The sequence below is a fragment of the Hyla sarda genome, chromosome 2 (assembly GCF_029499605.1).
Source record: "Hyla sarda isolate aHylSar1 chromosome 2, aHylSar1.hap1, whole genome shotgun sequence".
NCBI classification, from domain to species: Eukaryota; Metazoa; Chordata; class Amphibia; order Anura; family Hylidae; genus Hyla; species Hyla sarda.
Window position 1 is genome coordinate 302,820,358 of NC_079190.1, and position 144,179 is coordinate 302,964,536.

Below are 144,179 nucleotides of genomic sequence, written 5' to 3' on the forward strand. Positions count from 1 at the left end.
ATTGGAGAGTGCCGTATTCTTTCCATTTTTTTCCCATTATATCTATTGTCAAATCAGTTATTAATGCTCCACTCCTGACATGTTTACAACCTACTTCTTGTTTCACAACCCTAGTGGTAAAAGCAGTACCATTATCTTTAGTGGGTATGTAAATGTAGTTATTATTGATCCAGTACCTGTACTAAGCATTCTATAGATTTGTAAGGGATTCTTCTGAATTACAAATTCTTGACCAGGGTATAATATAAACATTACCATATTATTAAATACTACACATTGTACATTTTGATTAAAATATGGTAGTACAATCTTAATTGTAATAGGTCTATTATCTAAACTACGCAACATTTATGGTCTAATATCTCCTTTTACCCATGCTGTAGCATTATGAGATACAGTTATCAAATAGTAATTAGTAGCATTCTTTTTACAAAAATGTTCAATCATAGCTTTCTTGATCTTGTTCATATCAGACGTACTTCAATCTAAGAAAGCGTCAAATATATCTTGTCTTCCCAGATGTGTAGAGCACCATTTATGTATAGTCTGGGAAAGAAGTGCAGTCCAGATTTACTCTAATCTTTCGATCCGTGTATTTCTGCATCCATAAGGCACCCACACTGCAGACCCAAACTGTTACAATTAGGAAGTACTAGAAGACAACCTATGGGATGGAACATAAATTGGAGTATCAATTCCTTAGATTAAAATCAAGTTCGTATCGCCTGGCCCTGCAGCTATAGTTTCTCCTGGCCGAGGTTCCATTGAAACAAAAATACTAACAAAAACTACTAACGTTATAGGGGGTCAGAATATGGCAATTTATAACATACTTTTTTTTTAAAAAAGGTTCTGACTGTCTTACAGTCAAGACAATAATAAACATGGGTGTTTGAATTGAAAAAAAATGAAACTCCCACAAAAGTAGCAAACTCATGTTTTTTTTTTTTTTTCAGTTCCTCTGAAAAAAAAAAGAAAAATATTGTTTTTACTGTGCCGTACATTTTATGGTAGAAGGAAAGTAGTAATTGTGAAGTACCATTGGTGATGCAAAACAAGCACTCATATGGCTTTGTGGATGGAAAAATGAGTTATGGCTCTTAGGGTAGGGTCATACACCACAGTGCATCCGCAGCATTATTTGATGTGATATGCTGCCGGTAGTCGCAGAGCGAGCTCCCTGCTGCAGCCAGGTAGCTTTGTGTGTCAGCTTATGACTGTCAGCAGGAAATCCCTACGCTACGCGCAGCCATACAGAGCTACAGGGAGCTCGTTCTGCAGTTGCTCTTTGACTGCTGCCCGTGTATCCGCAGTATCAAATATGCTGCGGATGAGCTTTGTATGTGACCCTACCTTTAACCTCTTGGGGTGTTAAATAAAAAGTGAATAAAAGTGAATTAACTCCTTCCTAATAAAAGTTTGAATCCCCTCTTTCCCATTTTTTAAATAAAAGAATAAAATTTAAATAATCATGTGGTTCCGCCGTGTGCGTAAATATCCTAACTATTAAAATATAAGGATAGTTAACCTCACGGTCGATGGCGTACGAGTAAAAAAAAAATACGGTGCATTTTTGGTCACATCATATACCATAAAAATATTAAGCATAAAGTCCCATCAAAACAAAAATGGTACCGATGAAAACTACAGACCACAGCGCAAAAAATGAGCCCTCATATAGCCACGTATGTGGTGAAATAAAAAAGTTATTGGGGTCATAAGATGACAATTTTAAACATACTCATTTTGGTGCATTTAGTAAAAAAAATTTTTTTTTTTTTTTTTAGTAGTAAAATAAAATAAAACCTACATAAATTGGGTATCCTTGTAACCATATGGACCTACAGAATAAAGATTAGGTGTAATTTTTACCCAAAAGTGCACTGCATAGAAACGGGAGCCACCTAAAATTACAAAATGGCGTTTTTTTTATTTCACCTCACAAATTATTATTTTTTTTTTGCCGCAGATTGTTATAAAAGTGATTTCATTACAAAGTACAATTAGTGATGCAAAAAACAAGCCCTTATGTGTCTAGGTGCAAAAGTGTTATGATTTTTAGAAGGGGAGGAGGAAAAACAATATGATGCAAATATGAAAATTGGCCTGGTCCTTAAAGGGGTACTCCGCTGTAAACATCTTATCCCCTAATCAAAGGATAGGGGATAAGATGTTAGATTGCAGCATTTTCGACGCTGGGAACTCTTGCAATCTTTGGGCTAGCAGAGGCGGCGGCCGAGACACGGAAGCTTGCAGATTTTTTTGCATTTGTGACGTCACGCCACGCCCCCTCCATTCATGTCTATGGGAGGGGGCTTGACGGCTAGTACATAGCGGAGTACCCCTTTAAGGCCAACATGGGCTTGCTCCTTAACCCCTTAAGGACCCAGCCCATTTTCACCTTAAGGACCCGGGCATTTTTTTTGCACATCTGACCACTGTCACTTTAACCCCTCAAGGATGCAGCCCATTTGGGCCTTAAGGATTTTATTTTTGCGTTTTTCGTTTTTTCCTCCTCGCCCTCAAAAAAATCTTAATTTTTATATTTTCATCCACAGACTAGTATGAGGGCTTGTTTTTTGCGCAACCAGTTGTCCGTTTACCATGAAATGTATGGTGCAACCAAAAAAAATACTATTTTTGTGGGGAAATTAAAAAGAAAACCGCAATTTTGCTAATTTTGGAAAGTTTCCTATTCACGCCGTACAATTTACGGTAAAAATTACGTGTTCTTTATTCTTTGGGTCAATACGATTTAAAATGATACCCATGATAAAATGCTTTTCTATTACTGTTGCACCTATAAAAAAAAAAAAAAATCACAAACTTTTTAACCAAATAGTACGTTTAAGATCCCCCTATTTTGAAGACCTATAACTTTTAAATTTTTCTGTATAAGCGGCGGTATGAGGGCTCATTTTTTGCGCTGTGATCTGTACTTTTTATTGATACCATATTTGCTTATATAAATCTTAATACATTTTATTTTTATTTATTTTTTTATAAAATGTTTAAAAAAAAACTGCTATTTTGGATTTTTTTTTACGTTCACGCCGTTCATCATACGGTATAATTAACATTTTATTATAATAGCTCAGATATTTACGCACGCAGCGATACCAAATATGTATATAAAATATTTTTTAAACACTTTTTGGGGGTGAAATAGGGAAAATGGGACAATTACGTTTTTATTGGGGGACGGGGTTTTTCAAATTTTTTTTTACTTTACTTTTACACTTTAACCCCTTAACGACGCAGGACGTATATTTACGTCCTGCGCCAGCTCCCGCGATATGAAGCGGGATCGCGCCGCGATCCCGCATCATATCGCGTGGGTCCCGGTGCTAATCAACGGCCGGGACCCGCGGCTAATACCACACATCGCCGTTCGCGGCGATGTGCGGTATTAACCCTTTAGAAGCGGCGGTCAAAGCTGACCGCCGCTTCTAAAGTGAAACTGAAAGCATCCTGGCTGCTCAGTCGGGCTGTTCGGTACCGCCGCGGTGAAATCGCGGCGTCCCGAACAGCTGATCGGACACCGGGAGGGCTCTTACCTGCCTCCTCGGTGTCCGATCGACGAATGACTGCTCCGTGCCTGAGATCCAGGCAGGAGCAGTCAAGCGCCGATAATGCTGATCACAGGCGTGTTAATACACGCCTGTGATCAGGATGAGAGATCAGTGTGTGCAGTGTTATAGGTCCCTATGGGACCTATAACACTGCAAAAAAAAAGTAAAAAAAAAGTGTTAATAAAGGTCATTTAACCCCTTCCCTAATAAAAGTTTGAATCACCCCCCTTTTCCCATAAAAAAAAATAAAACAGTGTAAAAAAAAAATAAAAATAAACATATGTGGTATCGCCGCGTGCGTAAATGTCCAAACTATAAAAATATATCATTAATTAAGCCGTACGGTCAATGGCGTACGCGCAAAAAAATTCCAAAGTCCAAAAAAGCGTATTTTGGTAACTTTTTATAACATTAAAAAATGAATAAAAAGTGATCAAAAAGTCAGATCAAAACAAAAATCATACTAATAAAAACTTTAGATCACGGCGCAAAAAATTAGTCCTCATACCGCCCCGTACGTGGAAAAATAAAAAAGTTATAGGGGTCAGAAGATGACATTTTTAAACGTATAAATTTTCCTGCATGTAGTTATGATTTTTTCCAGAAGTGCGACAAAATCAAACCTATATAAGTAGGGTATCATTTTAACCGTATGGACCTACAGAACAATAAGGTGTAATTTTTACCGAAATATGCACTGCGTAGAAACGGAAGCCCACAAAAGTTACAAAATGGCCTTTTTGTTTTCGATTTTGACGCACAATGGTTTTTTTTTTTCCGTTTCGCCGTGCATTTTTGGGTAAAATGACTAATGTCACTGCAAAGTAGAATTGGCGACGCAAAAAATAAGCCATAATATGGATTTTTAGGTGGAAAATTGAAAGGGTTATGATTTTTAAAAGGTAAGGAGGAAAAAACGAAAGTGCAAAAACAGAAAAATCCTTAAGGGGTTAATAATCCCCACAGGGGGACTATTTAAAGCAATCATTAGATTGCTAATGCTGTTCAGTGCTATCAGTCATCTTCTGCTCTGGTCTGCGGGAAGGCAGATCAGAGCAGAAGACGCCCGGAAGACAGCGGAAGCAGGTGAGGGGGACCTCCGTCTGCTGTGCTGGATGATCGGATCGCCACGGCAGCGCTGCGGGGGGCGATCCGATCATCCATTTAAGTGACCGCGATGCTGCAGATGCCGTGATCTGTATTGATCAAGGCATCTGAGGGGTTAATGGCGGACATCTGTGGGAATGCGGATATCCGCCATTACCGGCGGGTCTCTGGCTACGATACACAGCCGGGACCTGCCGTGCATGATCCGGGCATCTGTACGATGCCCGCGGTTATGCTTAGGACATAAGTGTACGTCCTGGTGCGGTAAGTACCACCTCACCAGGACGTAAATTTATGTCCTTCGTTGTTAAGGGGTTAAGCATTAATAACTCTGGGATGCTTTTACTTTTTATTCTGATTCAGAGAGTGTTTGTTCATGACATATTGTACTTTGTTAGTGGTAAGTTTTTGTTGATACTTTTGCATTTTTTTTACTTTGAAGCTCTCTGCTTATAAGGAAAATGGACATCCCAAATAAATTATATATTGATTCATACAGACAATGGCCCTCATTTACTATTCTAAACCCGACCTCTTTTGTCTGTTTTTTTTTTTGTCGCATCTTTGTCTGCGCCATGTCGCAGACATCGTGCTCCAGTCTGCGACACGATGCAACATTTTTTCCCGACGGACCCGATGTGGATTCTGCCAAACCCGAAAAAGGGGCGTAACCCGACATTTCTGAGCTTTCCCACGTATTTATAAAGGTTTCCAACCCGAATATGTTGTATTGTTGTGGATTTTTTCCCGACAGCTCAGAGGAGTTGGAAACCAAAACCAACAAAACCCACGTGCGACAAACAGGATGCGGCATAATAATAAATACCAGGGGAAAAAAGCAGTCGGGTAAGAAAGCAAGATAGACTTACAACCCGATTTTCTAAGTAAATGAGGGCCAATATGTCTACTTTATGTTTGCATCATAAAGTTGACATGTTTTTACTTTTGTAAGATATCAGAGGGCTTCAAAGTTCAGCAGCAATTTTCCAGTTTTTCACAAAATTTTCAAAGTGGAATTTTTCAGGGACCAGTTCAGGTTTGAAGTGGATTTGAAGGGCCTTAATATTATAAATACCCCACAAATGACCCATTATAAAAACTGCACCTCTCAGTGTTCAAAACGACATTCTGTAAGTGTGTTAACCCTTTAGGTGTTTCACAGTAATAGCAGCAAAGTGAAGGAGAAAATTCACAATCTTCATTTTTTACACTCTCCTGTTCTTGTAGACCCAGTTTTTGAATTTTTGCAAGGGGTAAAAGGAGAGAAATTTTCCTAAAATTTGTAAACCAATTTTTCTTGAGTAAGGAAATATCTCATATGTGTATGTAAAGTGCTCTGTGGGTGCACTACAAGGCTCAGAAGGAAAGGAGCGACAATGGGATTTTGGAGAGTGAGTTTTTCTGAAATGGTTTTTGGGGGGCATGTCACATTTAGGAAGCCTCTATGGTGCCAGAGCAGGAAAAAACCCACATGGCATACTACTTTGGAAACTACACCCCTCAAGGAATGTAACAAGGGGTCCAGTGAGCCTTAACATCCCACAAGTGTTTGATGACTTTTTGTTAAAATTGGATATGTCAGTTAAAGTCCTGGTTTCCCCCCAAATTTTACATTTTTACAAGGGGTGATTGGAGAAAATTCCCCTCTAAAATTTGTAACCCCATCTCTTCCGAGTATGGAAATACCCCATGTGTGGACGTTAAGTGCACTGCTAGTGCACTACTATGCTCAGAAGAGAAGGAGTCACATTTGGCTTTTGGAAAGCAAATTTTGCTGAAATGTTTTTGGGGGGCATGTCCCATTTAGGAAGCCCCTATGGTGCCAGAACAGAAAAAAAAACACCACATAGCATACTATTTTGGAAACTACATCCCTCAAGGAATGTAACGAGGGGTACAGTGAGCCTTAACACCCCACAGGTGTTTGACGACTTTTCGTTAAAGTTGTTTGTGTAAATTTCATTTTTTTTTTTTTCACTAAAATGCTGGTTTTCTCCCGAATGTTACATTTTTACAAGGAGTAATAGGAGAAAATGCTCCCCATAATTGGTAACCCCATCTCTTGAGTATGGAAACACCACGTGTGGACATCAAGTGCACTGCGGGCGCACTACAATGCTCAGAAAAGGAGTCATATTTGCAAATTTTTATGAAATGGGGGGGGGGGGGGGGGCATGTCGCATTTAAGAAGCCCATATGGTGCCAGAAAAGCAAAAAAAAAACACATGGCACACTATTTTGGAAACTACACCCCACAGTGAGCCTTAACACCCCACAGGTGTTTGATAAATGTTCATTAAAGTGGGATGTAAAAAGGAAAAATTGTTATTTTACACTAAAATGCTGGGATTACCCCAAATTTTTCATTTTCACAAGTGGTAAAAGGAGAAAATGAGAGAACGTTACATGGGGTAAATTACTAAAATGGGGTACAGTAGAACGTAAAATAAAACAGGTTATGTTCCCAGAATAATGACCCAGAACATAGCCCAAACTAAAAAAATATGCCTATCCCAAACCCTATGCTCTGAATCATCATCATTCTGGGAATGTGATGTGTGTGGCCGTCCCCAACCTGTTGCCTCAAATGCGCACCCCGCTCAGGTGGGGAGAGAGCACTGCACGTTTGAGGCAACATAAAAAAAGTCCCCGATGATAGTAACTCTGTGACCCATTTATACCAAAATACCGACAGAGGTGTTATCAGGTTTTTTTTAAAATAAGTTTTTGGGCAATTTAGTGGTTTCATGGGGTTAAATTTTGGAACTTACTCTGGACTTGGTACATTGAGATCAAATTATGGGAAATTAAAATGAATAGGGAAAATGTAGTACTTCATTGAAGTGTGATACTCCCTGAAGCAGTTTTTAATGCAGAGGCCCCCCATAATAATAATAAACCTGGACCCAAAGTGTCCTGATCGGTAGCCACAAATGCGGGGGTGGGGGGTGGGGGGTGGCGGAGAAGTATGTAGTGTGTGTTTGGTGCGAACTTTATATATAACTGTGTGTGATTACCGTATTTTTCGCCGTATAAGACGCACTTTTTCTTCCCCAAAACGTGGGGGGAAAAGTTGGTGCGTCTTATACGGCGAATATACGCCCGAGGCTGCTGCGGGCGAGAGCGGGGAGTCAGTGGTAAGTACAGAGGCTGCGGCGGTGCGGTACTGGTGCTGACTACCCGCTCCCCACCCGCAGCAGCCTCATGACCGCCGGTGAATTTTTCACCTCACACCGGTTATGTTTATTGCCCTACGCCTGGAACATACAGTTCCGGGTGCCGGGCAAGTGAATTACTAATAACTGTATACTAAAAACCAGGGGGCCTCCAGCTGTTCTGAAACTACAACTACCAGCATGCCCGGACCGGCAAAGGCTGTCTGAACATGCTGGTAGTTGTAGTTTCACAACAGCTGGAGGCCCCCTGGTTTTTAATATACAGTATTAGTTTTTACCTGCTCTGGCCGGCCCCCGCCTGCAGCCGCACACAGGAGCTGGCCCGGGCACATAAAATCATAGGTTTTCCTATGTCGGTCATCCCTGTGTCCCGAAAAATCTTTTCGGGACATAAGGATGTCCGCGGGTCACTCACCATTTCCCGGCCGATGAGCGTCCTCCTCCGGTCCTCCTGCGATCCTCTGCCTCTCTATGGTTGTACGCACGGGACCTCAGTGACGTCCCGTGCGTACAACCATAGAGACGCCGGAGGACCGGAGGAAGACGCACGCCGACCGGGGCCTGGTGAGTGACCGGCGGTGTGTAATCTTCAGCGTTCCGGTCACCGCTCCTCCGGTCCCGGCACCTACTGCTATGGTCCATAGGCCATAGCAGTAGATTGTGACACCGGGGCCAGAGGAGCAGTGACCGGATCACTGTGGGGGCAGCACACAGAGATACAGCCTCCAGCCATACACTGTATATGGCTGGAAGCTGTATGTCTGTGGGGGGGAGCTGCCTACTATTGCGGGGGAACTATACTGCCAGCCATTGTGGGGGAACTATACTGCCAACCATTGTGGAGGAACTATACTGCCAACCATTATGGGGGAACTATACTGCCAACCATTGTGGGGGAACTATACTGCCAACCATTGTGGGGGAACTATACTGCCAACCATTGTGGGGGAACTATACTGCCAACCATTGTGGGGGAACTATACTGCCAACCATTGTGGGGGAACTATACTGCCAACCATTGTGGGGGAACTATACTGCCAACCATTTTGGAGGGGGGGGGAGCTGCCTACCATTTTGGAGGGGGGGGGGGAGCTGCCTACCATTTTGGAGGGGGGGGGGAGCTGCCTACCATTTTGGAGGGGGGGGGAGCTGCCTACCATTGTGAGGGAACTATACTGCCAACTATTGTGGGGGGGGAGCTGCCAGTGCCTACCATTGTGGGGGAACTATACTGCCAACTATTGTGGGGGGGAGGGGGGAGGAGCTGCCTACCATCGTGGGGGAACTATACTGCCAACTATTGTGGGGGAACTATACTGCCAACTATTGTGGGGGAACTATACTGATATAAAATATTTTACTACAGTATTTGGTTCAGAATCTTTTTTTTTCTAGATTTTCCTCCTTTAAAATTGGGTGCGTCTTATATGGCGAAAAATACGGTATAAATCACACCGTTATATGGAGGGAAAAAAATGCTGTGGCCCCCAAAAAATAGGGGGGGGGGGGGTGCAAATGCAGCACCGCCCTGAACCCCTAATAGGGCCCGGGTAACACTCAAAAATCTGTGGCGGACCCTTGAGGAACTATTAGGGGGGGATGGGACAGAAATTCCCACGGGCGTACAGGTCCCTATGATCTCTAAGTGGTTAAAGAGTACCTGTCATCATCTAAACTTTCCCTGATCCCCCTTCCCATCTGTCCCTTTCTCTAACTATGCCTATCCCTGTGTTTATTGAGGTTTAAAACGCTGTGGAAATACCTTTTTTTTTATCCCTCTTCATTAGCTCAGGAGCACTGTCTTTCTGAGGAGTGGAAGGAGGCGGGTCCCGGCAGCTGGGGCTCTGCTTCTGCCAGTCTTCCTGTATGCTGCTCTCCCTCTGCAGCAGTGTTTCCCAACCAGGGCACCTCCAGCTGTTGCAAAACTACAACTCCCAGCATGCCCAGACAGCCAACAGCTGTCCAGACATGCTGGGAGTTGTAGTTTTGCAACAGCTGGAGGCACCCTGGTTGGGAAACACTGCTCTGCATACAGTGCATACAGGCTAAGTACAGGGAAGGGACAGCAGCCTGTCTCTCTCTCTCTCCTGTGTCTCTCTGCACTAAAAAGTCAATGCTGAGAACCAGGGACTGAGGGAGCAATTATAGAGGCAATGATTAAGATGAATGTCAGCGGGGGCACAGAGCAGGGAGTGCAGTGAGATAATACAATGTATAAGATAATGTGTGGTGAGGGGCAGGGAGAACACTGAGCAGGGGGGAGGGGGAGGTGACTGGCTGTTATATGAGAGGCATGTGCAGGCTTGTAGCTCACAGGCTGGGAGCGAGTCCTGAGCTGAGAGTACTGAACTTCCGGTGGAAGGACCAGAGCCCTTCAGCATTAGTCCTAAAAGCTGTACATTTACTATGAAAAGCATAGGATGCTGCTTGCAGACCAGGCATAGAAGAGTGACCCCTAGTGGCCAAAAGTATAAAATGAAAAAACTGGTATAAATATTAATATTTTTGAATGAAGATATATTACAATATCTCTTCATTAATGATTATGAACAACATATTAAAAGTTTTTGTTGATGACAGGTACTCTTTAAGAAAAGCGGCCGCTGCTTTAACCCGATAACGACCATGGACGAGTATAGACGTCCAGGTTGGCGGGCGTTCCCGCACCTGGACGTCTATACTCGTCCATTCTTCTCGTGGGTGCTGCTCAGTGCACCCACGAGATCGCGGCCGGGACTCTGCTGTAACACACAGCCGGGACCCTGCTGCACTGCCAGGACCGAAGTAAACTTTGGTCCCGGCAGTTTTAACCCTTACAGCCGCGGTCGGAAGTGACCGCGGGCTGTAAGTGTTATGACAGAGGGAGGGAGCTCCCTCTGTCTCCTCTGCAGCACCCCGCATCGCGATCGCGGGGTGCTGCGTGTAATACGCGGCTGGCCGGGGCCTGCCGCACTGCCGGGAGTGAAGTTCATTTCACTCCTGGTAGTTTAACCCTTACAGCCGCGGTCAGAAGTGACCGCGCGCTGTAAGGAGTTCTGACAGAGGGAGGGGGCTCCCTCTGTCTCCTCTGCAGCACACCGCATCGCGATCGCGGGGTGCTGTGTGTGGCCGCACTGCCGGGAGTGAAGTTCACTTCACTCCCGACAGTTTAACCCCTACAGCCGCGGTCAGAAGTGACCACGTGCTGTAAGGAGTTCTGACAGAGGGAGGGGGCTCCCTCTGTCTCTCCTGCAGCACCCCGGAGCATCGCGGGGTGCTGCTGCATACCTGGGCTGCCGGGGGTCCTACAAAGACCCCCAGGTCTGCCCTGGGTATTGCCTGCTAGTGAAATATGCTGCCTGCTAGTGAAAACTGGCAGGCAGCATATAACTGCAATGCTTTGGAATAATAAGTATTCCAAAGCATTAAAAAGTGTAAAAATAAATAAATAAAATAAAAGTGTAAAAATAAATAAAAATGTAATAAGTGTAAAAAAAAATATATATTAAAAATACATTTATTAAATGAATCTAATAAAAAAAAAAAAAAAAAGCATAATGTGTAGGATCGCATTGGCGGACATCCGCAGCATGTAATATGCTGCGGATGTCCGCCACGTGATCCTACACATTATGCAGCAGTCACGGTAATGAGCTCGCTGCTGCGGCTGGGTAGCTTTGTGCGTCCACTCATAGCGGCGGATTTTCCGCCAGCAGTCATGAGCGGACACACTGAGCTACCCAGCCACAGCAGTAATGGATATATTCGCCATGAGCGGGTGCTTATTCCCACAACATGGCGGATATATCCATCAGGAGCCTTAACTGTCAGACAGACTCGTTATACTGCCAGCCGACCATCCAATAACTTGTAGGGGTGCGGTATATAAATGGGGTCACTTGTGGGGGTGGGGGTGGGGGTACTGTTCTGCCCTGAAAGCCAAATGGCGCTCCTCTCCTTCTGAGTCCTAGGAACCATATATGGTCAAAGCGGGGGTATTTCCGAACATGGGACAAGCAGCTAAATAAAATATTGGGTGCATTTCTTTCTATATCAGAAGTGATGTACAAAAAATATGCCCCCCAAATGATGCATTTGTGAAAAATTGCAAATTTCGAATTTTTAACACTGACTTTGTAATAATTCCTGCCATGGTGTTAAAATACTCACTGTACCCCCTAGCGAATACCTTGAGGGGTCTAGTTTTTAAAATGGGGTCATTTGGGGGGGGTGTTCCTATGTTCTACTACCTTTTAATTTCTGCAAACCTTGCATAGCACATAAAAAAAGATGTACTTTTCAAATTTTCAAAATTTCAAGTTAAATTGTTAGGGTTCTAACTAATTTAAAATGTTAATTAAAAACTAAAAAATGACGTTAAAATAAAGTAGACATCTGAAAGTATAAGTTTCATAAATTTGGTCAGTAAGTATAAATATATGCAACCAATTAGTGTTAAAATAGCAAAAAATCGTAATTTTTTGTAAAAATTTCATGATTTTTTGCATTGTAAAAAAAAAAACTACAAATGATATCGGCTTACTTTTACTATGTACATGAAGGACAACTTGTGACAAAAAAACAATGTCAGAATTATCGTGATTGGCAAAACGTTACCAGAGTTATTCTCTAATAAAGACAGGCATCCCCGATTTGAAAAAACAGGCCTGCTCTTTCAGGGGCGTACAGGTTTATTTGCATTGGTCCTTAAGGGGTTAAAGCCGCAGCCAGCGGTCGCAGCTTTAAGAGCTCTTTAAGAGCCGCGGCTGCCTGTCAGCGCTTAGAGAGCCACAGCCACCTGTTGCCACTTAAAGAGCCGTGGCTTAAAGGGTACCTCTCATCAAATAAACTTTTGATATATTTTAGATTAATGAATGTTGAATAACTTTCCAATAGCATGTTAATGAAAAATATGCTTCTTTCTATTGTATTTTTCCCGATCAGTCCTGTCATGCTGGAGTCCTAAACACTCAGAGCTGCCAGCCTGCTTTGTTCACAGCCAAACAGGCTGTGAACAAAGCAGGCTGGCAGCTCTGAGTGTTCTCCTTTGTGAACAAAGCAGACTGGCAGCTCGTAGTGTTTAGGACTCCAGCATGAGTCTGAAATGCTTGCTGCCAGGACTGGTAGGGAGACCCCTAGTGGTAATTTCTTCAAAGTGGAAAATTAAATAGAAAAAGGCATATTTTTTAATAACATGCAATTGTAAAGTTATTCTGCATACATTAATCTAGAATAAAGAGCTGTGCAGGCACGTCTCCATACGCCCTCGTCGGCCATTGAGAAGTAAAGCAGACGCCACTTCCACCGCTGGTCATTTAGGGGAATGAGAGAGAGGGCATATGGCTCTGGAGATCCAGAGGGATCTAAGGGTGCGATGGGGATCCCGAGCTGAGGGGTCTTGAATGGCATAGAGGTCTGGGGGGATAGGAATTCTGAGGGGTCTGAAGGAGGGTGGCAGATGGGTTTGGTGGGGGGGGGGATCCTGAGGGGGTCTAAAAGGGGTCACAGAGGGGTCTAAGGTGATAGGGATCCTGAGCTAAGGGGTCTGGAGTAGAATGACAAATGGGTCTGGGGGGGGGGATGTCAGAGGAGTCTGGGGGGAATAGGGATCCTAAAGGGTCTGGAGGATGGCGGGGGGGGGGGGGGGGGATCCTGTGGAGGATGGCAGAGGAGTCTGGGGAAATAAGGATCCTGAGGGATCTGGAGGAGGATGGCAGACGGGTCTCGGGGGGAGGGATCCTGAGGGGTTTGGAAAAGGATGACAAAGGGGTCTGGGGGGGAGGGATCCTGATGGGTCTGGAAGAGGATGAAAGAAGGATCTTGGGGGGAGGAGGACAGAGGGTTCTGTGGGAAGAGGACAGAGGGATCTGGAAGAGGACAGAGGGGTCTGGTGGGCATAGGGGTCTGGAGAAGGAGGACAGAGGGGTCTGGAGAGTTACACAGGGGTCTGGGGAATGTAGAGGAGTCTGAGGGACCATAGGGTTCTGGAGGAGGATATAGTTATCTGGTAGGGAAAGAGGGGATGACGACAAGGGGGTCTGGAAGAGGAGAGTACAGGGGTGGCAGTGTTATTTTCAGGGCATAGTGTGTGGCAGGGTCATATTCAGGGGGCATAGTGTGTGCCAGGATTATGGTCTTCGTATAGAGCCAATGATGTCCAGGCATCAATCTCTGCAGAAGATGTAGTTCTGAAAGAAGCCTAGTGCCTGGACAAGATAAAGACTACAGAGAAAAGCGAGAGAAGTCACTCATGTCACTATATACCATTGTCTAGTCTCCTGATTGTCCCGTCAGAGCTGTAGTCACTTGAAAGTTCTGCAAGAATTATGGGTGAAACTGTTCCAGGCATGATGGAAGTTGTAGCTTTGCAGCAGCTGAAGAGCCACTTGAACCAAGGTGATGGGTGAAGGTCAGACGCCCGCATAAAAAAAATAGGCTGCTTAGACTAAAATGCCCGGGCTTATTTTTGGTCCCAGTCCGGCCCTGTTAGACAGCCTATTAAAAAACAAATGTAACAATTTTATTGTGCACTCTATGGCACATACAAAGACTTTATGAATCAGTTAATCATACCCAAGATTGCAGACAATATTCAATTATGTTGTGGTGCTTTACAGTATATTGCATGTGGGTAAAGCTTTTTTTTAATTTTTTGGGAATTGAAATTGGCCTGCAGATTTTAACCCCTTGAGGACAGAGCCATTTGTAATTTTTGCCCTTAAATTTTTTTTTTCCTTCTCTAATTCTAAAAATCATAACTCTTTCAATTTTCCACCTACAGACCCATATGAGGGCTTGTTTTATGTGCCACGAATTTTAATACGAATTGTAATACTGTCAATCATTTCACCACCAAATCTATAACAAAACCAGAAAAAAATTTGTGACGCAAAATTGGAAAAAAAAGCCATTTTGTAAATTTTGGGGGTTTCAGATTCTACGCAGTGCACTTTTTCTGTAAAAATGACACCTTATATTTATTCTGTAGGTCGTTACAATTAAAATGATACCCAACTTATATAGGTTTGACCACTATAACTAACTTTTATTTTTCCATATAAGGGGCTTTGAGACATTTTATGTGCCGTGGTCTGACGTTTTTAATGGTACCCTTTTTTTTATGGGACTTTTTGATCGCTTTTTATACATTTTTGCAAAGTGACCAAAGATAAACAATTTTGGACTTAAGAATTTTTTTTACGTATACACCATAGACTGTGCGTTTTAACCTTTTTCAGGACGTAGGGCGTATGCATCCACCCTGCATCCAGAGTCCTTAAGGACATAGGGCGTGGGAATTCCGGGCCCCGCCGCTGGCCGGTTGGGGACCGGACTGGGCTGCCTGCTGCATGCCCCCATGTCGGCGATCACAGAAAATCGCATGTCAATTCAGACATGCGACTTTCTGCTATTCCGGGCTGATCGGGTCTCTGGTGACCCGATCGCCCGGAAAATAGGGATGATCGGAGCTGTCAGTGACAGCCCCGATCATCCTGAGGGGTAGGCGCGAGATTGCAGTGCTGCGATCTCCTCCTATCCCCTGCCATTAGTCAATAATGAATTCTGACCAATTGCAGCGCACGACAGGGGGTTGCCATGGAAAACCCCCGCTCTGCCCACCCCTGGATGTCGATCAGAGCGGGGGGAGAAGACGGTGGCGGGTACCTGAACAGAAGATGCCGTGGGGACTGCCGATCATCGGTGGAGATCAGCGGCGCAGGTAGGGAGGCGATGGGGGGGGGGGGGAGTAAAGGGGCAGTCAAGCGATCTTTACTGCTGCCCTTCTAATGGTTGCCCAACTGCAACTCCCACCATGCCCAGACAGCCAAAGGCTGTCTGGGCATGCTGGGAGTTTAGTTTTGCAACATCTGGAGGTCACAGTTGCCAAACTACAACTCTCAGCATGCCTAGACTGCCCAGGCATGCTGGGAGTTGTAGTTCTTTAACAGCTGTCCCTTCAGATTTTGCAATTTTCATGACAAATTTGAAAATTGCTGCTATGATTTGAAACCCTCAAATTTTTTCAAAAAGTTAAAATATGTCCATTTTATGATGCCAACATAAAGTAGACATATTGTATTTTGGAATCAATATAAAATTTATTTTGAATATCCATTTTCCTTACAAGCAGAGAGCTTCAAAGTTAGAAAAATGCTACATTTTCATGAAATTTTGGAATTTTTCACCAAGAAATTACCACCAAAATAAAGTAGAATATGTCACGAAAAAACTATCTCAGAATCAGAATAATCGGTAAAAGCATCTGAGTTATTAATGCTTAAAGTGACGGTAGTCAGAATTACAAAAAAAGGGCTGCGTCCTTAAGGTGAAAATGAGCTGTGTCCTTAAGGGCTTAATTAACATTATGTTTTTATAATTGGGACATTTACGTACGCGGCGATACCACATGTTTTTTTTTTTTTTTCCATATTTGAAAAGAGGGGTGATTTAATCTTTTATTAGGGAAGGGGTTAAATCACTTTTTTTTTTCTACTTTTTGTACACCATTTTTTAGTCCCCATATAATAGGGGACTTTTACATGCACTCATTAGATTGCATACACTGTTCAATGCTATGCCATAGCATAGCATTGATCAGTGTTATCGGCACTCTGCTGCTCTATCCTCTGAGCTGTTCAGGACACGATTTCATCTCGGCAGTCCCGAACAGTCCAACTGAGCTGCCGGGATACTTTCACTTTAGACACGGCAATCAACTTTGATCGCCGCGTCTAAGGGGTTAATAATGGCCATCACCACGATTGGTGATGTGTGGGAGTAGACACAGGTCCCGGCAGCAGATAGCAGCCAGGACCGACCCGCTAAGGCCCGCCCTCAGCTCCTGAGCGCACGTCATAGAAGGGGACCAGGGCAAGGGCGTACAGGTATGCCCTCCGTCCCAAACGGAAAAGTTGCCCATAGCAACCAATCAGATTGCTTCTTTCATTTTGCAGAGGTCTTGTTAAAAATGAAAGAAGCAAGCTGGTTGCTATGGGCAACTTTTCCTCTGGACAGATTTTGACAAATCTCCCCCTATATTTTCATCATACTATTTTTATTCCTGATGGCCCACTCTCCTCTATCACAGGTAATAGGCCTTTTTTTTAACCTGGTTTGTCTTCTCAGCTTTTTCTATCTAGACACTGCTCTATTTAATTTACTGTACATGTGCCCCTTGATGGCACATCTCTGCTACCCTTACAGGATATACTTTCCCAAACACCTTATACCTCCCTCCATATGCTTGAATATTCTTGGTTAAAAAACTATTTATATACACAAAAAGAGTCTTCGACGAACTAGAGAACTGACACCATTTGAATTACTATGTTCTGCCTCTGACCTGCCTATAAAAACAGTATCTCAGATATAGAATATTCGATCAACAGGGCAGTCTTCTACTCCTCCCACTTTTATAGCAAAATGGGAAAAGGAATTGAATCTCAGCTTGGCTCCTGAAGAAGGGAATAAATCCATAACCCTTTGTCATAAATTCTCACTCTCCGATGATATCGGGTCCCAATGGTATTACACAAAATTTATCCTGCAGTCCGATTCCTGCTGGAGTTGTTTGGAGGACCTGGATCTTTGTCTCATATTTGGTGGAGCTGCCCTTCACCTTTCTGGTCTAAAGTAATAGAAATTATTTATATGGTTACACTCCTCTGATTCCCTAATTCCCCTGCCTCTCTGGTGCTATTCATTTTACCGGGCTCAATACGCTCTATCACTATTTTACTGGTAGCGGCAAGACAGGTGATACCATGGCTTCAGAAAAAACACTAACCCTCCTTACATTACAGTTTGGTTTTCTGAAATTATCTTTATTTATCTAATAGAAGATCTCCTTGCTTATTATCATAAATGTTTAGTTGAACACAAACTTTTGTGGTGCCCATGGACGGAGTTTTCCCTCACTGATGAATATAGGAACCTGTATCCATCTTAGGCTGTGGCTTTTTAATTTTTCCCTTTTTTTTCTTTTTCTCTGCTCTTCTTCCTCTCACTCTGATTTTATGTTTTTGCTTTTCCCTTTTAATGTATTTTCTCATACGCACCATGGTATGATCTCACTAGTGTACTGTTGATAATGGTCAATGTACATCTCTCTGTAGGAGCTTTGTTTTTGTTATATCTATAGTTTTATTACCGAGAACTTTGCTTATGTATCTTCTTATGTTGGAACCATTGGTTTTGTGGTTGTTTTTCCCCTCCCCCTTCTTTTTGGTTTATGTACCCTGTTTCCCATATATTGTTTTTGAAAACTTGAATAAAACTTTGAATAAAATTTTTTTTTTATTAAGTTTAGGGGGCTTTTGTTTCACGATGTCACCACTTTAAGAAAATTATAACTAAATGCACCAAAATTAGTATGCTTAACCCCTTAACGACCACGGACCTAAATGTACATCCTGGTGCGGAGATACTTTGCACACCAGGACGTACATTTACGTCCTGTTCAAGACCGCGAGCATCAGACCGGTTAATTTTAGGAACTGTCCAGAGAATGAGCAAATCCCCATAGCAAACCTATCCTGCTCTGGACAGTTTCTGGAGGTGTCAACAGAGAGCACTGTGGTCAGACAGAAAGGAAATTCAAAAAGAAAAGAATTTCCTGTGCAATATATAGAAGCTGATAAGTACTGGAAGGATTAAGATTTTTAAATAGAAGTAATTTACAAATCTGTTTAACTATCTGGCACCAGTTGATTTAAAAAAAATGTTTTCCAGAGGAGTACCCCTTTAAAGAATGGAATTTCTTGTGGTTTTCAACTTCACAGATTGCTTCTTTATGAATGTGATGGAAAGTTTTTGCAGGTTCCACTCAGTTCACTGTGCAGTAATGAACTCTCCAACTTCTTCCAAGAAGACGCAAATGTCAAATAGTGATTTCTCTGTGTGAATGGGGTGCAAGTGTACTGTTCATGAATGTCATATCATAACCAAACGCATTTTAGGGTATATAAAAGAATATTAGCCATTCAATACCCCTTCTTCAGTGGTATCTCTCTTATGGCTAATATTTTATATTCCCCTGAAACGCGTTTGGTTATGATATTATGACATTCATGAACAGTACACTTGGACATGATGGTTCTCCTTTCAGTTCCAGCCTGGAGAGATGTGGTCCATGCTGGGAGGTACTTTTCTACTTAATAGCACATGCTCACAGGAGTAGGTGTTTGGAACTCGCTTGCCTCAGCTACTGTACCTCCTAGTATGGACTAAGTCTCCCTGCGCTGGAGTTGAAGATGGTGCGGGCCTAAACCTTTGGAGGTACAATTTAAGTAAGCAAAAACTTTGGGGAAATGTATTCTACTGGTAACATATTAATGTGGAAATGGCTTTCTAAAAGTTAAAACTAAAACTATTTCCCAATGGACTAAACAATGTGTTTTAAATTAGTTCTGGTAATAAAAAAAAAAACTGGTTCGTAAAATCACCTTGTGGAAGATTATATTATATTTGCATATGCCAAACTACAATAAAATGCCCACAATTATGACCTTCATAGAAGAAGTTAACTTCCCTCTTGATTTGAAGCTGACCTTTAACCTCCTGAGCGGTATTCCCGAGCGTGACTCGGGGTTAATTTTCCCTGCTAGGATCGGTAACCCCGAGTCACGCTCGGGGTAGAATTGCAGAGTTCCCGGCCGGGCTGCACGATATATCGCAAAAGCAATGCGATATAGCGATGCGGCCCCCCGGGAAAACATGTGATTATCTGCTCTGGTCGGCTCCCGTTGCGGGGGCCGGCCAGAGCAGGTAAAGAAAAATACTAAAAGTCAGTGTTTCCCTACCAGGGTGCCTCCAGCTGTTGCAAAACTACAACTCTCAGCATGCCCGAACAGCCAAAGGCTGTCCGGGCATGCTGGGAGTAGTAGTTTCACAACAGCTGGAGGCCCCCTGGTAGAAAAACACTGAGCTAAGTGTAAAAGGAAGAAGTAGTAAAATAAAAAAACCTTTTGCTCACCTAATCCCGGTCCCTGCAGATGTCGTTCCCCTCCGTGCGGTCCGGGGTGTCCTCTCTTCACTATTCATCTTCTAGGACCTTTCACTTTTCAGCCAATCACAGGCCGCAGTGGTGTAAAGCCTGTGATTGGCTGAAGGGGAAAGGGCTTGTTCTGCAGCAAATACACTAGGTTTGAAATCTGCCGGCAAACCCAGTGTATGCTGCTGCAGGACAAGGTGACAAGGGGGGGGTGGGAGAATGTGACAGGGGGGGGGGGGGAATGTGACAGGGGGGGAGGGGAATGTGACTGGGGGGGAATGTGACAGGGGGGGAGGGGAATGTGACATGGGGGGGAATGTGACGGGGGGAGGGGAATGTGACATGGGGGGGAATGTGACGGGGGGAGGGGAATGTGACATGAAGGGGGGATGTGACGGGGGGAGGGGAATGTGACATGAAGGGGGGATGTGACGGGGGGAGGGGAATGTGACAAGGGGGAGGGGAATGTAACATGAAGGGGGAGAATGTGACAAGGGGGGGATGTGACAAGGGGGAGGGGAATGTAACATGAAGGGGGAGAATGTGACAAGGGGGGAAGAATGTGACAAGGAGGGGGGAGAATGTGACAAGGAGGGGGGAGAATGTGACGGGGGATGTGACAAGGGAGAGGGGAATGTGACGGGGGAGATGTGAAATGGGCGGAGGGAGATGTGAAATTCAGTTAAAAAAAAATTGTACCGCTTTTGGTACACATTTCCAGACAGAATCATACCGTCAGGGAGGTTAAAAAGTATTTGGAAAGAATTTGGGAGCTAATTTGGTAGATAGTTTCAGATAAAACAGGAGTATATTATGGAAAGATAACATTATTATTATGGCTTGCATCCTGAAATATAGAAGATTTATGAATACTGAACACTGTCATAATTAGAGGTTATAACATTTAAGTGCAAATTGGAAAGTGCTAAGAAGAAATGTATTTATGCTTTGTTGATAGGATACAAGTTCAGATATAAATAAGGAATCAATATATGCAGGTTAGTATTACAAATATGTTAGTCAGTACATGTCTCTGTAGATCTCCTGTAGCAGAGGATGCAGTGATGCACTGGATTCAGTACGTTTTATACTTTGAACAAGCTCTGCATGTTCAGTCACCAATTGGCGCAGATCAGCCATCTTGTGTAACAGTTTTGGAAATAGGAAAGGTGCATCTGGGTGAGATGTCTGCAGATGACGCCCGAGAGCACTTAGGATTCCCTCTTGGATGTCCTCTACCTGGGAGGGGCTCATGAGGCCGGGGCGGTCTAGATGTAAATTACAAAAACAAAATAGCTTAGACTTTTAACAGTAATGAAACAGAACATTATATTGTCAGCAATAAGAAAAGAGCCTAAAAGGGGCAAATATAGAAGTAAGGCTACTTTTACTCTGCCGCTGAGCTCCGCTAAAGGGAGTTCTGTTACAAAATGACAGGAGTTGAGCAGAAAAAAAAATTACTGCATGTCCTGTATTTTTCTCCGCTTAACTCCTCTAAAATAACGGACACCTGACGGACTCCATGCCTGTTGTGCGCAGTAAAGTCTACACAAATGAGTACCATATGGCAGCTTACTGTTGTCAGCCACCCAAATAGTTTTAAAGGGACTTTCACTCCTGCGCACTGCTGAGGCGGATCCCAGCATTGAGCTTAGGCAATCCTCTGTATCTACCTATATTTTCATATAAAAATGGTATATAAAACTTAACAAGCATGTGATTCCCAATATAAACCAACTAGTTAAAACATTTAAAATGATAGATTTTGTGTAATTTATGCTTAAAGGCAATCTGACAGATAGCTCACCTGCACAAAACTCAATACAACGCGTTATAGTGTGGGTAAACCTGTTTTAAACAAGGTATTAGTTAGATTGGTGGTGCCGTTGCAGAGTTATAGACACCCTTTCTTCACTCTTACATCTGAATACCCATGTGAGAAGACTTCTCTTCTAGCAGAGTACAGGCGCCACTCACTCGCTACACCCGGAAATCTCTCGCGCCATGCAGACATGAGAGTTAAAAGTTTGTGTATATATGAGGTGTGAGGGCATATTGGGGCAGGGGTGCTCAGAATGCCAGCTCCCTTTACCATTGCGCACAGGGAAAATTTGCATATTGGCATTGAGCACTTTAACTCTGCAATGGCAGTACTAATCTACGTAAGCAATACATTGTTTTAATAAAGTTCATCCACACCATTACCCTGTGTATTGGGGTTAGTACAGGTAAACCACCTGTCAGGTTCCCTTTAAGCGCTCTATAATGAAAATATGATACTTATATTAAAATACTTTATATTAGAATACTTTTTAAATTTCATAATTTCACCATTTTCAAGATCTCTCCTTGCAGTCAGTGAATAGAAACATTCAAGTTTACATCCAAAAGGTAACTAATATATCCTGTACATGGCTCTTTTAGTTGCTGTACATAAAGTGGCTGCAGGAATATGCTGCGTGGCAGAGAAACATGCCAATGGGTATTAGTTCCATGAATTGCACCTGTTTTTGGAGGCCCAAATGTTTATGGTGTATCAAATTAAAAAGCAAACTTTACTGCCGAAAAACAGTGCTAAAACCACAGCAATTTGCAGTAAAACCATGCGCTGTTTTGCAGCTTTTGCCAACACTGCAATCTACTTTCCTGGTTATGTACATTTGCTATAGGCATTTGGAAATCTCTCACACATGGCAAACATATTCATAGACCCCCATCACCCAACAAGAGGCCAAAAGAGTGTTATAATAGCCACCATAGGATTTTAGTCAATTTGGTTGATGGAATAGTGCAGACCCTGTTCTCTATATACTGCCATGCTTTATGGTATTTCAAGGGGTTGTGCGCTGCCCTGCAGTTCGGAGCTCCGCTCACAGCGTCCGGAAGTTCATTACTCGAATGTTGTGTTCGCAGCCGCCGGACCCCTTCGTGACGTCTCACCCGCCCCCTCATGACGTCATGCCCCCGCCCCTCCCCACTACCAAAGTCTATGGGAAGGGGGTGTGACAGCGGTCGCGCCCCCTTCCCATAGACTTTCGTTGAGGGGGCGGACGTCACGCCCGGCGGCTGCGAACACGGAAGCCAGCACACAGCGTTCGGAGTAATGAACTTCCGGACGCTGTGAGCGGAGCTCCGAACTGCAGGGCAGCGCACAACCCCTTTCATACAGCAGTATCCAGTAAAAAAAAAAAAAAAATCTGTGCAGAATTTTTTTTTTTAATATAGGAATCAGTGTATGATGGATAGCACTGTGTGAAACAATGGATGAATATGTTGGAAGAGTCCTTCAATGTGTATACCCCCTCTTGATAATGCATAAACATAGTGTGAAAGAGCCCTAGTACTGGGTGGACCATTTATATGGATACACCTTAATAAAATGGGAATGGTTGGTGATATTAACTTCCTGTTTGTGGCACATTAGTATATGTGAGGGGGGAAACTTTTCAAGATGGGTGGTGACCATGGCGGACATTTTGAATCCAACTTTTGTTTTTTCAATAGGAAGAGGGTCATGTGACACATCAAACTTATTGGGAATTTCAACAGAAAAACAATGATGTGCTTGGTTTTAACTTAACTTTATTCTTTCATGAGTTATTTAAAAGTTTCTGACCAAATGTGCTGCCCATTGTGTTTGATTGTCAATGCAACCCTCTTCTCCCACTCTTCACACACTGATGGCAACACCGCAGGGGAAATGCTAGCACAGGCTTCCAGTATCCGTAGTTTCAGGTGCTGCAGAATGGGCAAAACAAAAATTGGAAAAGGACCCTCAGTTTACACAGAAGATTTTGTTCAGTGATGAGGCAAACTTTTATGTGAATGGTGAAGTTAACAAACAAAACCACCACTATTGGTCTGACACTAACCAACATTGGATAGATCCCTCCAAGACTGTTAAAACACAAAAATTGATGGTATGGTGTGGTATATGGGGTACAAAGACAGTGGGGACATTCTTCATCAATGGAAACCTCAAGGCCACTGGATATGGGAAATTGTTACATGATGATGTGTTTCCCTCTTATGCACTGAAGCTGGCACGTTCCCTGAGTTTTTCCAGCTAGATGGTGCACCACCACATTATGGGTGTCAGGTCCGAGCATTCCTAGATGAACAGTTTCCTGGAAAGTGGATTGGTCGTCATGGGCCAGTTGAATGGCCCCCAAGGTCTCCCCATCTGACCCCCTTAGACTTTTATCTTTGGGGTCATCTGAAGGCAATTGTCTATGTTGTGAAGATAAGAGATGTGCAGCACCTGAAACTACGGATACTGAAAGCCTGTGCTAGCATTTCTCCTGCGGTGTTGCTATCAGTGTGTGAAGAGTGAGAGAAGAGGGTTGCATTGACAAACCAACACAATGGGCAGCACATTGAACACATTTTATAAGTGGTCAGAAACTTATAAAGAACTCATGAAAGAATAAAGTTACATTAAAACCAAGCACATCATTGTTTTTCTTGTGAAATTCCCAATAAGTTTGATGTGTCACATGACCTTCTTCCTATTGAAAAAACAAAAGTTGTATTCAAAGTGGCCGACGTCAAAATGGCCGCCATGGTCACCACCCATCTTGAAAAGTTCCCCCCCCTCACATGTACTAATGTGCCACAAACAGGAAGTTAATATCCCAAACCATTCCCATTTTATTAAAGTGTATCCATATAAATGGCCCACTCTGTATATTATCAGTAACCTCTGGATATAAAAATGCACATTTCAACTTCAGAAAACAGAATCAGAAACTGAAAACACAGTTATAAAATGAATAAACTGCAGGGGCCAGAGGATCATGACGTTACGGTCCTGCCCCCCTCATTGTCATGCCACGCCCCTTAATGCAAGTCTATGGAGGGGGCGTGCACCAGATGACAGGGGGTGCTGCAGGAGAGATTGCGGGGGTTCCCAGCGGCGGGACCCCTGCGATCAGTCATCTTATCCCCTATCCTTTGGATAGGGGATAAGATGTCTAGGGGTGGAGTACCCCTTTAACTTCACTATATATTTAATACACTGCTCACAAAAGCCCCATGGCACTACCATCAATTACTGACCCAAGACCTAGTTGGTTGGATTATTGCACGCTATTTTGATACTTCTTATATTACATATGTAGTACTATATATAGTATATATTCGGTTACCAGTCTCAAATAAAAGTTGATTTTCAGTTGTATTCATATGGTTATAATTTTAAGCCTTCATATAAAAACCTAGAAGGAAATTTAGTTTCTGACGAACCTGTCTCATTGAGAATGCAGTCCAATCTATGCACAGAATTTTATTGAAGATGCCAGGCAAACAGATGTATATTAAGCCCCATTCATACTGCATTTTTGCAGTGTGGTACAGGTACCTGTCAGCATCTGTTTTAAAAAGACATGCCAATGTATCCTGTCGCATACTGTAATGGGCTTATTTATCAAAATCGCTGGGGAAAACCTTCTGCAAAATATGCATGTGTATATGTACTATTAAGATCACTTATGACCAAATCAAAGGTCAACTTTAATATGATCATAAATTGGCTTACAAACTCATTCCAGAGGGGAAAGAGAGGCTGATACAAAACTGCTCTAGGAATTGATTCTCTGGCTGACCTTACTGAAAACAGAAGCCAAAGAACAAAAATGTTTTTTAAATAAAGACCTGTAGAGAAAATGTGTTTGTACTATAGGAACTATTAAGCAAGAATAAAAAAAAAATTGTGCCTTTTTAAAATTTGTAATCCAGGCACATGAATTTAAATTTTTTTACATTTTGCTGGAGACGTACTCTCCTACCTCAGTTCTCCACTAGTCCCAGTATGACATCATGTAGTCTCCCCACTTCACCTTCTTCTTCCTACTGCCAGAGACAGAAGTAGGCGAGTAGGACTTGTTTAACCCCTTAAGGACCAGGGTTTTTCTGTTTTTGCACTTTCATATTTTCCTCCTTACCTTTAAAAAATCATAACCCTTTCAATTTTGCACCTAAAAATCCATATGATGGCTTATTTTTTGTGCCACCAATTCTACTTTGCAATGGTATCGGTTATTTTAACCTAAAATCTACGGTGAAACAGAAAAAAAATCATTGTGAGACAAAATTGACGAAAAACCCGCCATTTTGTAAATTTTGGGGCTTCTGTTTCTACGCCGTACATTTTTCGGTACAAATGTCATATTCTCTTTATTTTGTAGGTCCATACGATTAAAATGATACCCTACTTATATAGGTTTGATTTTGTCGTACTTCTCAAAAAAAAATCATAACTACATGCAGGAAAATTAATTCACTTAAAATTGTCCTCTTCTGACCCCTATAACTTTTTTTTATTTTTCAGCATATGGGGCCGTATGAGGGCTCATTTTTTGCACCATGATCTGAAGTTTTTAGCGGTACCATTTTTGCATTAATAGGACTTATTGATCACTTTTTATTCATTTTTTCATGATATAAAAAGTGACCAAAAATACACTATTTTGGACTTTGGAATTTTTTTGCGCGTACACCATTGACCGTGCGGTTTAATTAATGATATATTTTTATAATTTGGACATTTCTGCATGCGGCGATACCATATATGTTTATTTTTATTTACAGTTTTTTTGTTTTTTTTTTTAATGGGAAAAGGGGGGTGATTCAATTTATTTGGGGAGGGGTGAAATGATCTTCAATTTTTTTTTTCACTTTTTTTTTTTTTTGCAATGTTATAGCTCCCATAGCGGGCTATAACACTGCACACACTGATCTTTTACATTGATCATTGTTTTCTCATAGGAAACCAGTGATCGATGATTCTGCCGCTTGACTGCTCATGCCTGGATCTCAGGCACTGAGCAGTCATTCGGCGATCGGACAGCATGGAGGCAGGTAGGGACCCTCCAGCTGTCTTTTAAGCTGTTTGTGATGCCGCGATTTCGCCGTGGTAATCCCGAACAGCTCCCTGAGCTAACCGGCAACATTTTAGTTTCATTTTAGACGGGGCGATCAACTTTGAACACCGGGTCTAAAAGGTTTGTAGCGCTCGGCACCGCGATCAGTGCTGCACACTATTAGCCACAGGTCCTGGCCGTTGTTAGAGGCCAGGCCCGACCCGCTATGATGCGGGGCCACGGCGTGGCCCCGCATTATAGAAAGGGAAAGGACTCTTGTCCTTAACAGGTTAAATGCTATTTTCAAATTATCTATCCTTGTAGGCATCCTCATAACACATTCACTTGTTAAAAGAAGCCCACCTGGATGGGTGATTTTAAATAAAGGTTATTTTAACAGGTAAGTAATCACAAGCCTTCAAGTTTTGTGATTTCTTTAAGTATTTGTTAACCTTGTGACTGGTCAGATCTGACAGGTATATACAGTAGGCCATGTGTATTATCTAATTCTAAGACCTCCTGCTTTATAACATGATGTGCACAGGTTGGACTACATTTATATGATGACTGGTTTCCTTTAAGGGAGGAGAAAACTGCTGTTAGTAGAAGGTGAGTGAGATATGCAAAATAAGTGATTACTGACTTTGCAACTTATGTAATGTTATTTTGTACAGAAGTCTAAGTATGCATTGTAATTACAAAGGGTGACTTTTATCAATGTTTACTTATGTATTTCTTTTTTTTTTTTTCTTACATGCCACTTATTTATCAACTGGTTTCAGCCTGTTGATAAATTTCTTTCATGTAAGCAATTTTTTTTTTTTTGCTTTGATAGTGGCTTTTTCTGCTCCATGTCTGAGCTGGAGTAAATTTAGTAGGTTTTTTTCATGCAATGCGACTTTTTTGCGACTTTCGCACTTGATAAATCTCTGACCACTGCAAGTCAAGAATCACTTTTTGCTTTTGTAAGCAAGGTTTTTTTTTTGCTTTGGCCACTGCACACTCAAAAAGCCGCCCAAAAAATAAGTAGTCGCACATGCAACTTTTTTGCGATAATTTTAAGCAAAAAACCTACTAAATGCTTTGATAAATGTCCCCCAAAGAGATTAGGAAAGAAGAAATTGAATAGCTTTAAAAGTCAAACAAAAGGACATAAATAAAAAAAATATTGATACGTCTCTAACCACCACATAGGATGATCGCAGCCACGAAGAGTGCCAGGTCACTGTCGTTTAGTTCCAGTGCATTGAACTTAGAGGCAAAGTTGAATTTGGGTTCCATGATGTGACAAAAAGGGAGTCGAAGGCTGCGTAAGAATTCTCGAGTTACAAAGCCACGGCCGCCTGCTACAAGTAGTCCATCCTTGTTCATTAGTGAGGCCAACATACAAAATATTGCTTCATGAACTCCATATTTAAGTAGTGTGACCTGATCATTGAGGTAGAGTGTGCTGAAACCTGGAATACTCTTGGCAAAGTCAGTAAGTGCCCGAACAGTCTCCACAGAAGTGCATTGACAACGGTAAAATACATGAACTCCAATCTCTGTTCCAGGAGGGTCCTGTGTTGGTAGTTGGTCCCAAACAGTTCCTTTTTCCGCTTGCCATAGGGTTTCCATGTCGTGTATCACAAAAGGCTAAAGAAAAAGGAGGATGCAGTGGATAATGTATTAAGGCATGGATTTCAAAATGTATCATAGTATGTGTTCTGTTTTTATTGCATGTCCACAAGATAATTCACCTAATTGATACTTTGCAGTTAGAAAGTTTGATAAATGGATGTTTAGTTTATTAGTGTATATTAAATTATTTCACTTTTTACTTAATATGAATATCTTAACATTGGTTAGATGTTTACTTTATTCTTTTTGGTTCTGACATTAGTTACATTTCATCGCTTTCCTCACCGAAATGCTACTCCTGCCAGTCAGAATATCCCGGGCTCTTTTCTTTGTCATAGTGAATGTACTCATATAAGAAGAGTGGATTCTTTGGGAAAGAGCCACCAGATCAGACACTGGAGAGTGTGAGTCCTTGGTTGTAGCCTGTACAAGACGTCTTCTCTCTGTTTCCGGCATTCGACCAAACCTAATTGCTGGAATGAAAAACATAAACTGGGTAACCAATAGGTGAAGGCTGGTAAGCAAAAACTTTATTAGACTGGTTCATATTCTGTTTTCATGGCATTTTCTGTTTGTATCCTTTTTTGGCCCATAAATACTGTAGCCAAGTGTTAAATTAAAATGGAATAAAAAAAAAAAGCACTACATGCATAGTGTTTTACCTGAAGGCCTTTTGGCTGCATTTTTGGGTTATTTTAACTAAATTAATGAATAAAATTAATTAAAAAAAACCAGCATGTTCAGGGTATGGCTTTTTTTCTGGCATATTTCTTACTTACCCCTTTTAAAGGACAATTTTTATTGTAGCAAATAAATAGCCGATAACTTATACCGATATTCCGGTATAAGTTATCGGCTATCGGCCCTAACCTCCACCGATTATCGGTATCGGCCCTAAAAAAAACTATATCGGTCGATCCCTAGTTTTTATGGTAAAAATTATCTTTATTCTGTAATTCGATTAAAACTATACCTAATTTATGTAGTTTTTCTATTATATTTTTTTTTTTTAAAAATGCTAACTTTTCTTTTACAAAATTGGTATACATAAAATTGTCCTTTTATGGCTTCTATATATCTCTTATTTTTGCGTATACAAGGATGTGCCATGATTTGTTTTGTTTACACTTTACCGTGCGGGATCATAACATAAGCATCATATTGTAATGTAATTACAATATCAGCATATTACATATAACAGCAATATCAAATATGTTTTATTTTTTTTTTGTAAAATGGGTAAATGAGTGATTTTTTTTATTACGGGAGGGGTTTTATATAATTTTAGAGACATTTTTTGATTTTACACATTTTAAGGAACTTATACCGTATTTATCGTGGTATACCACGCACCGGCCTATAACACGCACCCTCATTTTACCAAGGATATTTGGGTAAAAACATTTTTTTACCCAAATATCCATGGTAAAATGAGGGTGCGTGTGTGTGCGTGTATACCCCGATATACCCCCAGGAAAGGCAGGGGGAGAGAGGCCGTCGCCTCCCCCCCCATCCCCGGTGGCATAATTACCTGAGTCGGGTCCGCGCTGCTGCAGGCCTCCGGCATGCGTCCCTGGCGTCGTTGCTATGCGCTGAACGGCGCGGCGCATGATGTCAGTGCGCCGTGCATAGCAACGACGCCGGGGACGCACGCCGGAGGACTGCAGCAGCGCGGACCCGACTCAGGTAATTATGCCACCGGGGATGGGGGGAGGCAACGGGGCAGCGGCGACGGCAATGGGTGCCGCTGCCCCTTCTCTTCCCCCTGGCTGTCGGCGCCGCTTCTCTCCCCCTGGCTATCGGCGCCGGCACCGATAGTCAGGGGGACAGAACGGGCAGCGGCGCCGACAGCCAGGGGGAGAGAAGGGCCGACAGCAGCGCTCTAGACCCCAGGAAAGGCAGGGGGAGAGAAGCGGGCAGCGACGGCCTCTCTCCCCCTGCCTTTCCTGGGGGTGTATCGGCGTATAACACGCACACAGACTTTAGGCTAAAAATTTTAGCCTAAAAAATGCGTGTTATACGCCGATAAATACGGTATTTGCAATCATTTTTGCTGATGTGGTATGTATGGCCTGGGATCCATTTTGGTTTACCGATGCACAATGATTTGGTTCCTGTAATGCAGCCTACATTTCTTATGAATCCTCTGGTTAAAGTTTAGGTGGTTAATCACCTAATTAAGTTGCAGCATCCCCAGCACAGAAGCAGAAGACTGCTGTTTAAACAGTGGTCTCTTGCTTCTGTACATCCACCGGCCTCATCATTCACCCCCCCCCCCCCCTGCCACTTCATTCCCCCTGTGCAAAATCACCCCCCCCACCCTCCTCACCCCTTGTGCCATATCACTTTTCAGCAGGTTTGACATATTCCTGACATCCTCTTCACTGCACTCACTGAGAGGCGGCGGCTGCGGGCACTGCCGAGTGAAGCTCCTGACGTCACTCAGTAAGTGCAGCGCAGAGGACCTTAGAAGAACGTCAAACCCGCTAAGAGCACCTGCTGGTCAGGTAAGAAAAACAGGGGGAGGAGGGAAGGGTAAAAGTGATGGGGCACAAGTTGTAATGTGGAGGAGGGGGGGGGGGGTTTGAAACGGCACAGGAGTTGGTAAAGAGGAGGGTGATGAATTTGCACAGAGAGTAATAAAGGGTGAATGAAATGGTCCAGGGGGGTGTCAAGGGGAAATGATGTGGCCCAGGGGGTTAGGGGGATTAGGCAAGGTTATAATGGGGGATTAAATAGTACAGGGGGTTGATAAGGGGTGATTAACTGCACTGGGATATTCTACTGTGATATTGCCTTTTATCATGTTTTATAAGTAAATTCTGGTGTGAGTACAGTACTGTATTTGATCATTTAAAAATATTTTTGAGCCTTTTTTCCCCAATAGGGCACATCTCTTTATAGCGGACACTTTTTTATTTCCCGTGAGTGTCCGCTATTGGGAGATTCTACTGTATTTTATGAAAAAAAATTAAAGGTGTCATTACAAAGTAAAATTGGTCCTGCAAAAAACAATGATATGTAGATAAAAAAAAAAGACGCTAACGCTATTAAAAAGGTGAGAAGGAAAAAAAATGAAAATTGGCCCAGTCCTTAAAAGGTTAATCTAGAAAGTGAGCTCTTAGTTTAAAAGCTTCTACTAACAGAAAACTTACTTTGTAAGCTTCAGAAACTTCAGTAGATATGAGTAGGTAGAGAAAGTAAGGATTGTGAAGACTTAAAGGGGTACTCCTCCCCTGGCATCTTATCCCCAATCCAAATGATAGGGGATAAGATGTCTGAGCGCTGGACCGCGGCACTCCGGCGTTCTGAACATCATGTCCAGGTGGCCATGCTAGTGACAGCTGTGGTCGCTCATCATGCCCCCTCCCATAGACATAAATGGAGGGGGAATGGCATGATGTCACGACCACAGCCTCCCGAACCTGGTGTTCTAAACTTATAAATGAGGATAAGGTTGTCAGGAGATTATACTCCCAGGATTTTTCTTTTTTCCCAGCAATCAATCTGTTATGTAATTTTAATTTTTCAGGACAATACACAGTGCACTTTTTGGTAAAAATGACACTTTACTCTGTAAATGACACTTTACTCTGATAAAGTTTTACTTTATTTTACTTTCAAAAAAAATTATAACTTTTTGTACAAAAACTAGTAGGCTTAAAATTGTCCTCTTCTGACCCTTATCTATTATTTTTTTGTATAAGCAGGGCTGTATAAGGGCTCATTTTTGTTTGATGTGATTTTTTTTTATAGCTTATTAATTAATTTTATGGTATATGAAATGATCAAAAATATACATTTCTGGATTTTATTTTGTTTTAAGCTTTCACCTTTGACGTTCGGTTTAATTAACTTTGTTTTAATAGTTCCGACATTTACGCACGTGGCAATACCACATATGATTATTTTATTACACCCCTTCTTGCTCCATGATATACATGCCTTGGGTCAGGTGAGGGGAATATGGTGTGGGCCTGCACCTATCGGCAGCTGTCATCTGCCGGTAATACATCGAAGACTGCTCTGATGTCTGTCATTTTAATGGTTAAATGCTGTGATCAATAGTGATCACGGCATTCTAATATTTTATGCCGGTCATCCCTGGTGGATAGACAATTGTTGAAGGCTGCCTTAGGCAGTCCTTAACAATCAAGCACCAATTACATGGATCAATTTAATGCAATAGCATTACATTGATCTATGTATGCCATCTACTGATGGCTTGTGATAGGCCTTAAAGGGGTATTCCAGGCCAAAACTTTTTTATATATATCAACTGGCTCCGGAAAGTTAAACGGATATGTGAATTTCTTCTATTAAAAAATCTTAATCCTTCCAATAGTTTTTAGCTTCTGAAGTTGAGTTGCTGTTTTCTAACTGCTTTCTGATGACTCACGTCCCAGTAGCTGTGCAGCTCCTATGGGGATATTTTCCCATCATGCACAGCTCCCGAGACGTGACATCATCATTGAGCAGTTAGACAGAAAACTTCAGAAGCTAATAACTATTGGAAGGATTAAGATTTTTTAATAGAAGTAGTTTACAAATCTGTTTAACTTTCCGGAGCCAGTTGATATGTATACAAAAAAGTTTTTGCCTGGATTACCCCTTTAAGGAAGACCAAAAAATGTGTGTAAAAATAAAAAGTAAAAAAAGTTTCTAAAAAATTTTTCTTTTTCAATAAAAAATTTAACAAAAAATATCCACGTTTGGTATTATAGGAATTGTTTTGACCCATAGAATAAAGGTTGCATGTCACTTTTGCCGTATTGTGAACTCTGAAAAATTATAGCCGCACATAACGGCGTAATTCCATATTTTTTTCCATGAAATTTTTTTGGGGCTCTGTAATACATTATGATAGGATAAAGTGCGCCAATGAAAAGTACAACTTCCCCACATAAAATAAGCCATAATACAACTTTGTAAGTGGAAAAAATTAAAATTAAAAGGGAAAGGGCATATTCACATATATAAACTTTTTTCACTATTTTAAAGCGGTGGAAAACTATTTTTTTTCTAATTAACTGGTGTCTGAAAGTAATAGATACAAATCTTAATCCTTCCAGTACTTTTCAGCTGCTGTATGCTGCAAAGGAATTGAAATAGTTATTTTCTGTCTGACCACGGTGCTATCTGCTGACACCTCTGTACATTTCAGGAACTGTCCAGAGCAGGAAAGGTTTGCTATGGGGAATTGTTCCTGCTCTGGACAGTCCCTGACATCAACAGAGGTGTCAGCAGAGAGCACTGTAGTCAGACAGAAAAGAACTAAACCTCTTCTGTAGCATATAGCAGCTAATAAATACTGGCAGAATTAAGATTTTTAAATAGAAGTAATTTACAAATCTGTTTTTTTTTTATTTTTTATTTTTTTAAATCAATTTCAAAAAGTACCAAAGTTCCCCTTAAACCCCTTGGGGACGAAGCCCATTATGACCTTAAGGACCAAAGCATTTTTTGCTAGTCTTACCTCTGTCACATTCAGCATTAATAACTCTGGGATTCTATTACTTAGGAATTTGATTCAGGGACAGTTTTTTCGTCACATGTTGTACTTTATGTTAGTGGTAAATTTTCGTCAATACTTGCATCAATTCTTGGTGAAAAATTCCCAAATTTCATGAAAATTTTTAAACATTTTCATTTTTCTAACTTTGAAGCTCTCTGCTTGTAAGGAAAGTGGACATACCAAATAAATGATATATTGATTCACACATACAATATGTCTACTTTATGTTGGCATGTTTTTACTTTGAAGACATTAGAGGGCTTCAAAGTATAGCAGCAATTTTCCAATTTTTCCCATTAATTTCAAAATCTGAATTTTTCAGGGACCAGTTCAGTTTTGAAGTGAAGGCAGGGCCGGATTAAGAGGGCCTGGTGCTGAGATTTTTTCTGGGCCTTTTTATGAAATGTGTCACTCCTATCCTTATATAGTAGCTCCCCACATTAGGTGCAGTATAGTTCCCCCACATTAGGTGTAGTATAGTTCCCCCCACAGCTGTATGCCTGTGTACTGCCCCACTTCAGTGTTATGACCACCACTCCTCCGTTCTGGGGTCACAATCTACTGCTATGGCCTACAGGACATAGCAGTAGGTCCTGGGATTGGAGTAGTAGTGGTTGGAACACTGAAGATGACTTATAACATACAGGTAACTTACCATGTGCGCGCCTCCTCCTCCACGCTGCTCTGCTGTTGCCAAAGGCGCACGCACGGGACGTCAATGACGTCCATGCGTACACTACCGTACACTACCTCTTTTGGGACACAGGGATGTCCATAATGTGACGGGGGCCCCCCTGCGGTGGTCAGAGCCAGAGCGAGGCCCCAACCAGACTGCCAGCTGCCGAGGCCCGCGAGAGTAGAGAGGATTTAAACTCTGTTCTCTCGCGGTCTTTCAGCACGGGCGGCTCTGCTCCTCGGTGGCCTTTTTGGCACCCGGCTGGGACTATTTTACTGTAGGGGCCTAGAGCTGCAGCTCCATCAGCCCCTATGTTAATCCGGCACTGATTGGAGGGTCTTTATATTAGAAATACCCCATAATGAACCCCATTATGAAAACTGCACCCCTTAACGTATTCAAAATGACATTCAGAAAGTTTGTTAACCCTTTAGGTGTTTCACAGGAATAGCAGCAAAGTGGAGGCAAAAAATCTAAATCTTCATTTTTGACACTAACATGTTCCTGTAGACTTAAAAGGAGAAAAAGCCCCCCAAAATTTGTAACCCAATTTCTCTCGAGTAAGGAAATACCTCATATGTGGATGTAAAGTGCTTTGTGCGTGTACTAGAGGGCTCAGAAGGGAAGGAGCGATAATGGGATTTTGGAGAGCGAATTTTGCTGGAATGGTTTTTAAGGGGCATGTCTCATTTAGGAAGCCCCCATGGTACCAGAACAGTGAAAAACACTCCACATGGCACACTATTTGGGAAACTACACCCCTCAAGGAACGTAACATGGGGTACTGTGAGCCTTAACACCCCACAGGTGTTTGACGGATTTTCAATAAAGTTGGACATGAAAATGAAAAATTAGATATTTTTTTTCACAAAAATGCAAGGGGTAATAGGTGAAAATGTCCCCCAAAATTTGTAACCCCATTTCTCTCGAGTAAGGAAATATCTCATATGTGGATGTTAAGTGCTCTGTGGGTACACTAGAGGGCTCAGAAGGGAAGGAGCGACAATGGGATTTTGGAGAGAGTATTTGGTTGGAATAGAAGTGTGGGGCCATGTGCATTTACAAAGCCCCCTTGGTGCCAGAACAGTGGACCCCCCACATGTGACCCCATTTTGGGAACTACACCCCTCACTATATATAACAATAACTGGCGTTTGACAGATCTTTGGAACAGTGGGCTGTGCAAATGAAAAAAATTACATTTTTCATTTTCACAGACCACTATTCCAAAAATCTGTCAGACATCTTTGGGGTGTAAATGCTCACTATACCCCTTGTTAAAATCCTTGAGGGGTGTAGTTTCCGAAATGTGGGTGTTTTTTCCCGTTTATGTCAGAACCGCTGTAAACAGCAGCCACTCCTGTGCAAATCACCAGTTTAGGCCTCAAATGTACATGGTGCGCTCTCACTCCTGAGCCCTGTAGTTCACCTACAGAGCATTTTAAGTCCACATATGGGGTATTTCCGTACTTGAGAGAAATTGCGTTACAAATTTTGGGGGCCTTTTTTTCCTTTTACCTCTTATGAAAATGAAAAGTATGGGGCAACACCGGCAAGTTAGTGTAAAAAATAAAAAAAATTTACACTAACATGCTGGTTTAGACCCCAACTTTACCTTTTCATAAGGGGTAAAAGGAGAAAAAGCCCCCAAAAATGTTAGGCAATTTCTCCAGAGTACGGAAATACCCCATATGTGGCCCTAAACTGTTGCATTGACATACAACAGGGCTCAGGCATGAGAGAGCAGTATGCGCATTTGAGGCCTAAATTAAAGATTTGCATAGGGACCTCCGCCACCAATAAATACCCTACGGCAGTGTTTCCCAAACAGGGTGCCTCCAGCTGTTGCAGAACTCTCAGCATGCCTGGACAGTCAATTGCTGTCTGGCAATGCTGGGAGTTGTTGTTTTTCAACAGCTGGAGGCTCCATTTAGGAAACAGTGCTGTTTGAGACTCTTTTGAACTTTATAGTGGAGGTGGTGGGGGGTGTAACTGTGTAAGGGTGTAGTGTATATGTTGTGTTTAACTCTTCATTTTGTGTAGGTGCAGTTATTTTTAGAGTACATTCACACAGGCGGGGGTTTACAGCGAGTTTCCCGCAGGGAGTTTGAGCTGCAGTGGAAAATTTGCCGTATCTCAAACTTGCAGCAGGAAACTCACTGTAAACTCCTGCCCCTGTGAATGTACCCTGTACATTCACATTGGAAGGAAGGGGGAGGGGGTGTGGGGGTAAAAGAGCGCTGGGCGGTATGACCAAAAATGCATATCACGGTATTTTCGTAAGTTATGGTGGTTCCACATTATTTAACAGTACTCCCACCCCCCAACTAATCATATGTGACCCGCAGGGTCCCTGTTTTTCCAATATTAAAGTTTACCTAGGACATGCCAAAAGTTTTGAGTGGTCAGACCTTGATTGATCAATAGAACAAGTGGAGAAAGAGCGCGACTGAGCGCCTCTCTCCCAGCTGTGCGCAAGATGGCCCCCTAGGTCTACATGCTGAGGCCATAGGAATAAAACAATAAGAATTGTGTAGCTCACTCAGCCTAACTGTCTCGAGGTTAACTGGGTAGGTCTATATCCCACAGACCTAAAAATATGTAGAGGGTTATATATATAATCGTATACAAGAACCAGTCCTCTAGAGACAGTGGAAGGAAAAAAAATGAAAGAAAGAAATAGAAGAAAGCAAAATTATTAATAATAATGTTTGTGAATTATTACTGGAGTGTATATTTCATGGTGAACCCAATTGAGGTTGGAAACATATATAGTATAAATCACATTTATTAGATTATAATGCAATATCAGCGCAGGGCCCTTGCACAAGATGTATTTAATATAATATAAACTGTTAAAAATATTCAGATAAACATGCTGAAGCCGTCTTGCTTAAATACACTGCTCAAAAAAAAATAAAGGGAACATAGACAACACAATGTAACTCCAAGTCAATCACACTTCTGTGAAATCACAATGTCCACTCAGGAAGCAACACTGATTGACAATCAATTTCACATGCTGTTGTGCAAATGGAACAGACAACAGGTGGAAATTATAGGCAATTAGCAAGACTCCCCCAATAAAGGGGTGGTTCTGCAGGTGGTGACCACAAACCACTTCTCAGTTCCTAAGCTTCCTGGCTGATGTTTTGGTCACTTTTGAATGCTAGCAGTGCTTTCACTCTAATGGTAGCATGAGACTGAGTCTACAACCCACACAAATGGCTCAGGTAGTGCAGCTTCTCCAGGATGGCACATCAATGTGAGCTGTGGCAAGAAGATTTGCTGTATCTGTCAGCGTAGTGGCCAGAGCATGGAGGCGCTACCAGGAGACAAGTCAGTACATTAGGAGATGTGGAGGAGGCCGTAGGAGGTCAACAACCCAGCAGCAGGACCCCTACATCTGCCTTTGTGCAAGGAGGAGCACTGCCAGAGCCCTGCAAAATGACTTCCAGCAGGCCACAAATGTGCATGTGTCCACTCAAACTGTCAGAAACAGACTCCATGAGGGTGGTATGAATGTCCACAGGTGGGGCTTGTGCTTACAGCCCAACACCGGATATTTGGCATTTGCTAGAGAACACCAAGATTGACAAATTCACCACTGGTGCCCTGTGCTCTTCACAGATGAAAGAAGGTTCACACTAAGCACATGTGACAGAGTCTGGAGATGCCATGGAGAACGTTCTGCTGCCTGCAATATCCTCCAGCATGACCAGTTTGGCGGTGGGTCAGTAATTGTGTCGGGTAGCATTTCTTTGGGAGCCGCACAGCCCTCTGTGCTTGCCAGAGGTAGCCTGACTGCCATTAGGTACCGAGAGGAGATCCTCAGACCCCTTGTGAGACCATATGCTGGTGCGGTTGGCCCTGGGTTCCTCCTAATGCAAGACAATGCTAGACCTCATGTGGCTGGAGTGTGTCAGCAGTTCTTGCAAGAGGAAGGCATTGATGCTATGGACTGGCCCGCCCGTTCCCCAGACCTGAATCCGATTAAGCACATCTGGGACATCATGTCTCGATCCATCCACCAACGTTGCACCACAGACTGTCCATGAGTTGGCGGATGCTTTAGTCCAGGTCTGGGAGGACATCCCTCAGGAGACCGCCAACTAATCAGGAGCATGCCAAGGTGTTGTAGGTAGGTCATACGGGCATGTGGAGGCCACACACACTACTGAGCCTCATTTTAACTTGTTTTAAGGACATTACATCAAAGTTGGATCAGCCTGTAATGTGGTTTTCCACTTTGATTTTGAGTGTGATTCCATATCCAGACCTCCATCGGTTTATAAATTTGATTTCCATTGATAATTTTTGCATGATTTTGTTGTCAGAACATTCAACTATGTAAAAACAGTGTAGTTGAGAGGCATAATAACACAGGGGGAAATTTAGTAAAGACCTGTGTAGAGGAAGAGTGGTGCAGTTGCCCATAGCAACCATTTTTTTTCTTTTATCTTTAAAAAGGCCTTTAAAAAATGAAAGAAGCATTCTGATTTGTTGATATGGAAAACTGCGCCACTAATCCACTATAGCTCATAAAGATGAAAAAAGACAAAAGACCAAGTTTAACCTCTTAAGGACCCATGACGTATGCATACGTCATGGGTCCCGGTCCTGCGATATAACGCGGGGTCACAGGGTGACCCCGCATCATATCGCGGCGGGCCCGGCGTCATAGTGAAGCCGGGACCCGCCTCTAATAGCGCGCGGCACTGATCGCTGTGCCGCGCGCTATTAACCCTTTAGCCGCGCGCTCAAAGCTGAGCCGCGCGGCTAAAAACGAAAGTAAAAGTGCCCGGCTAGCTCAGGGAGCTGTTCGGGATCGCCGCGGTATAATCGCGGCATCCCGAACAGCTGTAGCACAGGAGGAGGTCTTCTTACCTTCTCCTGTGCTGTCCGATCGCCGAATGAATGCTTCAAGCCTGAGATCCAGGCTGGAGCATTCAATCGCCGAAAACACTGATTGATCCATTCCTATGGAGATGGATCAATCAGTGTAAAAGATCAGTAAATGCAATGTTATAGCCCCCTATAGGAGCTATAATATTGCATAAGAAAAGTGTAAAAAAAATCATTAACCCTTTCAATTATCCCTTCCCCTAATAAAAGTTTAAATCACCCGGCATTTCCAAAAATAAAAAAAACATTATGTAAATAATAATAAAAATAAACATATGTGGTATCGCCGCGTGCGTAAATGTCCGATTTATAAAAATATACTGCTTTTTAAACCGCTCGTTCAATGGCGTACGCGCAAAAAAATTCCAAAGTCCAAAATAGCGCATTTTTGATAACTTTTTATACCACAAAAAAGTGAATAAAAAGTGATCAAAAAGTCTGATCAGAACAAAAATGGTACCGCTACAAACTTCAGATGACGGCGCAAAAAATGAGTCCTCAAAGCGCCCTGAACACAGAAAAATAAAAAAGTTATAGGGGTCAAAAGATGACCATTTTAAACGTATAAATTTTCCTGCATGTATTCATGATTTTTTTCGGAAGTGATACAAATTCAAACCTATATAAGTAGGGTATCATTTTAACCGTATGGACCTACAGAATAAAGATAAGGTATCATTTTTGACAAAAAATGTACTGCGTAAAAATAGAAGCCCCCAAAACTTACAAAATAGTGTTTTTTCATCAATTTTGTCGCACATTGATTTTTTTTTCCCGTTTCACCGTAGATTTTTGGGTAAAATGACTAATGTCATTACAAAGTAGAATTAGTGACGCAAAAATTAAGCCATTATATATAATTTTAGGTGAAAATTTGAGTTATGATTTTTTAAAGTTAAGGAGGAAAAATTGAAAATGAAAAAACGGAAAAAGCCCGGGTCCTTAAGGGGTTAAAGGGTTAAAGATATACAGATTTGTAAATTACTTCTATTTAAAAATGATAATCCTTCTAGTACTTATCAGCTGTTGTATGCTCCACAGGAAGTTCTTTTCTTTTCAGTCTGACCACAGTGCTCTCTGTTGACATCTCTGCCCATGTCAGGAACTGTCCAGAGCAGCAAAGGTTTGCTATGGGGATTTATTCCAGTTCCTGACATGGACAGAGGTGTCAGCAGAGAGCACTGTCGTCAGACAGAAAACAAATTCAAAAAGAAAAGAACTTCCTGTGTATCATACAGCAGCTAAGTGCTGGAAGGATTAAAGGGGTTATCCGGGAATAGAAAAACAGAGCTACTTTTAAGAAAACGCTCCTCATCTGTCTCCAAGTTGGGTGTTGTTCTGCAGCTCAGTTCCATTGAAGTGAATGTAGCCAAATTGTAAAACCCACACACAAACTGGGGACAGACGTAGAGCTGTTTTTGAAAGAAAATTGCTGTGTTTTTCCATTCCTGAATAACCCCTCTAAGATTTTTAAATAGAAGTATTTTACGAAGCTGTTTAACTTTCTGGCACCAGTGGATTTAAAAAAAATAATAATAATAATCCACCAGAGTACCCCTTTAATAACAAACCAAGCAAGTATTTTGAGAGTTGCAAAGAGAAGCATATCATTACAATATCTGAGATGCAACCCAGGCAAATAGAGAAATATAAACCATACAAAAAAAGGAAAACAAAACATGCCCAAAAAGAAAATATCCTGTAGAAAATATACCTCCCCACAGAAGATACATTAATATAGTGACATGGTGTACCTAAAAGCGGGACAATAAGATGAGGACAACCAGAGCTCCCACACATATTGAAATCTCTCCACCCCATCCTCCCTAATAGCCAAGAGCTTCTCAAAAAGAACAATAACATTAATGTGTGCAATAAAAACATCCTAAGATACAGTAAATCAGGCTGTTTCCATTGGGAAGCAATATGGATCCTCGCAGCAAAATTAGACAAAACGATAAAGATGGATCCACCACCCTCCAGAGCAGGCCCGGCTCTATAACTAGGCGGACCAAGGGCCCGCTTAGGGGCGGGGAGGGGGGGGGTGGCAGTCGGAAAATTTGCTGCCGCTGTGGTCTGTGTCCGCCTGCTATGTCTGCCACCCATCCCCCCCCGGCGACGCGCATGGCAGCTGAGAGAAGGGCCGTGGCGTACCTTGGTGGTTGCATCTGGTCAGGTGGCAGCGGGATTGGCCGCAGCAGCACAGCAATCATCTGCATTGCTGCCTGCGGCTGTACTGCTTCTCCGTAGCCCTGGGAGCGCAGGGGAGTCACGTGCAACATCACGTGCGGTGTCATCCCCCCTGTGTCTTCACACCGTAAAGCTGGGAGCCCGGCACTGTTGCTGAGCGCGGGACGGATCCGCGTGTGATTAATGTAAACAAGGACTGCGGAGGGTAGGCTGAGGAGAACAAAAGAATAAAGTTGGTGTGCAGGGGGGTTAGGAGACTGAGGAGAGGGGGGGTGTTGTATATGTACTATTGATGGGGGGGAGGATGGGGTGACGAACAAGGAGGAAGGGGTGTATAATTATGATTGATGGGGGGAGGCTGGGGGTTAAGGACCAAGGATGGGGGGGGGTGTATATTTATGATTGATGGGGGGGGGGGGCTGAGGGGTTAGGACCAAGGATGAGGGGGGTGTATATTTATGATTGATGGGGAAGGGAGGCTGGGGGGTTAGGACCAAGGATGAGGGGGGTGTATATTTATGATTGATGGGGGCAGGCTGGGGGCTTAGGACCAAGGATGTGGGGGGTGTGTATTTATGATTGATGGGGGGGGGGGGAGGCTGGGGGGTTAGGACCAAGGATGAAGAGGGGTGTATATTTATGATGATGGGGGGGGGGCTGGGGGGTTAGGACCAAGGATGAGGGGGGGTGTATATTTATGATTGCTGGGGGGGTTAGGACCAAGGACGAGGGGGGGGGGGGTGGCTGGGGGGTTAGGACCAAGGATGAGGGGGGGGGGTGTATATTTATGATTGATGGGGGGAGGCTGGGGGGCTAGGACCAAGGATGAGGGGGGGTGTATATTTATGATTGATGGAGGGAGGCTGGGGGGTTAGGACCAAGGATGAGGGGGGTGTATATTTATGATTGATGGGGGGGAGGCTGGGGGGTTAGGACCAAGGATGAGGGGGGTGTATATTTATGATTGATGGGGGGCGGCTGAAGGGTTAGGACCAAGGATGAGGGGGGTGTATATTTATGATTCATGGGGGAGGCTGGGGGGTTAGGACCAAGGATGAGGGAGGGTGTATATTTATAATTGATGGGAGGGGAGGCTGGGGGTTAGGACCAAGGATGAGGGGGGGGGGGTGTATATTTATGATTGATGGGGGGGGGGGGAGGCTGGGGGTTAGGACCAAGGATGAGGGGGGGGTGTATATTAATGATTGATGGGGGGGGAGGCTGGGGGTTAGGACCAAGGATGAGGGGGGGGTGTATATTTGATTGAATGGGGGGGGAGGCTGGGGGTTAGGACCAAGGATGAGGGGGGGTGTATATTTATGATTGATTGGGGGGGAGGCTGGGGGTTAGGACCAAGGATGAGGGGGGGTGTATATTTATGATTGATGGGGGAGGCTGGGGGGTTAGGACCAAGGATGAGGGGGGTGTATATTTATGATTGGGGGAGGCTGGGGGGTTAGGACCAAGGATGAGGGGGGGTGTATATTTATGATTGATGGTGGGGAGGCTGGGGGGTTAGGACCAAGGATGAGGGGAGGGGTATATATTTATGATTGAAGGTGGGAGGCTGGGGGATGTTGGTGAGGATAACAAGGATGGGGGGGTTTGGGGAGGTGTGAGGCTGAGGAAACCAAGGATAAGGGGGGAGATGTATATGCATGATTGATAGATGCGGGGCCCAAAGAATATGGGATAAGTTATAGATTGTGGGGGGTCCGAGCGCTGGGACCCCCACGATCTCCAGTACGGGCCTTGGCAGTCAGCTGGAAAAGAGGTATGCCGACCCCGCACGAAGTGCCGGCCGACACACCCCTCCGTATACTCCATAGAGATACATGGAGGGAGTGTTCCGACCATGGCTTCCTGTGGGGTCAGACGTTGGCTTCTGGCATACTGACTGGGCCCCCCTGCAGGAGATCATGGGGGTCTCAATGCTTGGACCCTGCACAATCTATAACTTATCCCCTATCCAAAGGCTAATCCAAAGACTAATGGCATTATTATGTTTAGGGCACAGTGCATGGCAGTATTATATTCAGGGCACAGTGTATGTATGGCATTATTATATTCAGGGCGCAGTGTATGGCAGTATTATATTCAGGGTGCAGTGTATGGCAGTATTATATTAAGGGCGCAGCGTATGGTATTATTATATTCAGGGCGCAGTGTATGGCAGTATTCTAGTCAGGGCGCAGTGCATGCCAGTATTCGGGGCACAGTGTATGCCAGTATTATATTCGGGGCTCAGTGTATGACAGTATTATATTCGGGGCTCAGTGTATGGCTGTATTATATTCAGTGGGTACAGTGTGTGGCAGTATTACATTCAGTGGATGCAGTGTGTGGCAGTATTTTATTCAGGGCACAGTATCTGGCAGTATTATAATGATTATTGTCGTCATACAGAGGATGAGGATCTGCTGACATAGTGAGGAGACAATGAAGTTTGGGCCTCAGACTCTGCAGAGAAGGAGGAGCTGGAAGAAGACCTGGCATCTCGACCAGAGGAAAAGGAACGACAACAGAGAAGACGTCACTCAGGTAAGTGATATTGTATATTCTCCTGACTGTCCCATCACTGCTGTAATGTGTAAGTTCTGCAGTGATGATGGGGAGACTGTACTCCAATCTGTGGCCTTCAGCTGTTAGAAAACTGCATACCATAATGCCTGAGGCTCCAGACACGATGGGAGTTGTACCTTTACAACAGCTGGAGAGCAACTTGAAGCAAGGTGATTGGTGGAGGTCCCAGCATTCAGACCCCACCAAAAAAAAAATTGACTGCTTATTCTTAAATGTCAGGGTGTATTTTTGGTCCCAGTCCGATCCCTCTTAAAAAAAGTCGCAAATTTAAAAACGTGCTGTAGCAAACTGCTACTTTTTGTACAACTTTTTGTGAAGCTCCGCTCCCCGGCCATCTGCCCGCATCTACCTCCCACTGGCTAGCTGGTAGAACTACAACTCCTAGCATGTCCTCACTGTAAGAGCATGCTGGGAGTTTAGTCTATCAACATCTAGCTGGCAGGTGGGAGATGTGGGCGGGGGGTGTGGCTTTTATTTTCTAATTGAGGATTGGGGGGGGGGGGGGCAAAATGGAGCTTCGCGGCTCCGACTCTCTGAATGATACAGCCTGGCAGGACCAGGCTTTATCATTCGAGCGCAGAGCACACTGATCACTATGGTTCTATACAACCATAGTTATCTGTATGAGGAATCTAATGATTCCTCCTAAAAGTCCCCTAAGGGGACTAAAAGTGTAAAAAATAAAAGTTACACACACACACACACTAACCCCTTCCTTATTAAAAGTTTAAATCACCCCCCTTTTCCCAAATTCCATATAAATAATATATAAACACAATAAAAATAAACATATGTAGTATCGCCGCGTGCGTAAATGTCCGAACTATAAAAATGTCATTAATTAAACCGCACGGTCAATGGCGTACACACAAAAAAATTCAAAAGTCCAAAATAGTGTATTTTTGCTCACTTTTTATATCATGAAAAAATGAATAAAAAGCTATCAAAAAGTCTAATCAATACAAAAATGGTACCAATACAAACTTCAGATCACGTCGCAAAAGATTAGCCCTCGTACTGCCCCATACGCAGAAAAATAAAAAAGTTTTATAGGGGTCAGATGCAAAGACAAAAGGAAAAAAAGAGGGAACACGCGCCCCTAGTGTGATATGTTTATAGACAGTGAATAAGTGCAATAAAGGTCACACTTACCACAATGTGTTGCGCTAAGGGCACAACACCATAAAGCGTATTAATCAGGTTAGGTTGTCAGCAGCCACAATCCTCCGGTCTATCCTGGTTCACCGGTCCAAATAGCATCAATGAAAAATAGCAAACATGGATCTTTGCAGGCGCATGGACAGCAGTGGATAAAAGTTCATGGAGTCTTCAATACATATAGATGTTTATTTTAAGCACATAAAAGCAACGCGTTTCCTGCCCGTAGCGGGCACTTCATCAGGCAAGTGTGCATGTCTCTGATACATGCACACTTGCCTGATGAAGTGCCCGCTACGGGCAGGAAACGCGTTGCTTTTATGTGCTTAAAATAAACATCTATATGTATTGAAGGCTCCATGAACTTTTATCCACTGCTGTCCATACGCCTGCAAAGATCCATGTTTGCTATTTTTCATTGATGTTATAGGGGTCAGAAGATGACAATTTTAAACGTATACATTTTCCTGCATGTAGTTATGATTTTTTCCAGAAGTACGACAAAATCAAACCTATATAAGTAGGGTATCATTTTAACCGTATGGACCTACAGAATAAAGAGAAGGTGTCATTTTTACCAAAAAATGTACTGCGTAGAAACTGAAGCCCCCAAAAGTTACAAAATTGAATTTTTTCTTCAATTTCGTTGCACAATGATTTTTTTTCCCGTTTTGCTGTAGATTTTTGGGTAAAATGACTGATGTCCCTGCAAAGTAGAATTGGTGGCGCAAAAAATAAGCCATCATATGGATTTTTAGGTGCAAAATTGAAAGGGTTATGATTTTTAAAAGGTGAGGTGCAAAAACGGAAAAACCCGTGGTCCTTAAGGGGTTAAAGGAAAACTGCCAGTCTATTCACCCAACTAAACTCAATACACTGGGTCCAACGAGGGGTCACTTACTTAAATATGTCCAGTAGGTCCTGAGACATGCCCCCCAGAAGATCCTCTGCTGAATTCCGTAAATCTTGGACAGGGGCGGGGCTGCGCCCAATCAATTAACATGTTCATTGTCTGTGACTCCACATACTTGTGAAGTGTAGTCACAGACAATGAATATGTAAATTGAGTAGACAGTGTACCTCCCCCCTATATCCTAGTGAAGTGGAGTCACAGACTATGAATATGTAAATTGCAATAGAAGAAGGAAAAAGTGTGTGCTGCACTCACACGTATGTCAAGCGGAGGACCTCTACATTATTTCGTGGAGTATTAATCAATGGAGATGGAAGTGATCCATGGAGCGGGGAGGGGAGAGACGCTGCTCTCCTCAGCTGGAGGAATACCACTGAGACTAGTTTTGCGTCAGATGATGCTTCTTCCGGTCAGGTGTACGTCACTCTGTGATAGGCAAGTTACTTATATAAAGCAGTATAGCAAAGCAGCCTGTGAAAAGAAGGGAAAAACCTCCCAAAAACCCCACATGTATAGTGAATGGTTAAAAACAAATATATACACTGCTCAAAAAAATAAAGGGAAAACTAAGATAACACATCCTAGATCTGAATCAATGACCTAATCGTATGAAATACTTGTGTCTTTACATAGTTGAATGTGCTGACAACAAAATCACACAAAAATTAGCAATGGAAATCAAATTTATGAACCCATAGAGGTCTGGATATGGAGTCAAAATCAAAGTGGAAAACCACACTACAGGCTGATCCAACTTTGATGTAATGTCCTTAGAACAAGTCAAAATGAGGCTCAGTAGTGTGTGTGGCCTCCACGTGCCCGTATGAGCTCCCTACAACACCTGGGCATGCTCCTGTTGAGGTGGCAGAAGGTCCCCTGAGAGATATCCTCCCAGACCTGGACTAAAGCATCCGCCAACTCCTGGACAGTCTGTGGTCTGTGTTGGTGGATGGAGCGAGACATAATGTCCCAGATGTGCTCAATCGGATTCAGGTCCGGGGAACAGGCAGGCCAGTCCATAGCATCAATGCCTTCCTCTTGCAGGAACTGCTGACATACTCCAGCCACATGAGGTCTAGCATTGTCTTGAATTAGGAGAAACCCAGGGCCAACTGCACCAGCATATGGTCTCACAAGGGGTCTGAGAATCTCATCTCGGTACCTAATGGCAGTCAGGCTACCTCTGGCAAGCACATGGAGGGCTGTGCGGCTCCCCAAAGAAATGCCACCGCACACTGACCCACTGCCAAACCAGTCATGCTGGAGGATTTTGCAGGCAGCAGAACGTTCTCCATGGCATCTCCAGACTCTCACATCGATCACGTGCTCAGTGTGAACCTGCTTTCATCAGTAAAGATCACAGGGCACCAGTGGCGAATTTGCAAATCTTGGTGTTCTCTGGAAAATGCCTAACGTCCTGCACAGTGTTGGGCTGTAAGCAAAACCCCCACCTGTGGATGTCGGGCCCTCATACCATGCTCATGGAGTCTGTTCCTGACCGTTTGAGTGGACCAGGCACTTTTTGGGCAGGTGCAGCATGCAGAAACACCTAGAGTACCTTTTAAATGCTTTTTCCCATTGCCCGCAATGAAAATAGAACATGCAGACTTTTTTTTTTTTTTTTTGCTTTTAAACTAAATAACCCATACAATATTGGACCACACAGAGAACTTAGAATAAAAGGGGTTATCCAGTATTAAAGAAATGCTGCTCCTTTTATTGCAAATACAGCACCACTCCTATCCACAGGTTGTGTGTAGTACTGCAGTTAAGTCCCATTAACTTTAATGGAGCTGAGTTGCAATATCACACACAACCTGCGGACAGGAGTGGTGCTGTTTTTTGCAAAAAAAGAAGCAGCCTTTTTGTAATACTGGGCAACCCCTTTAAGATCTCTCCACAAATATGACTACCTCAGCTTGAACTTGAACCTAGAGTGGGGCAAAAAAGTATTTAGTCAGCCACCAATCGTGCAGGTTCTCCAACTAAAAACATGAGAGGTCTGTAATTTTCATCATAGGTATACCTCAGCTATGAGAGACACAATGAGAAAAAAAAAATCCATAAAATCAGTCTGATTTTTTTTTTTTTTTTTTTTTTTAGGAATTTATTACCAAATTATGGTGGAAAATAAGTATTTGGTCACTAACAAAAGTTCATCTCAATACTTTGTTATATACCCTTTGTTGGCAATGAGGTAAAACATTTCTGTTAGTCTTCAAAGGATTTCACACACTGTTGCTGGTATTTTGGCTCATTCCTCCATGCAGATCTCCTCTAGAGCACTGACGTTTTGGGGCTGTCGCTGGGCAACACAGACTTTAAACTCCCTCCAAAGTTTTTCTATAGGGTTGAAATCTGGAGACTGGCTAGGCCACTCCAGGACATTGAAATGCTTCTTATGAAGCCACTCCGTTGCCTGGGTGGTGTGTTTGGGATCATTGTCATGCTAAAAGACCCAACCACGTTTCATCTTCAATGCCCTTGCTGATGGAAGGAAGTTTTCACTCAAAATCTCACGATACATGGCCCCATTCATTCTTTCCTTTACACAGATCAGTCGTCCTGGTCCCTTGGCAGAAAAACAGCCCCAAAGCATGATGTTTCCACCCCCATGCTTCACAGTAGGTATGGTGTTCTTTGGATGCAACTCAGCGTTCTTTCTCCTCCAAACATGACGTGTTGAGTTTTCACCAAAAAGTTCTACTTTTGTTTCATCTGATATTCTCCCAATCCTCTTCTGGATCATCCAAATGTTCTCTAGCAAACTTCAGATGGGCCCAGACATGTACTGGCTTAAGCAGGGGGACACGTCTGGCACTGCATGATTTCACTCCCTGGCAGCATAGTGTGTTACTGATGGTAGCCTTTGTTACTTTGGTCCCAGCTCTCTGCAGGCCATTCACTAGGTCCCCCCATGTGGTTCTGGGATTTTAGCTCACCATGTGATCATTTTGACACCACGGGGTGTGGAGCCCTAGATCGAGGAAGAATATCAGAGGTCTTGTATGTCTTCCATTTTCTAAAGTTGCTCCCACAGTTGATTTCTTCACACCAAGCTGCTTGAATATTGGAGATTCAGTCTTCCCAGCCTGGTGCAGGTCTACAATTTTGTTTCTGGTGTCCTTCGAAAGCTCTTTGGTCTTGGCCATAGTGGAGTTTGGAGTGTGACTGTTTGAGGTTGTGGACAGGTGTCTTTTATACTGATAACAGTGGCGTAGCTATAGAGGTAGCAACGGTCTCCATGGCGACCGGGCCCCTAAGCCAGGGGGCCCACAGGGCCCCCGTTGCCATATTTACAAAAAAAATAAACTTCCCTGGCAGTTCTGCTTTCCGGGAGACCTCCTTCTCTGGTGGCGCTGAAGGGGAGCCTCATTTAGTCCGGCCCCAAGTAACGTCGGCTGGGGGAAGGGACAATGCCCCTTTAAGAGCAACAGACGTCGGAAGCACGTACCTGACGTCACGGTCCCTTCCCCAGCTGTGCAGGGGGACGAGGACATCCCGCCGCCACCTAGAGATGGTGCATCCTTCCCGCAAGGTGAGGAGGTGGACGAGGCTGGTAAAGAATGACGGAGGGTCAGAGGTGAGAGTGGCGGGGAAGGGTTTGCTGGCTAGAAGAGCATGGAGCAGTGTTTACCAAACATGGTGCCTCCAGCTTTGGCCAAACTACAACTCCCAGCGTGCCTGGACAGCCAAAGGCTGTCTGGGCATGCTGGGAGTTGTAGTTTGGCCACAGCTTGAGAAACCCTGTTTGGGAAACACTGGCATGGAGTATGACAGAGGGGGGGGGGGGGGGGGGAAGGAACATGGAGGACAGATGGGGGGAGGTTGGAAAAGGAACAAGGAGCAGGACAGGGGGGGGGGGGAAGGGGCATGAATAAGCTCCCCTCTGACCTCCTTTTCCAATACCCCCATGAAAAAGGAGCATGGAGAAGGGGAGGGTGTTGGAAAAGGAGCATGGAGGAGGACAGGGGGGGGGGTTGGAAAAGGAGCATGGAGGAGGACAGGGGGGGTTGGAAAATGGAGCAGGAAGGAGGACAGGGGGGTGGAAAAAAGGAGCATGGAGGAGGACAGGGGGGTGGAAAAAAGGAGCATGGAGGAGGACGAGGAGTTACAAAAGGGGCATGAAGTGCCGTACATTTACAGCATGGTTATGAAGTTAGCGCAGGAACTCCTGCGCTCACTTCATAGTAGTTGCGCATAGTGACATCCTCTGACCTCAGAAGCCAGTGTTTTCCAACCATGGTGCCTCCAGCTGTTGTAAGGCTGTCTGGGCATGCTGGGAGTTGTAGTTTTGCAACAGCTGGAGGTTCCATGGTTAGAAAAACTCTGGCTTACAGTAAATATCTTAAAGGAGTACTCCAGGATGCAAAAATTTTCATTCAGACTGCCGGCAGTAAAATAATAAATATACATACCTGAGGTCACTCCCCTGGTGCCTCCAGGGGAGCGGCCTCCGCAGCGATAGTTTTCCTGGTTGCCGGTGGTTGGTGAGGCATACTGACAATCACTGGCCGCAGCAAAGTCCTGTCTTGGCCGGCGATTGCCGTTGAGTCACACTGCTGCTCAGCCTATCGCCGGCCAAGACAGGACTTTGCTGCGGCCAGTGATTGTCAGTATGCCTCACCAACCACCGGCAACCAGGAAAAGGATTGCGGCGGAGGCCGCTCCCCTGGTGCGTACATATATTTATAATTTTACTGCCGGCTGTCTGAATGAAAATGTTTGCATCCTGGAGTGCTCCTTTAAGTTAGAGAAAAAAAATTATATATTGTGGAAACATCTCTTATCATAAATCATCCTGTACAGATTAACATTAGAGTAGGGTTACATGTCTGCGGATCCGCCGATGACTTGACTCTAGAGTGCCTCCTGCTGTTTCCCCCCGTGTGCTGCTCACAACAGCAATCTGCCACTAACAAGCAGCCACACAGGGACCTGCGAATCACCGTGGGCACATGCAGTGTACTCTGAGACATCGTGTAGCGCCAGATTGCTGCTGCAAGCAGGACATGGGGGAAAAACAGCTGGAGGCACACTATAGGGTCAGGTCATTGATGGATCAGCAGAGTAACATACACCATTGATCTGTTACATGTCACCCTACCCTAAGGGTGCGTTCACGTGTGCATATTTTTGCTGCATATTTGCTTCAGCAGATTTTGCTGATGTGTGTGCATGTATGATGTGTGTATGTACTGTATGTATGAATGATGTGTGTGCATGTACTGTATGTATGATGTATGAATGATAGATGTGTGTAAACAAGATGTATGTATGATGTGTGGAGATGTATTCTGTGGGGGGGATCTGGAGGCGGCGGGTGTATGTATGATGTGTATGTATGATGTGTGTGTATGTATTGTGTGTGTGTATGTACAATATGAATGAATGAATGATGTGTGTACTGTATGTGGCAGTATTCAGGAGATACAGTGTGTGGAAGTATTATATTCAGGGGTACAGTAGGAGGCAGTATTATATTTAGGGGGTACAGTATGAGGCAGTATTATATTCAGGGGTTACAGTGTGGAAGTATTATATTCAGGGGGTACAGTACATGGCAGTATTATATTTAGGGGTACAGTCGGTGGCAGTATTATATTCAGGGGGTAGAGTAGGTGGCAGTATTATATTCAGGGGTACAGTAGGTGGCAGTATTATATTCAGGGTACAGTAGGTGGCAGTATTATATGCAGGAGGTACAGCGGATTATAGTTTTATATTCAGGGGATACAGTATTTGGCAGTATTATATTCAAGGGATACAGTGTGTGTGGCAGTATTATATTCAGGGGGTACAATGTGTGGCAGTATTATATTCAGGGGGTACAGTAGGTGGCAGTATTATAATCAGGGGGCACAGTGTGTGGCAGTATTATATTCAAGGGTACGGTGTGTGGCAGTATTATATTCACGGGGTACTTTAGATGACAGTATTATATTCAGGGGATACAGTGTGTGGCAATATTATATTCAGGGGTACAGTGTGTGGCAGTATTATATTCAGGGGAACAGTAGATGGCAGTATTATATGCAGGAGGTACAGTGGATGGTAGTTTTATATTCAGGGGATACAGTGGGTGGCAGTATTATATTCAGGGGGTACAGTATTTAGCAGAATTATAATGATTGTCTTCATACAGATCTATTGACAAAGTGAGGAGCCAATGGTGTCCGGGCGTGAAACTCTGCAGAGAAGATGGAACTGGAAGAAGTCCTGATGTCTGGACCAGATGAGGAAGAAAATAAAAGACAACAGAGAAGACGTCACTCAGGTCAGTGATATCATTGTGTATTCTCCTGACTGTCCCATCAGCTGGAGTCACTTGTAACTTCCTCAGTAATGACGGGTGATGCTGTACCCTAATCTGTGGCTCTCCATCTGTTGCAAAATACAACTCCTATAATGCCTGAGGTTCTCCAGACATGATGGGAGTTATAGCTTTACAACAACTGGTGCAACATGAACCAAGGTGATTGGTGGGGGTCCCAGCAGTTGGACCCCCTCCAGACAAATGGGCTGCTTATTCTTAAATGTCTGTTTTGTCTGTCCGGCCCTGCCTGTTAGTCACTTATATCGTTGTGTATTCTGACTGTGTCCCATCAGTGCTGTAGTCACTGATATCTTTGTGCGGCTGAGTAAGGTGTCGTCCAGGATTGGGGAAGCGGGTAGTCAGGCGGTAGGAGGGGCCCAGGGCAATTTTTCGCACCGGGGCCCTGGGGTTTCTAGCTACGCCCCTGACTGATAGCAAGTTCAAACAGGTGCCATTAATACAGGTAACGAGTGGAGGACAGAGGAGACTAAAGAAGAAGTTACAGGTCTGTGAGAGCCAGAAATCTTGCTTGCTTGTTTGTAGGTGACCAAATACTTATTTTCCACCATAATTTGCAAATAAATTCTTTAAAAATCAGACAATGTGATTTTATTAATTTCTTTTCTCATTAGGTCTCTCATAGTTGAGTTATACCTATGATGAAAATTACAGGCCTCTCTCATCTTTTTAAGTGGGAAAGCTTGCACAATTGGTGGCTGACTAAATACTTTTTTGCCCAACTGTAGTACTAAATAAGCTGGAAAAAGAAAGTTACAGTCTGGCTCACGCTCCCATTATCAATGACTGACTGACTGATTTTATAGCTTTGAAGATGATTGTTCTACCCTAGATCCTTTGTTATCAATATGTCTCTTATATTTATCAAAGAAATTTGATTTAGGAAAATTGATAAAATTATAAATTAATTCATATGAGGGAGGAACAGAGTTTGAATGAAACTTCAATATTTGATGCTACCAAAGAGAAAGGGAGGGTTTTCTATCCCAAACTTTAGAATATATTTTTTAGCTACCCAATTACACTTTATCACGGGTGATTTAGTTCAGAGATGGTTTCCGTTTTTATCAAGGAATTTAGATTGGGGATTTATAAATATTTTGGATAGGGTCATGGATTACAATACTTTCAGATAAAACATGCAAATATGGGTACTGGAGATATTGTAAGATTTGAAGTTTTCTCACATTTTATTTTCAAAGCACTATTAACCCCTAAAGGACATGCGCCGTAAATGAAGTACTTAGCGCACAGCGCTATTTACGACGCAGCTTTATTGGATCACCGCGTCTGCGGACCCGGTGATCGAAATGGAATGACTGCTGTTATCTATCAGCAGCCATCCCGGCATATTGCCCATGGGGGTCCTGAGACCGGCGATTTGCAGCTATTCCGGGTCAATCGGGTCTCTGGTGTCCGAGACAGCCCCATTCACCTTTAGCCAGCAGGAGTGAGGTGGCACGGGTGCCGCTTCACGATCACGTGATTGATCGGTGGGAATGACCGATCAATCACGACCCTGCTGGGCTGTGATCGGGACGGCGATCATAGCAGCGATCAGGGTCGGTGGTGGTCTCTTACCTGTCCCTGGTCCGGCGGGGGTCCCTCTGGTGCGGTGGCAGTGACAGGAGCAGCAGGATCGGTGGCAGCAGTGGCGGCTGTCCTGTCGGCAGGATACAGCAGGAGGTGAGGTTTGTTCACCTGCTGTTGCTTAGCAACAACTCTCAGCATGCAAAGCCAAAGGGCATGCTGGGAGTTGTAGTTTTGCAACAGCTGGCGTTCCAAGTACAACTCCCAGCATGCCCTTTGGTAGTCTGTGCATGCTGGGGGTTGTAGTTATGTAACAGCTGGAGGCACATTTTTTCTATGAAAGAGTGTGAATCCAGCTGTTGCATAACTACAACTCCCAACATGCACAGACTACCAAAGGGCATGCTGGGAGTTGTATCAGTGTGCCTCCAACTGTTGCAAAGCTACAACTCTCAGCATGCCTTTCGACTGTCAATGCATGCTGATTGTTGCAGTTTTGCAACAGCTGGAGACACATTGGTAGTGAGTTAGGATACAAACTCTGTTTCACAGTTTCACAACCAGTGTGCCTCCAGCTGTGGCAAAAATACAACTCCCAGCATGCACTGAGAGACTGTACATGCTGGGAGTTCTAGTTTTGCAACAGCTACAGGCACACTGGTAGCAAAACACTGAGTTAAGTAAACTGTGTTTCGCAACCAATGTGCCTCCAGCTGTTGCATAACTACAACTCCCAGCATGTATGGTCTGTCAGTGCATGCTGGGAGTTGTAGTTTTACAACAGCTGGAGGTTTGCGCCCCCCCCCCCCCCCATGTGAATGTACAGGGTCCATTCACACGGGCAGGTTTAGAGCAAGTTTTCTGCTGCAAGTTTGAGATGCAGCAAATTTTCCGCCGCAGCTCAAACTCCCAGCTCAAACTCACTGTAAACCTCCGCCCGTGTGAATGTACCCTAAAAACACTACACCTACACAAAATAAAAAGTAAAACACTACATATACCCCTACACAGTCCCCCCCCCCCCCCCACCCCCAATAAAAAAATTAAAAAAAAACATCTTGTACGGCACTGTTTCCAAAACAGAGCCTCCAGCTGTTGAAAAACAGCAACTCCCAGTATTGCCATACAGTCACTGACCATCCAGGCAGGCTGGAAGTTTTGCAACAGCTGGAGACACCCTGTTTGGGAAACACTGCCGTAGGGTATTTTATTGGCGGATTCAAATCCCCAATTTAGGCCTCAAATGCGCATGGCGCTCTCTTGCTTTGGAGCCCTGTCGTATTTCAAGGAAACAGTTTAGGGCAACATGGGGGTCTACACCAGCATATAAGTGTAAAAAAAAAATTTATTTTTACACTAGCATGCTGGTGTTGCCCCATACTTTTTTAATTTTCAAAAGTGGTAAAAGGAAAAAAAAAAGACCCCCAAAATTTGTAACGCAATTTCTCCTGAATACGGAGATACCCCATATGTGGGCGTAAATGCTCTGCGGACGCACAACAAGGCTCAGGAGTGAGAGCGCACTATGTACATTTGAGGTCTAAATTGGTGATTTCCACAGGGATGGCTGATTTTATAGCGGTTCTGACAAACGCAAAACAATAAATACCCACATGTGGCCACATTTTGGAAACTACACCCCTCACCGAATGTAACAAGGGGTATAGTGAGCCTTAACACCCCAAATTTGTCAGGTGTCTGACAGATTTTTGGAACAGGGGTCCGTGAAAATGAAAAATTTTCTTTTTCATTTGCACAGCCCACTGTTCCAAAGATCTGTCAAACGCCAGTGGGGTGTAAATGCTCACTGTACCCCTTATTACATTACGTGAGGGGTGTAGTTTCCAAAATGGGGTCACATGTGGGGGGTCCATTGTTCTGGCACTATGGGGGCTTTGTAAACACACATGGCCTTCAATTTCGGACACATTCTCTCTCCAAAAGCCCAATGGCTCTCCTTCTCTTCTGAGCATTGTAGTTTGCCCTCAGAGCACTTAACATCCACATATGGAGTATTTCCATACTCAGAAGAGATGGGGTTACAAACTTTGGGGGGCATTTTCTCCTATAACCCCTTGTAAAATTGTAAAATTTGGGGTAAAACCAGCATTTTAGTGAAAAATTCATTTACACATCCAAATTTAACGAAAAGTCGTCAAACACCTGTGGGGTGTTAAGGCTCACTGGACCCCTTGTTACATTCCTTGAGGGGTGTAGTTTCCAAAATAGTATGCCATTTTTTTTTGTTTTTTTTGCTGTTCTGGTACCATAGGGGCTTCCTAAATGAGACATGCCCCCCAAAAACCATTTCAGAAAAGAACTTACTCTCCAAAATCCCATTGCCACTCCTTCCCTTCTGAGCCTTGTAGTGCTCCCAGAGCAGACATCCACATATGAGGTATTTCCTTACTCGAGAGAAATTGGGTTACAAATTTTGGGGGGCTTTTTCTCCTTTAATCCCTTGTAAAATTAAAAAAAAATGGGTCTACAAGAACATTAGATTGTAAAAAAATGAAGATTTTGAATTTTCTCCTTCACCTTGCTGCTAATCCTATGAAACACTTAAAGGGATTAAAAACACTTTCTGAATGTCATTTTGAATACTTTGAGGGGTGCAGTTTTTATAATGGGGTCATTTATGGGGTATTTCTAATATGAAGGCCCCTCAAATCCACTTTCAAAACTGAACTGGTCCCTGCAAAATTCAGATTTTGAAAATTTTGTGAAAAATTGGAAAATTTCTGCTGAACTTTGAAGCCCTCTGATGTCTTCCAAAAGTAAAAACATGTAAACTTTATGATGCAAATATAAAGTAGACATATTGTATATGTGAATCAATATATAATTTCTTTGGAATATCCATTTTCCTTACAAGCAGAGAGTTTCAAAGTAAGAAAAATGCAAAATTTTCATGAAATTTGGGGATTTTTCACCAAGAAAGTGTGCAATTATTGACAAAAATTTGCCACTGTGTTAGAATGTCACGAAAAAAACTATCTCTGAATCAGAATAATCGATAAAAGCATCCCAGATTTATTAATGCATAAAGTGACAGTGGTCAAAATTGTAAAAAAGGGGGTTAAGAGAAGGGAGGAAAAGCCTCTTATTTTATTTTGTATAAATTAAATTAACCGCATAATAGCACACAAGTAGGGAAAAAGAATTAGGTAAATTGCAGGAAGGAAGAGTCTTGAACAGTCTATCTTGAACAGTCCACTTAGTACATCGGTCAATGAGAATCACAGACTAATTAAAGATAGTCCAGAGATATACTCCCAGCAATATTAGGAAATATAGGTTAAGAACTTCCTCCTCCTGGCTGAGATGTGGTCATATAGGAGCAGTGATCATTTATATGATATAGAATGGCCCAAGTGTTAAACCTTTGTGGATTGAAATAATACACTCCACATTAATCTAGATCTTGACTTTTTGATAGTGGAGCTAGAGGATGTTAGAACAATTAAGTAGAAAATAAGTTACTTCCACCGTGTGCATGTTAAAGCAGAATTCCATTAAAAGCAATAGGATTCTGATGCAACAGAATTTGTGCTCAAAAATTTTTTTTGCCGGATTTCACTCTAAAATTCCATTGTGTGAAAATGTACTTAGTGGCAATGCTATGCCTCCCTTTAGCAGCAACAACAGATTGATTTGGGATTTGGTCACGGACTTTTACTATAGCCTTTTTTGTTTTTTATATTGACCATAAGGCAAATTACTAAGAAAGTTATTGCTGCTTACCATTGTGGGACATTCCCAGGCTCAGACACTTATTAAAGCGACAATATTGACATTTATTCCTGTTTTTCTTCTGTATCTTGCAGTTGCGATCACAGTGTTCATATTGAAGCCTCATTCGCAAGGTCCGCCGAAAGAAACCCTGTGACAAATTAAAAGATTATTCGCCAGATCCACAAAAGAGTTATGGATGAATTGAGTAAACATTTTTCAGAAGCCAATAAATCTTGTCTAAGAAACACAGATACTATACATTTATACTATACTTTATTTCCAGATGGGGGAAGGGGGATGGAGGGGTAGTCTAATGAATACTGTTTACCGCTTCCCACCTGCTACTGTTATGTGAGATTCAGAATTTCTAAAAAGCTGAATTAAAGGGGTACTCCGCCCTTATACATCTTATTCCGTGACATCACGGCCACGCCTCTTGTGACATCATGACCACGCCCCCTAAAGTCTATGGGAGGGGCGTGGCGGCCACCACACCCCCTCCCATATACTTGAATTGAGTGGGCGTGACCATGACATCACAAGGGGCATGGCTGTTACGTCACGAGCCTCCAGTGCCACAGCCAGCGTTCTGTGCTGCAGGGAGATAGCAGGCGGGACCCCTGTGATCAGACATCGTATCCCATATTCTTTGGAAAGGAGAAAAGATGTCTAGGGGAGTACCCCTTTAAGTGTGTGGCAGTGGTGAATTGGCAAACACAGGAAGGACTGTCAAACACAATTTAGACATTTATCGTATATACTATGGCATATCACTGCTAATTATAACTGGGGAAGACTTGCTATTTTTTTCCAATACACTGGCTTACATAACTTGCACCACATTTATTATGAGTTTTAGACACTTTTGTGCCTCCTTTTACAAGGTAAGTATGGCAACTAATAGTTGGTTGAAACTTTCTACTAAAAAAAACTATGAAAAAGCTTAGTCAACTGATGCATTTATGTATCAGTTTTGGTCCGTTTTTGCCCCAAATAACACCATCCTGATGGAACTGATATAAGTTAAAGGGGTACTACCGTGCTGACAACTTATCCCCCGCTCTCATCAGGCCCCGGAGCGAACATCGCTCTGGGTCTGATGACTGACGATCACGGGGCCGGAGTATCGTGATGTCACGGTTCCGCCCCCATGTGATGTCACGCTCCGCCCCTCAATGTAAGTCTATGGCAGGGGGCGAGATAGCAGTCTCGCCCCCTGCCATAGGCTTGCATTGAGGGGTCGGAGCTGTGACGTCATCAGACCCGGAGCGGATGTTCGCTCCAGGGCCTGATGAGAGCGGGGTGCTGGGTGCGAGATCGCGGGGGTCCCCAGCGACGGGACCCCTCACGATCAGGCAACTTATCCCCTATCTTTTAGATGGGGGATAAGTTGTCAGCACGGTAGTACCCCTTTAAGCCGTAGACTATACAAATTTAAATATGCTCCATATTTATCAGACAGACTCAACCACAGTCATGAATCTGGTATGTTTTAGTTTTCACTAAAATTAAAATTAGACAATATTTGCTAAGAATTTAGATAGTACAGTAAAATCTCCCAATAATGGAGGACTCACGGGGAAAAAATGTGTCTGCTATAGAGAAATGTGCCCTATTGGGAAAAAAGGCCCAAATTTTTTTCTAAATGATCGAATACTGTACTGTACTTACTCCGGAGTGTGATTACTTATAAAACATGATAAAAATATATTACAGTAGAATCTAGCAGTTCCGTTTAATCACTCTCTGTACCATTTCATCCCCCCTATTGATCACTCCAATGCCACTTTATTCCTCCCCCCCTTGAACCCCCTGTGCCATTTCATTCTCCCTTTATACACTGTGCCACTTTATTCCCCCTGTGCCAAATCACCCCCCCATCCTTTATTAACCCCTGTGCCAATTCATTCCAGCTTTAACCCTTGTGCAAATTCATCAACCCCTCTGTACCACCCCCTGTGCCAGTTCATTCCACCTTTATCCCACTGTGCCACTTTATTACCCCTGTGCCAAATCATCCCCCAACCCCTTCTGCCACATCACTCTTCCCTTTCCCTCCTCCCCCTATTCTTCTTAGGAGGCCAAAACAAGATAGAAGAGCGCTCCATAGCGTGAAATAGTCTCTGTAAGATTCAAACTGATGTGAAAACTATTTCCAGAGGCGGTTGTGTAAACTCACACACACAACAATGGTCAGCATGGGTGAGTAAATGGACCTGGTCTGCAGCCTCCCAGACCTTGTGAGATAAAGTAGGTGCTGACTTCCACAGAGCAGTGGGTGAATTGTGGCGCTGACCAGGAAAGGACACATCCAGTGAGTAGAAAGGATTTATTCAAATGCAACGCGTGTCACAGCACTTGCGCAGCTTCCTCATGCCTGAGGAAGTTGTGCAAGCTCGGTGAAACGTGTTGCACTTGAATAAATCCTTTCTACACACTGGACGTGTCCTTTCCTGGTCAGCGCCACAATTCACCCACCACTCTGTGGAAGTCAGCACCTACTTCTTCTTAGGAGGCCAGCAGGCTCAGGTAAAGGGGCTCTTTGATGTTCTCCTGATATCCTGTGCGCTGCACTTACTGAGAACAGTAGTGGCGGCTGCAGGCACTGATGAGTGAAGTCAGGAGTGTCACTCATCAGTGCCCGCAGCCGATGCTACTCAGCCTCTACGTGCGTGCAGAACAAAGAGCATCAGAAGAACCTCAAACCGCTGAGAGCCCTTGCACCTGAGCCAGCTGGCCAGGTAAGAACAACAACTGGGAAGAGGATAAATTGGTACAGGGGAAATAAAGTGGCACTCTGGGATGAAATTGCACAGGTGTGTTAAAGGGGGAAAGAAATGGCACAAGGGGTGGTAAAAAGGGGGTGATGAATTTACACAGTGTAATAAAGGGGGAATGAAATAGCACAGGGAGGAATCAAGGGGAAAGGATGTGGCACAGGGAGTAATAAAGGGGGGGGGGGATGATTTGGCACAGTGGGATCGGAAGGTTGCGAATGATGTGGCCGGCGGACGTACAGAAGCAGGAGAGCACTGTTTAAACAGCGGTCTTCTTCTGTGCTGGGGCTGCTGCAGGGGGTATTGGCTGTACCCCCTGATGGCGGTCCTGTGTACAAAGTAGGCACATAAGCCTGGTTGTCCACCATTAAGAGTGTTTTGTCCCCTATTGGGTGTGTTCCCGTCCGCTATTGGGAGTGTCTCCTATTCAGAGGGTGCAAATACATTGTCTTATGAGACTGTAAAATATTATGAGATTTTTTTTAACAATATCATTGTAACCTGTGGATCAAGGTAATTGTACAAGGGTATACAAAATGGCTGAAATGACCTTTGGAACAAGCTAAATTGAGCTAGCTGAATCTTATATAGATAGAATTGCTAAGCCAAGAAGTATTTCATGACACACTATTTCAGTATATTTGTAGCAGGGGAATAGTCACGTTGAAGTACCATATATGTAATGTAAGTAGTATCCAATCAGATAACAAGGTAACCATGACATAATGTATACACCCATGAGATATCTATACATTCAGCCAACCCACTAGGAGGAGATATATACTATATAGGTATATTTATGGATAGTAGACACAGGATTACTTAGGAGAAACACACCCACATATATATAAAAGGACACACTTCAATCATAGTTAACACACCCATAGTTATGGTATATATGGTTGGGGGCTTCAAAGCTAATGAAGGAAGCTAAGCCAATGAAGGAAGAAGCTAAGCCAAGCTAACCAAGGAGGAAGGAAGGAGGGGCCAAGCCAGACCAGACCAAGCCAGCCTGATGAAAGATGACAGCTAAGAGGATGATAACAGAGGAAGCCATCTTAGGACATCCCAAGAAGGATCCAACACAGAAACCCCAGCAGGTGAGACAAGTCTAAGGGCATGCCTACATAAACTTCCTACTGTATCTACTGTATGCTAAGAACTATCATTACATGAAAAGGTCTTGTTTTATGTCTGCCACAATGTCAAGAGTACAATGAATGTATGTTTTTTATACAAGCAAGAACTCACTTATTCTCTATGGTTTTACAGTGTCATAAATGACCGGTATATTTAAGAGACTCTGCCGAGGAATAAAAAAACATTCGCTACTACTGTATTAGTAAATTGGGGCATATGTATTTAAAATCTCTAACTGCAGATTCTAAAGCATAACCAAATTGTTATGGCAAAAAAAACAAAAAAAAAAAACTATTTTAAAGCTTGACTAGTTATTCCCAACTGTGGTGCAATGAGAAACCACCAAGAGTGCTGTAGCATTCCTTACACTACATGCTAGGATGCCTGTGGCAGTGCTATCAAGTCCTAGGCTTTGATGTCTGCTAGGCTTCATTATGCCTACAGACACAAGAGGCCAGAAACGCTTCCTCAGTGACGCACAGAATGAGCATTATAATGTATGTAAGAGATGCTACAGACCTTCAGCGACAGAAGGACAGAGTTGGCTGCATCTTAGAATTGGTAGCAGTGCTGCAGGGGAACTGAGAGAAGGTACTTTTTTTGTTTGTATATTGGCAGTGGGGTCCTACTTTAAAGGGGACAAACTACCTTTATGGAGGTCCTACCTTTTGGGGGCAAACTACATTTAGGGGGTCCTGCTTTTTAGGGGGCAAATTACCTTCAGGGGGTGTTATGCACAGGGGCAAACTACTTACAGGGGGTCCTAGCTACCTTCTAGGTTAGGGAGTGCTCCTAATCTAAGTTTATTACCTGTATAAAAGACACCTGAAAGCCATCAATCTTGCTGAACGAGTAAATTACAAATCAATTCATAAATTATTTGAAATGCGTTTACTGGATGTTTTGTCTCCCTGTTCAAATAAACCTAAGATTAAAATTATAAAGTGATAATTTCTTAGTCAGTGGGCAAACGTACAAAATCAGTAGGGGATAAAATTATTTTCTTCACTGCATCTGTCACTGCGATGTGCAATGCCAGAGGCATTTGGGACATTTAGACTGCATTAGATAACCATTGGGCAAATATAAATCAAGATGGCAGACAACCAATGCATTCCACATCAACTAAAATACAAGCTGGGCCATTTATATGGATACACCTTAACCCCTTAAGGACCCAGCCATTTTACACCTTAGGACCCGGCCATTTTTTGAACATCTGACCACTGTCACTTTAAACATTAATAACTCTGGAATGCTTTTAGTTATCATTCTGATTCCGAGAGTTTTTTCGTGACATATTCTACTTTAACATAGTGGTAACATTTTGTGGTAACTTGTATTCTTTCTTGGTGAAAAATCCCCAAATTTGATGAAAAATTTGAAAATTTAGCATTTTTCTAACTTTGAAGCTCTCTGCTTGTAAGGAAAATGGATAATCCAAATATTTTTTTTATTTTATTCACATATACAATATGTCTACTTTTATGTTTGCATAAATAAAATTGACGTATTGACGTGTTTTTACTTTTGGAAGACACCAGAGGGCTTCAAAGTTCAGCAGCAATTTTTCAATTTTTCACGAAATTTTCAAACTCACTATTTTTAAGGGACCAGTTCAGGTTTGAAGTGGATTTGAAGGGTCTTAATATTAGAAATACCCCACAAAAGACCCCATTATGAAACTGCACCCCCCAAAGTATTCATAATGACATTCAGTCAGCATTTTAACCCTTTAGGTGTTTCACAGGAATAGCAAAGTGAAGGAGAAAATTCAAAATCTTAATTTTTTACACTCGCATTTTCTTGTAGACCCAATTTTTGAATTTTTACAAGGGGTAAAAGGAGAAAATGTATACTTGTATTTGTAGCCCAATTTCTCTCGAGTAAGCACATACCTCATATGTCTATGTAAAGTGTTCGGCGGGCGCAGTAGAGGGCTCAGAAGCGAAGGAGCAACAAGGGGATTTTGGAGAGTACGTTTTTTAGAAATGGTTTTTGGGGGGCATGTTGCATTTAGGAAGCCCCTATGGTGCCAGAACAGCAAAAAAATAACACATGGCATACCATTTTGAAAACTAGACGCCTTGAGGAACGTAACAAGGAATTAAGTGAGCCTTAATACCCCACAGGTGTTTCACTACTTTTGCATATGTAAAAAAAATAAAAAACAATTCACTAAAATGTGTTTTCCCCAAATTTCACATTTTTGCAACGGTTAATAGCAGAAAATACCCCCCAAAATTTGTAACCCCATCTCTTCTGAGTATGGAGGTACCCCATAAGTTGACCTGAAGTGCACTACGGGCGAACTACAATACTCAGAGAAGGAGTCATATTTGGCTTTTTGAGAGCAAATTTTGCTCGGGGCATGTCTCATTTAGGAAGCCCCTATGGTGCCAGGACAGCAAAAAAAAAAAAAAACACATGGCATACCATTTTGGAAACTAGACCCCTTGAGGAACGTAACAAGGAATTAAGTGAGCCTTAATACCCCACAGGTGTTTCACGACTTTTGCATACGTAAAAAAAAAAATCACTAAAATGTTTCCCCCCCAAATTTCACATTTATGCAAGGGTTAATAGCAGAAAATACCCCCAAAATTTGTAACCCCATCTCTTCTGAGTATGGAGGTACCCCATAAGTTGACCTGAAGTGCACTACGGGCAAACTACAATGCTCAGAAGAGAAGGAGTCATATTTCGCTTTTTGAGAGCAAATTTTGCTCGGGGGGCATGTCGCATTTAGGAAGCCCCTATGGTGCCAGGACAGCAAAATAACCTCCACATGGCATACCATTTTGGAAACTAGACCCCTTGAGGAACGTAACAAGGGGTACAGTGAGCATTTACCCCCACTGGTGTCTGTCAGATCTTTGGAACAGTGGGCTGTACAAAATTTTTTATTTGCACAGCCCACTGTTCCAAAGATCTGTCAGACACCAGTGGGGTGTAAATTCTCACTGCACCCCTCATTACATTCCGTGAGGGGTGTAGTTTCCAAAATGGGGTCACATGTGGGGTTTCCTTTTTTTTTTGCAAATCACCTCAAATGTACATGGTGCACTCTCCCTTCTGGGCCTTGTTGTGCGCCCCCAGAGCACTTTGCGCCTACATATGGGGTATCTCCGTAGTCGGGAGAAACTGCAATACAAATTTTGGGGGCTTTTCCCTTTTACCTCTTGTCAAAATGAAAAGTATAGGGCAACACCAGCATGTTAGTGTAAAAAAATTTTTTTTTTTACAATAACATGCTGGTGTAGACCCCAACTTCCCCTTTTCATAAGGGGTTAAAGGAGAAAAAGCCCCCCAATATTTGTTAGGCAATTTCTCCCGAGTACGGCGATACCCCATATGTGGCCCTAAACTGTTGCCTTGAAATACGACAGGGCTCCGAAGTGAGAGCGCCATGTGCATTTGAGGCCTGAATTAGGGATTTGCATAGGGGTGGACATAGGGGTATTCTACGCCAGCGATTCCCAAACAGGGTGCCTCCAGCTGTTGCAAAACTCCCAGCATGCTTGGACAGTCAATAGTATTATAAGTGATAGCCAACATTGGTTTACTAAGGATAGAAGTTGTCAAACCAATCTAATTTGCTTTTATGAAGAGGTGAGTAGAAGCCTTGACAGAGGAATGGCTGTGGATATAGTGTTTCTGGATTTTGCTAAAGCGTTTGATACTGTCCCTCATAGACGTCTGACAGGTAAGTTAAGGTCTTTGGGTTTGGAAATTTTAGTTTGTAACTGGATTGAACACTGGCTCATGGATCGTACCCAGAGAGTGTTGGTCAATGATTCGTACTCTGATTGGTCCCCGGTTATTAGTGGTGTACCCCAAGGTTCAGTACTGGGCCCGCTGTTGTTTAATTTATCTATCAATGATATAGAGGATGGTATTAACAGCTCTGTTTCTATCTTTGCAGATGACACCAAGCTTTGTAGCACGGTACAGTCTATAGAGGATGTGCATAAGTTACAGGATGACTTGGATAGACTAAGTGTCTGGGCATCCACTTGGCAAATGAGGTTCAATGTGGATAAATGTAAAGTTATGCATCTGGGTACTAATAACCTGCATGCGTCGTATGTCTTAGGGGGGATTAAACTGGCAGAGTCACTGGTAGAGAAGGATCTGGGTGTACTTGTAGATCACAGACTACAGAATAGCATGCAATGTCAGGCTGCCGATTCCAAGGCCGGCAGGATATTGTCATGTATCAAAAGAGGCATGGACTCAAGGGACAGGGACATAATAATACTCCCCCTTTATAAAGCATTGGTACGGCCTCACCTGGAATATGCTGTTCAGTTTTGGGCACCTGTACATAAAAGGGACACTGTGGAGCTGGAAAGGGTGCAGAGACACGCGACTAAACTAATATGAGGCATGGAACATCTTAGCTATGAGGAGCGATTAAAGGAGTTACAATTGTTTAGTCTTGAGAAGAGACGTTTAAGGGGGGATATGATAAAAGTATATAAGTATATTAATGGCCCATACAAAAAATATGGAGAAAAACTGTTCCAAGTTAAACCCCCCCAAAGGACGAGGGGGCACTCCCTCCCTCTGGAGAAGTAAAAGTTTAGTCTCAAGGGGCGACACGCCTTCTTTACCGTGAGGACTATGAATTTATGGAACGGTCTACCTCAGGAACTGGTCACAGCAGGAACAATTAACAGCTTTAAAACAGGATTAGATACATTCATGGAACAAAATAACATTAATGCTTATGAAGAAATATAAAATCCCATCCCTTCCCCAATATCGCGCCACACCCCTACCCCTTAATTCCCTGGTTGAACTTGATGGACATATGTCTTTTTTCGACCGTACTAACTATGTAACTATGTAATACTGGGAGTTGTTGTTTTGCAACAGCTGGAGGCTCCATTTTGGAAACAGTGGCGTACCAGATGTGTTTCATTTTTATTGGGGAGGGGGGCTGTGTAGGGGTATGTGTATATGTAGTGTTTTTTACTTATTTTATTTTGTGTTAGTGTAGTGTTTTTAGGGTACAGTCACACGGGCGGGGGATTACAGCGAGTTTCCCGCTGCGAGTTTGAGCTGCGGCGCAAAATTTGCTGCATCGCAAACTTGCAGACTGATACTCACTGTAAGCCCCCTGCCCATGTGAATGTACCCTGTACATTCACAGGGGGGGAACCTCCAGCTGTTGCAAAACTAGAACTCCCAGCATGCACGGTCTATCAGTGCATGCTGGTAGTTAGTTTTGCAACAGCTGGAGGCACACGGGTTGGGGAACACTGAGTTAGGAAACAGACAATGTTTCCCAACCAGTGTGCCTCCAGTTGTTGCAAAACCACAACTCCCAACATGCCCAGGCAGCCGAAGGGCATATTGATAGTAGTGGCTAAGCAACAGCTGGAGGAGAACAGTTTGGGGACCACTGTGTAGTGGTGTCCAAGCTGTAGCCCTCCAGATGTTGCAAAACTACAACTCCCAGTATGCCAAAACTGTCCAGGCATGCTGGGAGTTGTAGTTCTGCAACATTTGAAGGGCCAGATGTTACAGAACTACAACTCCCAGCATGCCTGGACAGTAAGGGCATGCTGAGGATGTGTAGTTTTGCAACATCTGGAAGGGCACAGTGGTCTCCAAACTGTGGACCTTCAGATGTTGAAAAATTGCAACTCCCAGCATGCCCAGACACCAAGGGCTGTCTGGGCATGCTGGGAGTTGTAGTTTACAGGGTCCCATTACAGAAATGCATGCCTCTTTACGGCGATGTGCATTGCTGTAAAGGGCCCGACCGCGGCTGAAGATCCACTCACCTGTCGCCGCCGCCGCCATCTTCATTGCCGGAATCCGGGTCTTTAGGGACGAGGTAAGTACTGGGGCCGGTCCCAAGCACTCCCCCGTCCCCCGCCGCGTCCTCTGGTCCCATCCTCTCCGGACATCCAGGGGCCGGGCAGGGCTGGAGGAAGTAACCCCCCCCGCGCGATTGGTCGGTTAACTAATCGACGGATCGCAGGGTATAGGAGTGGTGCCACCTCGCTCCTATACTTTAGCATGGTCCTGGCTGTCTGACAGCCGGGATTATGCAAAATTACCAGGCGGTCGGGTCCCAGAGACCCGATCAGCCCGGTATCGCCACAGATCGCAGGGGCGATTTCCTTACATGACCCCCCTCGGCGTTTGCCCTGGATGCCTGTTGAAGCATTTCAGCAGGCATCTGCTTCCGATCTCTGCCCGAGTCGCGGCAGAGACCGGAGAAACACCAGGACCTACTAGTACGTCCTGGGTCCTTAAGAGGTTAATAAAATGGGAATGGTTGGTGATATTAACTTCCTGTTTGTGGCACATTAATATATGTGAGGTGGGGGGGGGGGGAACTTTTCAAGATGGGTGGTGACCATGGCGGCCATTTTGAATCCAACTTTTGTTTCCTCAATAGGAAGAGGGTCATGTGACATCAAACTTATTGGGAATTTCTCAAGAAAAACAATGATGTGCTTGGTTTTAACGTAATTTATGACATGTCGTCGAGGAGCGGATAAAAATTTTGTTGATGTCTGGTGAACGTAGTAACTGGGTCATTGCAGCAGATTTCAATGCAAGACACCCTACGAGACCACCCATCTCCCATGCTACAGTTAGCAAACTGCTTGCTAAGTTTTGTGAAACTGGTTCAGTGTTGGATTTGCCAAAATGTGGACACATGAAATCTGACAATAATGAAGAAACATCAGTGGCTGTCCTAGCTTCATTCAGCAAGTGCCCACAGCGTAGCACTCGTCGCATGTCACTGGAGAGTGACATTAGTTGAACATCCCTTCGGCGGATTTTAGCTACTCACAAATGGCACGCTTACAAACTCCAGCATCTCAACGAGGATGACCCAGATTGGCGCACTGAATTTGCAGAATGGGCAAAACAAAAATTGCAACAGGACCCTCAGTTTACCAAGAAGATTTTGTTCAGTGATGAGGCAAACTTTTATGTGAATGGTGAAGTTAACAAACAAAACCACCACTATTGGTCTGACACTAACCCACATTGGATAGATCCTTCCAACACTGTTGGAACACAAAAATTGATGGTATGTTGTGGTATATGGGGTACAAAGATAGTGGTGCTATTCTTCATCAATGGAAACCTCAAGGCCACTGGATATGGGAAATTGCTACATGATGATGTGTTTCCCTCTTTATGCACTGAAGCTGGCACGTTCCCTGAGTTTTTCCAGCAAGATGGTGCACCACCACATTATGGGTGTCAGGTCCGAGCATTCCTAGATGAACAGTTTCCTGGAAAGTGGATTGGTCGTCGTGAGCCAGTTGAATGGCCCCCAAGGTCCCCCGATCTGACTCCCTTAGACTTTTATCTTTGGGGTCGTCTGAAGGCAATTGTCTATGCTGTGAAGATACGTGATGTGCAGCACCTGAAACTACGGATACTGGAAGCCTGTGCTAGCATTTCTCCTGCAGTGTTGCTATCAGTGTGTGAAGAGTGGGAGAAGAGAGTTGCATTGACAATCCAACACAATGGGCAGCACATTGAACACATTTTATAAGTGGTCAGAAACTTGTAAATAACTCACGAAAGAATAAAGTTAAGTTAAAACCATTGTTTTATCTCGTGAATCATTGTTTTTCTTGTGAAATTTCCAATAAGTTTGTGTCACATGACCCTCTTCCTTATTGAAAAAACAAAAAAGTTGGATTCAAAATGGCCGCCATGCTCACCACCCATCTTGAAAAGTTCCCCCCCCCTCACATATACTAATATGCCACAAACAGGAAGTTAATATCACCAACCATTCCCATTTTATTAACGTGTATCCATTTAAATGGCCCACCATATAGTTATACAAAAGTCCTACAAAAGAGCCTTTTATTCAATAATAGCACTGTTCTACAAATTTAAATTCGTTTTTTAGTTTTAGAAATGAAATGTGCCATTTCTTAATGAATTTAACATGCTGAATTCAAATATAATAATGAGATTTGTTAGTTGGCTCTAGTTTTCATGCAACGGACATTTTACAACTACAGATAATAGGCAAATAATCACTATTCTGCAGGTAAAAAGTTGCGAGCATGAAAACAGCTGTTTTTACATAATTTTGGGGTGATAAAAATGAAAAGAACATAAAAATAATGTATATTGGCTCTAGTTTCCATGATATAAGCAGCCAACTAATGAAGTAAGGTTTATAAAATGCATGATGTAACTTACACCATAGAGTACACAGTCAGTATTGGTGACCAATCGAAAATCGCCAAGTGTACCAAGATGATGCAATATTAGCTTATATTACGTCACCAAATTCTATAAAAGTCACAGTATCTGTCGTTTAGAGTAAGTTCACCCTACGTTTACTAACTAGAGGACCAGGCCCCCTTCTAATCCATTTGAATGTGCCGACTGGAGTCATAGTGACTCCGGTCGGCTCATTTTTGCCCTGTATCCGGTTTTCTGACCAGACTGACCGTATGCTGCGGTTTTTAGTCTGGTACGAAAACCTGATACGGGGCAAAAATGAGCTGACCGGAGTCACACATTCAAATGAATGAGATACGGGCTGGGTCCAGTTCCCGTAGTTAGTAAACGCAGTGTGAACTTACCCTAAACTCTCCAAGTAACAGATACTGTGACTTTTATAGCATTTGGTAACATAATATTAGCTAATATTGCATCATCTAGGTATGCTTGGCGGTTTTCTATTGGTCACCAATACTGACTATGTTAGCTATGGTGTAAGTTGCATCATGCATTTTATAAACCTTACTTCATTAGTTGGCTGCTTATATCATGGAAACTAGAGCCAATATACATTTTTTTTTTATTTTCATTTTTAGCATCCCACAATTATGTAAGAACAACTGTTTTCATGCTCGCAGCTTTTTACCTGTAAAACAGTGTAGTCTATGCTGCAGTTAAAAAAAAGATGCCCAGCAGTAATAAACATCCTCTAACCGCAGCATAGGGAATAAGTGTCTGATCGCTGGGGGTCTGACCACAAGGATCCCAGCGATCTCCAGTACAGGGCCCCAGCCCCCTCCATTCATCTCTATGGGAGAGGCAGAAACACACAATTGCTGTAGAGATAAATGGAGGAGATCCAGGTTTTTTTTTTTAAACAAATAGAGTGATGGTTGGTGTAGGTGCCTTCTGTCATCCTATTACAGCTTCTCAAAGCAATCATGCTGCATACCTTACCTTGCAGCCTTCACATGCATGTACCCCATAATGGAAGCCAGAAGCTTTGTCACCACAGATCTTGCAATCCACATTATGCACAGTTTGTTGATGTCCCAGAGAACTTGAGTGTTGTTCATCGGAGGATGGAGATCTAGGTTTAATGTCTGCAATAAAGATGCAATTGTATTCACGACTGTTCAAGCTTCACAATTTACACACTTTAAAGCATAATTCTGCCTTGAATTCTTGTGGAATCAAAGCCTCGTTGATGTTAATGGAAGGTCCTTACTAGGATTATTTTCTGCTTCAAGGATGGACTTGTCAATTCTTATAGCAGAAAATAATCAATGTCAGAACCTTTCATTAACATCAATGGGGCTTTGATTCCACAAGGATTCCCATCACAATCCACATGGAAATTCAGTTTGGAATCTTCCTCAAATTACTTGAGGCCCATGCATACTACAGTATTTCCATACTGTAAGGGCTCATACACATTAAGGCAGAGATTATGTGTGCTTGGGGAGAAGATGGCTAGAAGGGCGGAGGAGTGTTTAAACTAGGGACTGGGGGTGGAGGGAACCTACAACATAGAAGGGGAAGATAGTGTAGATAGAGAGGGGGGACTTATTAATGTACCTGGGGGTGGGGCAGAGGGAGGGGTTAGAATAGTTAATACGGATAGGCTTCATAGGAAAAATACACCATTGAATTGCATGATGACTAATGCCAGAAGTCTGTCCAATAAAACTGATGAACTGGAGTGGTTGATGTCTGAGGAAAATTATGACAAAGAGGGTATAACAGAGACTTGGTTGGATGATACGTGTGACTGGGCGGTCAACATACAGGGTTATAGTCTATTCAGGAAGGATCGGACAAAACGGAAAGGGGGAGGAGTTTGTCTTTATGTAAAATCCAGTCTGAAGGCCGTACTGCGGGAGGTTATATGGGGGGGGGGACGATAATGTGGAAGCATTGTGTAGAAATATATGGAGATAAAAATTTAAAAAAATTCTGGTAGGGGTTTTCTATAAGCCACCAAACATAATGGCAGAGGCAGAATATCAATTACTGAGGCAAATAAACAAAGCAAATCAAAATGATGTGATAATAATGGGGGACTTTAACTATCCTGATATAAACTGGGAGACTGAGACCTGTCAATCTCATAAAGGAAACAGATTTCTGACTAACTAAAGACAATTATCTGTCCCAAATGGTGCAGAGCCCGACCAGAGGGGGCGCACTGCTAGACTTAATATTAACCAACAGACCTGACAGAATAACTAATGTGCAGGTAAAAGGACACCTGGGAAATAGTGATCATAATATAATACATTATAACTTGTTCTTCAATAAGGGAATCTCTTGAGGGGCCACAAAAACAATGAGCTTTAGGAAGGCAAAGTTTGATCAGCTCAGAGAAGTCCTTAACAATATAAAATGGGATATTTTCCTCATAAACAGGAATACTGACACTAAATGGGAGACTTTTAAAGATATCTTAAATGATCACTGTAATAAATATATACCTTATGGGAATAAAAGAAAACCGATATGGATGAATAAAAACATTAAAGGGGCAATAAATGACAAAAATAAAGCATTTAAAATACTAAAACAGGATAGCAATGAAGGATTAAAAAGCTAGAGAAAAATGTAGAATATGTAAAAAACAAATAAAAGCCGCAAAAATTTATACAGAAAGACAAAGAGCGTAAAACTAACCCCAAAATGTTCTTTAACTATATTAATAGCAAAAATGTCAAAAATGAAAGTGTGGGTCCCTTAAAAAATGATGAGGAAGAAATTATAAACGGGGATCAGGAAAAAAGCAAATATATTAAACAAATTCCTTTCCACTGTATTCACCGAGGAAAATGAAATGCCAGGTGAAATACAGTGTGATAAGGTAAAATCCCCAGTACAGGTCACCTGTCTAACCCAGGAAGAAGTACAGTACCGCCTACAAAAAATCAAAACAGACAAATCACCAGGTCCGGATGGCATTCACCCCCGAGTCTAAACGAATTAAGTAATGTTATAGACAGACCCTATTTTTAATATTCCGGGACTCTATAGCAACAGGGACTGTTCCCCTGGACTGGCGCATAGCAAATATTGTACCAATATTTAAAAAGGGAACAAAAGGTGGCCCCGGGAATTATAGACCTGTTAGTTTAACCTCTGTTGTATGTAAATTGTTTGAGGGTTTTCTAAGAGTTTTCTAATATTTTGGAATATCTTGATAAAAATAAATGTATAACTCCATATCAGGGATCGGTCCTGTCAAACTAACCTGATCAGCTTCTATGAGGAGGCGAGCTCCAGACTGGACCAGGGGGAATCTCTGGATGTCGTATATCTATCTGGATTTTTCCAAAGCATTTGATACAGTGCCACATAAAAGGTTGGTGCATAAAATGAGAAGGACCAGGATGGGGGACAATGTGTGTAAGTGGGTAAGTAACTGGCTCAGTGATAGGAAACAGAGGGTGGTTATTAATGGTACTTATTCTGATTGGGTGACTGTTACTACTGGGGTACCACAGGTGTCCGTCTTGGGTCCTGTTCTGTTTAATATATTTATTAATGACCTTGTAGAGGGGTTGAATAGTAAAGTAACAATCTTTGCACATGATGCTAAACTCTGTAAAGATATAGTGGAGCTGGAGAGGGTTCAAAGACGGGCAACCAGGGTAATACAGGGAATGGGAGGACTAAAGTACCCAGAAAGATTATCAGAATTAGGGTTATTTAGTTTAGAAAAAAGAAGGCTTATGGGCGACCTAATAACTATGTATAAATATATATCAGGGGGCCATACAGAGATCTCTCCCATGATCTATTTATACCCAGGACTGTACCTATAACAAGGGGGCATCCTCTACGCTAAGAGGAAAGAAGGTTTCTACAACAGCACAGACGGGGGTTCTTTACTGTAAGAGCAGTGAGACTGTGGAATTCTCTCCTGGAGGAGGTGGTCATGGTGAACTCTGTAATAAAGTTCAAAACGGGTCTGGTTGCATTCTTGGAGAGTAATAACATCGCTGGTTATGTATACTAGATTTATAGGGACAGAACGTTGATCCAGGGATTTATTCTGACTGCCATATTTGGAGTCGGGAAGGAATTTTTACCTCTAGTATGAGGTTTTTTGCCTTCCTCTGGATCAACTCAGTAGGGATATAGGTTGAACTTGATGGACTCTGGTCTTTTTTCAACCTCATGAACTATGTTACTATGTAATGCCTCCGACCCCGGAGACTGAGTATAGTGTCGTCACGACTCAGTCATTCGCCCCATGTGATGTCACGCCCCACCCCATAGACTTGCATTGAGGAAGCGGGGCGTGATGTCACACGGGGGCGGGTTCGTGACGTCATGATAATCCGTCCCTGTGGTCGGGAGGCAAAAGACTGAGAACCTCCAGCGCTTCCGGCAGTATTTACAGGTGGGTGCTGCATGCTAGATTGCAGGGGTCCCCTTTAAACAAATTCTTCTGCACTGTATTCTCCAAGGAAATTGAAATGCCAGGTGAAATACAGCGAGATAAGGTAAATGCCCCTGTACAGGTCACCTGTCTAACCCAGGAAGAATTACAGTGCCGCCTACAAAAAAATCTAAATAGACAAATCACCAGGTCCAGATGGCATTCACCCCCGTGTTCTAAAGGAATTAAGTAATGTAATAGACAGACCCCTATTTTTAATATTGAGGGACTCTATAGTGACAGGGTCTGTTCCCCAGGACTGGCGCATGGCAAATGTAGTACCAATATTTAAAAAGGGATCAAAAGGTGACCCTGGGAATTATAGGCCTGTTAGAAAACCCTCAAACAATTTACATACAACAGAGGTTAAACTAAGAGATGCTATTTTGGAATAACTTGATAAAAATAAATGTGACTCCATATCAGCATGGCTTTATGAGGGATCTTTCCTGTCAAAACTAACCTGATCAGCTTCTATGAGGAGGTGAGCTCCAGACTGGACCAGGGGCAATCGCTGGATGTTGTATATCTGGATTTATTTTAAAGAATTTGATATGATGCCACATAAAAGATTGGTGCATAAAATGAGAAGGATGGGGCTGGGGGAGAATGTGTGTAAGTGGGTAAGTAACTGTGTGTCATGTAAGGAGCTCTGGCCGGCTTATTACATGACAGTGCTCTCAGCCAATCACCGGTCGGGCGGGACATCGCTGCGGCCGGTGATACTCAGACGGCTCTGTGATGTCTCCTTCCCCAGGAAGTTGAATGAGGTTTGCACCGCTGGACCGTGAGCACGGTACCGGACCGATGGGGGAACGTGGGTAGGTATGTTAAAGTTTATTTTGTTTATTTTTGCAGCCCGGGCACAGCAATATTTAAAAGTCTTGCACTACAGTTGTCCTTTAATAGTAAATGTAGCTGTAGTGACCAGTGTTGGGCAGCTGCTGCCAAGGCAAATAAAATCATGGGGTGCATCAGTAGGGGCATAGATGCCTACGACAAGGAAATAATCCTACCGCTGTACAAATCACTAGTCAGACCACACATAGAATACTGTGTACAGTACTGGGCACCAATGTACAAGAAAGATATAGTGGAGGTGGAGAGGGTTCAAAGACTGGCAACCACGGTAATACAGGAAATGGGATGAATACAGTAGTCAGAAAGATGATCAGCCAAAAGAGGGATTATTCTTGTTACTCATCAATGCATGATTCATTCTCTAGAATTTTTTTTTTTTTTTTATAAAGCAGAGAAATGTGGAATTGTTACAGGCGGCATCAATTGACCAAAAAAAATTTTCAGACCACGCAATGGTAAAATTATCAATCAGATTGCCCCAATTGTCCGCTAGACAGTGGAATTGGAAATTAAATCCCCTATTATTACAAGACGCAGTAACGGTAGCCGAGTTAAAATCCCAGGTAAAAGAATATTTTGAAATCAATGATCTAGCTAAGCCCCAGCTTGATATGGGAAGCGCATAAATGTGTGGCTAGGGGTATATTAGTTAAACATTGAACCAGACTAAAAAAGGAAAAAAATGCAAAAACTGAATAGGTTAATGGAAAAACTAAGAGTTGGAGACGGCATATAAAGGAAGGATGGAGGACACATTGGGGGATATTTATCAAAGTTGTCTATGTCCCGCATCAATATAGACCAACCTACAGAGGGTTAGTTTGGTCTATTGTGCGCCTAATTTATCAAATGGCGCACAGCTCTCGATAAATTCTGTGCACAGACTGCATGATCTATGCTTTAGTCTATATTTAAACCTGCTCCAACATGGTCTGACATTTCGGCGTACTTTCAGCCTATGCGACTTGTCGCTGAAAAGTCGCTTTTGATAAATTCAGCACCAATGCATTTTCCAATGCATTTCCGTCTAAAATAGACTTGCATGCATCATGTTCTAAAAATCCTCTACAGCAAAAGTCGCAGAAAAGTCGCACATATTTAGACTGTGACTTTCTGTGCGACAAATTTAGACAAGAAAAACCATTCTAAATCCTTTGAAAAATCTCCCCCATTGAGAACTAAAGTAGAGGGAAAAAGAGAAGAGATTAGGCACGATCTATTAGATGAAGCTAAAAAGAACTTGATAACTTGTAAGAGCCGCGTTTATGAGCACAGCAATAAAATAGGTAAGGCATTAGCAGTGGCAGCATAGGCGCAAAGGGCTAGGTCATTTATTGAAAAAATACAAACGGGTCTCCTAACATCTCATATAACACACGAGAGATAGCTGAAACCTTTAGGAGTTTTTATGAGGAGTTATATAATATTGATGCACATAACCCCATGATTAGAGGGGGGGGGGGGCGGCTTTCGAGCTAAGGTGAGAGAATACATAGCTAGCTCAGGTCTACCGAAGCTAGAGAGATCAGAACTGGAGGAGTTATAAAAGCCCATTTCAGAGGAAGAGTTAAATCAGGCCATAAGCTCATTACAGGAGGGGAAGTCGCCTGGCCCTGATGGATTCTCTTTGGGTTATTATAAAGGTTTAAAGGAAATTTTAACCCCATTTTTTTCTTAAGGGATATAATTCAGTAGCCCAAGGGCGTGGGTTCCCGAAAGATACAACTAGGGCCCACATAACACTGATCTTAAAGGAAGGCAAAGACTCTTCACAATGCACGAGTTACAGGCCCATTTCGTTGTTAAATGTTGATCATTATGCCCCTTTGTTAAATGTTGATAATTATGCCCCTTTAATAAACAAAAGTCAGTCAGTTTGAAAAATGGTCTTCAGGTTATTCTCGTGCTTTGGCAGGTGTGCATTGCTTAAAATGATTACCCTACCCCAGATTCTGTATATTTTTCAATGTGTCCCGCTGAAAGTACCACAATCCTTCTTTAAAACATTAGCAACCATACAGCAGAAATTTATATGGGGCTGACAGAAACCAAGATTAAAGAGAGACATTGTGCCGCCCGAAAGAGAGAGGGGGGGTTGGACTACCAGAGCTAAAGGGATATTACATAGCAGCGCATCTGACTAGGGTAGTAGACTGGTGTAATAACCAGAGGATAAAACCATGGGTGGCAATAGAACAAGCGGTAACACCAATACCATTGCAATGTCTACCTTGGTGCCGAAGGGCAGTGGTGAAAGAGGTAAATGAACACCCCTTGATAGGGGCTACACTCGCTATATGCAACGACGTCAAGGTAAGGAGGGAAATGTTGCCGCATAACTCTGTAATGACCCCAATCATTGGAAACCCGAATTTTCCCTCAAGCATAGGAGATACCGTATTCAGACAGTGGATCGAGGGGGGTAAGTTTAGAGTGGGTCATCTGAGATGAACTAATACACAAAAGGAATGGATAGGGTAGAACCGGTAGCACTGGGTTACTGGAGAAGTATACAGTTGAAACATTACCTAAGCAAGTTATCTAGTCCCAATTATTATTTGGTAAAGACAACGCAGTTTGAGGCACTCTGTGACTCAGTAGAACCAGTGTTCCACGCTGTGTCTAAAATTTATAAAATGTGGCTTTCCTATTATGGGGATTAGCAGCCATATTTTGTCGAAGTGGGAACGGGATTTACGAATGCAGTTAGAAGAGGGACAATGGTGTAAGATCTTCACCCTGACACATTCAGCAGCAGTAAGTCCACGACACAAAGAGGCAAATTATAAGATGGTGTCAATGTGATACAAAGTTCAGGGAATAATGCGAGCAAGGGAAAATTCAGAAGCGGAAGGTAATTGTTGGAGATGTGGGGAAGGCAGGGGAGATCTTATGCATATCTTTTGGTCATGTCCGAAATTGAACATTTGGGAGAGGGTACATGAGTTAATAATGAAAATAACTGAAGAGGAGGTCTCTTTTACCACCGCCGTTTTTCTATTACAACACACTGACCTCCCTCTAAAACAACATAAAAATTCTTTATTAGGGCATTTAATAATGACAGCTAGGAATTGTATTCTGATACTGTGGAGGCAGGAGAGGGCACACACAGTAGCACTATGGCTTAATAAAGTCAAGGAGGTGTTTTTGATGGAAAATCTACGGTCAGGACGACAAAATACCGACACAGAATTTTTTGGTACCTGGAGGAAATGGGTTATTTTTCGAGAGTCAGAAGGCTATGATGATGCAATTAGAGCAGTGGTGGAGCATTAGAGGAGGGGACAGGAGGAGTGAAAGGAAGAAATTGGAGGAGGGATAGGGGGGGGGCTAAGAAGTAGGGAGATTGAAAAGGGTGAGTAAGTAGCTTTATCCCGCTGAGTAATTATGGGGTTTGTTTGTTTTTGATTAAATGAAGGTGTAAAAAGCTTAAGGGAAGTAAATAAAAATAAGGGCGATCTCCTTTATCTTATTTAATTTTTTTTTGTGGGGGGGAACTGCATCAGAGAAGAGGTCTAGTTGAGGGGTTTTCTTTTCTTTCTTTTTTTTTTCTCTCTTATGATGTTGATAATATGTTGATGATACATTGAATGCCTTAATTCTTCTGTATACTAATGCAAACAAAATAAAGAATTTAGAAAAAAAAAATGATCAGAATTGGGGTTATTTAGTTTAGAAAAAAGAAGGCTTAGGGGAGACCTAATAACTATGTATAAATATATCATTGGACCATACAGAGATCTCTCTTATGATTTATTCATACCCAGGATTGTATCTATAACAAGGGGGGCATCCTCTACGTCTTGAGGAAAGAGGGTTTCTACACCAGCGCAGACGGGGGTTCTTTACTGTAAGAGCAGTGAGACTATGGAACTCTCTGCCAGAGGAGGTGGTCATGGGGAACTCTGAAAAGAATTCAAAAGGGGTCTGGATGCATTTTTGGAGAATAACAACATTATTGGTTATGTATACTAGATTTATAGGGACAGAACCTATATTGATCCAGAGATTTATACTGATGCCATATTTGGAGTCGGGAAGGAATTTTTACTTCTAGTATGAGTATTTTTTGCCTTCCTCTGGATCAACTCAGTAGGGACTCTTTAGGGATATGGGTTGAACTTGATGGACTCTTTTTTTTTTTTCAACCTTTTTAACTATGTTACTATGTTATATATGTAGCAGGTGCCAGCAGGTTAATCCTCGAAGTGATCTTGGTTTTTTTTTCCCACTCACTCCCAGTATTCCTGCTGAATAATTTAGTGTATTAGGTTTATCTCCTTTATTTTTTGTTAACTTTGTTTATTGGATTTTTACAGAACAGCAAAAAAAAATGTACAGTAAAACAATAATACGGCATAAAATCTGAAGTGAGTAGAGCAGTACCCACACATAAAGAATACTATACATAAAGAGAAGCCAACATACAAGGACTACAGCATGGCTTGGGTAACCCCTTCCCCATAAGTGCAAAAAACCGGACACAAAGTATAGGCACTACAATCAACAACAGAGTCACACACAAAACAACAAAAAGAGAAAAAAAAATTAAGGGGAGGGTTTAAAGAAAAGAGAGAAGGCCTGGGCTCCATCACGCCACATTGACTTGGAGACGTTCAGTGTGGCAGAAAGGCAACACTATGGCATCAATTTGGGGCTTAGTAAAGTGAGCAGACAGAAAAGTACACCACTTCGCAAATAATTTCTTCACGGTCCGCTCCCTGTGCCTCTCTCTGTCCAGTCTGTCCACCTCCAGAAAAGTTTTAAGCTCGTCCACAATGTCAGCTACGGCCAGCATTGTAGGAAGTAAGTCTGTTTGGGAAATTAGAAGTGTGCCGCGATATTAAAACCTAAGTAACCAAAATGCCTCATCTTAAAGTATGTTTCATGCCAGTGTTCATTAATGACGATAGTCTGCACTTCCGTCCATCCCTCCAATATCTGGTCATGTATATCAGAGTCATGAAGGACAGACCCATGTTCATGTTTGGAAACTTTCAGAAGACGGTCATTAAAACATCTATAGAGATCAGAGAGAGACATATTTCTAGGCTGCGGTTCCACCGTGTTCTCAAAAGGGGAAAAAGTCATCTCTGGGGTTGGGTCTCGGAGCCGAGAAGTACAGAAAGAGAGAAGTTGGGACACCTGAAGAAGGTGGGAGGGTGCTATAGACAACTTAGATAAGGTTTCCTGTGGGATAAGACACCTCTTGGCTTCAACATACATTAACTGCTTTGCCACACTGATCCCCTTGCAGCACCAAGCCTCAAACATGCTGTTCTCCCTACCCTGTTGAAATTCTGGATGATCCCAGAGGTTGAGATGCCCAGATAGCAGAAAAGGTAGACCATAGACCTTGCAAATGGCTTTCCAAGTCAAGATGGTATCCCTAATCACTAAAGAGCACTTTACATGGGTGGGAAGGCACGGAATGCGGGTATGAAGGCAGGACACCAATTTCCAAGGGATTTTGGGAAGTTAAACTGGCCCCCAGAGAATAATTAGAATGGTAACTGGACTCATTAAGCCAATCCATTACATGGTGAAATAAACAAGAAAGATTATATCCACGGAGGTCGGGAAAACCCACCCCTCCAACAGCTCTACATAATATTAATTGTCTGTAAATGGAATAAAAGTCATGGGAAACTGATCATCTTAATAAGATGACATTTACCCAGGAAGGAGATTGGTAGATGAAACCAGTGGCACAGTTCCTCCTAGATTTACTTAAATAAAGGTGGGTAGTTCAGAGCGTACAGGGAGGAAGGTACCTTTCCTATTTTAATCCCTTCGTAGGTAATGAACGGTTTAACGAGACCCCCAGGTATGCCCAGGGGGGTCCAGTAATAAGCGGCTTTGGGGGGCCCTAGCAGAAGGATTTCACTTTTTAGCTGATTCACTTTATACCTCGAGAAGGTACCAAAGTGGTCCAGAGCCGACATCAGCAGAGCATAAAGGGCACTCAGATTAGCCAAGAAGATCAGAACATCATCTTCGAATAGGGGCAATTTGACCGTTTTATGCTGGACCACAATGCTCGAATACAAACCTGAGTCTTCCAAAGGGCTAGCCAATGGTTCCAAGCAAAAATTTAAATGGGAGAGGAGACACCCCTGTTTCATCCCCTTGAAGAGAGGAAAGGGAGGGGATAAGGAGATTTTTTTTGTACTCATCGTAAAATCTCTCTCTCGTAGCCTTCATTGGGGGACACCGAACTGATGGGTATATGCGCTTGCCACTAGGAGGCGCTGACACTAGGAAAAAGAAAAGCCGGCTCCTCCCTGGCAGGATATACCCGCTCACCTGCATTGAGGTAACCAGTTGCGTCACAAAGCAGGAGAAGCCAAAACGAGGAAATACATCCAAAGGACCCTAGAGAGATTTTACGGTGAGTACAAAAAAAAAATTATCTCCTTTTCTCGGTCGCTCTTCATTGGGGGACACCGAACTGATGGGACGTACCAAAGCAGTCCCCTAGGGTGGGAAAAAACAACCACCAGAAAAAAGACAGTCCCAAGACTGATCTCACATGCCCGCAAGGCCTGCGGACAAGCCCCCAGGCCGGAGACCCTCCAGTCCCAGAAAAAGAGCTCCCGGAAGATCTGCCATCCAAACAATGGACCAGGACCAAAAGGGAAAGGCCATCCACTGTAGAGACCCAAGGCACCCGGGTCATATAGAGAGACAAGAAACCACTGGACACAGGGGAAACAGATGTCCGCGAACAACTCTCCTCGCGAAAGGACTGCCATAAAGAAGAGGAGTGCAGAACAGAAATACCACCCCGACGAACGGAGTCGCGGAGGAGTTGGGCTGGCCGCAACAATGTACAATAATGAGCCATCACTAAGGCCCAAGAATCGGAAAGCCGCCTGAAAGAAGGCACACCACAGCATCGAAGGACAGAGTCCCAACAAGGGAACTAGCATCCTGAGGAACATCCCGTCAGAAACGGGAATGGAGAGAACCTATGGAATGGAACCTATGAGAACCCAGTTTGGACTCCCAGTGTCTGGGCATAGGAAGGATTACTCCAGAAGACTGTGGTGTCAATGTAGTACAACTGAGCAAGACAACAGGGGAAGAAGGAACAAGTCTTCCAGGGAGAGTACTAGGCTGATATGGTGGACGGAAAACACTCAAGCCTAGGCAATAAAATCACTGGAGAAAGTACTTCAGCAAAAAGCAAAATAGTACCCTGATCCCGCAGCCCTGACAAAAGGGGGGGCTGGCAAGTGCGCAAGGCGCAGAAGGAGTAGAAAAAGGCAATGACTGAGTGGACGAAACCCCCAGGCTCCAGCGGCAACCCTCGCTGTCTGGAGGAGCCGCCTTGTGCCCCAAGAGGGACCGGAGTCCCGTACCCTGAGGCTGGGCAACAAATACAAGACTTGATGAGAGCCATGTCAGAGAGTGACCAGTAGGCCCTGAATCACCCTGGACAGGGACCCCGGAAGGAACACCCGGAGGGACAGGGAGAGGCTGAACCGACCGGTGCCCCAGCAGGCCCCACGTCAGAACAGAGGTGATCAACCGCCTCGGAACCGGGAAAGGATTGCCGAGAACCCTGGATGCATCTCACCTAGCCAAAGGAAGTTGGCTCTCCTCCCACAAAGCGGACCTAGCATATGTAGGAACACAGACATGGGGATCCCACAACAACAGTGGCGTAACCAAGACTGCAGACACTAAAGAAACTGCAGACATCCAAGGAACCAGCAGGAAGGCAGGTATGCCCCCAACAGCCAACAGTGCAACCCGAGAAGGAGAACGGAGCAACGCTGCTGTTGCTACAAAGGTCCCTGGGACCTACAGACAGAAAGGAACTAAGAACCCACAAGCACGCACTCTACGGGACCGCACCTGGAAGAGAGACACCGGACTACAGCTGCAGCAGTAGTCGAGAGGGGAAGGTGACTAGGGGGACCAGAGCACTGAGCAGACAGTCTGGCCATGTCGGGTCCCAGTGGAGAGATAACCCAGCCTGCAGACAGAGTAGCAGGCATGCAGAGGGGGACCTAGCTAAGCAGGTTACCCTGTAAACATGTATGTGGTGCATTGTATTAGGCACATGGGGCAGCTCGGAGAAACCCGCCTGACAACTACCATGCAGAGGTGAACTACCCGTCCACGGGGTGACAACGCATGGTAGATTACCCGAAGGTGGAAAGGCAGGGAGGCCAAGAAAACCCTGCCCCCTGGAGAGAAAGAAAGGAAAACTGAGGGACTGCAGAATGTATCCCTGACATCCCGTATAGAGTCCTGTGGGACACGCAGGATCAGTCCCAACTGCCGGGTGACCGTCGGCAGAAGAAATATGCAGACAACTGTCTAGCTTGCTGGAATGGGTCCCTAGGGGACAGTGAGTGATCCCATCGGAAACCTCGTACAGTAGCGAGGAAACGGAAGACTAGTCGCAGATACACCAGCCATGGGATGTGTAACAGGTGGGGCAGGAAACCCTGCAACCGCTACCTGGCTGACAGGTACAGGTCCATGGAAGATAAAATACTGCAGTGGCACCTTGCTAAGTAGTAAGGTACCGGAACTCAATCTGCCGGGACATCAGTCAGATGTATGACAGGCGGTGTAGGTAACCATACAGACCCCTAATTTGCTTACTGGTATGGGTCCATAGAAGACGAGCGCCTCACTCAATAGTGAGGAACCGAGTGATACACCAGCCATTTGATGGAGGTCAGGCAGTGTAGGCAACCATGCAGACCACTGCCTGGCTCACTGGCATGGATCCACGGAAAAACAACTATGCACACCATCCGTACTGCACTCAGTAGAGAGGAACCGAAACCCCAGGCGCAGACACATCAGCCTTGAGAAGTATAACTGGCGGTGTAAGCAACAATACAGACCACTGTCTGACCCTTCGGCATGGATCCACCGAAGACAACTATTCAGGACATCGGCACCTCGCTCAGTAGTGAGGAGCCGGAACTCCAGTCGCAGACATCTCGGCTGTGAAGTGTGTGACAGGCGATGCAGGAGACCATGCAGATCACTGTCTGGCTCACTGGTATGTGTCCGTAGGAGATAAAGAGCATTAGGGTCCTTAAGGCACAGCAGGTCAGTTCTCCACATACTGCACCCAGCAGTGGGGTATCGGAAATGCAGCCACAGATACATCAGCCGTGAAACGTGTGATAAACGGCAGAGGAAACCATGCAGACCACTGTCTGGCTTACTGGTATGGGTCCTGAAGACACATGGGGTCAGTCCTCCATATACCGCACCCATCAGTGGGGTATCGGAACTGCATCCACAGACACAACAGCCGTGAGTAGTTTGATGAAAGGCAGAGGAAACCATGCAGACCGCTGTCTGGCTTACTGGTATAGGTCCAGAGCGTAGCGAGACATGACATCGGACGCCTTGCATAGCAGTGAGGTACCGACAAGTGGATGACAGGTGGCAGAGGAAACCATGCAAACATTGTCTGACTGACTGGTATGGAACTCTAGTAGAGAAGGGTTCTGCCTTCGGGATCTCGCACCAGCAGAGGTACCGGAGCGCCAGCCGCTAAGGTGGCAGCTGTGAGATGAAAGACAGGCGAAGCCATCGTCAAGGTATGGCACCCAGCGGTAGGGGAAAACAATGTATGAAGATATCCCCTATAGACACCAAAGGATCATACGTTCCAGACAAAAAGCTGCCACGGCAACTTGCTGGATAGCCGATATGGCTGACAGGCTAAGGCTGCAATAACTTAGAGTGCAAATACCAGATATGAGCTGCTCCCTTACCATAATTGCCACCGTGAGACTGCTGGGGACCTGAACTCCACAGAGTTCCCCCAAGCCTCACCGACACAGTGGCAGACTCAGGAGCGGCGGTGGCCACACAGAGCAGCATGCTTAGAAGCGCCTGCCAACCGCCGCCTAGCTCCGAGGCTAGGGAAAAAAAAGACAGCCTGGAGAAGAGTAGCTCCCCCCCAGGCCGCAGTTCAGGGAGCCGACGGCGTCGCTCAGAAAAACGAGCGGTGTCGCTGCCAGTGAGAGGGGCGGAGCTAAGCTCCGCCAGAAGCTGACATGGCAGCCCGGAGAGGAGAAACTCCCTCCGGCCGCAGATTAGGGAGCAGACTGCGCAGCTCGGAGAACGAGCGGCACCGCTCCAGAATGTGAGGGGCGGAGCTAAGTTCCGCCAAAAAAACTAACCTAGTGGCCTGGAGAGGAGAAGCTCCCTCCGGGCTGCAGAACAGGGAGCGACGGCACCGCTCGGAGAACAAGCGGTGCCGCTCCCATATGTGAGGGGGCGGAGCTAAACTCCGCTGAAGCTGACATGGCAGGCCGGAGAGGGAAAGCTCCCTCCGGGCTGCCGAACAGGGAGCCAACGGTGCCGCTCGGATAATGAGCGGCGCAGCTCCCATGTGTGAGGGGCGAAGCTAGGCTCCGCTGAAATCTGACAGGCAGCCCGGAGAGGAAAGCTCTCTCCCGGCTGCAGAACAGGGAGCCGACGGCGCTGCTTGGAGAAACGAGCGGCGCCACTCCCAATGTGCGAGGGGCGGAGCTAAGCTCAGCTGAATCAGATATGGCAGCCCGGAGAGGAGAAGCTTCCTCCGGGTTGCAGAACAGGGAGCCAACGGCGCTGCTCGGAGGACAAGCGGCACCGCTCCCAATGTGCGAGGGGCGGAGCCGCTGAATATGATATGGCAGCCCGGAGAGGAGAAGCTCACTCCGGGCTGCAAAACAGGGGGCCAATGACGCCGCTAAGGGAACGAGCGGCGCCGCTCCCGAAAAAAGTAAGAGGCGGCTGGAGGAAAGATAAAGGCCACGGTAAGCGTGCTGCCTGACCTCCCGCGCCATTTTAACCCCCAGTACGTGCGCTGGTACAGGGGAAGGAAGACGGAGCCATGCGTACAATGAGCCCCTCATTCGGCCAGCAGTGCAGGTGCAGTGTCCCAGCTAACACAGCCCCCACACATAAAAGACCCCAATAAAGGACAGAGTCCCTTTAGATGGAAGTCCGTCACCCTGAGGGGGGGGGGGGAAGGGGGGTGTAAAATACTCACCTGCCTTCTTTTACTCACCCTCAGACGTCTTCAACCAGCTTATGGCCACGCTACATCATACAAGGCAACAGATAGCGGTGCGAGCAAGGGCAGTGGGGGACCCAGGCCCAGGGTGCAACCTACAGGCACTGGCCGTTGACGGGAAGGGGTTGACGGTGCATCCATCGATGTCCCGTGCCCCTTAGCCGCATATGGGGGAAACGGGCAGCGTCATGCTCCTGGCGCCCCACCTGAAAAGTGACACTAGAAAGAACTGGTTACCTCAATGCAGGTGGGCGGGTATATCCTGCCAGGGAGGAGCTAACTTTTCTTTTTCCGAGTGTCAGCGCCTCCTAGTTGCAAGAGCAGTATCCCCCAATGAAGAGCGACCGAGAAAGAATGGCCGAGATGTGGATTTGCACTGGGAGGGGGGGGGGGGGGGTTGGGTTTGGAGAGCTGAGGGGGGAGAAGGCACGTCTGCACGGGGAGATGCATGCGGCGCTCTGCAGTCTGTATGGAGCGGGATCCCGATTCCTGCCCGCTCCATACTCTGCAGCCCCCGGCTGTTCTCAGTAGCCGGGGGCCGCCGCTAATAGCCAGCATCCAGCGATCGCCGCGGCTGGCTATTAACCCTTTAGATCTTTGACAACGGCGTCTTAAGGGACATGTGAATGCTCCCTGGTGGGCTAGTGGGGTGGATCGCCCCCCTGCAGCGCGATCGCAGGGGGGCGATCCACTATGGAGGTAGCCGGAGGGGTTACCTCTGCTTCCTCCTGTCCCGGCTCTGTCATTGATAGATCCTGGCTGGACCAGGCTCTATCAATGGATCACAGAGCACACAGATTAATAGAGTTCAATAGAACTCTATTCATCTGTCTGAGGAATCTAATGATTCCTCATAAGTCTAATAAAGTGTAAAAAAATAAAAAAGTTTTAATAAAAGTTTGAAAGACACACATTAACCTAGTGGTCTTCAAACTGTGCCCCTCCAGATGTTACAAAACTACAATTCCCAGCATGCCAGGACAGCCGTTGGCTGTCCGGGCATGCTGGGAGTTGTAGTTTTGCAACATCTGGAGGGCCACAGTTTGAAGACCGCTGCATTAACCCCTTCCATCTTAAAAGTTCAAATCACCCCCTTTTCCTATATAAAAACATGCAAACATAATAAAAATAAACATATTTGGTATCGCTTCGTGCGTAATTGTACAACCTATGAAAATATAACATTATGTATCCCGTACGGTAAATGTAAAAAAATACCAAACCACAGATTTGCAATTTTTATAATATCCCAGAAATTTTTTTTAAAAAGCTATTAAAAAGTCAGATCAATACCAAGATGGTACCGATACAAAAAACAGATTATGGCGCAAAAAATGAGCCCTCATACAGCCTGGTATGCGGAAAAAAAATAAAGCTACAGGGGTTAAAAATGGCAAATAAAAAAATTTGAAAAAGTCCAGAATTAGTAAAACATGACGTAAACGATACAAATCTGGTATTACTGTAACCAGGCGCCTAATGTATAAAACTAACATGTTACCTCAACCACAAGGTAAATGGCGCAGAAAAGAAAAACCACCAAATCTGCTAAATTATCTTTTACTATTTCAATTTCACTTCACCGATTATTATATTTATATATATATATATTTTTGGTTCGGAGAATGTTATTGAAAAATTAAAAGGTATCCTTATAGTAGGTAGTTATGGCTATTATAGGGTGAGGAGGAAAAAACGAGAGCGTAAAAGCGAAAATTGGCCCGGACAAGTGGATCATCATAAGGGACAAGTAGATTTTGCTCCATTTTAGTCCTGTGGACAAGTAGTTTTTTTTTATAAAATTTCCACACCCCTGAGTAATTTACAAATCTGTTTAACTTTCTGGCACCAGTTGATTTAAAAAAAAAAAAAAAAAAGTTTTTCACCGGAGTACCCCTTTAACCCCTTAAGGACCCTTGACGTGCGCGTACGTCATGACACCCTGGTACTTAAGGACCCATGACGTACGCGTACGTCATGGAGAATTCCGGCCCCCGCCGCGCCCCGTGTGGGGATCGGACCAGGATGCCTGCTGAAATCATTCAGCAGGCATCCCGTGCAAAGGCCCAGGGGGGTCATCAAAGGCCCCATGTCTGCGATCGCGGCAAATCGCAAGTGAATTCACACTTGCAATTTGCATGATTCCGGGTCATTACGGGTCTATGGTGACCAGGAATAGAAGGGGGATCGCGGGTGTCCATGACACCCACAATCCCCCTGAAGGGATAGGAGTGAGGTGGCAGGGGTGCCACCCCTCCTATCCCTGCTATTGGTGGTCTAAACGCGACCACCAATAGCAGATTGGGAGCGGGGGGGGGGGTTTACTTTTGTTTTCCCCATCCTGCCCACCCACAATAGGCGGGGCAGGAAGGGTGAAACCCGACAAGGACCGGCGCCGAAGATCCACTTACCGATCCGGAGGCTGCGGGCGACAGAGATCGGCAGGCGGCGACGTCGTGCGGCTGGATCCTACGGAAGCCGGTGAGTTGCCTAGAGACATCTGGAGGGTACAGTCTGAGACCACTAGATAGTGGTCTCTAACTGTAGCCCTCCAGAGGTTGTAAAACTACAACTCCCAGCATGCCCAGACAGCTGTTTGGGCATGCTGGAATATGTAGTTTTGCAACAGCTGGGGGGCTACAGTTTGAGACCACTATCTAGTGGTCTCTAAACTGTATCCCTCCAGATCTTGCAAAACTACAACTCCTAGCATGCCCAAACAGCTGGTTGCTGTCCGGGCATGCTGGGATTTGTAGTTTTGCAACATCTGGAGGGTCACAGTTTGGAGATCACTTTGCAGTGTTCTCTAAAACTGTAGCCCTCCAGATGTTGCAAAACTGCATCTCCCAGCATGCCCTTTGGTGATCAGTACATGCTGGGAGTTGTAGTTTTGCAACAGCTGGAGGCACACTGGTTAGAAAATACTGAGTTAGATAACAGAACCTAACTGAAGGTTTTCCAACCAGTGTGCCTCCAGCTGTTGCAAAACTACAACTCCCAGCATGCACGGTCTGTCAGTACATGCTGGGAGTTGTAGTTATGAAACAGCTGGAGGTCCCCCCCCCCCCCATGTGAACGTACAGGGCACATTCACACGGGCAGGTTTACAGTAAGTTTCTTGCTTCAAGTTTGGGCTGCGGCAAATTTTTCGTTGCAGCGCAAACTCCTAGCGGGAAACTCGCCGTAACACATCAGTGCGAACGTACCCTAAAAACACTACACTAACACAAAATAAAGGGTAAAACACTACATATACACCCCCTTACACTGCCCCCCCCAATAAAAACTGTCTGTCCAGGCATGCTGGGAGTTTAGCAACAGCTGGAGGCACCCTGTTTGGGAATCACTGGCGCAGAATACCCCTATGCAATCCCTAATTTAGTCCTCAAATGCACATGGCGCTCTCTCAATTCGGAGCCCTGTCGTATTTCAAGGAAACAGTTTAGGGCCACATATGGGGTATCTCTGTATTCGGGAGAAATTGCACTCCAAATTTTGGGGGGCTTTCTCCTTTTTCTCCTTATGAAAAGGAAAAGTTGGGGACTACACCAGCTTGTTAGTGTAAAAAAATAAAACATTTTACACTAACATGCTGGTGTTGCCCCATACTTTTTATTTTCACAAGCGTTAAAAGGAAAAAAAAGACCCCCATAATTTGTAACGCAATTTCTCCTGAGTACAGAAATACCCCATATGTGGGCGTAACATGCTCTGCGGGCGCACCATGTACATTTGAGGCCTAAATTGGTGATTTGCACAGGGGTGGCAGATTTTACAGCGGTTCTGACAAATGCAAAAAAAATGAAACAGTAGAACAATAGAACAGTGGACCCCCCACATGTGACCCCATTTTGGAAACTACACCCCTCACGTAATGTAATAAGGTGTACAGTGAGCATTTACGCCCCACAGGTGTCTGACAGATTTTCGGAACAGTGGTCCGTGAAAATGAAAAATTTTATTTTTCATTTGCACAGCCCACTGTTCCAAAGACCTGTCAAACGCCAGTGGGGTGTAAATACTCACTGCACCCCTTATTAAATTCTGTGAGGGGTGTAGTTTCCAAAATAGGGTCAAATGTGGGGGTCCACTGTTCTGGCACCACGGGGGGGGGCTTTGTAAACATGGCACATGGCCCCTGACTTCCATTCCAAAATTTTTTTTTCCCAAAAGCTCAATGGCACTCCTTCTCTTCTGAGCATTGTAATGCGCCAGCAGAGCACTTGACGTCCACACATGGGGTATTTCCATACTCAGAAGAGATGGGGTTTCAAATTTTGGGGGGCATTTTGTCCTATTACCCCTTGCAAAAAAAATGTATTTGAGGGAAAAAAAAATAATAATTTACACATCCAACTTTCACGAAAAGTCGTCAAACACCTGTGGGGTGTTAAGGCTCACTGGACTCCTTGTTACGTGCCTTGAGTGGTGTAGTTTCCAAAATAGTATGCCATGTGTTTTTTTTTTTGTTTTGTTTTTTTTGCTGTCCTGGAACCATAGGGGCTTCCTAAATGGGATATGCCCCCCAAAAACCATTTCAGCCAATTTTGCTTTTCAAACGCTAAATGTGACTCCTCTTCTGAGCATTCTAGTTTGCCCGCAAAGCATTTTACGTCTTAACATGGGGTGTTTCCATACTCAGAAGAGATGGGGTTACAAATTTTGGGGGTAATTTTGTCCTATTATAACTTGTAAAAATGTTAAATTTGAGGGAAAACTAGCATTTTAGTGGAAAAAAAAATCATTTTCACATCCAACTTTAACGAAAAGTCGTCAAACACCTGTGGGGTGTTAAGACTCACTGCACCCCTGGAGGGGTGTAGTTTCCAAAATAGTATGTCATGTGTTTTTTTTTTTTTTTTTGCTGTTCTGGCACCATAGGGGCTTCCTAAATGTCACATGCCCCCCAAAAACCATTTCAGAAAAACTCACTCTCCAAAATCCCAGTGTCGCTCCTTCCCTTTTGAGCCCTCTACTGCGCCCGCCTTACACATACACATATGAGGTATTTTCTTACTCGAGAGAAATTGAGTTACACATTTTAGGAAGATTTCTCTCCTTTTACCCCTTGTAAAAATTCAATAACTGGGTCTACAAGAACATGCCAGTGTAAAAAAAGTTCAATTTGCTGCTATTCCTGTGAAACACCTAAAGTGTTAAACCTTTTGAATGTCATTTTGAATACTTTGAGGGGTGCAGTTTTTTATAATGGGGTCATTTGTGGGGTATTTGTAATATGAAGGCCCTTCAAATCCACTTAAACTGAACTGGTCTCTGAAATATTTTGATTTTGAAAATTTCGTGGAAAATTGCTGCTGAACTTTGAATCCCTCTGATGTCTTCCAAAAGTAAAAACATGTCAACTTTATGATGCAAACATAATGTAGACATATTGTATATGTGAATCAATACATAATTTATTTGGAATATTCATTTTCCTTATAAGCAGAGAGCTTCAAAGTAAAAAAAAAAAATGCAAAATTTTCAATTATTTCATCAAATTTGGGAATTTTTCACCAAGAAATGATGAAGTATCGACACATATTTTACCACTAACATATAGTAGAATATGTCACGAAAAAACAATCTCTGAATCAGAATGAAAGGTAAAAGCATCCCAGCGTTATTAATGTTTAAAGTGACAGTGGTCAGATGTGCAAAAAATGTCCTACAGTGAAAATTGGCTTGGTCCTTAAGGGGTTAATAACAGCACTGTTAGAGTGTAAGGGCATGGAACCTTACTGCAGGAGATGGTTGAAGAAAGACATTAATGGAGGCATTTGATAGACCAACACCTTATAAAATACACCATCAGGGGCCCAGTGCTCCATCCTCAGTAAAGTCCACATTTAGAACAGCCCGTTGATCAGAGGACAATATAGACAACTGGACCGACTCCAGAGACGCCTTACCCGATGCCATGTGCGCAGAGGAAGAGGAGTACAAGGACATGTAGTAAGCACGAAATAAAGAGTTGATTATTCTAGGGTCAGTGTGAACCGTCCCCAAGTCATTGCGCAGTGCAGGGAAGTGTTGGGGAAGTTTCCGGCCCTTGGCGAGTCATGCAAGGAGGTGACCAGGCTTATTGCCAAATTTTGCTCGGAATCTAGAATAGGAAGTTAGACATTTATGTTCTGACCAGAGATCAAAATTAGTTTTCGCCGCCTTCCACACTTGGCAAGCTGCCGCTGAAGGTTGTGATACAAAAGAGGTCTAGGCAAATTGTAAAGCCTTACTAGCCTCTTGAAAGTCATGGAGGGATTTCTTTTTCTTCGTGGACATGTACACAATCAGACAACCATGGAGCACAGATTTTGCCGATTGCCAGTATAAAGGAGCATTGTAAATATGAGCACTATTATGCCGAGAACTCCGTCCACCAACACAACTCAACAAATATATCATCCTTTGCCATGTAAGCACGAAAGCACCATTGAAAATCAGCACCTTTTGGGAAGGAGTCAGTCAGGGGGAATGATCAGAGATCACCATAGTATTAATTTCAGAGTCGGCCACACAGCCCAGTAGGTCCGGGGAAGTGAACAGATAGCCACTCCTCCTAGTCCTGCATAGACTATGTGAATAGTGAGTACAATCTTCGCTATCTGAGTATCAACCACCAAGGGTCCCGGAGACCAGAGGACTCCAGAAATGCAGAAAATATTTTTGTCGCTTGGCCGGGTAAACGACCGGTCCACAGACCCTCCCTTCCTGTCTTCCACAGTGACAACTGCAACATTCATGTCTCCTCCCACCACCTTGCAGATAGGGTCCCCCAGAATCATTGTCTCTAAAGACTGAAAATACTGTTTGTTATCCCCATTAGGGGCGTAGTAGCTGTAAAGGCTATAATCATGTCCCTCAAAACGCAGGAGCACCCTCACCATCAATCACTTAAGCAACAACTGTACCCCCAAATTTTTGTGGATATGGATTAAGGTGCTCATTTTACCCCCCACCGCTGGGGCCCCAATAACTTCATCTACCCAAAGTTTAGATCTGTGGGCAAGGTCCTCTGAGGCCAGGTGAGTTTCCTGAAGCATAACAACATTGGGATGAAGCCTTTTTAAGTGACGGAAAATTTGGATTTGCTTATTAGGTGAAAGGAAGCCCTTGACATTCCAGGAGATCAAGTGCATGGCTACGGAGAAGGGAAAGAAGAAAGGGGGGGACTTCACACACACCCACAGACGACACTTATACTACTCTGTCCAGGAAAGAACTAAGGCACTAGGCAAAGCCATCAAAACCTGTACACTATACAAAGGTCACGAGGGCAGAAAACATAGAAAGAACAAAACAATAATGCAATACAAGAACTCTTCACAATGCGGTTCCCACTTAGTCCCACCCTCCTGTTAACCTTTCCCTGATCCCCTAATCCTGTTTTGGGTATTTATCTGATTAATGGATTTATCGTACCAATAATTGGCTAACTAATCGATTTTAGAAACAATCGTTAACTGCAGCCCTAATTGCAGTCTTGTTCGAAAATAAAAAGAAAAATGTTCCCATCATTCTGCAATCACATGATGAGAATGTGACAATTTTAGAAATGTTGCTAATTTATTAACAAGATAAAAACTAAAATATATCAGACTTATTATTCAGACCCTTGAAATTTAGCTCTCCCATTTCTCTTTATCATCTTTGACATGTTTCTACACCTGGATCTGAGGCCACCAGGGGAAAAAAACCATGAGAGAGAAAGAACTACCCGTAGAGCTCAGAGGCACAGATCTGGAAAGAGTATGGCCAATCCGGCTAAGCTCCAAAGATCCTGTTTCCTGATGGGAGAGATTTTCCAAAAATCAACCATCACTGAAACATTCCACAATCTGAGATTTATGGCAGAGCGACCAGAAAGAAGCCTAAACCAGGCACTGCTCATTACCTGCCCAATACTATCTGTACAGTGAAGCATGGTGTGGCAATATAATGCTGTCTGCTTTCTTTATAGTTTTTCAGGGGCTGGGTTAGGGATGGGATCGTCAGAGTTGAGTGACAACAAGTTGCAGAGACATTCTTAATAAAAACGTGATTCCGTGGTCTCTGGACTTCAAACTGTGCCAAAGATTTGCCTTACAACAAGGCAACACAGTACAGTAGTGGCTTAGAGACAACTATGTAAATATTCCAGAGCGCTGACTTGCTTGAGAGGATTAGAGCACTCCTAAGACTACTGTAAATCGCTGCCAAAGGTGATTGAACTACTGTAATACTGCATACAGGGTTTAAATACTTTCTAACATTCTGTTTTCCCTTATGGAGTTTTGAATATAGAATGATGTGTGTGGGGGGGTTAAAGAAGCTTAAAACTTTCCATATGCATTGTATTTCACCCCAGCTCAGCTGCATCCATACATTTCATTAGTGCAGCTAGGTCATGTGACCACCAGTAATGACATGGTTTATTTGTCACAGAAAGTTGGTTGTCCTGGGTCACCATGTTTTCTGTGAACTACATGATTAAATAATCACCTATAACAGTAGTTTTCAACCTGTGGACCTCCAGATGTTGCAAAACTACAACTCCCAGCATGCCCGGACAGCCGTTGGCTGTCTGGGCATGCTAGGAGTTGTAGTCCTGCAACATCTGGAGGTCCACAGGTTGGAGACCACTGACCTATAAGATCCCTCCTGGCCGCTCTAAGACTCCTTAATGTCCTTCCATTTAAATATAAAATGCTGATGCTATCTCAATAAGACCAGAAAAGCAGTGATGTAATAGGTAAGTTCAGTAAAAAGCTCTTTTTGGAAAAAGCAGAGGATAAGAAATGTTCTGAATCTTTATCTGTGAAAAATTCTCAGAAAGAGACTAAAGACATCTGGAAACCTATTTGCTGAAAGTCCCAGGTACGTTCACACGGGCGGATTACCTGCAGAATTTCTGCAACATATTTGCTGTGGAAAATCTGCAGCAGATTTTTCTACCATTGCAATGGAGACAGATTTTCCTTCGGACCCATTGAAGTCAATGGTAGCAAAATATGCTGCGGAAATTCTGCAGGTAATTCGCCTGTCTTAGGGTAAGTCTCGGGTTCCGAAGTTGACAGGAATTCTATACAAATATCGGAGGTACACTTCATCTGTACTTAATTTTCCTGTCATAGCTTGATTCTAAAGACAAGCAATAGGTAAGTACATGCAATGATTAGCATTGCTGTCTCAGAAAATAGAATGGCAAGACTCCAGTGGGCAAAAGAGTGTAAAAGTGTAATCACTTGTGGGGATCACTTCAGATGAATAGAAGATTTGATGCAAGCAGAAAGAATAAATAAACCCGTAATGTGCCACTGTTTTCACTATTGCAGAAGCACACTTTCAGCGGAACAACGCACCATGCCACAAGAGTCATACAGTCATGGATTGGTTCCAGGAATATGATTCATTTTTCCTTACTTCCTTGCCCTTTTAAATCCCCAGATCTTAAAGGAGTACTGCAGTCTTAGACACTTATCCCCTATCTGCAGGAAAGAGGATAAGTGTCTGATCGTGAGGGGTCCAACAGGCGGGACCACCCGCGATCTCCCGTACAGGGACTTTGCATTGCCGCGGCACAGTATGGTAGACGACACGGCCCCTCCATACAGCTCTATGGGAGAGACAGGGATTGCGCGAACGCTGCATCGCCGCCTCTCCCATAGAGATACATAGAGGGGGCATGTCGACTGCGCCATCATGCTACGGCCAACATGCCTCCTGCATGGGAGAGCCATGTACAGGAGATCAGTGTATTTAAAGGGGTTATCCAGGAAAAAACTTTTTTTTTATATATCAACTAGCACCAGAAAGTTAAACAGATTTGTAAATTACTTTATTAAAAAATCTTAATCTTTCCAGTACTTCTGAAGTTAAGGTTGTTCTTTTCTGTCTAAGAGTTCTCTGATGACACGTGCCTCGGGAAACGCCCAGTTTAGAAGCAAATTCCCATAGCAAACCTCTTCTAAATTGGGCGTTTCCCGAGACATGTGTCATCAGAGAACTCTTAGATAGAAAAGAACAACCTTAACTTCAGAAGCTCATAAGTACTGGAAGGATTAAGATTTTTTAATAGAAGTAATTTACAAATCTGTTTAACTTTCTGGAGCCAGTTGATATATAAAAAAAAGTTTTTTCCTGGAATACCCCTTTAACTTACCCCCACAGTCAGACACTTATCCCCTACCCTGCAGATATGGGATAAGTGTCAAGGGCAGCAGATCTCCTTTAACCTGTTGGGAACCACGGACAAATGGATACGCCCTTGCACCCTGGTACTTAAGGACCAAGGGTGTAGGCATTTCGATCCCCGCCGCTAGCCGACATCAACAGGCATCTGTGCAAATGCCGGGGGGGTCCTCAATTTAGATCGGCGATTTGCGGCGATTCCGGGCTGATAGCCCATAAAATAGGGATGATCATCCTGAAGAATAGGAACGAGGTGGCAGGGGGGCCAACTCCTCCAATCCCCTGCGATTGGCCATCAGGACTGACTGGCAAATCGCAGGGCAGGGGCGGGGGTGAAAGTAAATTTCCCTGGCTCTGCCCGCCCCTAGATGTCGAGGCAGAAGGGGTGAAAGATGGTGGCGATGGTGCGGCGGGGACCGGCGGCAGTTACCTCCGATCTCGGCACGGGGACTAGGGACCAAGATCGGCGGCTGACGGGAGGCGGCAGGCAAGTTGCGGCGGCGGTGTCAGATAAAGATGTGAAGGTCGCTGTAAAGTGATCTTCACTGCTGTATCTAGGAGTTTCAAAACTACAACTCCCAGCATGCCCAGACAGCCTTTAGCTCTCTGGGCATGCTGGGAGTTGTAGTTTTGCAGCATCTGGGAGGACCACAGTTTGGAGATCACTGTCCTTCCAGATGTTGCAAAACTACAACTCTCAACATGCCCAGACAGTCCAGGCATGCTGAGAGTTGCAGAACTACAACTCCCAGCATGTCTGGACAGTCTCAGCATGCTGGGAGTTGTAGTATTGCAACATCTGGAAGGGCACAGTTTGGAGACCACTATACAGTGGTGTCCGAACTGTAGTGCTCCAGATGTCAATTCAAAGAATGACGAGACTGTCCAGGCATGCTGGGAGTTGTAGTTTGGCAACATATGGCCATTCATATGTTGCCAAACTACAACTCCCAGCATGTCTGGACAGTCTGGGCATGATTGGAGTTGAAGTCAACATCTGGAGGGCTACAGTTTGGAGACAACTACACAATGGTCTCCAACATGTTCTCCCCCAGTTGTTGCATGACTACAACTCCCAACATGCCCTTCAGCTGTCTGGGAATTGTAGTATTGCAACAACTGGAGGCACACTGGTTGGGAAACATTGTCCGTTTCCTAACCTGTGTGCCTCCAGCTGTTGCAAAACTATAACTTTCAGCATGCACTGACAGACCATGCATTCTCGGAGTTGTAGTTATAACAGCTGGAGGCACATGGGTTGGGAAACACCGAGTTAGGAAACAGACAGTGGAGCGGAAACACTGCGGTAGTCTGTTACCTAACTCAGTGTTTCCCAATCCCAACAAGTGTGCCTCTAGCTGTTGCACAACTACAACTCCCAGCATCCCAGAGTTAATAATGCTTAAAATCACAGTGGTCAGATGTGCAAAAAAATGCTCTGGTCCTTAGGGTCAAAATGGGCTCGGTCCCCTAGGTATTAAAAGGGTTCTTCCCCCATAAGGTGATTTTAGTACGTACCTGGCAGGCAGTAATGAACATGCTTAGGAAGGATCTGTGCTTGTCATGGGGCCAAATGGTTGTGAGATTACCATAATGTGGCTATCTTTTTGTGAAATGGGTATTTCCTGTTGGAGTTCGTTCTTTCAAACTACACATTCCTTCATTCCTAGTTTGTAAGTGTGAGGTCACTTTCTTTCCTCCCACACATCAGCCACCCCACCCATTGAAACACAAATGAGCTGCATTCCATTCAGAAGACCAGTGTTTTCCAACCAGGGTGCAAAAATACACTTAGTTGCAGAATGATCTCCCTCCCACCCAGCGGTTGCTTCACCCATTAAAGCAGGACAGGCTTCCTTTGCACACCTGACTAGTGATGTCATGTATGAGCTGCACTGCAACCTCAGAAATCCCGAGACCTGAGTAATTTTGTATGCTGTTAAATATAAATATTGGGGTGAAAATTACAGAAGAATTGCGAGTCCACCATCACACACTATATTATGAACTACACTAACTTTACAGCCCCTGTAGCATAGTCAAATAAAAAAAAAAATTATGGAATACCCCTTTAATCCTGCAAAACATCTCAGAATCAGTACCTGTTTATAATTTGAGATAACTGCGAAAATCTATTCTTTGCATCTAGATGCCAAGGGAGGTGCAACACACTACTAAAAGGGTATCTGTAATAATCGTCAGCCGTACCTCCGTCAGGCAAAACAGCGTCCCGCCTCCTCCCTCGGACCAATCTCCGTCAGGCGTCAGCCGCAACTCCATCCTCCCTCCTTTGTCATCCTAAAGTCTCTAATCCAAAACTCTGTCATCTCTCAGACGAAAAACATTCCTGCCATGTAGCAGAGCAGAGTCAGCGTCGGCTCTCTGCTATACGGGTTCTGCTGTACGTGCTACTCAATGTCGGCTCTGCTATACAGTGCTGTGCAGCATCGGCTCTGCTATGGGGCAGGAAGTTGCGTCTGAGGGAGAATCGACTGAGGCATGACGGCGTTTTGGATAAGGGACTTTCGGATGAGGGGGTTGTTGCTGAAGGATGACAGCGATTGGTGTGAGGGAGGAAGCGGGACGCCATTTCGCCTGGCGGAGGAAGGAGTTGAGGCTGACGACGATTGGTCCAAAGGAAGAGGCGGGATGCTGTTTTGCCTGACAGAGGATGGAGGTACGACTGATGATGTCCTAAAATGGACACCGTACCCATACACTGGGGCAATGAATAAAGTAAACCAGAAGGCCCATGAAGCAAAATGAAATAAACTGCCAGAAATCGCTCATAGCAACCAATCACAGCACTGCTTTTATTTCTCAAATTAGAACATCAGCTCTGAAATGTTGCAAATTAAACAGTTTAAACAGAAATGCGCCTTCTCATAGACGGCAGTGCATTTCTGAGCAGAATCTGCAGAAAGATTAGACATGTCGAATTCTTCTGCGGATGCTGGAATTGCTGCCATGGAAATTCTGTCCAATTGAAAACAAAAAGGAATATTCCATGTGAACATAGTGGGAGATTTTTAAAGCTATTTAGAAGGTTTTTTTGGCTTACATTTGGTGCATAAAATGTTGCATGTACACCTAAGTACTTTACTGTTTACCCCCTTAAGGACGAGCACCGTAAATGTACGGCTCTGCTAAGAAGTTCTTAACGCACAGTCCGTACATTTGCAGCGCAGCTTTCCTTGATCACCGCGTCTCAGGAGCAGCAGGATCGCTCTCGGCGGCAGGATACAGCAGGAGGTGAGGTCTGTTCACCTCCTACTGTTGCTTAGCAACAACTTGCAGCATGCACAGCCAAAGGGCATGCTGGGAGTTGTTTTTCAACAACTGGAGTTCCAAATACAACTCCCAGCATGCCCTTTGGTAGTCTGTGCATGCTGGGGGTTGTAGTTATGCAACAGTTGGAGGCACATTTTTGCTATGAAAAAGTGTGCATTCACCTGTTGCATAATTACAACTCCCAGCATGCACAGACTACCAAAGGGCATGCTGGGAGTTGTAGCAGTGTGCCTCCAGCTGTTGCAAAACTACAACTCTCAGCATGCCCTTCGACTGTCAATGCATGCTGATTGTTGCAGTTTTGCAACAGCTGGAGACACATTGGTGGTGAAACAGAGTTTGTTACCTAACTCAATGTTTCGCAACCAGTGTGCCTCCAGCTGTTGCATAACTACAACTCCCAACATGTATGATCTGTCATGCTGGGAGTTGTAGTTTTGCAACAGCTGGAGGTTTGCCCCCTCCTCCCATGTGAATGTACAGGGTAGGCACGGGTGGGTTTACAGCAAGTTTTCTGCTGCAAGTTTGAGATGCTGCAAATTTTCAGTTGCAGCTGAAACTCCCAGCTCAAACTGACTGTAAACCCCCACCCATGTGAATGTACCCTAAAAACACTACACTACACCACACCTACACCAAATAAAAAGTAAAACACTACATATACACATACCCCTACAGAGTCCTCCCCCCCCCCCAATAAAAAAAAAATGCCTTGTACGGAACAGTTTCCAAAACAGAGCCTCCAGCTGTTGAAAAACAACAACTCCCAGTATTGCCGGACAGCCTCTGACTGTCCAGGCATGCTATGAGTTTGGCAACAGCTGGAGACACCCTGTTTGGGAAAGACTGCCGTGGGGTATTTTTATGGCGGATTCAAATACCCAATTTAGGCCTTAAACTCGCATGGAGCTCTCTCGCTTTGGAGCCCTGTCGTATTTCAAGGCAACAGTTTAGGGCTACATATGGGGTATCTCCGTACTCGGGAGAAATTTTGGGGGCTTTTTCTTCTTTTACCCCTTATGAAAAGGTAAAGTTGGGGGCTACACCAGCCTGTTAGTGTTAAAAAAAATAATAATAATAATAATTTTACACTAACATGCTGGTGTTGCCCCATACTTTTAATTTTCACAAGCGGTAAAAGGAAAAAAAAGACCCCCAAGAATTGTAACTCAATTTCTCCTGATTACGGAAAAACCCCATATGTGGGCATAAAATGTTCTGCGGACGCACAACAAGGCTCCGGAGTGAGAGTGCACTATGTACATTTGAGGTCTAAATTGGTGATTTGCACAGGGGTGGCTGATTTTACAGCGGTTCTGACATAAACACAAAAAAATAAATACCCACATGTGACCAAATTTTGGAAACTACACCCCTCACGGAACGTAACAAGGGGTATAGTGAGCCTTAACACCCCACAGGTGTTTGACAAATTTTTGTTAAAGGTGGATGTGAAAATGAAAAAAAAAATTTTTCATTTTCACAAGGGAGAATAGGAAAAAAGCCTCCCAAAATTTGTAACCCCATTTTTTCTGAGTGAGAACATACCTCATATGTGGATGTAAAGTGCTCTGTGGGCAAACTACAATGCTCAGAAGAGAAGGAGCGCCATTGGGATTTTGGAGAGAGAATGTGTCCGAAATTGAAGACCATGTGTGTTTACAAAGCCCCTATAGTGCCAGAACAGTGGACTCCCCCACATGTGACCCCATTTTGGAAACTACATCCCTCACGTAATGTAATTAGGGGTACAGTGAGCATTTGCGCCCCACAGGTGTCTGACAGATTTTTGGAACAGTGGTCCGTGAAAATGAAAAATTTTAATTTTCATTTGCACAGCCCACTGTTCCAAAGATCTGTCAAACGCCAGTGGGGTGTAAATGTTCACTGCACCCCTTATTAAATTCTGTGAGGGGTGTAGTTTCCAAAATGGGGACACGTGGGGGGGGGGGTCCACTGTTCTGGCATCACGGGGGGCTTTGTAAACGCACATGGCCCCCGACTTCTATTCCAACCAAATTCTCTCACCAAACGCTCAATGGCGCTCCTTCTCTTCTGAGCATTATAGTTCACCCGCAGAGCAATTTACATCCAAATATGGGGTATCTCCATACTCAGAAGAAATGGGGTTACACATTTTGGGAGGCTTTTTCTCCAATTACCCCTTGTGAAAATGAAAAATTTGGGGTAACATCAGCATTTTAGTGAAAAAAAATCAAATTTTTCATTTTCATTTTAGTTTCCAAAATAGAGTGCCATGTGTTTTTTTTTTTTTCTGTTCTAGCACCACAGGGGCTTCCTAAATGCGACATGCCCCCCAAAAACCATTTCAGCAAAATTTGCTTTCCAAAAGCCAAATGTGACTTCTTCTCTTCTGAGCATTATAGTGCGCCAGCAGTGCACTTGATGTCCACATATGGGGTATTTCCATACTCAGAAGAGATGGGGTTACAAATTTTGGGTGGCATTTTCTCCTATAACCCCTTGCAAAAATGTACAATTTGGGGGAAAACCAGCATTTTAGTGAAAAAAAAAATTTTCATTTACACATCCGACTCTTAACAAAAAGTCGTCAAACATCTGTGGAGTGTTAAAGCTCACTGGACCCCTTGTTACGTTCCTTGCGGGATGTAGTTTCCAAAATAGTATGCCATGTTGTTTTTTTTTGCTATTCTGGCAACATAGGGGCTTCCTAAATGTGACATGCCCCCCAAAAACCATTTCAGAAAAACAAACTCTCCAAAATCCCATTGTCGCTCCTTCCCTTCTGAGCCTTGTAGTTCACCCACACAGCACTTGACATCCACCTATGAGGTATTTCCTTACTCGAGAGAAATTGGGTTACAAATTTTGGGGGGCTTTTACCCCTAGTACATTTTCAAAAACTCAGTCTACAAGAACAAAATGAAGATTTTGAATTTTCTCCTTCATTTTGCTGCTATTCATATGAAACACCTAAAGGGTTAACACACTTTCTGAATGTCATTTTGAATACTTTGGGGGGAGGTGCAATTTTTATAATGGGGTCATTTATGGGGTATTTACCCCTGAAATCCACTTCTAAACTGAACTGGTCCCTGAAAAATTCAGATTTTGAAAATTGCTGCTGAACTTTGAAGCCCTCTGATGTCTTTCAAAAGCAAAAACATGTCAACTTTATGATGCAAACATAAAGTAGACATATTATATTTGTGAATCAATATAAAATGTATTTGAAATATCCATTTTCCTTACAAGCAGAGAGTTTCAAAGTTAGAAAAATGCTAAATTTTCATGAAATTTGGGGATTTTTCACCAAGAAAGGATGCACGTAACAACGAAAATTTACCACTGTGTTAAAGTAGAATATGTCACGAAAAAACAATCTCGGAATCAGAATAATCGGTAAAAGCATCTCAGAGTTATTAATGCTTGAAGTGATAGTGGTCAGAATTGCAAAAAAGGGCTTAGTCTTTAAGGTGAAAAAGGGCTCAGTCCTTAAAGGGGTACTCCCGTGGAAAACTTTTTTTTTTTTTTTTTTTTTTAAATCAACTGGTGCCAGAAAGTTAAACCGATTTGTAAGTCACTTCTATTAAAAAAATCTTAATCCTTCCAGTACCTTTTAGGGGCTGTATACTAAAGAGAAATCCAAAAAGAAATGCATTTCCTGTGATGTCCTGACCACAGTGCTCTCTGCTGACCTCTGCTGTCCATTTTAGGAACTGGAGAAAATCCCTATAGCAAACATTTGCTTCTCTGGACAGTTCCTAAAATGGACAGCAGAGAGCACTGTGGTCAGGACATCACAGGAAATGCATTTCTTTTTGGATTTCTCTTTAGTATACAGCCCCTAAAAAGTACTGGAAGGATTAAGATTTTTTAAAAGAAGCGATTTACAAATCTGTTTAACTTTCTGGCACCAGTTGATTTAAAAAAAAAAATAATTTCCACGGGAGTACCCCTTTAAGGGGTTACAAGTGTAAGGCAAATAGTGCAAACTCTCTTTTCCCAGACCTGACTTACAAAACTGCCTTTGGAAAGCACTTTTTGTGTAGAAAATTCGCAGCAGAGAAGAGGACGAATAATACAAAATGGCATTCTGAACTGATTTATTGTTTGTTTGTTGTGCGTAAAATTTATAAAAGATGTGCAACTTTTTTTTTTTTTTATATAAAATTTTGTGCACATAAGGAAAAAAATAAAATAAAATGACTAAAAAAAATTACCGTATTTATCGGGGTATACCACGCACCGGCCTATAACACGCACCCTCATTTTACCAAGGATATTTGGGTAAAAAAAAGTTTTTTACCCAAATATCCATGGTAAAATGAGGGTGCGTGTGTGCGCGTGTATACCCCGATACACCCCCAGGAAAGGCAGGGGGAGAGAGGCCGTCGCTTCCCGCTTCTCTCCCCTGCCTTTCCTGGGGTCTAGAGCCCTGCTGCCGGCCCTTCTCTCCCCCTGGCTATCGGCGCCGCTGCCAGTTCCGTCCCCCTGACTATCGGTGCCAGCACCCCATTGTCGGCGCCGATAGCCAGGGGGAGAGAAGGGGCAGTGGCACCGATTGCCGGCGCCACTGCCCCGTTGCCTCCCCCCCATCCCCGGTGCCATAATTACCTGTTGCCGGGGTCGGGTCCGCGCTGCTGGAGGCCTCCGGCGTGCGTCCCCTGCGTCGTTGCTATGCACGGCGCGGCGCACTGACGTCATGCGCCGCGCCGTGCAGCGCATAGCAACGACGCAGGGGACACACGCCGGAGGCCTGCAGCAGCGCGGACCCGACCCCGGCAACCGGTAATTATGCCACCGGGGATGGGGGGAGGCAACGGGGCAGCGGCGCCGGCAATGGGTGCCGCTGCCCCTTCTCTCCCCCTGGCTGTCGGCACCGCTTCTCTCCCCCTGGCTATCGGCGCCGGCACCGATAGTCAGGGGGACAGAACGTGCAGCGGCGCCGATAGCCAGGGGGAGAGAAGGGCCGGCAGAAGGGCTCTAGACCCCAGGAAAGGCAGGGGGAGAGAAGCGGGCAGCGACGGCCTCTCTCCCCCTGCCTTTCCTGGGGGTGTATTGGCGTATAACACGCACATAGACTTTAGGCTAAAAAATTTTGCCTAAAAAGTGCGTGTTATACGCCGATAAATACAGTACTTACCAGAGACATAATGAATCTCCCCCATAACCTTTCGGTATAAAGCGAGTAGGCAGAGATCTATCTATCAGAGATTAAGGGGGGACATTTATCAAAGCATTTAGTAGTTTGTTTGTTTTTTTTGCTTAAAATTGTCGCAAAAAAGTCGTATGTGTCACTACTCTATTATTTGTGTGACTTTTTGATTGTGCAGTGCCCTAAGCAAAAAAAAAAAAAAAGAAAGAAAATTGCTTACCAAATCAAAAAGTGATTTTTAACTTGCAACCGTCAGAGAGTAGAAAAAACTACTAAATTTACTCCAGCTCAGACATAGAACAGAAAAAGCCACTACCAAAAGCAGAAAAAAAAAATATATATATATATTATATATAAAAAATATATATATATATATATATATATATATATATATATATATATATATATATATATATATACACACACACACACACACACAGTGGTCCCTCAACATACGATGGTAATCCGTTCCAAATGAACCATCGTTTGTTGAAACCATCGTATGTTGAGGGATCTGTGCAATGTAAAGTATAGGACAGTGGTCTACAACCTGCGGGAGTTGTAGTTTTGCAACATCTGGAGGTCTGCAGGTTGAAGACCACTGGTATTGGAGGTTATACTCACGTGTCCCCGACGCTCCGGACCGTCACCGCTGCCCTGGATGTCGCCCTCCATCGCTGTTGCCGCGTCCCCGATGTTCCGGGAAGGTCTCTGCTTCCCCGGGATCCTCACTCTCCGTCACCGCCATCACGTCTCTACACACGCCACTCCTATTGGATGACGGGACGGCGTGCGCGACAACATGATGACGAAGGAGAGCGCCGGCAATGCAGCGGATCCCGAAGAGGACCTTTCCGGAACCCCGAGGACAGGTAAGTGATCGTCAGCAGACCACACGGGGCACCGTAAACGGCTATCCGGTGGCAGCTGAAGCAGTCTGCGCTGGCCGATAGCCGTTTATGCGATGGCCCCGACATACCAAAGCTTCGTATGTTGATGCTGCCTCTGAGAGGCCATCGTATGTTGAAATTATCGTATGTTGGGGCCATCGTAGGTCGGGGGGGGTTCACTGTATATGCTTACGTGAAAGAAATTTTGAAAGAAACAGGCTGAAACCAGTTGATAAATAAGTCGCACATAAGCAAAAAAAATTATAAGAAAAAGAATAACTAAAAAAAAAGGAATACACAAGCAAACATTGATAAACATCCCCCAAGGTCGGCAGGGCAGACAGAAGCAACTGGGAGCCACTGGGATCCCTGGTGGTTCAGGAGGCATGACAGTGATGACAGGATGATGTTTAATCATCATCATCCACAATACTGTAGTTGCACAGGAAACTAACAAATTTAACCCAATACTGTTAAAGATAACTTGAATTTCAGTTTAGCTGTGGCACAATGCTGTCATCAGAAACTATTATGACTAAATACAAGTATCAGATGTACTGTATAACACGTGTACTGACAAGGAATATTCATTATGTTGCTAGCCTGTCTATATAAAAAGAAAAAAAAAAACACTACACATTTCACTTCAATAACAAACTGGTCGAAAACTAAATGTGACTGATTTATACAATGGTTATATACATTATCATCTACTACCAGCATTATCTGATGCATATAAACAGATGCAGTACCGTACTCTGCTGTCATTCTTGACTGCTGTACACAAACCAGGCATACACACTCACTAGCTTTAGCTGTGACATGCATACAGATACAAATCACTAAAAGCTGTCTCAGATATAGAGTTAAATATACTATCATTTACCGTCTTTCATCTGTCCGCACTGTGACAGGATTTTTTTATTCGTGATTTAAAGCTCCACACCATCCCCCTTCCTGTTATCCTACTTCCTGTGACTCAGATGACGTCACAGCAGGCTGCTGGAATGTGAGTGATGGCGGGAGGAGAGTGTTCAGTGCATTCCTTGCAAACTCTGTGACCCTTCCCCTCACCCAGGCTTCTACATCCTTTTTGCACACCATTTCCTACTGACTTAGTACACAACAGTCCTTTCAGCATATGGTGATCTGTACTGCTAAACATAGTAGACCATGTCAAAATATGGTTTTGATGTTATATGATCATACAATGCACAGTATATTATAATATGCAAGATATAACAAAGTTTTATTCTGAACATGTGCAGTGAAAAATATCTATAATGTATTAGTTAAGCACTCAAAATGATTTTAGCCTTTCTACCAACAGCCTATTTATTATAAGAAATGAGCACAGACTGACATCCATGGCAAACGGATGAGCCTTTATGTCATCTGTTTGCACCTGGTTTATAATATCCCTTATTACTTCTGAGCATGCTCAGAAGAGAGGACATCAGCAGACTCCTGCAGTGCTGAGGGACTACTACTACTCCCATCATGGAACAGACTTGTTTCCATGATGGAAGTAGTAATTCCCCGGCTGTGGGACTCTGCCGGTGGCTGGAGAGGCTACATTAGTATTTGTACTACAACCCCCATCATGGTCCACTCCCCTGCGATATACGATGTATTTTACTTTCATTTTCAAAATTCCCAGTGGGGTTTTCAAATAGAAGCATTGCGGTGGGGAAAGATATATAGGATATCTTGCCCCCCCTGCTGTGCTATAAGTCTTGCCCCCCGCAGCGCATTTATATAGGTATTGTCCCCCGCAGCGCAATCATATGCCCCCGCAGCGCATTTATATAGGTATTGTCCACTGCAGTGCATGTGTATATATAGTATTCCCCGCAGTGTTATGAATAAAAAGTATTTTCTTAGCAGTGCTTTGGGCCGGGAAGCCGTCCGGCCCGATGCCCTGCTGAAAGAATACTTGTCATTCATAGCGCTGCGGCGGCAATTGTACATAGAAGCACTGTGGGGGCCAGATAACGCTATATGTCTGGCCCCCACAGCGCTTCTATAATCATATGCCTCCGCAGTGCTATAAATGAAAGGTATTCTAACAGCAGCGGAATTGTCCAGGTCCGGAATTGTCCAGCCCTTTTGCGCTGCTGATAGAATACTTTTCATTCATAGCGCTGCGAAAACATAAGATTATAGAAGCGCTGTGGGGGCCAGGCATATGGATATATGTCTGACCCCTGCAGTGCATCTATATACAACTGTGAAAGCGCTAGAAGATGAGAAGATGCCTGGGCAGCAGGCAAGGGGGGGGGGAATCAGTGGCGTAGCTATAGAGGTCGCAACTGCGACCGGGCCCCATAGCACTACACTATATGCACTACTGCAGGCCAGCCGACAGGATGGCCCTCGGGCATCATCCAAGGACCCGGACCTGAGCGGGAGGCCCATCGCTGCCTGCCCTTTTCTGTAAATAGTTTTCATGCTGGCTTGTCCCCTTTTAGTCAGCACCAGACCGGAAAGATTAGGGGCTGCTGGGAGCAGACTGTGCCCTGCGCAGGCACGCATGTCTGCTCCAAGCACCTGACGCATCCTCGCCTCCGACCCCGCTAGCTTCTTTCATTCCTGTCATAGCTCACAAGCAGTGGCCTCATACACCTAATGTCTGCAGCAGCCTCCGACTGTGAGGGGGGAGGGGGGTGTCGGGGACGATGTCTGTATGCATGCATGTATGATGCATGTATGATGATGTGTGTATTCATGTATGATGTTGTGTGTGTGTATATGCATGTATGATGTGTGTGTGTGTGTATGCATGTATGAATGATGTGTATGTATGCATGCATGGAGTATGATGTGTGTGCATGTATGATGTGTGTATGCATGTATGTATGATGTGTGTGTATGTATGTATGATGTGTGTATGCATGCATGGAGTATGATGTGTGTGTGTGTGTATGTATGTATGTATGTATGATGTGTGCATGCATGCTATATGATGTGTGCATGCATGGTGTATGTATGCATGTATGACCGTGTGTGTATGTGTATGTATGTGTATGCATGTATTATGAGTGTGTGTGTGTGTATGACAGACAGGACCAGTCCACATTAGGCGCAGTATAGTTCTCCACATTAGGTGCAGTATAGTTCCCCACATTAGGTGCAGTATAGTTCCCCCACATTAGGTGCAGTATAGTTCCCCCACATTAGGTGCAGTATAGTTTCCCCCACATTAGGTGCAGTATAGTCCCCCCACATTTCCCCCACATTAGGTACAGTACAGTTCCCCCTCATTAGGTGCAGTATAGTTCCCCACATTAGGTGCAGTATAGTTCCCCCCACATTAGGTGGAGTACAGTTCCCCCACAGACATAGAGCCTTCAGCTTCAGTGTTCCGACCACCGCTCCACCGGTCCAGGGACTGGGGTCACTATCTACTGCTATGGCCTATGGGCCATAGCAGTAGGTCCCGGGACCGTAGGAGCAGAGGTCGGAACACTGAAGATGACGTGCCGCTGGGGACTTACCATGCGTGCGTCCTCCTCGATGATCCACTCCGCTCCGCTTTTCTCCTATGAACAACAAAAACCCCAGGATGGGTTAGGGTAATAACAACAAAAATATCCTTTGACCCTGGGAAGCCCAGGGTCACTGATACCCTTATTAAAGTCCCACCCCTAAAACTTAACTTTTATTTGTATTGTGGTAAAGGTTATGATGAGTATATTTCACTTAAAATGGATGCCCATTTTCCCTCCTGAGGACGTTGCGGTTGCAACGAAACATGTAGAGGGGGCATTGTCAGCGTTTTAATAGCGGCAGTTTGTGTGTGTTAATTATGGTGGAACTGCAGTCCACCTGTGACAGAATCTATATAACAGTGGTCAACTGGATGGAATACATATATTATTGTTAAGCACACACAAGCCCATGATTTTAAGTGAAATATACTCATCATAACTTTTACCACAATAAAAATAAAAGTTTATGTATGTAAGTTTTAGGGGTGGGACTTTAATAAGGGTATCAGTGACCCTGGGCTTCCCAGGGTCAAAGGTTGCTTTTCTCCTATGGGCGCATGCGTGACGTCCCTGCGTGCGCTACCTCCCGGCGGCCCCTGCGTTTTTAAAGTTAACGCGGAGGCCGCCGCAAAAAGGTAACCGCCGGGACATCCTTGTGTCCTGAAAAGATTTTTCGGGACACAGGGATGCCCCGAATGTGATGGGGGGCCCCCTGTGGGCACGGGGCCCGGAGTAGTCGCTCCATGAGCGCCAATGATGATCCGGCCCTGGCCAGTGGTTCAGTGTGGTGGTAGTATTATATTCAGGGGTACAGTGTGTGGAAGTATTATATTCAGGGGTACAGTGTGTGGCAGTATTATTTTCAGAGGGTACAGTGTGTGGCAGTATTATTTTCAGGGGGTACAGTGGGTGGCAGTATTATATTCAGAGGATTTAGTGTGGTAGTATTATATTCAGGGGTACAGTGTGTGGTAGTATTATATTCAGAGGGCACAATGTGTGGCAGTATTATATTCAGGGGTACAGTGTGTGCCAGCATTATAATCAGAGGGAACAGTGTGTGACAGTATTATATTCAGGGGTACAGTGTGTGGCAGTATTATATTCAGCGGGTGCAATGTGTGACTATTATATTCAGGGGCACAGTGGTTGGCAGTGTTATATTCAGGTGGCACAGTATTTGGCAGGGTTAAAATGATTATTGTGTTCATACAGAGGATGAGGATCTGCTTACAAAATGAGGAGCCTATGATGTCCGTGCGTCAGACACTGATGAGAGAAGATGTAGCTGGTAGAAGTCACTGCGGTCTCAACCAGATGAAGAAAAAAAGATAAGGAAAGACAACAAAGAAGATGTCACTCAGGTCACTGATATAATTGTGTATTATGTCTGACTGTCCCATCAGCTGTAGTCATGATGGGTGAAACAGTACCTCAATCTGTGGTTCTCAAGCTGTTACAAAACTACAACTCCCTGAGGCTCTCAAGAAATGATGGGAGTTGTGGCTTTGCAACAGCTGGAGAGCCACGTTAACCTAGGCGATCAGTGGGGGTCCCAGCATTCGGGCCCCTGGGGTTTCCTCTGGCTGACTGATTATTGACATCACTGAGGTCCTCCTGTGCGGGTCTGTGGAGGGACCTCACTTGCGCGACATCGTCCCTTGTCAAACCCGGGCCAGCTGGCTGCAGGCTCACTGTTCAAAGCGGCAGTGCATCAGCAGGGCCGGCCTAACCATGGACCCAGGTAGCACAAAGAAAAAAAAAAGGGGGGCAGCAAAATGCTGCCCCCGAAAAAGTGCCGCCTGGGACCATGGTCCCAGCGGGTCCCATGGAAGGGTCGGCCCTGCCTATGGGATTGACTTTGTTGAGCTTTACTGTGTTCCAGGCAGTCTCACGTCCTGTGTACCTGGCCAGTTGACTATTGGAAGCCATCGTGGAGGGATTACATTTTCTTTCCTCGTTCAACAATATGACAGTCACTAGCATTCCAATCTTTCCAGTTCCTCTGGCCTGCTCCTGGGGGGAATGTTTTACTTTATTCTCACATTCAAATCTAAATTCTTCACACTGTAATTATAATATTGTTTATAGGAGTCCTACATATTCACACTTTACAATTCTGATGGTACCTATACAGACAAAAATCAGATATGACAAGACCTGTATGTACCATGCGTTTCTCTCCAAATGTCCCTCTTTTCACTGGACAGTTCCTACTTTTGTCCGGTCCATTTGTCCCTTTTTGCTCCTTAAAGGGGTACTCCGGCGCTAAGACATCTTATCCCCTATCCAAAGGATAGGGGATGAGATGCCTGACCGCGGGGGTCCCGCCGATGGGGACCCCCGTGATCTTCCACGCAGCACCCCATTAGCATCAGCCCCCGGAGCGTGCTCGCTCCGGGTCTGATTACTAGCGATCACAGGGACGGAGCATAGTGATGTCACGGCTCCACCCCGTGTGACGTCACGGCTCCGTCCCCTCAATGCAAGAATATGGAGGGGGCGTGACGCCATCCCCGGTTTTCTAATTACCGGGGCCCGGGGTCCACCCTTCTTCTGGCTCCTGCGGCGTCCTCCTGAGCTGTCACTGTGCGCACTGACGGTGAAGTCGCGTTGAGGACGTTACTCGTTATTGCGCTGCGCAGCGCACAGCGTAACACAGGACGCGCAGGAGCCAGAAATAGCACAGACCCCGGGAATAGGTAATTATAAAACCGGGAATGGGGGAGACAATGGGGCAGTGGAGGCGGTCTCTGGCCGGGGTGGTGCAGTGGGGGGTGTGGCACGGTGCGGGCAATGCGGGGGGCGGGGCATTATCAGATTATCGGCAGGGTAAGTGCCGATACTGATAACGTCCAAAATCGTGAATATCGGCTGATAATATCGGCCAAACCGATAATCGGTCGATCCCTATCATGGAGTAAGGTGGGGCTGAGCTGTGATGAAGAGATTGTTGCTCAAGAACCTGTCATTTGGGTGTATCGGGCCAAAAAAAGGTGTTTTCAGCCTTGACCCAAAACAAAAAAGGGCCAAAATAGATGGGCGTGGCTTGAGGAGGGAGCTTGACTTGCAAGCTGGACCGACACACTTACCAGGAGATGAGAAACTTGTGGAGTAAGGTACTATAGACTTTCATGTGACTTTAGACAAAAAACCCTGGCCCTGAAAAATGGGGATGGGTTAGGGCTAATTTAAAGGGATTATCCAGGAAAAAACTATTTTTTATATATCAACTGCCTCCAGAAAGTTAAACAGATTTGTAAATTACTTCTATTAAAAAATCTTAATCCTTTCAGTACTTATGAGCTTCTGAAGTTAAAGTTGTTCTTTTCTGTCTTAGTGCTCTCTGATGACAGGTGTCTCGGGAACCGCCCAGTTTAGAAGCAAATCCCCATAGCAAACCTCTTCTAGACACGTGTTATCAGAGAGCACTTAGACAGAAAAGAACAACCTTAACTTCAGAAGCTCATAAGTACTGAAAGGATTACGATTTTTTAGAAGTAATTTTCAAATCTGTTTAACTTTTTGGAGCCAGTTGATATATATAAAAAAGTTTTTTTTCTGGAATACCCCTTTAACCTATATTTTTACTTGTAGTTGACATATAAGTAACATGTGTACCAAGTTTTATCGAAATATCTTCAGATGTTAGTAAGTGATGCTGGAACATACCAGGGGCGGACTGACAACACTCAGGGCCCCGGACCAAAAAAAGTAAGGGCCCCCTGCAATGCCCCTATTCTAGCCAATTCCCTCCACCAGTCCTACACACAAAATAAACTAAATTTTATGTATAAGAAACACTTTGAGGTAGGTAAAATAATTTTACATGACCAATAATACCAGTATATAATGAGTAAATATATACCACCACACAATAGCTGGATAATAACGTCATACTATACTGAATAAAACCACTATACACAGACCAGTATACTATACAGGATCTGTATACAATATAAGTGATTGTATACAGGACCATATGGTGGTAGATACCAGCTGTACAGAGATCTGTATACAATATGTAATTATATACAGGACCATATGGCGGTAGATATAAGCTGTACACAGGATCTATACACCATAGAAGTGATTACAGTTACAGCAGGGGGCTCACAATTACTTCTTTTCTGATCGGCGGCATCCTCTATCCTTTTCTTCTCCACCAGGTCGATCTCTTACCATCTGCAGGACAAACATGTTAGACATTTTTCCAGTGCTGTCCCCTCCTCTACACAATCTTTCCATCTATAAGCCCAAAAACTGTAATAATGCCCCCCTTGGTGTCCTGCACTGTAAAAGGGCAGGTAGGTAGGTAGCCAGGTAAATAGTTAACTAGGTAGGTAGATCATGAAGGCAGATATGTAGGTAGGTGACTAGCCAGGTAGGTTGCTAGCTAGGTAGTTAAGCAGCCACGTATGAAGGCCAGGTATGTAGGTAGGAAGCAAGATATGTAGGTAGGTAGTTAGGTAGCCAGGTATGTAGGTAAACAGTTTGACATTCAGATACAAAGTTAGGTAGCCAGGGAGTTAGTCAAGTAGGTAGCCTGCACCCCCTCCACCTAGTGGCGGATCCAGAGTCTAGTCTTGGGAGGGGCACTATGAAAACCTACTATGTAGGTAGTCCCCATATTAGCTAGGCAGGAACATATTAGGTAGTCCTTCACATTAGGTGTAGGCAGCAGATTTGCCTCACATTAAGTGTAGGCAGCAGCGGTCCCCCATAGTAGATGTAGGCAGCAGAGTTCCCCCATAGTGGGTGTAGGCAGCAGAGTTCCCCCACAGTGGTTGTAGGCAGCAGAGTTCCCCCACAGTGGGTGTAGGCAGCAGAGCCCCCCCCCCCCCCCACAGTAGGTGTAGGCAGCAGGGTCCCCCCACAGTAAGTGTAGGCAGCAGGGTCCCCCACAGTAGGTGCAGGCAGCAGGATCCCCCTACAGTAGGTGTAGGCCTCAGGATTCCCCCCACAGTAGGTGTAGGCATCAGGATTCCCCCCAGTAGGTGTAGGCAGCATAGTTCCCCCCCAGTAGATGTAGGCAGTAGGCGTGGACAGACGAGTTAGAGTCCCCTCCACCCCAGTAGGTGTAGACAGCAGAGTTAGAGTTCTTCCCCAGTAGGTGTAGGCAGCAGTGTCAGAGACCCCCCCCCAGTAGGTGTAGGCAGCAGAGTTAGAGTCCCCCCCAGTAGGTGTAGGCAGCAGAATTAGATTCCCCCCAGTAGGTGTAGGCAGCAGAGTCAGAGCCCCCCCCAGTAGGTGTAGGCAGCAGAGTTAGAGTCCCCCCCAGTAGGTGTAGGCAGCAGAATTAGATTCCCCCCAGTAGGTGTAGGCAGCAGAGTCAGAGCCCCCCCCCAGTAGGTGTAGGCAGCAGAGTTAGAGTCCCCCCAGTAGGTGTAGACAGCAGAGTTAGAGTCCCCCCAGTAGGTGCAGGCAGCAGGGTTAGAGTCCCCCCCCCCAGGAAGGTGTAGGCAGCAGAGTCCCCCCCCATAGGTGTAGGCATCAGAGTTAGAGTTCCCCCCAGTAGGTTTAGACAGCAGAGCTAGAGTTCCCCCCAGTAGGTGTAGGCAGTAGAGTTAGAGTCCCCCCCCCCCAGTAGGAGTAGGCAGCAGAGTTAGAGTCCCCCTCCCCAGTAGGTGAAGGCAGCAGAGATAGAGTTCCCCCCCAGGTAGGTGTAGACAGCAGAGCTAGAGTCCCCCACCCCAGTAGGTGTAGGCAGCAGAGTTAGATTCCCCCAGTAGGTGTAGGCAGTAGAGTTAGAGTCATCACCCCCAGTAGGTGTAAGCAGCAGGGTTAGAGTCCCCCAGTAGGCGTAGGCAGCAGAGATAGAGTTCCCCCCCCAGTAGGTGTAGACAGCAGAGCATGAGTCCCCCCCCCCAGTAGGTGTAGGCAGCAGAGTTAGAGTCCCCCCAGTAGTTGTAGACACCAGAGCTGGAGTCCCCCCAGTAGGTGTAGGCAGCAGGGTTAGAGTCCCCCCCCCCAGGGAGATGTAGGCAGCAGAGTCCCCCCCCCCCGTAGGTGTAGGCAGCAGAGTTAGAGTTCCCCCCCAGTAGGTTTAGACAGCAGAGCTAGAGTCCCCCCCCCCAGTAGGAGTAGGCAGCAGTAGGTGTAGGAAGCAAAGTCAGATTCCCCCCAGTAGGTGTAGGCAGTAGAGTTAGAGTCCCCCCCCAGTAGGTGTAGGAAGCAGAGATAGAGTTCCCCCCCAGTAGGTGTAGACAGCAGAGCTAGAGTCCCCCACCCCAGTAGGTGTAGGCAGCAGAGTTAGATTCCCCCAGTAGGTGTAGGCAGTAGAGTTAGAGTTGTCACCCCCAGTAGGTGTAAGCAGCAGGGTTAGAGTCCCCCAGTAGGTGTAGGCAGCAGAGATAGAGTCCCCCCCCCCCCAGTAGGTGTAGACAGCAGAGCTTGAGTCCCCCCCCCCAGTAGGTGTAGGCAGCAGAGTTAGAACCCCCCCCCCTCCCCCAATAGGTGTAGGCAGCAGAGTTAGATTCCCCCAGTAGGTGTAGGCAGCAGAGTTAGAGAGCCCCCTACCCCCAGTAGGTGTAGACAGCAGATTTAGAGCTCCCCCCCCCCTCCAGCAGGTGCAGGCAGCAGAGTTTTTCCTCATCCCCGATTCCCAGCGCCTTCTGTCCTCCACAGTGCAGGCACCGATGAGTGACATCATCAGCACCTGCGCTGCGTGGGGGCAGAGGTCACGTCTCCTCTGTGTAGGTCACAGATATGACTCACACAGAGGGGACGCTTTCTCTTGTATGTGCGTGTACCGCCCCTGGAACATACACACATTGGCCCTGATTTATTATTGTAAACCCGACACGGGTTGTGCGCCAGCTTCTGAGTCACTGAGTTACATATATATTGTGAGAAGGGGAAAGGCATTGTGGTGTGTCACCAAGGCTCCTGACCTTGGTGAAGTAAGAGCCAGTATTTATTCAGTGTCTGTGCTGCGATGCAGACTGACACTATAGCCGTAATATGGCTGGAAGGCCAATTCTGGATGGCTCTTACTGGGAATGGTCAAGTGCTGGGTAGGGGCCATTCCCCACAATCCAGGCCGCTTTTTGATGGCCTTAAAGGCAGCCTGCTTCACCAGCTGAGTGGAATTTGCTAGTTGCAGCTCACACTGCCAGAGAGAGCTGAAAGTGGAGTTCTTCCATGCATTTGCGCTAAGGTTGGAAGCTGATGAACAGCCTGCCTGGAGGCCTGGAAAAGACTTGCTTGGAGATATATGTGTATTAGGGATGAGCGAATAGAATCTGAGGAATCCAAATTTGTTACGAATTTTAGTAAAAATAGGATTTGCAACGCGTACGTCCTAGCTCCCTGGTACTTAAGGACCAAGGACGTAAGCGAACGTCCGTGGGAATTTCGGTCCCCGCCGGGTGGGGACCGGACCGGGGTGACTGCTGATATCGATCAGCAGGCACCCCACGCAAATGCCCAGGGGGTTCATCAGACCCCCCCATGTCGGCGATCGGCACAAATCGCAGGTGGATTCACACTTGTGATTTGCACCGATTCCGGGTCATACAGGTCTATGGTGACCTGGTGACCCGGAATATAAGGGGGATGGCGGTTGTCTAAAACACCCATGAGCCCCCTGAAGGGATAGGTGTGAGATGGCAGGGGTGCCATATCCCTGCCATATCCCTGCTATTGGTCGTCAAGACGCGACGATCAATAGCAGATCGGGGTCAGGGGGGTTAACTTTCACTTTCCCCGTCCTGCCCACCCACAATAGGCGGGGCAGAACGCGGAAACCAAAGGGGACCGGGGACGAAGTCCACTTACCCATCGGCGACGGCAGCGGGCAGCGATCGGCGGTGGCAGCAGGCGACAGAAGAGGATGGCTATGCGGCTGCCTGGATCCTACGGAAGCCGGTGAGTTGCCTAGCAACATCTGGAGGGCTACAGTCTGAGACCACTATACAGTGGTCTCTATACTATAGCCCTCCAGCTGTTGCAAAACTACAACTCCCAGCATGCCCCGACAGCTGTTTGGGCATGCTGGGAGTAGTAGTTTTGCAACAGCTGGAGGGCTACAGTTTGGAGATCACTTTGCAGTGATCTCTAAACTATGACCCTCTAGATATTGCAAAACTACAACTCCTAGCATGCCCACACAGCCGTTTGCTGTCTGGACATGCTGGGATTTGTAGTTTTGCAACATCTGTAGGGCCACAGTTTGGAGATCACTGTGCAGTGGTCTCTAAACTATAGCCCTCCAGATGTTGCAAAACTGCAAATCCCAGCATGCCCAAACAGCAAACAGCTGTCTCGGCATGCTGGGAGTTGTAGTTGCGTACCTCCAGCTGTTACATAACTACATCTCCCAGCATGCCCTTCGGTGATCAGTACATGCTGGGAGTTGTAGTTTTGTAACAGCTAGAGGCACACAGGTTCTGTTACCTAATTCAGTATTTTCCAACCAGTGTGCCTCCAGCTGTTCTGTCTGTACATGCTGGGAGTTGTAGTTTTGAAACAGCTGGAGGCTTGCCCCAACCATGTTAATGTAGAGGGTATATTCACACGGGTGGGTTTACAGTAAGTTTCCTGCTTCAAGTTTGGGCTGCGGCAAATTTTTTGCTGTAGCGCAAACTCCTAGCGGGATACTCACCGTAACCCACCAGTGCGAATGTACCCTAAAAACACTACACTAACACATAATAAAGGGTAAAACACTACATATACACCCCCTTATACTGCCCCCCCCAATAAAAATGAAAAACGAATTGTACGGCAGTGTTTACAAAACGGAGCCTCCAGTTGCAAAACAACAACTCCCAGCATTTCCGGACAGTCACTGACTGTCCAGGCATGCTGGGAGTTTAGCAACAGCCGAAGGCACCCTGTTTGGGAATCACTGGTGTAGATTACCCCTATGTCCACCCCTATGCAATACCTAATTTAGTCCTCAAATGCGCCTGGCGCTCTCTCACTTCAAAGCCCTGTCGTATTTCAAGGAAACAGTTTAGGGCCACATATGGAGTATTTTCATGCTCAGGAGAAATTGCACTACAAATTTTGGGGGTCTTTTTCTCCTTTTACCCCTTATGAAAAGGAAAAGTTGAGGTCTACACCAGCCTGTTAGTGTAAAAAAGTGCACATGTTACACTAACATGCTGGTGTTGCCCCATACTTTTACCGCTTTCACAAGTGGTAAAAGCAAAAAAAATACCCCATATGTGGGCGTAAAATGCTCTGCGGACACACAACAAGGCTCAGGACTGAGTTCGCACTATGTACATTTGAGGCCTAAATAGGTGATTTGCACAGGGGTGGCTGATTTTACAGCGGCTCTGACATAAACGCAAAAAAATAAATACCCACATGTGACCCCATTTTGGAAACTTCACCCCTCATGGAACATAACAAGGGGCATAGTGAGCCTTAACACCCCACAGGTGTTTGTAGAATTTTCATTAAAGTTGGACGGGAAAATGAAAAAAAAATGTTTTCACTAAAATGCTGGTGTTACCTTAAATTTTTCATTTTCAAAAGGGAAAATAGGAAAAAATCCCCCCAAAATTTGTAGCCCCATTTCTTTTGAGTAAGAAAATACCCCATATGTGGATGTAAAGTGCTCTGCGGGTGTTTACAAAGCCCCCATAGTGCCAGAACAAAGGACCCCCCCACATGTGACCCCATTTTGGAAACTACACCCCTCACATAATGTAATAAGGGGTGCAGTGAGCATTTACGCCACACAGGTGTCTGACAGATTTTTGGAACAGTCGTCCGTGAAAATGAAAAATTTTATTTTTCATTTGCACAGCCCACTATTTCAAAGATCTGTCAAACGCCAGTGGGGTGTAAATGCTCACTGCACCCCTTATTAAATTCTGTGAGGGGTGTAGTTTCCAAAATGGGGTCACATGTGGGGGGGCCACTGTTCTGGCACCACGGGGGGGGCTTTGTAAATGCACATGGCCTCTGACAAATTCTGTGCGTTGTAGTGCGCCAGTAGAGCACTCGATGTCCACACTTACAAATTTTGGGGGTCATTTTCTCCTATTACCCCTTGTAAAAATTTAAAATTTGGGGGGAAAGCAGCATTTTATAAAAAAAAATTTTTTTATTTACACATCCAAATGTAACGAAAAGTCGTCAAACACCTGTGGGGTGTTAAGGCTCACTATACCCCTTGTTACGTTCCTTGAGGGGTGTAGTTTCCAAAATAGTATGCCATGTGAGTTTTTTTTTGCTGCCCTGGCACCATAGGGGCTTCCTAAATGGGACATGCTCCCCAAAAACCATTTCAGCAAAATTTGCTTTCCAAAAGCCAAATGTGACTCCTTCTCTTCTGAGCATTGTAGTGCGCCCGCAGTGCACCTGACGTCCACACATGGGGTATTTCCATACTTATAAGAGATGGGGTTACAATTTTTGGGGGGCATTTTCTACTATTAACCCTTGTAAAAATTTAAAATTTGGGGGAAAAGCAGCATTTTAGTAAAAAAAAAAAAACAATTAATTTACACATCCAAATTTAACAAAAAGTCGTCAAACACCTGTGGGGTGTTAAGGCTCACTGTACCCCTTGTTACGTTCCTTGAGGGGTGTAGTTTCCAAAATAGTATGCCATGTTTTTTTTTTTTTGCTGTCCTGGTACCATAGGGACTTCCTAAATGTGACATGTCCCCAAAAACCATTTCAGAAAAACTCACTCTCCAAAATCCCAGTGTCGCTCCTTCCCTTCTGAGCCCTCTACTGCGCCCGCCAAACACTTTACATACACATATGAGGTATTTCCTTACTCAAGAGAAATTGGGTTACAAATTGTAGGAAGATTTCTCTCCTTTTACCCCTTGTAAACTTTCAAAAACTTGGTTTACAAGAACATGCGAGTGTAAAAAATGAAGATTTTGAATTTTCTCCTTCACTTTGCTGCTATTCCTGTGAAACACCTAAAGGGTTAACACACTTACTGAATGTAATTTTGAATACTTTGAGGGGTGCAGTTTTTATAATGGGGACATTTATTGGGTATTTCTAATATGAAGGCCCTTCAAATCCACTTCAAAACTGGACTGGTCCCTGAAAAATTCCAATTTTGAAAATTTTGTGAAAAATTGGAAAATTGCTGCCGTACTTTGAAGCCCTCTGATGTCTTCCAAAAGTAAAACATGTGAACTTTATGATGTAATCATAAAGTAGACATATTATATATGTGAATCAATACATAATTTATTTGGAATGTCTATTTTCCTGGTAAGTGTCACGCACCTGGATGCGGGCGGTCTGGAACAAGATGTGAATCCTCTACCTGTGTGGCAGATGACTCGGACTGTATCGGGGAGCGGAGTCTAAGGTGCGAAGTCCCGCGATGCGAATCCAGGCCCCGCCGGGAGCAGAGACTGTGCGCTCGCAGCCGCCATGCGCAGCCGGAGAGCAAGTAGTAACAGTATCCCCCCCTTTTTGGTCTCCCCCTCCTTTTGCGGCTAAGAAATTTTTTGAGCAGGTCTTTATCGAGAATATTGTCCTGCGGCTCCCAAGACCTCTCCTCTGGACCGGAATCTTCCCAATCAACCAGAAAAAAGCGTTTTCCTCTGACGAACTTAGAGTCCAAGATCTCCTTCACAACATACACATCTGAGGTACCAGAGATGGGAGCAGGAGAGATATCCTTAGGAGAAAAACTGTTGAAGATGGCTGGTTTCAGGAGAGAAACATGGAAGGAGTTCGAGATCTGGAGAGAGGAGGGAAGATGAAGGGAATAAGCCACAGGATTGAGCCGTTTCTTGACTTTATAGGGACCCAAATAGCGAGGAACAAGTTTATAACTGGGTATTTTAAAACAGATATATTTAGTGGATAGCCAGACTTTGTCACCAGGAGAATATTCAGGAGGAGGACGTCTCTTCTTGTCTGCCTGAACTTTCATGCGAGAAGTAGCCTGTAGAAGTGCAAGACGTGTCTTTTGCCAGATGGAAGAAAAATTCCGTACTTGTTCATCGACGGCAGGAACTCCAGAGGAAGATGACAAAGAAAGAGGAGGACGAGGGTGAAGTCCATAGACCACAAAGAAGGGAGAAGCACCAGAGGAATCGGAATCTTTGTGGTTGTAGGAAAATTCAGCCCATGGTAGCAGATTGACCCAGTCATCTTGACGCGCAGAAATAAAATGGCGTGGATAGTCTCCCAACACCTGATTCACCCTCTCGACCTGTCCATTGGACTGAGGATGGTAAGCCGATGAGAAATCCAACTTGATTTGTAGACGTGAACACAGGGCCCTCCAGAATTTAGAAACAAACTTAACCCCTCAGTCGGAGACAATATGGGAAGGAAGTCCATGCAAACGAAAGATATGATGGAGAAAAAGCTTGTCAAGTTGTGGAGCTGATGGGAGACCAGGTAGCGATCTACTACCACCCATATGACAGTATTACCTTGGGAAGAAGGAAGATCTGTAATGAAATCCATGGCACTGTCAGACCAAGTAAATTCAGGAACTGGCAAGGGTTGAAGCAGACCTGCTGGCTTGGGACGGGGAGTCTTGTCCCGGGTACAGACTGGGCAGGACCGAACAAAATCAACGACATCCTTTTTCAAAGTTGGCCACCAGTACTGTCTTGAGATGAGCTGTAAAGTCTTACGAATACCAGGATGGCCTTCCAGAAGAGAAGAATGTCCCCATTTCAAGACTCGGAGTTTCATACGAGGTGAAATGTACGTTTTTCCAGGAGGCAGGTGTTGGAGACTTGCTGGTGCTGTAGAAATGAGATGCTCCGGCGGGATAATATGCTGTGGAAGAGATTCACAGTCGTGCACATCTGAAGACCTGGAGAGAGCGTCAGCACGGACATTCTTTTCTGCAGGACGGAAGTGGATGAATAAGTGGAATCTGGAGAAAAACAAGGACCATCGGGCCTGTCGTAGGTTGAGACGATGAGCTGACTGAAGATAAAGCAGATTCTTGTGGTCTGAATAAATTGTGACAGTAAATACTGAACCCTCCAAAAGGTGACGCCACTCTTCTAAGGCCAGTTTAATGGCTAGGAGCTTGCGATCACCGATAGTATAGTTTCTTTCTGCAGGGGTGAATGTTTTAGAGAAAAAGCTGCAGGTAAAAGTTCTCCCTTTAGCAGACTTTTGTGTTAAAACTGCCCCAGCTTCTACTGAGGAAGCATCCACTTCCAAGAAAAATGGCTTCTTAGGATCAGGTCTGAATTAAACTGGAGCAGAAGCAAAGGCGGACTTCAACTGTTTGAAAACTTCTACAGCCTCTGGTGTCCACACCCTGGGGTTAGCAGTCTTCTTGGTAAGGTAGACGATGGGAGCTACCAGAGTAGAGTAGTGAGGTATAAATTGCCGATAGTAGTTGGCAAAACCAAGGAAACGCTGGGTCGCCTTCAGACCAGAAGGTTGAGGCCAGTCTAGAACAGCGGACAACTTGTTGGGATCCATCTGGAGACCTTCACTTGTAACAATATAGCCCAAGAAAGGAAGACTGGTTTTCTCAAAAGTACATTTCTCCAGTTTGGCATAAAGACTATTTTCCCGGAGACGCTATAAGACTTGGCGGAGATGAGAGCGATGAGATTGAGGATTGGACGAATAGATGAGTATGTCGTCCAAATAGACTACGAAATAGGTGTATAGAAGATCACGGAAAATGTTGTTGATGAACTCCTGAAAGACTGCTGGAGCATTACAGAGTCCAAACGGCATGACAAGATACTCGAAATGTCCATCTCGGGTATTAAATGCGGTCTTCCATTTGTCCCCTTTACGGATGCGAATCAAATTTTATTCCCCACGCAGATCAAGTTTTGAGAAGATTTTGGCACCTCTTAGCCGATCAAATAATTCCGAGATTAGGAGTAGTGGATAACGGTTCTTTACAGTAATTTTATTTAATCCACGATAGTCAATACAAGGCCGCAAAGAACAGTCTTTTTTTTCAACGAAGAAGAACCCTGCCCCGACAGGTGAAGAGGACTTCCAGATAAACCCCTTGCGCAGATTTTCTTGGATGTAGTCTGCCATGGCCTGGGTTTCTGGAACATACAAGGGGTAAATTCTGCCTCTGGGAGGAGTGGTGCTGGGCTGTAAGTCTATAGGGCAATCGTAGGGGCGATGTGGCAATATTTCAGCTTGCTTTTCGCTGAAAACGTCCGCAAAGTCCTGAAGAAAAGCAGGCAGACCAGGCAGAGGACTAGAAGCTGGTTTCAATTTAGTAACACGTACATGGATACAGTGAGTATTACAATGTGGACCCCAACGTAGGACTTCTCCAGTTTTCCAATCCAGCTGTGGGGCATGGAGCTGTAACCAAGGAAAGAGAAGTACAGTATGGGAGTACGTAGAAGGACAAGTTCTCCTTATGAGAAACTCCAACCTGCATAAACAGGGGTTTTGTGCGGTAAAGCATGGTACAGTACAGGTTTTCTCCATTGACTGTAGAGATATACAGTGGTTTCTTTAGGCGGGACACAGGCAGACAATACTTATGCACAAGGGAGGCATCAATAAAGTTTCCCGCAGAGCCAGAGTCCGGGAAGGCCTGAACGAAGATGATCTCTTTGGAGGGAAGAAGGAGCTGGACTGTCAAATTTAAACGTGGAGAGGAGGAGTTCACACCTAGGGAGGCCTCTCCAACGAACCCTAGGTGCGAGCGTTTCCCTGTGGCTGTGGACGTACAGGAAAATCTTTAAGGAAATGATCGGCACTGGTGCAGTAGAGACACAGATTCTCAGCTCGGCGTCGAGTTCTTTCTTGCAGAGTCAGGCGAGACCGATCCACCTGCATGTTGCGGTGGTTGCTGGAAGACTGGAGCCAAGCGAGGAAAGCGCCGAGGTCGTGCTGATTCTCTTTCTTGGCGTTGTTCCTCACGTCTCTCAGAGAAATGGATAACAATCCGGGATGCCAATTGTATTAGTTCATTCAAATTGGATGGCAACTCCCGGGCAGCGAGGGCATCTTTTATCTGGCTAGATAATGGCCTCTTGAATGTAGCGCAGAGAGCTTCATTTTTCCAAGACAACTCCGACGCCAGGGTCCGGAACCGGATGGCATATTCGCCCCACAGTGGAATTGCCCTGGGAAAGACTCAGCAATGCCGTCTCAGCGGAGGAAACTCGGGTAGGTTCTTAAAAAAAAATGTGAAATTCCATCAGGAACGCCTGGAGGTTATTAGTGATAGCATCACTGCGATCCCATAGTGGAGTAGCCCAGGCCAAGGCCCTATCAGACAGGAGACTGATGACAAAGGCCACCTTTGCGCGCTCTGTGGAGAACTGGTCCACCATGAGTTCCAAGTGCATGGAGTACTGTGTCACGAAACCCTGACAAGTCTTGGGATCTCCCTCAAACTTCTCCGGAAGCGACAGACAGAGTTTCAAACCGGAGGAAACTGCAGCAGCGGGAGGCTGTACAGGAGCTGGTGGAGGCTGTGGCGGATTCTGCTGGGCAGAGAGCAGCTGCTGCATCATGGCGGAAAGCTGGTTGAGCTGCTGTGCCTGCTGGGCCAACTGCTGGGACTGAAGCCCCACGACCGATGCAAGATCCGAATCAGGCAGAGGAACCCCAGTTGGATCCATGGCCGGATCTTGCTGTCTGGAACAAGATGTGGATCCTCTACCTGTGTGGCAGATGACTCGGACCGTATCGGGGAGCGGAGTCTTCACCAGAGACCGCCGCAAAGCAGGATGGATTTGCTGCGGCAGGCGACACCCAGGTCACTACCCCCAATACGGCTCGACCACACAGGTAACCGTGCAAGACGAGGTACAGGAGGTTGAGACGGAGGCGTAGTCAATGTAGCAGAAGGTCAAGGCAGGCGGCAAAGGTTCGTAGTCAGTAAACTTAGCAGAAAGGTCTGGGTACACAGGTATGGCAAACAGGCAATAGGGTACGCTTTCTCTCAGGCAAATGGCACTGAAGATCCGGCAGGGGGGGTGTGGGAGGTGCAACAACTTTATAATGTGCTGTACAGGTGCATACAGTTATGGGCGTACTGGCCCTTTAAATCTCAGAGCACCAGCGCGCGCGCGCCCTAGGAGACGGGGACACGCGCGCTGGTGCTGAGACACAGAGCAGGAGGCAGCAGGGGAGCGAGTTAATCGACGGGCCAGGACTCGTATGTGGGCGCGTCCAGCGATGCGAATCCTGGCCCCGCCGGGAGCAGAGACTGTGCGCTCGTGGCCGCCATGCTCGTCTTGTTTAGTCTTGAGAAGAGACGTTTAAGGGGGGATATGATAAACGCATATAAGTATATTAATGGCCCATACAAAAAATATGGAGAAAAACTGTTCCAGGTTAAACCCCCCAAAGGACGAGGGGGCACTCCCTCCGTCTGGAGAAGAAAAAGTTTAGTCTCAAGGGGCGACACGCCTTCTTTACCATGAGGACTGTGAATTTATGGAACGGTCTACCTCAGGAACTGGTCACAGCAGGAACAATTAACAGCTTTAAAACAGGATTAGATAGATTCATGGAACAAAATAACATTAATGCTTATGAAGAAATATAAAATCCCATCCCTTCCCCAATATCGCGCCACACCCCTACCCCTTAATTCCCTGGTTGAACTTGATGGACATATGTCTTTTTTCGACCGTACTAACTATATGTAACAAGTAGTAACAATAAGCAGAGAGCTTCAAAGTTATAAAATGCAAAATTTAAAATTTTTTCATCAAATTTTGAAATTTATCACCAAGAAATGATGCAAGTATCGATGAAATTTTACCACTAGCATAACATAGAATATGTCACAAAAAAACTATCTCGGAATCAGAATGAAAGGTAAAAGCATTATTACTTAAAGTAACAATGGTCAGATGTGCAAAATACGCCCTGGTCCTTAAGGCCAAAATGGGCCTGGTCCTTAAGGGGTTAAACAACAGGCTCCAGGGCATCTAAAATGTTGGATCCACATGCAAGGACATGGGGGCAAGGAATCCTGGGACGACGGGAACGGGAAATGGTAGGCGGGATGACCCTGAATCACATGCAGCATGCAGCCTATCAGCAGCCAGTCACCCCTGTGATGTCACAGCCCTATATAATCAGCAGCCATATTGCAGCCAGTGACTTCAGCCTTTCATTGCAGAGATATGTAGGGACAGAGAGTGTTGTGTGTTGACCAGAAAAGCTTTTTTCCAACAGCAATTCACCTCCTAGTCACATAAGTGTTCTGTTGCACAGAGGGACAGAGAGCAGTGTGTGTTGCACAGAAAAGCATTACTACTGCAGTGATTCACCTCCCAGTCACTACAGCATTCTATTATTCTATAATAAAATTATTCTAATTTTATTGCCAAGGAAAACAACACGTTTCAGAGCTTTGGAGCTCCTTCATCAGGTAAGTATGGCTGCTGCCATACTTACCTGATGAAGGAGCTCCAAAGCTCTGAAACGCGTTGTTTTCCTTGGCAATAAAATTCCTTTTGAAGAAACTTTTATCCATTGCCGGTGATTTGCGCCAAGAACCTGGAATCTTCTTTCCTCAGTCTATCATCCCATTGACCGGCCTGGAGTACTCCAAAACCCGGAACCAGGAGGCTGCATCACCCATTTGATTGTCCAAAGCGCTATTGCAGTTGTGTTATTATACACAACTAAGCAAGGTGAGTGGTACAACTACACTCACCACACACTATCTGCTTGACACACATTTTATGTATCAGACGATACTTGTCCCATGAGGAAGCTCTGCTGTTTTTGCCCCTTCAGATCTATGCTAGAGAGGGACAAAGAGCATTATGTTGCACAATGTGTTGCACAGAAAAGCAGCGATTCAGCTCAAGCAAAAATCCAGCCTAGAAGCACTGATAGTGAAGGGGGTGAGAATGAGAAAGAAAGAGCAATTTTGGGTGGTAGTACACAGCGACTGTGTGCTGCAGCACTGCTGTGTACTGCTGGTGTTGTACACAAAAACTTTTTTAAGCGTACTGGAGTGCATTGTCCTCCCCTCATAAGTGCATACCACATACGTATATCTAAGTGGTGTACTATTTTGTTCCTGTTAAAGTCTCAGGGGCATAGATAATGTGAAAGGCCAGGCAAAAGTACTCACCGGCTGGTGTTGTACACAAATACTTTTTTAAGCGTACTGGAGCGCATTGTCCTCCCCTCATAAGTGCATACCACATACATACATCTAAGTGGTGTACTATTTTGTTCCTGTTAAAGTCTCAAGGGCCTAGATACTGTGAAAGGCCATGCAAACGTACACACTGGCTGGTGATGTACACAAATACTTTTTTAAGCGTACTGTAGTGAATTGTCCTCCCCTCATATACTGTCAGGATTCGGCAGGCTGGAGGTGGATCCTCTGTGTCAGAGAGGGATTGGTGTGGACCGTGCCGGCGGACCGGTTATAAGTTGCTACTGGTATTCACCAGAGCCCGCCGCAAAGCGGGATGGTCTTGCAGCGGCGGTAGCAACCAGGTCTTATCCACCGGCAACGGCTCAACCTCTCTGACTGCTGAGATAGGCGCGGTACAAGGGATTAGGCAAGAGCAAGGTCGGGCGTAGCAGAAGGTCAGGGCAGGCAGCAAGGATCGTAGTCAGGGGCAACGGCAAGAGGTCTGGAACACTGGCTTGGGATGCACAAGGAACGCTTTCACTGGCACAATGGCAACAAGATCCGGCAAGGAAGGGAAGGGGAAGTGAGGTTATATAGGGAAGCGCACAGGTGAACACACTATTTAGAACCAGGCGCCAATCAGTGGCGCACTGGCCCTTTAAATCGCAGAGAGCCGGGGCGCGCGCGCCCGGACAGAACAGACGGGGAACGAGTCTGGTAAGCGGGCGCGAGCGGGCGCGTCCCGCATCGCGAATTGCATCCCGGCTAGGGACATTATCGCAGCGCTCCCAGTCAGCGGGTCTGACCGGGGCGCTGCGAACAGGAGAACGCTGCGAGCTCTCTGGGGAGGAGCGGGGACCCGGAGCGCTCGGCGTAACATATACGCCCTAAGTATGTCAGGCAGAGAAGTGCCAGGACATGCACAGAGAACTGGCAGAAGCCTAAATTCATCAGGCAGAGGTCGCAGTAGACTAGGGGCGAGTGGCAGCAGGAAGCGCAGCGAGAGAACTGAGCTTACGGAATCAGCTGGTGGTCGACCAGCAACCCATCTACTGTCATCGATTGGTTAACACGGTCATCCACTTCATCACAAGTGACATCTGACACCCCCAGTCAACAGTCAGTGGGTTCCTCAGACACAACCCTCAATAGGCATGGCCCGGGAGCAGTCCCTGTTCCCTCCCCACAGAAATATCTTATGCTGTGAGTTCAGCTCCACTATTTAGCAAGGACGATCTAGAGGACAGTCAGCTGCTACTGCCCAGCCAAGAAGTGGAGGAGACATCTGCCGCTTCTCCGCTAGGCGGGGAAGTAGTGATGAAGAGAGTGGTGTGGGAGGTGGTGTTGCGAGTGTTCAGGCTCCTGAAGCAGACACTGTTGAGGAACCTAAGGAGGACATCAGTGACATGCAGACACAACTCAATGATAATGATGAAGCCGCACTTGGGAGCTGGGTGCAGAAGGGGCTTCATCATCATCAGGAGAAGAGGGTTGCAGGTTGCCAGTGAGGCAGCAGCTGAGCCAGCAAGTTGGTAGCATGGTTGGCAGTCAGCATGGTGGCAGAAGTGGAAAGTCTGGAGCCAAATGTGGCCGAGGTGGACCACCTGCTTTGCAGCAGCCTACCTTCCTGGGAGGTAGTGAAACAGAGGTTCCTGGAGTCGGCGGCAGTAGCAGTGCGGACTGTTGGAGGGAAAATCAGCTACTCGGCAGTGTGGCAGTTTTTCATCAAGCATCTGGAGGAGGTTAACATGGCCACATGCAAGATGTGTCGGCAGATGGTGAAGTGTGGCCAGAGTCCCAGTGTTGGCACTACAGCCCTGCGTCAACATACAGTATGCAGCATCACCATAAAGCGGCCTGGGAGAACGGTGGCTCCGATGTGGTGGTCCAGCCTGCTGCATCACCCAATGGAACGCTGCTCCCTGTTTCAGCCAGCCAAGGCTCTACCACCTCAGCCAAAGGGAGCTGTGGGTCATACCCATCTTCTGTTGCTCCAGATGCTCCTGCTCCTCCTACTTTGAGTCAGTCATTTTGCCAGCAATCCATCGGCGAATCCATGTCCAGGAGATAACAGTATGCGCCCACTCATCCAATAGCGCAGTAGCTGAATGTGCTCCTGTCTAAGTTGCTGATGCTGCAGTCCCTCCCTTTACAAGTGGTGGACTCTGCACCTTTCAGAGAACTGATGGCTTGTGCCAAGGTGGAGAGTCCCAAGCCGTAATTTATTTGTAAAGAAGGCAGTACCAGCCCTGCACAATTTTGTGGAACAGAAGGAAGGCCAGTCCTTGAGCCTGTCAGTGTGTACCAAAGTGCACCGCAGCGCCGACGTGTGGAGCTGTAACTACCGTCAGGGACAATACATTTCCTTTGTGGCCCACTGGGTGAATGTGGTTCCTGCACTGCCACAACAGCAACTTGGACAGGTAATGCCGCTTCTGCCTCCACACTCTCGGGCCATTGGTCCTGTGACCGCCTCCTCAGCCTCCACCGTGTCCTGAGCCTCCACTGCACGGACAAGTCTCAGTGCCCCTCCAGCACACCATGTGTGCAGGGCATGGCGGTGTCACGCTGTTCTTCACATGGTTTGCCTTGGCGAACGGAGTCACACAGGGGAGGAACTGCTAAAAGTAATTCATAAAGAAATCGAATCATGGCTTACTCCACGAAAACTGGAAATGGGAACCATGGTGACCGACAAAGGGAAGAACATCTTGTCTGCGCTGCGACAAGGAAGCCATGCGCCCTGCATTCAATCTGGTTGTCAACTGGTTCCTGAAGTGTTCCCCCCATCTGCAAGGCATCCTAACAATGGGAAGGAAACTTTGCATGTACTTCCACTCGTACACCGCAAAGCACGCCCTCCTTGAGCTGCAGCATCAGAACAGCATCCCCCAACATAGTCTGATTTGCAACGTGTCCACACGTTGGAATTCCACCCTCCATATGTTGGACCGACTATATGAACAGAGAAAAGCCATCACCGATTTTTTGATGATCCAAGCAGGTTAGGGGACTCTCCTGTGTAACTTCAATGTCAACCAGTGGCTGCTCATACGTGACACCAGGATTACAGGAAGGCCCTACTCTCGCATTATTAGATTCCTTCTTTGCAAGTGTTACTCGCCCTAAAAAGGGTGGCCCCACACAGGAACCTCTCTCTATTTTCCCCTATAAACACTGCCATTTCTCACGGTTTTTAGGTGGAAATAAGAAGGGAACTAATAGGGCGAGAGTATGGCCTTACAGGGGAAGTTTTTAACCCTACCTGCTACAATGGACAATACGTTTGTCACAACTTGTGCTCCGGCCACTCACTCTGGCCATGAACGCATTGTCCTCCTCTCCTTCCCAGCCAGCGGGGCTGGGATTGGCATTGTGGGATGCGCCCGCATGCGAATCCCAGCCCGTTACTCACCTCAGTTCTCTGCTGCTTCCAGATCTTCGTTGCCCTAGTGCCGGAGAGAAAGCGTTCCTGAGTGTTGCCTTGCCGTGTTTCTGACCCTTAGTTTTGTGACCTGACCTTGCTCCTTTCTGCCTACTGACCTCCTGTCACGTTTCTGACTATGCTTTTGTGCCGCCTGCCCTGACCTTCTGCTATCCTGACCACGAGTTGCCGTATCCCACCTATGCCTCGAATCTCCTCAGCCACCTGTGTGGTCGAGCCGTACCAGGGATAGCGACCTGGGTGCTGCCTGCCGCAGCAAGTCCATCCTGCTTTGCGGTGGGCTCTGGTGAAAACCAGCAGCACCTTAGACTCCGCTCTCTGGTATGGTCCGTGTCATCTGCCACACAGGTCTAGCGGATCCACTACCACAAGTGTTCCAGTCTACTGAACCATGAGTGTTACAGTAAGATCCGGCCATGGATCCTGTAAGTATGATGGTGATTCTAAGCTGTGTAGAGGCTTTGTTACACAGTGCTCCATGCACCTGGAGCTCATGGTGGACCAATTTCCTATGGAACAAGCTAAGGTGGCCTTTGTGGTCAATCTTCTATCCGGAAAAGCCTTGGCCTGAGCTACCCCTCTTTGGGACCGCGGTGACCTGGTTACCTCCAACTTGACGCGTTTCTTGATGCGTTTCGCAGTGTCTTTGAGGAACCCGCACATGCTTCTTCTGCCTAGACGGCTCTACTGAATTTCTGCCAGGGGAATTCCTCCATTGGTGACTACGTGCTCCAATTCCACACTCTGGCTTCTGAGTTGGCATGGAACGATGAGGCCTTGTACGCCACTTTCAAAAAAGGATTGTCTTGCAGAATTAAAGACGCCCTTGCTGCCCGAGGTCCTCCGTCTTACCTGAGTGAATTAATCCATCTTGCTACACGTTTTGATGTGCGTTTCACCAAAAGGCAGGAAGAACAACGCTTGGAGAGGGAACCTGCTCGCACCCGGTGTTTTCCTCCTTTGGCTCCTGTGTTTCAACGTCCATCTCTACAATCTCCTGTGCCTCCTGCTGAAGAGGCTATGCAAGTGGATCGTTCTTGCTTGATGCAACTGGAGAGATCTCAAAGTCGCAGGGAGAATTTGTGCCTGTATTGTGCTAGCCCGGAGCACTTTCTCAGGGACTGTACAGTTCGCCCACAGCATCCGGGAAACGCACGCACCTAGGGTACGTGGGAGAGGCGTCCCTAGGTTTGAATACTACCTCTTTTCGCTTGACCATTTCTGTACAAATCCTCGCTTCAGCCCAGTCTTCTTTTGACACTTTTGCATTTTTGGACTCCGGTTCCACAGGCGACTTCTTTGATGCCTCCTTGGTCCACAAATATCATCTTCTTGTTACTCTGCTTGCCAAGCCTTTGTTCATCTCCTCTGTTAAGGGTCAACATCTGGACTGCAAAGTGCTATTCCGCACTGAGCCTCTCGTAATGCAAGTGGGTATTTTGCTTCAGGAAAAAATGTAATTCTAAATGTTAACTCACTAAACTTCAGAGCTTCTTCTAGGTCTACCTTGGCTCCAACATCATTCTCCGCAGCTTGATAGGAGATCTGGAGAGATTAGTCTCTGGGGACAGTTTTGCCTAAATCATTGTCTATATCAAATTGTATATTATTAATATGATACAACCACAGCTAATAAAGATCTACATAGACATAAAGTGTGTGTATATATAGATATTTCATAATTGATACAATTAATATAAAGACTTATTTACCTGGTGTATGGTGGGGGAGATTACGTTGCCTTTCAGATTTGGATGCGGTCTCTCGGCTGCGGTGAGTAGGGGTGGTATAGCCCTGTGAAGATACGACATCAGCATAACAATAACAATAACAATCAGCATTTTTAACATATATTATATAATTTATAACATAAAAGAAGATAATTGATAATTAATATATAGTATATAATAATCCATGTAGCTATTGGTTAATATTATACATCATCAAAATCCATAAATAAATAAAATAAAAACAAAAATTAATTGTATATAAGTCCATCCAAAGAGAAGGAAGGTAATCAATTAATATAATTTATGCATAACATATCAATGGCACATGGAATAAAAATAAAAAATATATATATACTTAATACATAATGGCCCTCATTTACTATCGCCAAACCGCCAGCATTTGTCGGGTTTATGTTGTCACACATTGTCTGCGCCATGTGCGGCATGTTGCAACACTAATTCCCAAACCACCCGACTCGGATTGCTGAAAAGCCTAAAAAGGGGCGTTCCCCAACAGAAACGTTACTTTCACACATATTTACCAATTTTCCTGACCACATTACTCGGGTTTTGTGTTGTTTTTTAACCGACAGCTGCAAGCTGTTGCAAAAAACGTGTTCAAGTTTGTGCAAACTATTTCCAAACCAGTGTGCCTAAAGTTGTTGCAAAACGGCACCTCTCAGCATGCCCGAACCGGCAAAGGCTGTCCGGGCATGCTGGGAGTAGTAGTTTCAAAACAGCTGGAGGCACTCTGCTTGAGAAAAATAAAACATTAAAATTTTGCTCACCTAGTCCCGGTCCCTGCAGATTCGTCTCTGTGTGCTCCGGAGTTTCCTCTCTTCTTGGTACAGTAGGGCCTTTCCCTTTTCAGTCAATCACTGGGCGCAGTGGTGTCACGTGTCAAGCCAGTGATTGGCTGATGGGGAAAGGTCTTGTTCTGCAGTAATACACTGGGTTTCCCAGGTCCTGCGGAAGATTTGAAATCAGCCCGGGAAACCCAGTGTATTGCTGCAGTACAAGAATGTGACAGGAGGGGGGAGGGGGGGGGGGGGAATGTGACAAGGGGGCAATGTGACAGGAGGGGGGGGGGGGTTGGGAATGTGCTTTCTGTTTGCTGGAGCCATAATCTCCAGTAAACAAAAAGCAGTTCTTTTCTCACTCTCCCGCGCTTCTGAATGGAATGAATTCTGACAGGAATCTTGTCAGAATCCGAGAGGGATTCTGCTGCTACACTATAACTCGTATGCGACATTGTGCGACACTCACGTGTGACACATTAGTAAATATGTATGAAAAGCCCTAGCTATCAGTGGAAAAAAAGAAAAAATACAACCCGGAAAACTTAGTAAATGAGGGCCAATGTAGCAATGCATATCATGCACAAGTGATTACATACTCACCAGTTTGTAAAAATGTTAAAGTTTAAATTCATGCACAGTATGTTTTAAGTCCAAAAATGTTTAAGTCCAAACTCATGCGCAGTAAGATGAACATACATGGAATTAATCTAAGTCCAAAAACATGCGCAGTTAACAGGTTAGTTCGAATGTACCGGCAGGAAGTTCTTGTCATGCGGAAAGCGCAATATGAACATTGATTCTTTTTCTACGTTCACGGACCTGCGCGCAATCTTGAGCATGCGCATAGAGTCAACTAAAAGCCGAGAAACATTAAGTTCACCGACATGCGCCGAGAACATGAGCTGATTGGTTAGGGAGATATCATGAAAGGGAGTGACATCACAGGAACTACGATAGATGATTGGCTGTTGACAACGCCAAACAATTAGCTATGATAATGAGCAAGTCTATAAATACTAGCTAGCCCGCAAGCCTGACGTGCCTCGTATTTTTTGCGAAAGCCATTAATAATGGTGAAAACGTTTAGAGGAGAGGTGTAATGTTTTAATAGCACGCTGTGCCAGTGACCTTTTCTAGCAAGCACGCCGGTTGTCCGAGTTGCAGCAGGGCACTGGAGTACACTAGATATACATGACTAAATAGTAGTCTGTATGACAGACACTTAATAAGTCTATTAGAGAGGAATCAACTGTGCACAGTGTTGAGAGTTTTAAATACCACTGCCATCTAGTGGCAATAAATGTGAAGTACACAAAAAGTTATAGAAACATTTTTTTTTTTAGTAAGTCCAATTAAAAACTACATTTTATAGGGGATCTTTAGTCAGGGTTTACCCTGAGGGGATTTATTTCAACAAGTAGGTTTTGTGTTACTACTTGTCTAAATCATTGTCTCAGGCCAGTCCAGCCTAAAGTTGTTTCTTCCCCTCCTTTGCCAGGTCTGCCTCCTTCTTATCAAGATTACTCTGATGCCTTCTGTGAAAAACAGAGACTCTACCTCCACATCATCCTTACGATTGCCCCATTGATTTACAGCCTAGGAATATGCCTCCACGTGGAAGAATCTTTCCTCTGTCTGTTCCTGAGACTCAAGCGAAGGCTAAATATATCCAGGAGAACATCCAAAAAGGGTTTATTCGAAAATCCTCCTCGCCTGCCGGAGCAGGTTTCTTCTTCGTAGGGAAGAAGCATGGTTCCCTCCGTCCCTGTATTGATTATAGGGGACTTAACAAGATCACTGTCAAAAATCATTATTCACTTCCTCTGATCTCTGAGCTTTTTGACCGTCTACGGGAGCCAAGGTCTTCTCTAAATTGGATTTGCGGGGAGCTTATAATCTTATTCGTATCCGTGAGGGTGATGAGTGGAAAACGGCCTTTAACACTTGTGATGGATGTTACGCCGAGCGCTCCGGGTCCCCGCTCCTCCCCGGAGCGCTCGCAGCATCCTCTCATTCGCAGCGCCCCGGTCAGACCTGCTGACCGGGTGCGCTGCAATATCACTCCCAGCCGGGATGCGATTCGCGACGCGGGAGGCGCCCGCTCGCGATGCGCATCCCGGCTCCCATACCTGACCCCTTCCCCGTCTGTCTTGTCCCGGCACGCGCGGCCCCACTCCTTAGGGCGCGCGCGCGCTGGGTCTCTGCAATTTAAAGGGCCACTGCGCCACTGATTGGCGCAGCAGGCCTAATCAGTGTTATCACCTGTGCACTCCCTACTTATACCTCACTTCCCCTGCACTCCCTCGCCGGATCTTGTTGCCATTGTGCCAGTGAAAGCGTTCCTTGTGTATCCCAAGCCTGTGTTCCAGACCTCCTGCCGTTGCCCCTGACTACGATCCTTGCTGCCTGCCCTGACCTTCTGCTACGTCCGACCTTGCTCTTGTCTACTCCCTTGTTCCGCGCTTATCTTCAGCAGTCAGAGAGGTTGAGCCGTTGCTGGTGGATACGACCTGGTTGCTACCGCCGCTGCAAGACCATCCCGCTTTGCGGCGGGCTCTGGTGAATACCAGTAGCAACTTAGAACCGGTCCACCAACACGGTCCACGCCAATCCCTCTCTGGCACAGAGGATCCACCTCCAGCCAGCCGAATCGTGACAGTAGATCCGGCCATGGATCCCGCTGAAATCCCGCTGCCAGTTGTCGCCGACCTCACCACGGTGGTCGCCCAGCAGTCGCAACAGATACCGCAACAAGGCCACCAGCTGTCTCAACTGACCGTGATGCTACAGCAGCTATTACCTCAGCTCCAGCAATCTTCTACTCCACCAGCTCCTGCACCTCCTCCGCAGCGAGTGGCCGCGAGTGGTCCTCTGCAATCCGTTCCTGTGCCTCCCACCGTGGAGGCTATGCAAGTTGACCGGTCTCGCTTGACACCTCAAGAGAGGACACGACGCCGCATGGAGAATCTTTGCCTGTACTGTGCCGGTACCGAACATTTCTTGAAGGATTGTCCTATCCGTCCTCCCCGCCTGGAAAGACGTACGCTGACTCCGCACAAAGGTGAGACAGCTCTTGATGTGAACTCTGCTTCTCCACGCCTTACTGTGCCTGTGCGGATATCTTCTTCTACCTTCTCCTTCTCAGCTATGGCCTTCTTGGATTCCGGATCTGCAGGAAATTTTATTTTGGCCTCTCTCATCAACAGGTTCAACATCCCGGTGACCAGTCTCGCCAGACCCCTCTACATCAATTCTGTTAACAATGAAAGATTGGACTGTACCGTGCGTTACCACACGGAACCTCTCCTAATGTGCATCGGACCCCATCACGAAAAAATTGAATTTTTGGTCCTCTCTAACTGCACTTCAGAAATTCTTCTTGGATTACCGTGGCTTCAACGCCATTCCCCAACCCTTGATTGGTCCACAGGAGAAATCAAGAACTGGGGTACTTCTTGTCACAAGGACTGTCTTAAAGCGGTTCCCACTACTCACAGTCGTGACCCTGTGGTTCCCCGGGTATCTGGTCTTCCTAAGGCCTATCTGGACTATGCCGATGTTTTTTGCAAAAAACGAGCAGAGACTTTGCCTCCTCACAGGCCTTATGACTGTCCTATTGACCTCCTCCCTGGTACTACTCCACCCTGGGGCAGAATCTATCCTCTGTCTGCTCCAGAAACTCAAGCCATGTCGGAGTACATCCAGGAGAATTTAAAAAAGGGGTTTATCCGCAAATCCTCCTCTCCTGCCGGAGCTGGATTTTTTTTTGTGTCCAAAAAAGATGGCTCCCTACGCCCTTGCATTGATTACCGCGGACTTAATAAAATCACGGTAAAAAACCGCTACCCCTTAACTCTTATCTCGGAACTCTTTGATCGCCTACAAGGCGCCCACATCTTTACCAAACTGGACTTAAGAGGTGCTTACAATCTCATCCGCATCAGGGAGGGGGACGAATGGAAGACTGCATTTAACACCAGAGATGGACACTTTGAGTATCTGGTCATGCCCTTTGACCTGTGCAACGCCCCTGCCGTCTTCCAAGACTTTGTTAATGACATTTTTCGTGATCTCCTATATACCTGTGTTGTGGTTTACCTGGACAATATTCTGATTTTTTCTGTCAACTTAGAAGAACACCGCCAGCATGTCCGCATGGTTCTTCAGAGACTTCGGGACAATCAACTTTATGCCAAAATGGAAAAATGTCTCTTTGAATGTCAATCTCTTCCTTTCCTAGGATACTTGGTCTCTGGCCAGGGACTACAAATGGACCCAGATAAACTATCTGCCGTGTTAGATTGGCCACGCCCCTCCGGACTCTGTGCTATCCAACGTTTTTTGGGGTTCACCAATTATTACAGACAATTCATTCCACACTTCTCCACTATTGTGGCCCCTATCGTGGCTTTAACCAAGAAAAATGCCAATCCTAAGTCCTGGTCTCCCCAAGCGGAAGACGCATTTAAACATCTCAAGTCTGCCTTTTCTTCTGCTCCCGTGCTCTCCAGACCTGACCCATCTAGACCCTTTCTATTGGAGGTAGATGCCTCCTCAGTGGGAGCTGGAGCAGTTCTTCTACAAAAAAATTCTTCCTGGCATGCTGTTACTTGTGGGTTTTTTTCTAGGACCTTCTCTCCGGCGGAGAAAAACTACTCCATTGGTGATCGAGAACTACTGGCCATTAAATTGGCGCTTGAGGAATGGAGGCACCTGCTGGAGGGATCAAAATATCCAGTTATTATATACACTGATCACAAGAATCTCTCCTATCTCCAGTCTGCCCAACGACTGAACCCTCGCCAGGCTAGGTGGTCGTTGTTCTTTGCCCGTTTTAACTTTGAAATCCATTTTCGCCCTGCTGACAAGAACATTAGGGCCGATGCCCTCTCTCGTTCCTCTGATGCCTCTGAAATAGAGGCCTCTCCGCAACCCATCATTCCTCCGGACTGTCTGATCTCCACTTCTCCAGCTTCCATCAGGCAAACTCCTCCAGGGAAGACCTTGGTTTCTCCACGCCAGCGTCTCGGGATTCTCAAATGGGGACACTCCTCCCACCTCGCAGGCCATGCGGGCATCAAAAAATCCTTTCAACTCATCTCTCGATTTTATTGGTGGCCGACTCTGGAGACTGATGTTGTTGATTTCGTGCGGGCCTGTACTGTCTGTGCCCGGGATAAGACTCCTCGCCAGAAGCCTGCTGGTCTCCTTCATCCTCTGCCTGTTCCTGAACAGCCTTGGTCACAGATTGGTATGGACTTTATTACGGACTTGCCTTTATCCCGTGGCAACACAGTTGTTTGGGTGGTCGTTGATCGATTTTCCAAGATGGCACATTTTATTCCTCTTCCTGGCCTCACTTCAGCGCCTCAGTTGGCAAAGCAATTTTTTATACACATTTTTCGCCTTCACGGTTTGCCCACGCATATCGTCTTGGATAGAGGCGTCCAATTCGTGTCTAAATTCTGGAGGGCCCTCTGTAAACAGCTCAAGATCAAATTAAACTTCTCTTCTTCTTATCATCCCCAATCCAATGGGCAAGTAGAAAGAATTAATCAGGTCCTGGGTGACTATTTACGGCATTTTGTTTCCTCCCGCCAGGATGACTGGGCAGATCTTCTACCATGGGCCGAATTCTCATACAACTTCAGAGTCTCCGAATCTTCTGCTAAATCCCCATTTTTCGTGGTGTACGGCCGTCACCCTCTCCCTCCCCTCCCTACTCCCTTGCCCTCTGGTTTGCCCGCTGTGGATGAAGTGACTCGTGATCTTTCCACCATATGGAAAGAAACCCAAAATTTTCTTCTACAGGCTTCATCCCGGATGAAAAAATTTGCCCCCATTTTTGCTCCCGGAGACAAGGTATGGCTCTCCGCTAAGTATGTCCGCTTTCGTGTCCCCAGTTACAAACTGGGACCACGCTATCTTGGTCCTTTCAAAATCTTGTGCCAGATTAACCCTGTCTCTTACAAACTCCTTCTTCCTCCTTCTCTCCGTATTCCCAATGCCTTCCATGTCTCTCTCCTTAAACCACTCATCCTTAACCGCTTCTCTCCCAAAGTTGTTTCTCCCACTCCTGTTTCCGGTTCGTCTGACGTCTTCTCTGTGAAGGAGATTCTGGCCTCCAAGATTGTCAGAGGTAAAAAATATTATTTGGTGGATTGGGAGAACTGTGGCCCAGAGGAGAGATCTTGGGAACCTGAGGACAACATCCTAGACAAAAGTCTTATCCTCAGGTTCTCAGGCTCCAAGAAGAGGGGGAGACCCAAGGGGGGGGGGTACTGTTACGCCGAGCGCTCCGGGTCCCCGCTCCTCCCCGGAGCGCTCGCAGCATCCTCTCATTCGCAGCGCCCCGGTCAGACCTGCTGACCGCGTGCGCTGCAATATCACTCCCAGCCGGGATGCGATTCGCGATGCGGGAGGCGCCCGCTCGCGATGCGCATCCCGGCTCCCGTACCTGACCCGTTCCCCGTCTGTCTTGTCCCGGCGCGCGGCCCCGCTCCTTAGGGCGCGCGCGCGCCGGGTCTCTGCAATTTAAAGGGCCACTGCGCCACTGATTGGCGCAGCAGGCCTAATCAGTGTTATCACCTGTGCACTCCCTACTTATACCTCACTTCCCCTGCACTCCCTCGCCGGATCTTGTTGCCATTGTGCCAGTGAAAGCGTTCCCTTGTGTGTTCCTAGCCTGTGTTCCAGACCTCCTGCCGTTGCCCCTGACTACGATCCTTGCTGCCTGCCCTGACCTTCTGCTACGTCCGACCTTGCTCTTGTCTACTCCCTTGTACCGCGCTTATCTTCAGCAGTCAGAGAGGTTGAGCCGTTGCTGGTGGATACGACCTGGTTGCTACCGCCGCTGCAAGACCATCCCGCTTTGCGGCGGGCTCTGGTGAATACCAGTAGCAACTTAGAACCGGTCCACCAACACGGTCCACGCCAATCCCTCTCTGGCACACCTCCAGCCAGCCGAATCGTGACAATGGACATATTGAATATCTGGTGATGCCTTTCGGTCTTTGCAATGCTCCAGTCGTTTTTCAGGAATTCGTCAATGATTTCCTCCGAGATCTTCTCTACACCTGTTTTTTCGTTTATCTTGATGATATCTTGATCTTCACTTCCAATCTAGAGGAGCATTGCACACATGTTTGTCTGGTTCTTCAGTGCCTCCAGAGGAATCATCTATATGCCAAACTGGAGAAAAGCCTGTTCGAGAAATCTAGTCTCCCGTTTCTCGGTTACATTGTTTCTCATCAAGGCCTACAGATGGATACTGAGAAATTGACTGCGGTATTGGATTGGCCTCGCCCTACAGGACTTTGGGCTATTCAACGCTTCCTGGGTTTTGCCAACTATTATCGTCAGTTCATCCCACACTTCTCTTCCTTGGTTGCTACTATTGTGGCTCTCACCAAAAAGAACTCTAATCCGAAGTCGCAGCCTCCTGAGGCTGAAGAGGCCTTCACACAACTAAAGACTGCTTTTGCTTCTGCTCCTGTACTTTGTAGACCTGACCCGGAGAAACCTTTTGCTTTGGAAGTCGATGCCTTTTCCATAGGAGCCAGTGCCATTGTTACCCAGAGGAACTCCAAGGTCAAGACTGTAACATGTGGTTTCTTCTCTAAGACTTTCTCCCCAGCTGAGAGGAACTACTCCATCGGAGATTGAGAACTACTTGCTATAAAACTAGCCTTGGAGGAATGGCAACATTTGTTAGAAGGGTCTTGACTTTCGGTCAGCATCAACTCTGACCTTCAGTCTGCCCAGCATTTGAATCCTTGCCAAGCAATGTGGTCTTTATTCTTTAATTTCTTCATTCATTTCCACCCTGCTGACAAGAACGTCAGAGCTGATGCTCTTTCCAGGTCCTCAGATGTCGTGGGTTTGGACTCCTCGCCAAGGCATATTATTCCTCCGGATCATTTGATTCCTGTCTCTCCTGCCGTTCTCCAGCAAGTCCCTCCAGGAAACATCTTTGTGCCCGCCAGATTGAGATGTGAAGTTCTGAAATGGGGTCATTCTTCTTTGTTGGCAGGTCACCCCGGACTTCGGAAGACCTTACTTTTAATCTCTCGGCACTACTTGTGGCCACATCTTGAACGTGATGTTTCAGATTTTGTTCGTTCCTGTGTAACCTGTGCCAATGACAAAACTTCTCGGCATGACTCTTACAGCCTCTTCCCGTTCCGGAGACTCCCTGGTCTCAAATCGCTATGGACTTTATTATCTATCATCCTCCATCTCATGGTAACACAGTCACATGGGTGGTGGTTGATTGGTTTTCCAAGATGGCTCACTTCATTCCTCTTCCTAGTCTCCCATCTGCTCCACAGCTGGCAAAACACTTCCTGCAACATGTCTTTCGTTTACATGGTCTACCTAATCATATCGTCTCGGATCGAGGCGTTCAGTTTGTTTCTAAGTTTTAGTAAGCTCTCTGTTCCTGTCTTGACATCAACCTGGTCTTCTCCTCAGCCTATCACCCTCAGTACAATGGCCAAGTCAGGACGATTGGGTTGATCTTCTTCCTTGGGCCGAATTCTCCTACAACCATAAAGATTCTTAATCCACAAGGACTTTTCCGTTCTTTTTTTTCCATGGACATCACCTCTGTCCTCCTCTTCCAGTTTCTGTTTCCATCGGTGTGCCTGCTGTTGATGCTCTGGTCCGTGACTTCTCTTCCATCTGGCAACAGACTCTGTATTTTTTGTCTCAGGCCTCCTCTTGCATGAAAACCCAGGCTGATAAAAAAGAAGATCTCCATCTTTCTCTCCCTGTGATAAAGTATGGCTATCCTCCAAGTACTTTCGTTTCAAAATTCCCAATTACAAGTTGGGTCCTTGTTTCCTGGGTCCGTTCAAGGTCCTGCAAAGAATCGACCCAGTCTCTTATAAACTCCGTTTACCTTCTTCACTTCGTATTCCAAACTCCTTCCATGTGTCACTCCTCAAGCATCTGGTATTTAACTGTTTTTCTCAAAAGAACACTACTTGAACTCCCGGTTCTGGTTCCTCAGATGTGTTTCAGGCTAAGGAGATCTTGGCCATGAAGACTGTGCGTGGTAAAAAATTCTTCTTGGTTGACTGGAAGGGATTTAGTCCTGGGGGAGGAGAGATCCGGGGAGCCCGAGGAAAACATCCGGGATCGTGGTCTCCTCAAACGTTTTCTCAGCCCCAAAAGGAGGGGAGACCAAAGGGGGGTGGGGTACTGTGACAACATGCGCCCAGGCCACTCACTCTGGCCTTGAGCGCATTGTCCCCCTCTCCTTCCCAGCTGGCGGGGCTGGGATTCGCCTCGCGGGACGCGCCCAAATGCGAATCCCAGCCAGTCACTCACCTCAGTACTCTGCTGCTTCCTCTCAGCTCAGGCGAGCGTGCCCCCGCCTCCTAGGGCATGCGCGTGCCAGAGCTCTAAGATTTAAAGGGCCAGTGTGCCCGTAATTATCCTTTGCAACTGTCACAAAGTTATAAGTTTCTGCACCTCCAACTGGAGACATTCAAATATGCCATCTAATACTGCCATCTAAAGTGCTTCTTAAGTGTGATATCAAGAATTATACCAGAATTCATTTACTTCATCTTCTCACAAGCCTATTCTTTCATTTACAGGTATGTCCTCATTTCATCTCTTGAACAACTACCACCATCATTTGTTTTCACCATTGCAAATGTGTTTAGCTGTATTTAAATAATCAACCTGGTATGTCCTCATTTCATCTCTTGAACAACTACCACCATCATTTGTTTTCACCACTGCAAATGTGTTCAGCTGTATTTAAATAATCAACCTGGTATGTCCTCATTTCATCTCTTGAACAACTACCACCATCATTTGTTTTCACCACTGCAAATGTGTTTAGCTGTATTCAAATAATCAACCGTGTATGTCGCTCATCCTGTGAATGTGTACTCCCATTCCCCCATCATTGCATTGTCATGTATATTTATTACAGTTATCTGGCTAGTGTTTATATTTTGTTTGATCACAATTTATTTCCCCTGAGTGATCCCAAACTGTTTATTTTCTTCCCAAAATTTTATTGCTCCCCACCCTTTTTCACACCTGATTGCACTCCTCTGCCAATCTTCTGGCTTAGCCTAGCACTATATATTAGAGGCTATAGGTCTTGTAGACCTTAGGTCTGGAGACATTCAAATATGCCATCTAATACTGCCATCTAATGTGCTTCTTAAGTTTGATATCAAGAATTATAACAGAATTGAACCAGAAGGGAACAAAAGGGAACTAACTCAACTTTATAACTACAAAAGAAATTCACTCTTTTCAGAAAAAACAAACATGCACACACTTATTACTTACATCATTGTGATACATTTTCTCTTCTATCCCCCACCGATTTCTCCGGTGGACTCTATATACATCTGTCCATGCCTCCTTCCCTCACCTATGTATTGCTCGCATGCACTGCTCACCATCATAAACCACCCAAAGTCACCTCATTCCATGGTACAGCACAGAATTTGCTTCATCACTTCACCCAGCCATCTGCTCTCCCATTTCTTTCTCCTGCTTTTAGCTGCTGGGGACATTGCTCCTAACCCTGGCCCACCTTTCACTAATATTTTCTCTACACTACCTGCCTCTTGCGGAACCACTACAAACTTTAACTGTGCCTTCTTAACCTCTCCATCTGTGTGCAATAAGCTCACCCAGATTCATGACTCCTTTCTCACTAATTCTCTTAATTTACTGTCTCTCACAGAAACATGGATACAACCTTCTGACACTGCTTCTCTCGCTCCTTTATCTTATGGTGACCTTCACTTTTCCCATACCCCCAGATCTGACTCCAGGCATGGTGGAGGAGTTGGGGTGCTTCAAGCCCCACAATGCACTTTTCAA

At 45.0% G+C, this 144,179-nt stretch overlaps 1 protein-coding gene across 2 annotated transcripts; it reads right to left on the bottom strand.

The window, feature by feature from the left end:
- Positions 1–20,746: 20,746 nt before the first annotated feature.
- PPARD (peroxisome proliferator activated receptor delta) lies at positions 20,747–106,850 on the bottom strand. Of its 2 annotated transcripts, XM_056557604.1 has the most exons (6): positions 106,715–106,850; positions 70,949–71,094; positions 57,855–57,993; positions 28,592–28,779; positions 27,871–28,321; positions 20,747–21,094 (listed from the first exon to the last, which is right to left on the bottom strand). In XM_056557604.1, exons 1-6 carry the CDS (start codon positions 106,722–106,724, stop codon positions 20,847–20,849), a joined length of 1,182 nt encoding a protein of 393 aa, XP_056413579.1. In that variant the 5' UTR covers positions 106,725–106,850; the 3' UTR covers positions 20,747–20,846. The 2 variants fall into 2 exon arrangements, with proteins under 2 accessions (XP_056413579.1, XP_056413580.1); XM_056557605.1 differs by lacking the exons at positions 70,949–71,094; positions 106,715–106,850 and adding an exon at positions 54,162–54,243 and having other exon boundaries at positions 57,855–57,992.
- Positions 106,851–144,179: the final 37,329 nt, after the last annotated feature.

Coding starts and splice junctions, on each gene's coding strand:
- PPARD (XM_056557604.1), bottom strand. Junction 28,780..57,854: donor CCTGGGAATGTCCCACAATG/GTAAGCAGCAAT, acceptor TTTTCATTCCAG/CAATTAGGTTTGGTCGAATG. Junction 28,322..28,591: donor CTGGCAGGAGTAGCATTTCG/GTGAGGAAAGCG, acceptor CTTTTTCTTTAG/CCTTTTGTGATACACGACAT.